The sequence below is a fragment of the Juglans microcarpa x Juglans regia genome, chromosome 4D (assembly GCF_004785595.1).
Source record: "Juglans microcarpa x Juglans regia isolate MS1-56 chromosome 4D, Jm3101_v1.0, whole genome shotgun sequence".
Lineage (NCBI taxonomy): Eukaryota > Viridiplantae > Streptophyta > Magnoliopsida > Fagales > Juglandaceae > Juglans > Juglans microcarpa x Juglans regia.
Window position 1 is genome coordinate 28201652 of NC_054600.1, and position 127518 is coordinate 28329169.

The 127518-nt window shown below is 35.5% G+C and overlaps 9 protein-coding genes and 1 pseudogene across 9 annotated transcripts; 2 read left to right on the top strand and 8 right to left on the bottom strand.

Moving 5' to 3' along the window:
- Positions 1 to 3364: 3364 nt before the first annotated feature.
- On the top strand, positions 3365 to 6499 carry LOC121259010 (ornithine transcarbamylase, chloroplastic). Its single transcript, XM_041160479.1, is given in 6 exon segments — positions 3365 to 3687; positions 4588 to 4922; positions 5085 to 5216; positions 5338 to 5395; positions 5398 to 5612; positions 6081 to 6499. Coding segments are annotated over 6 exon segments (1155 nt in total). The 5' UTR covers positions 3365 to 3455; the 3' UTR covers positions 6264 to 6499.
- On the bottom strand, positions 6283 to 14543 carry LOC121259011 (auxilin-like protein 1). Its single transcript, XM_041160480.1, is given in 10 exon segments — positions 6283 to 6733; positions 7607 to 7783; positions 8442 to 8531; positions 8623 to 8688; positions 8777 to 8874; positions 8978 to 9041; positions 9141 to 9740; positions 9819 to 11543; positions 11546 to 13088; positions 14002 to 14543. Coding segments are annotated over 10 exon segments (4764 nt in total). The 5' UTR covers positions 14367 to 14543; the 3' UTR covers positions 6283 to 6697.
- A 16225-nt stretch (positions 14544 to 30768) lies between these two features.
- LOC121261566 (uncharacterized membrane protein At4g09580) lies at positions 30769 to 33907 on the top strand. Its single transcript, XM_041163992.1, has 5 exons — positions 30769 to 31337; positions 32077 to 32347; positions 32470 to 32640; positions 33494 to 33646; positions 33720 to 33907. Exons 1-4 carry the CDS (start codon positions 31075 to 31077, stop codon positions 33623 to 33625), a joined length of 837 nt encoding a protein of 278 aa, XP_041019926.1. The 5' UTR covers positions 30769 to 31074; the 3' UTR covers positions 33626 to 33646; positions 33720 to 33907.
- Positions 33908 to 34081: 174 nt separating this feature from the next.
- On the bottom strand, positions 34082 to 42754 carry LOC121260700 (50S ribosomal protein L21, chloroplastic-like). Its single transcript, XM_041162682.1, has 5 exons — positions 42308 to 42754; positions 41957 to 42037; positions 35346 to 35447; positions 35139 to 35213; positions 34082 to 34342 (listed from the first exon to the last, which is right to left on the bottom strand). Exons 1-5 carry the CDS (start codon positions 42620 to 42622, stop codon positions 34271 to 34273), a joined length of 645 nt encoding a protein of 214 aa, XP_041018616.1. The 5' UTR covers positions 42623 to 42754; the 3' UTR covers positions 34082 to 34270.
- An 802-nt stretch (positions 42755 to 43556) lies between these two features.
- Positions 43557 to 48241, bottom strand: LOC121261711 (calcium-dependent protein kinase 11-like). Its single transcript, XM_041164205.1, has 7 exons — positions 47485 to 48241; positions 46464 to 46607; positions 46190 to 46342; positions 45949 to 46064; positions 45174 to 45341; positions 44842 to 45066; positions 43557 to 43935 (listed from the first exon to the last, which is right to left on the bottom strand). Exons 1-7 carry the CDS (start codon positions 48038 to 48040, stop codon positions 43801 to 43803), a joined length of 1497 nt encoding a protein of 498 aa, XP_041020139.1. The 5' UTR covers positions 48041 to 48241; the 3' UTR covers positions 43557 to 43800.
- A 4274-nt stretch (positions 48242 to 52515) lies between these two features.
- LOC121261712 (non-structural maintenance of chromosomes element 1 homolog) lies at positions 52516 to 57054 on the bottom strand. The gene is made up of 6 exons (XM_041164206.1): positions 56634 to 57054; positions 56111 to 56307; positions 55432 to 55512; positions 53486 to 53725; positions 53139 to 53216; positions 52516 to 53055 (listed from the first exon to the last, which is right to left on the bottom strand). Exons 1-6 carry the CDS (start codon positions 56746 to 56748, stop codon positions 52810 to 52812), a joined length of 957 nt encoding a protein of 318 aa, XP_041020140.1. The 5' UTR covers positions 56749 to 57054; the 3' UTR covers positions 52516 to 52809.
- A 451-nt stretch (positions 57055 to 57505) lies between these two features.
- On the bottom strand, positions 57506 to 60616 carry LOC121261713 (subtilisin-like protease SBT3.4). The gene is made up of 3 exons (XM_041164207.1): positions 60261 to 60616; positions 60032 to 60129; positions 57506 to 57782 (listed from the first exon to the last, which is right to left on the bottom strand). Exons 1-3 carry the CDS (start codon positions 60599 to 60601, stop codon positions 57709 to 57711), a joined length of 513 nt encoding a protein of 170 aa, XP_041020141.1. The 5' UTR covers positions 60602 to 60616; the 3' UTR covers positions 57506 to 57708.
- Positions 60617 to 61074: 458 nt separating this feature from the next.
- On the bottom strand, positions 61075 to 66801 carry LOC121260271 (annotated as a pseudogene).
- A 3095-nt stretch (positions 66802 to 69896) lies between these two features.
- Positions 69897 to 88627, bottom strand: LOC121259620 (exocyst complex component SEC5A-like). Its single transcript, XM_041161258.1, has 21 exons — positions 87986 to 88627; positions 85699 to 85850; positions 85133 to 85227; positions 79839 to 80033; positions 79526 to 79653; positions 79275 to 79433; positions 78367 to 78471; positions 77646 to 77720; positions 77143 to 77280; positions 76851 to 77042; positions 75378 to 75512; positions 74936 to 75062; positions 74648 to 74858; positions 73983 to 74098; positions 73664 to 73898; positions 72943 to 73036; positions 71987 to 72064; positions 71805 to 71861; positions 71447 to 71596; positions 70869 to 71084; positions 69897 to 70409 (listed from the first exon to the last, which is right to left on the bottom strand). The coding sequence occupies exons 1-21, from the start codon at positions 88388 to 88390 to the stop codon at positions 70188 to 70190; spliced, it is 3285 nt and encodes a 1094-aa protein (XP_041017192.1). The 5' UTR covers positions 88391 to 88627; the 3' UTR covers positions 69897 to 70187.
- A 16277-nt stretch (positions 88628 to 104904) lies between these two features.
- Positions 104905 to 112987, bottom strand: LOC121261693 (ABC transporter G family member 25). Its single transcript, XM_041164176.1, has 3 exons — positions 112722 to 112987; positions 111728 to 112565; positions 104905 to 106090 (listed from the first exon to the last, which is right to left on the bottom strand). The coding sequence occupies exons 1-3, from the start codon at positions 112851 to 112853 to the stop codon at positions 105063 to 105065; spliced, it is 1998 nt and encodes a 665-aa protein (XP_041020110.1). The 5' UTR covers positions 112854 to 112987; the 3' UTR covers positions 104905 to 105062.
- Between the last annotated feature and the right edge of the window lie 14531 nt (positions 112988 to 127518).

Genomic DNA, 127518 nt, shown 5'->3' on the forward strand with positions numbered 1-127518 from the left:
CCTAAATTTTATCCAAAATCAAACCGGATCGGACCAATTAGATCCCTAATTATAAGTAGCATTATTAAAAGTAAAATGCTGAATACAGTCGCATAGGGCGAACGACTGCTTACGTGGAAAAAATAAGATACTCCGTTTTGTATAAAAATTAAAACCACGCTGCACTTCGCTTGAATCATGAGTTCGTCGCCAAGCTGCAGAGGATTGCAATCAAACTTCATACTTCAAAAGAAAAAGAAATTCAAGATGTAAAAAGGAGTGCAAGGACCCAGGGAGAGAGGTTTTGATAAATTGATTTTGATGGTGAACGTCGAAAATTAAAGGTTGGCCTCCAACTTCCATATTGAATGAGTGAGAGAGGTGAGATGTACGGGTCGTCATGTGGGGAAGAAGAGGGGTAGGCAAAGTTGTACAGGTCGTTGATTCCGTGGGGAAGACGAAGGGAAGAAGACTGGAGATTGTATTTCTAATAGAGAGACTGAAGAATTAGTCTGAAAAAGTGACTCGGTTTCGTTAGGGAAGACGAAGGGAGGACAAATGTGAAACGCATCGTTTTGTCATTTCATTTTCCACGGGAAAATTGAAGGTAGCAATAGAATTAGTGAAGACGGAGGCTCTTGCTATCACCCTCTTCCAGACTGACTCTATTGTTTCCGATGTGTCCGCTTGCAGCAGCTCTTTTACAAGCGTGAACTCACTCGGGGCCTCTCGTACGCTTCTCTTTCTTCTTCCTTCTGTTTTTTCTTCTCATTTTTTGTATTTTTGGTTTTCGAATTTAATCCTCAATTTTTGGTTTCTAAGAAAATGTGAGGAAAGTAGGTGGAAAAAACAAAACCGATTTGAAAACCTGAGAATTATTCTACAAATAAAAATTCCACAACAATACTACTGAGCTTAGTACAACTGGCTCAGCGGAGATTTTATATTTTTTTTCTTTCGACGCCAAAACATCATAAAAGTGTAAAATCCATTTCCTGCTTTGCTTTGCTTTATTTATTTTCTTCTGTTTTCTCAGCAACTAAGCAGAAACTCAAGAAAATTCGAGAAGAAAAAACTACGTCACAAGTAATAAGATTCACAGAACTAGAGGAGCGACTGGTAGATAGAAGCAAATACGAGATAATGGGCCAAGGTAGAGGACCTGAGCGAGAGTACAATTCCTCTCAACTTTCTCCATGAATTTGCCTCCGACCTTGCACTGCAAGACATCGTTGAGCAGACTTCCAAGCAACTTGCAGTCGTCGTCGAAGTTCTGGAACGATCAGCTTTTCAATTCAGAACCTATGCAGTGTTGCTTTATTTTTATTTATTTATTTATTTTGACGCTTAATGCCCAAAAGAACGATCATCTCGAATATGGTTGTTCAACAAAAGCCTAGTTCAAATAATATGAAAGAAATGTTAACAATGAAACATGTTATTGTCGCTGCAATCCCATCTAGGGAGAGTTACAAACAAGTAATGGAAACAAAACATTATTCATATGAAATCCATTCCGTTTTCTCACCCAACCCAGAAGAAGAAGAATGATCACACAGTGTCTCCAGAAATGTCTTCTTCAACCAATTGAATGGTTGGACGAGCCAAAGGGTAGAGGTGGCGGTTGCGAAAATAATGGTGCTGTCAACGTGCAGGCGTTAAAGACCATGCCAGCTTGTCCTCCAATCCGAGCCCCTGGCCGAGCCCTTACCCTCACGACGTTTTCGCGAGTCCTTTACCCGGCGGCGTGTCGCCATCTCCAAGGAGAGGGTCGGCGACTCCAAAGAAGTTCTTCCGGAGGCCTTTCCCGCCGCCTTCGCCCGTTAAGCACATAATATCGTTTTGGTTCGCGTAGTGAAATGGGTTTCATGGATTTCCAGGAAAGGCTTCTCCGTTTTCGTATTAAATGAGGCCGAGAAGAATAATGCTCTTGAATAATATATATATGTTTTTTGGTGATGTGGCCTGACTGACTGCACGGTGCCTGCATAGGGCAACTATGTATAGAAGAGTTGTTATTAAAAATTTCCCTTCCGAAGCACGCCCATAAATACTCATTTCAGAATCTTTTTCCTTGACACGTGGCGTTATTTAATTCGTTTATGTGATACTAATATCCTGTGATCCGTCTACAACCGCTCCACTGTTACTATAGTTTACCCGGTATAAAATTAAATAAAAAATATATTTTTTTTAATATACATGGTGTATGGTGATAAATATGAAGCAGAGTCCTATGGCAAGTTGCAATGGTGAGACCAAATAAATGTCATCTAAAATAAGAAAAATGTAAATATTTGAGAGCAGTACTTTATATCAACTTGAAAAATTGGAGTCAAAGGTCTCTGACCTGATTGTCATAATCTTCAACTTCTAAAATAGAGGTCTGGAATTCGAAACACTCATCCTCTAACTCAAAAAAACTTAGAAAATTAGATTGTAATACATGCTTTGCACATAAAACCTTGTATCACAAATAATGCGTGTTTAATTTTATTATGTTCTAAGTGTATGAAGACGGATTAATCATGTGGGTTTTGCCATATTCGTTGGTTCACCCTCGCGGGTTCATGACATTGTCTCAATTATTGCAGCAAGAATATTGCCCTAAGCGTAAGACAAATAATATTTGTATTTTTAGAATATACAAGTCTAGTATATTTTGTTTGAAAATATTATATAAATATAAAATTTATATGAAAAAAAATTAATTTTTTAATAGTGGGTTACATTTTTTTTCAAAATGAGTGCGTGAAACTCATATACGCTAAGACTGTATCTAACATTACTCTACTATGAAATTTATATTTGTATTAGTGTGTAACACAATTAAGATTTTCTTAAATTCAAGTAACAATAAATATTATAATATGCATTTTAAGTGTCTATTTATTTCTTATTCAAGATCTTTAAACTCAAATATTAAAAAAAATTATATTCTTAAATCAGTGTGTAATATCTAATAAAAATTTTATAAAATATAATTTGATTTTAGAATCTAGATTATTCAGTCGACAAGTAACAATTTGAGGCTTAGGTTAATGAAATTAAAAGATCTTTATTTTGTCAGGAATATGATGGTATGATGGAATATAATCCGGTTTTTTAAATGGAAAACTTCGATTCGAAACCCCCGTAGCCTTTAAAAAAAAAAAAAGGGTTTTTATTTCTGGGACGAACGTGTTCGATCGCTGTGATCAAAAGGCATATTTCTTGTATTCTAAAGAAAGTTTTTTAATATCGACCTTTAAGCATTCCGTTTATAATTGATTATTCATTAGGTTATGACTGAAGATGCTCAAGGGATAAGGAAATCAACAAGAAAATTAGGGCTAATTATGTAAATACCGACGTGGATGTAAAGTTATAAACCCTCTATGTTCAGCCGTTTCCATAGTGATATACGGTACCCCACTGACAAAACACCACTTGAGAAAGAGCTCAGCTTCTGTATCAACCGAAGTTACCAAACAGCAATGGCGGCGATTTCTTGTAACTGTTCTCCGATCGCCTCGGACAAGGTTTTACACTCCTCCTCACTCTCCTTTTCCTCCGGTCTCAATCACCTACGACCTCCGAGACTCCCCGGAAACAAGTTTTCTGGTATTTCCGTGTCTTCTCAAGCGTGCTTTCCAGCTCTTCGGCTACGGGTCTCATGCCAGACCTCCTCTGCCACTTCGCCACCTGCATCCGCCGCCAATGTCCCAGGTCAATTATCATCTTCAGATTCCTTGATTATAACATTGAATACGAGGCTTTCTTTTGTGATTATGTCTGATTTCTTCTTTTTTGGAACACACAGGTTTTGGGTTTTGTTAATGTGATTCGAGGCTTGCAACGTATTCAATTTTGTTTAAGATTCCTAATTATTTATAGTCTCTATAGTCTCGACAGAGGATAAATTTGTCAGGGTTTAATAATGGAAACATGGCTTAAAAATTGGTGTTTTTGGACAGTGCAGATTTCTGCGTATCTCTGCGAGTTGATGTCTAGTTTTTTGGTTGGTACTTATGGATGAGGTGCGACTGAGGGTTTCTGATTTGTAATTGATCATTAATGGATCCACTTGTGGAACGATTTGGAATGTTCTATTAATTTATGACATCGAAGGGTTCTAAATCCCTTTCATATTTGATAATGTTTTGTCGGAAATTTTTGTCTTCTCTTTTCATCGGAGATGTTTGTCTTCTCTTTGTCATTTTATGTTTCATCAACACCCCCATCTCCACTTCTGAGGATAGAAAATATGTTTCGCGATGGTTTGAGAATCCAAAGTAACATAGTGTATGCTCTCTACTGCCGGTGTCTGAATTATGTTTTTTTCTTAGTCCTTGCAACTGGACAAAGATGAATCGATTAATTTTGAGACATGTGTGGTCCCTTGTAAAATCAGTTAAGATTTTGAGAATAAGGAATCTACAATTATCAAATATCCCGTGTTTCTGGGTTGATTGCCTTGAGGTTGAATGTAAGATGGTTCTTGTGTGATTTTCATTGTCCAATATCATGTTTTGAAATATGAATTGTTGCAAATTAAGTAACCGTGAGCTATATTATCTTTTATTTGTTTTCTGACTTTTTTATCTTTTCTTTTTCCTCATGTTACAGCAAAATCAAAGCTGAAAGATTTTCTGCACATTAGTGATTTTGACAAAGCTACTATTTTGAAGATCTTAGAACGGGCTGTAGAAGTCAAGGCATTGCTAAAATCAGGAGAGAGAACATATCTCCCGTTCAAGGGGAAGACAATGGCTATGATCTTTGCAAAGCCATCAATGAGAACCCGGGTTTCTTTCGAGTCTGGTTTTTTCTTGCTTGGAGGCCTTGCTATATATTTGGGACCTGATGATATTCAGATGGGTAAGCGAGAAGAAACTCGTGATGTTGCACGTGTTTTGTCTCGCTATAATGACATTATTATGGCACGTGTCTTTGCTCATCAGGTATGCTGGTGAGTTTTTTGTTTTAATGGTCGTTTAATAATTTTATTGGATGTATGAGTTTGAACCTTTCTTTTCCGGGGTGTGTGTGTGTGTGTGTGTGTTTTTCAAAGCAATTGATCTTGCATATTTATATATAAATGCAATTACTTGTTCTATTTGCAGGACATTCTTGATCTTGCTAAACATGCAAGTGTTCCTGTCGTTAATGGCCTCACAGACTACAATCATCCCTGCCAAATAATGGCTGATGTCCTCACTATAATTGAACACATCGGTCAATTGGAAGGAACCAAGGTCAGCCCATGGTTCTGCTAGTTTAATACATCTGGCTGTTATTTGTCTTGCCACATTCTGAATATAATTTCTGGCCGTGTATTTCTTTTCTGATCTGACTTGATGGCAATGACTCATTCAGGTCGTCTATGTAGGAGATGGAAATAACATTGTGCACTCTTGGCTGTTGATGGCATCGGTTATCCCTTCCATTTTGTTTGTGTCTGCCCTAAAGGTTTTGAACCAGATGAGAAAACAGTTGAGAAGGCACGGCAGGCTGGAATCAGCAAGATAGAAATAACAAATGACCCAAAGGAAGCTGTTAGAGGGGCTGATGTTGTTTACTCAGATGTATGGGCCAGCATGGGGCAAAAGGAGGAGGCTGCTCATCGACGTAAAGTGTTCCAAGGCTTTCAGGTAAATGTTGTGGCAAAACTTTTTCTTTTCCCAAGAGGCATGCAAGTTAATGCAAGTGTTACATTTTCTCTGTGAACAAATTTTCTTTCAAGTGTTCATTTCAGTTGAAGATTTCAGATTAAAGTTACTGCAAGTGTTACGAGTACTTTCTTAGTTGTTTATGTGAGGGCACATTGTTTTAACTACTTGATTCAGGATGTGTACATTTTCAGCAGTAAGACACTGTAAATATGTTTGCCATCATACATCATCTTTCACCATCATACCTCTCTTTTCATGTTTGAATCTTGAAAAATATTTGTGGTGATGGCAACAGTGCTATTGTATTTCCATTAGACTACTAGCATGCTGCACGTTCTAGAATAAGTGACATCTATAGTACCACATAAAATGGGCTTGTGGTAAATCCTTTAATCACACTGCTAAAACAATAAGAGGATGAAAATGTTTGCATGCGATTGTATGCAGGTGGATGGAAATCTAATGAAGTTAGCAGGCTCGAAAGCATACTTCATGCATTGTTTGCCAGCAGAAAGAGGAGTAGAGGTGACTGATGAGGTTATTGAAGCTCCAAATTCCATTGTCTTCCCACAGGCTGAAAATCGCATGCATGCACAGAACGCTATAATGCTTCATCTGCTCGGCTACTAGATTGCGGGTTACTAAACTTTTTTTTTTTATTATGTTTTTTTTTTTAATTGGTGTCAGAGCCATCTGAACTCAAAATATTATGCTTCGAAATGCACTTTCAAATGGTGCATATATTGAAGGAATATATATATATCTTGCATGTTCTTGAGTTACAACTTTGAATTTTAGCTTAGCAACTGAATGTCTTTGTTGTTGCCTGGACGACTTCTCTTCTTAAAGTAACTTTTGGATCGTGGCAAGTTTTGAGTTGATTCTTTTAACTTTGCATCTTCAGCTGCATTTTCTCTTACTCTCAACGGCAAATATTTTCCCAAAACTCATATGTGGTTACAACTTTACAATTTGTGCCCAGGATTTGGCCGGACCAACAATAAGTCCCAACTATTTGTTCTAATTGAATCAATTGGCTTGGGCGATAAAAGTACGGTCCCCGCCTACCGTTCTTCCACATTGAATCTGTTCCAAGCCTCCTGGACATAGAAAACCAAAAATAAAATAAATGAATGAATAGAGAGAGAGAGTATAGGTTAGAGCCATCGACATTCGACACTGCCCACCGAGAAGGCTATTTTCTTTTCTTTTCTTTTTGTCTTTTTTTTTCAAGTATTTTTTTTAATCTCCTAGTCCTTGCACATTTAAAAAAAAATTTAACATTATTAAAAAACACTTAATCACTTAGTTAAAAAAAAAAAAAGTGTCACGGCAGAAATGCTCGGGCTCAAAGAAAAAAGTCCTAAAATTTTACTATTAATTAAAAGACTAAGCCCGGTTTGGATACGCCTCCAATTCATCTTATCTAATCATTACAACTTTTTCAAATTTTCACGCAAAATATAATAAACAATTCAATTTTTTTAAATCTCAAAACAGTAATAATATTAAAAAATAATATTCTAACAATATTTTATTCAACTTTCAACTTTTATCTCAACTCACTATCCAAACCTCATCCAAATCACAACACCAATATCGTTTCTGCAAGACTCGTATCCTCGAGTCTTATAATCTGGCCCAACGAGTATAAAATATAAATGAGAACAGGAAAGGCAGATGGATCTCTTTGAACATTTATATCTTCTTACATCAGTTCACAGTGCAGAGTGCTTAAGTTCATAGTCGTGTGAAAAAATGATCTGTTATAAAGATTAAAATGCCGATTGCACTTTTGTTGGTGGAAGTAAGAACTAGAAGCACCAGTTAGAACAATTTTGGGGGTATCAATTTAGTATTGACTTACTGTCGAGCATCCATCACTTTCTTCCCTACCTGAATTTAATGTTTATGCTAACCCTGACCGAGATCTTCTACCTAATAACAATGCACAAGCAGCATCAGAAACGCACCTTTAGAAGATCAAAAACCTTTTCACAAGTGTACTTTTGCTGAATGCTTGCACCCCGCTGCTGCAACTTGTCAGGATGAACAAAAAGAGTAGCTTTACGGTAAGCTTTCTTTACAGCACTAGTGGCAATGATCTCTGTAAGAGGAATAGGCTGCCAACCACTATCAGACCCCAAGATCTGCCAGTACAAACATCCAGTTAAATCGTACTGATTAAAGTGCTCAAGTTAGTGCCAACTGAGGCAGCTTGGAAGTTATTTCTCAGCATCAACATATATGTAAAGAAAATAGCAAGATAGAGAGTCAGTTTTCATTGTTCAATATCAGAAACCAAGCATATTGTTCAATAGAAATATGCACTTAGTTTTATCAATGCATATGATTTGACAAGCAAAAAATCACATAGAAATATGTGATTTTTTGCTTTTGTAAGTAATAAGATTTATTTTTTATTTTTTACATTTCTTTCTTCACGGCTTGCTGGTTATGAAACAATGTCAATCAATTCTGTTCAAGTTCACACAAGGGAGTGTGAACTTTGCCAGCTTATTCATATTCCCCAACAAAAAGAATTGCTAGGGAATCCAGAGACCACACAACAAAAAGATGAAGAATACTTCAACAGCAAAAGGTTTTCTTTTTGTTTTTCTGAAAGTAAGCAGAAAAAGGATATCAAGCATCTATTAGCCTACAAATATATTAATGGCAGGGAGATGCCCAGTCAATACAGCCACAAGATCCCAATGTTACACCATCCTATAAGAAGACAAAGTTATAGAAGTAAAAATCATAGATTTATGATTTCATTATAAAACATGGTATAAGGCTTGCACATACATATTGTAGAGTTGAAAGCAGAGCCCTCAAGTTCCCTTCCTTCCCGCTTGACCACCTTTTGACATCAGCATCAAGAGATTCTGCTAACCTCTGTCACAAAAATAAGGTTCAGATAATAAGCAAGACTTAGGTCTTCCTGTAAATGCAATAATTTCGTTTACATTAATAGAACAGATCATACATTTCTCTCTGCCTGCTCCTTCTGGGCAAGAAGATCCCGCGTATTCTTCTCTGCAAGAGCTTTTGCCTGAATGAAAGCAGATAGAACATTATGCAAGTTTGTTACATGCTAGAGCACCTGCAGATGTAAATCTAAACAAAAAAAGGAAGTATACAGTGCGTTCTGCTACAATTTGATGCCTCTCAGACGTCGCTTTACACCTCTGAACTGATTCTTCATTAGCTCCATCAAATCTCTCAGTAGAGTGGGGAACTTCATTAAGAAAATATAATTTAGTCAGAAGTAGGTCATCAGCAAGTACAGCTGAAGCCTCATATTAAGCAGTAAGGGAGGATATGTCAAATATGACACACACATTGACTTGAAGAGTGGGGGTATCTTGAATTGCTAGTAGAACTAGAGCCTTTATTCTGTGGTTCCTGCAGGAATTTCTATCAACTATTAATTTTCCATGCCATATGCCATTGGACAAACTTCATGGGAAATGAGTGAACTACGAGTTCAACAGAAAAACGTACATTGTGTGAAAAGCTCTGCCTCCTTCCATTATCTCCGGAAGCACCAGAAAATCTCTCACCAACAGACTTTTCAGCCCGGTTTCTTGTCTCAGATGCAGCCTTCTCGGACATTGCTCTTTCTAGAGCACGCTCTCGAGCCTCTGCAGTTGCTCTCTCTACAGCAGCACGTTCAGTTTTAAGTTTGGCTTCCATAGCCGCCTTCTCAGCTGATGACTTTTCATTAGCCACAGAAGTCTTCCCTAACTTTTCTCGCCCCTCCATCATCACCCTTCGACGAGCTTCGGCAGCTGCTCTCTCAGCAATAGCCCTTTCTTTGGCATCAGCAAATGCCCTTTCACGAGCCTCGCGGATGGCTCTTTCAACAGCCATCTTCTCTCTCTCTCTTTCTCTTTCCTGCTCTTTTGTGTCATCAACGTTAAATTGTTCCTTTTCCAATTCCACATACTTTTGCTCGGCACCATTGCTTTCCTTCTCTTCCATTGTCACGTTCGATTGATGAGTCTCGATTTTTTCTATAATCGGGGTTATTTTTATCTCGAGAGATGTTTCCACACTTTTGCCTTCCCCTTCAAAAATGTTAGGAATCTGAACTGCTTTCACCTTGTTCCCATCATCATCACATCTTTCCTCGCAAGCAGAGGTAGAATCATTCCCATCCTCTTCTTGACCTGCTTTCACCTTGTTCCCATCATCATCGCATCTTTCCTCGCAAGCAGAGGTAGAATCATTCCCATCCTCTTCTTGATCTGCTTTCACCTTGTTCCCATCAACCCATTTTTCCTCGTGAGAAGATGTGGAATCCTTCCTGTCTTCTTCCTGATCTGCCGTAACTTCACCTTCCTTGACATTCATATATATTTCCCCAAGTTCAGGAGCCAATTCTTCAATGTTCCTTCCCAGATTGAAGACTGTTTTGTGCTCTTCCACAAGTAGGTAATTTTGCTTTTGCCCAAAGCTCATGTCAGTTTTAACAAAGTCCATTCCTTCTGACTCAAAAACAACAGTCTCTATCATATCTTCCATTTTCTGCTTTGTCTCAGCAAGTCTGAAGGTATTTTGAGGCAAACCAACTGTTTCTTCAAGTATCTCCTTATCTTCCATGTCATTTGCCTCATTAACTGATTCTACCTTTTTCCCATACTCTTTGTATTCAAAGAAAGCTGTATTTATTTCCATTATAATCGTGTTCTCTTCATGTGCAGGTACCTCTAATGTTACTTCCACAACTTTATCATTTTCTTCTTTTCGGCTGGCTTCATGAGTTTTGCTTAGCTTCTCGAATCCATCCTGCTTACATCCATCATCAGCAGTCTCGAGATTGTCTTTGTCACAAAGTGCTTCTTTAGTTGTTTTTACCTCAATTTCATCTTTAACACATTTCGACTCTTTCACATCCTCCTTCTGTTTAACGGAAGCCAAATCTACTTCAAATCTACTTGCATTCTCTTGTGCAAGTATTTCCACATCTGTATCATTTTCTTCTTGTCTGCTGGCTACATGATTTTTTCTTAGCTTCTCGCTTCCATCCTGTTTACATTCATCATCAGCCGTCTCGTGACTGTACTCATCAGGAAGGGCTTCTTCGGTTACTTTTACCTCATTTTCATCTTTAACACATTCCAACTCTTTTACATTCTGCTCCTGTTCAACAGAAGGCACGTTTACTTCAATTGTACTCCCATTCGGTACCTCTAAAGTTACGTCCACATGTTTATCATCCTTTTCTTCCGTGATGGCTTTGTGATTTTGGTTCGCCTTCTCGCTGCCGTCCTGCTTACATCCATCATCAGCTGTCTCAAGACAGTCCTCATAACAAAAGGCTTCTTTGGTTGCTTTAACCTCATTTTTATCTTTAACAAATTCAGACTCTTTTACACTCTCCTTTTGTTTAATGGAGGCCTTATTTACTGCAATTCCACTCCCATTCTCTTCTTGTGCAGTTACCTCTAAAGTTAATTCCGCATCTTTATCGTTTTCTACATGTCGATCGACTTTCTGATTTTTGCTCAAGTTTTCACTTTCGTCCGTCTTGCATGGATCATCAGCTACCTCAAGAAGGTTCTCCTCGTAATTAAGAGCTTCTTGGGCCACTTCCAATCTTTCTTGATCTTCTGCACTCTGATCAATATCTGTTTGTATTTTCTCAGCTTCTATCCATTCAAAAGTCTCCTTTTTTCTGTTCTCTTTCTCTTCAATCTGATAAGCATCCCCTTTAAGCAACCTCTCATTTTCTCCACCCTCTTGAAGCTTCTCATTTTCTTCCAAATCACTATTTGCTTCATGACTCTTCCTATTTTCTTCCTCATCTTGGAAGTCATTAAATCTTGTCTCAGTTACTGCCTGCAAATGAACTTTGTTCAACCTTTTTTCAGTGTCTTCCCTGGTGTAGGCATCTTCCTCTTCCTTCTGAATGTCTTCCTCTTCACAAGCCCTTTTCCTTTCTTTTCATTTCCCGCCCGCTCATGAGGCTCCAACCGCCCCTTTATGCTTTCATTTTCCTCAAACTCTTGGGTCTCAATGTTTTCCTCATAACATATTGCTTCCTTAAGATCTCCTAGTTTCTCTTCACATTTTTCATGTTCCCGCGATGCTTTAACTTTCTTCACAGATCCTTCCCGCTCCTTAATAACTCTTAAGTTTACATAATCTTCATGATCATGAACCTGTTGAACAGATTTTAATTCACCTCCATGCTCTTCAATCTTAACGGCTACTTCAACTACATTTATTTTCCTATCAATCACCTCCTTATGAGCCTCTACAACTTCATTTAATCTCTCACTACATTCTTCTGGCTTCTCAAAGCCTTCTTTCTTCGTATTGTCTGCCTGCTCAAACTCTAGTATTGTTTCTTTGTGTTCACCAGTGCTAACAAGTTCATAAAACTGTTCTGTTTCATCCGACAGTTTTGCTGTTGCCTGCCTATGATATGCTTGAGTTGATCTCGATTCTCTCCCGTAAGTTTCTCCAAAAGCTGCATTAGTGCCAATAAGTGACTCCCTGTTTCCAATGTCAGAATTGTGGCCTGCTCTCATCATATTTTGCTTTCTCATGCCAGCAGAGACTTGCACTGGAGTATCCTCTTTTTCATATATATTTGAATCCTTCTCTTTATATTTATTTGCCTTTTTTGTAGCTTTACCCTCTCGTCTCAGGTCAGCTTTAAGCCCATAATTTCTGCTCAGATTTGCATGATTTTGAAGGCCTGCCTTCTTTCTTGCCATTGATTCTTTTACAATGTTCATCTTTGCTTGAGCCTCCTCTATTGCCTTCTTCAAAGCAGCCACCGAGGCAGCGGCAAATGAATTTGCATCAACTTCCTCATCAAAGTCTGGTAGTGAAGAAACATGTTCTGCACCATCCAAATGAATCTCAGAATCCCAAAACTTTTCAGCCATTGATCTCTCGGAATCACACTTGCTACCTCCAAAATCAGGCAGTGGGATCGAGGATGGTGAGACTTTTGAAGAATGTCCATGGCCACATTCATTTGCACCAAATAACATATCAATTGAATTGGACCTATACTCATTGGATTTATTTTCAAGTGCAACACCACCTTCACACTTCTGTATAGTAGCACCTCCAGCAGGAAGATCTGTCACAACTTTCGTGGAATGCACAGTTTCAGTTAACCCATCACTGAAAGCTTTCTCAATATAAGTGCCATTTACTGCAGAAGACACTGGATTTTTGCCATCATTCATCTGCAAGGTAGTCATTTCATCAATTAAACACGTATAAGCAGGAACAGCATGAAGCTGAGCTATGTGAGTTTCCCCGTTTGTCCCATTTTTGCCTCCTTGATTGACTTTATTGTATGACGTACTGAACTTCTTCACACCATCAAATGACTGATGAGATGCTTCATGTGAATTCATCTGGTTCTTTTCTTGACAATCAGAAAGATCTGCCCCTTGTGAAAATGATCCTCTTTGAGCCGAACTCCTGGATAATAACAAATAGATATGACAACAAGAAAAGGTCAACTTGAAGAAAGCTGTTTCATTCCTCTCAATTTCGATGTGGATGAGAAGGAAAAAAAATACCAGTAAATCAGACAGAAGAATAAGCAGACAGATAAGACGACAAAACAGTTCCCTATAATATATGTGCAAAAATATACAACAAACATCTAACAAAATGAGATCTTACATGCATCCAATCAATTCCAATCTCCTCGAGGGGAGAGATAAAGAGCCATGTCAAACAAAAATCCAGCATCAATATCTTAGAGAAATCAACCAAAATAAAATATAAAAAAACGAGACACTATCAACAGACTGGCACTCCCAGACAGCCAGATACGGCATCCATGAATTTTTCTGAGCTGGATTGACTTACAAGAAGGAGGCTGTCTCAGAATTCCTAGCAGACATATGCCATACAAAGAAAGCAAATTATCCTCTTTCAGATTCTTCAGAAATAACTGGCAACTAATAAAGACCACTAACATGACTCTAATCTCCTGGAGAACCGTAAAAAACGCTAATGAAACTCAAACATCCATTCGAAGCCCCATCATATACTTGACTACTAACTAATTACTTACTGGATATCAGACACTTCTTCATAACTCAAAACCCAAATACATGCTTCATTTTGTTCACAAAATAACTACCGATCAAAAAATTGTTCACAAAACAACAGAGATGAAAATCTACAATAAAAACAGGCCGCAAATAGGCCGCAGTAGTAACATAGGAAAGCATGTTTTAACTTCTGCGTTCCAAATTTGCAAAAATTATCTTCTCAGAACGTCATTTCAGACAATCAGATACTCAGCAACCAAACCGAGCTTGAAGTTTCACACTCTGAGACAAAGATACCCTCTAAGAAAAGGCAGAGATTTAGTTTTTACCGCGTTTTCTGAGAGAAGCCAGTCCTTTTTTTCGGCTCAGAAACAAGTTCCTCATAAGATACGGCACAATCTAATTCTCCAAAGCCACCGAAAACTTTTGAATAATCGAGCTTCGTACCCCGAGCATCAACCTCAACGTCTCTTTCATTCAGCGCCGGAACTTCGAGAAACGGAATCGAAGACCCTCGCGAGGCTTCGGAGCCACCGAAAATCTCTCTATAGTCCAGAACCCGAGAAGAGAAACTCGGAGTCCCGAACTTTGACGACCGAGCAGAAAAAACGCCGTCATACACAGATTTTGAGCTAAAACTGCGTCCGGTGGGGAGTTTCTTTGAGAGAGTAGGAGAGGAGGCTTGATACTCCATTATCAGGGCCCAACTAAACGTGAACGCGCTTTGTTCCTCTTCCTCTTCTCTGTGTTCTTTCTCTGCAGAAAGTCCTTGGCAGAGTCAAACAAGGAGAAGAAGAAAGAAGGCTGAGAGAGAGAGAGTTTTCCGAGAAAGTGAGGGAAAATGCGGTATAACTGTCAGCGCATACAGTACTCACTAAGGGCTCGTTTGGGGAGTTAGGAGATAGATGGTGAGTAACAGTGAGATTGTTTGAGTTGAGTATTTTTTAAATTTTAAAAAATGATAAAAAAAATTGAATAAAATATATAGTAAAGTTAAAATATTTTTATAATATATTTTTATTTAAAAATTTGAAAAATTTAAATTATTTTTTATTTTAATTTAAAAAATTATAATGATTAATTTAAATATATTTGTAGTTAAATTATATTTATGAAAAAAATGGGATAAAATTTGAGATGATAAATATCTATTTCTAAAGAAGCTTGAGTAGTCTTGGGACGCGAAAGATCAGCCAAATATCTATTTCTAAAAACGGGCGACGGGCAGAGCCAGTCGAACATAAATCGAAAATAATTGGCTTCTCCGCTGTCGCGTTGTATGCAAGGATCCTCCCGTGTCCGACCTATCAAGAGTCAACTAATTACCGAGCATTGCGTTAGATACAAATTTTAAATTTATAAATTTTATATCAATATTTTTTTATAAAAAAGTGAATTTTATTAATCAAAAATATTTTTTTTATACTGAAAGGTTTAGTTGGAATTTTTTTTTTTTTTTATAAAAATTAATATGAGAATTGTCTATTTAAAATTTATACAAATTAGTTTTCATTACCGATACCGTTGTGATGTCGTAAAATAATATTTTTATCATTTCATAGAAGAGTAATACGGATATCGTATAAGTCTTAAATAGATAAATTATATATAATTTTTTTTTAAATGGATCCCACTTTTCAATAAAAAATAAATTTTTTATACCCTTTTTAAGTCTAATTTTTTAAAAAATTTATACGAAACATATATATATATATATAGAAAGTCTACTTTATCTCTTCAATTTGATACCTCTATTTGACCGTTAGTCAAAATTTATTTATTTATTTATTTATTTTTTTACTTAATAGTTAAATAAGTGATTTTAAATATATTAGTATATTTTTTTTATTTTTTAAATATATTTAAATATATTAAAAAAATATAAAAAAAAAAATTTTACGCTGACCAATATGCCTAACGGTCAAAATGGGGCGGCATAGTAGCCGCCCCCATATATATATATATAACTTGTACAAATCAAAACACGCATTGCCACGGCCCACGGCTTGAGTTGTGATGTGGCGCACAGAGTACAGAAATTGATGCTTAATTTATTTATTTATTTATTTTTTCGTAGAATCATGTAACACGCTATTTAAGAGGAAGGAAAATGATAGAAATACAATTCTTTTATAATTTTTATATAATTATATTTTAAATAAGACATATTTTTATAAAATAATTTATAAAAATAATATCATTTTATATAAATAATCTTATTTTAAAATATAATTGTATAAATAATTATAAAAAATTATATGTGCATAATTACTATGAAATTCATGATATTAATTTATATATTAATAAATATATATATTTTTTATTTTATATAGTTGCGATAGATTCTATCGGCAAAGCAAAGAATAAGGGCATCTATTGAGACAGATATGAGGTATGAAATTCTTAAAATTCTTAAAACATTTCATAATTTCATTCTCAAATACCACTAAAATATATAATATTTTTTAATTTTAAATCTCCAACTTTTTCATATACACAAAAACTAATATAACTTTTAAAATTTCAAACAAATTATAACTAGAATTAACAGAATTTGGATATAATGCAAGTGTTCCAACGAGCCCTAAGAATCTGAACCGGTCCCTTTTATTCATAATATAAATATATATATATATGTTGAATATATCTTATAATTTTTTTTAAGGAAAATTGTCATAATTCATTTATCAGAGAAACTTACATCTATGATTATATACATTCTAGAATATCCTCATATCAAACATGACATTATAAACTAAAATAATGTATTTAGAGTTACACCAATACACTATTTTTTTGTGATTAGTCTGGTCTTCACTATTGCTGATACCTCTACAAACAAATATCTAAGAGATAACACTCTTTGCCTAAATAGAGATTCAATCTCATCCTTCATAGAAAGAGATGACTCAATCTCTACAGACAAACATTAAAGAGATGAACTTTTTTTTTAATTAAAAATAAAGAAACTAAAAAAGATTATAGTAAGATAGATGTAAAAAATGATAGATTATAGTTTGAACCAATTTTGGTAGATTTCGAAATCTATGACGGCTCAATTTTATGTCGTGTGTGTCTATCAAAAGTTGTCCAAAAATTACAAATTTGTCTTTTTCAACTTTAAAGAAATCAAAATAAAATAAATTTGGATAGACAAAATGGATAAACGAAGTAATGAGTGACCCTACCGGCCAAAATCGAATATGGAGACCTTGGTATTTTACAAGAGAGAGGGCGGTTGCTATTGATTTTTTTTTCGATGGGCGGTTGCTATTGATTTTTTATTTTTTTTCCTGGAAAATAAGTACTATTAATTAAAAATCAAACAGATACATGGGTGGTTGCTATTGATTTGATTGTTCACATTATAAATTTCCTTTTAATTCAAGTGTACAGTGTCTCAAGAATCAGGTTAATGCATAAAAAGTGGATTTATTCCGCTGTATGTATTTTTATATTTTTTGTCTCGTACAGACCAAGAAAGTGAACATTGAAACTCAGTAGTAATGATTTTAGCCACGTTTTAAAAGGATAAAATGAGACGAGATACAAATATATATAAATAATAATAAAATATTTTTTGAATAATAATGAAATGATTTTCGTTATAATATTTGATGAGGTTTTAAAAAATAAAAAATAAAAAATTGAATAAAAATAGTATAAAATTAAAAATATTATCAAAATATTATTTTTAAATATTATTTTTATTAAAGTTGAATAATTTTTTAAGTTTTGTTTAGAATTTTGAGAAAGTTATAATGATTAGATAATTATTAGATAAAAAAGTTTAAAATTTGAAATTGAAGTATTTGTATTTAGATTATATTTAAATATTAAAATAAGATGAAATGAGATATGTATCGTATCCGAAACCAAACTGAACCTTAATTAAAGCTACAACGTTCGAAAATTTCAAATCCCAGGACAGGACGGACCTCCGGATAGGGGGATAGAGAGACCTTAGACATAGTTTAACAAAGCGACGTGGTCGGAGATACCTAAATTGACTATCAACTTGGCTTTTTGATTACCAAAAACAATGATAGGTACACCTTCTTATATGTCATGATCTCCTTGTTATGACATATCATCTGCCTTGTGGTTTTAATCATTACCTCCATTAGGTGAAAAATTTGTGTCGACTTCACAAACATTATTAACTTCACTCGAATTTACAATGTTGTAATTGTTTTTTTATTGGATCATTTAAGGAACGGTGTTAGCAGCCTTCTTAATCATTCTGTATATTAATATTACCGCTGGATTGAAATTATTATTCATTTTCCTCTGTTATCATTATTTTGCCATCTGATTTCCTGAAAACTTATTTCTACATTCGTGAATTGCTTATTTACGTATTGGATGGGGACCCTCATAAAAATAACGGTCTTTTTTATTTTAAGGGCCAGGGCCCAGGATCATCGCTTTCTTAATCTAAAGGGCCATCACAGGTCAACAACGCACACACCTCTAATTCTTTTAGCTTCTTTTCCATAAAATATGAAAAAGGAAAGTCTTTCTTTCTTCTTTCCAGGGGGTTAATAATAAAAGACTACCACATCTATACGAACTTTCAAGCAGTTCAGGAAATAAAAAAGGGACAAAAAGATGGCCATAATAAAGCTGTCTGTCTCGATGGCAAATTATTGGCAATGCTATCCCTGTTAAACTGATTCGTTCCCATTTTTTATTTTTTTAAGAAGACGATATTTTAATTTTATTGATTGTTTTCATTTTTTACAGAGAAAAATGGTGGTTACAACTAGATATGTGGAGGTTACATATTATCTTAAATTCTAAACTCATGTATCAAAATGAATTGCAAGAACATAAATAAAAACTGCTAATCTTAATTCAATAGAAATACCTAACAAATCAAAATACAAAAGTGCGTGCTAACAAAACCTGCAATCAAATCAAGACAAAATAAAGCATAAATTGTATAACAAAATAAAACACAAAAGTTTTATCGATGCCATATAACTTGTAAACTTGTCTGGTCCATTTGAATACTATGTACCTCTTGTGCCCAATTTAGCTAATATGTCTTCAACATGATTCGTCTCCTTAAAATAATGATAAAGACGTACCACCATCGAACGAGTCGTCAATCTAGCCTCTTTTCAATATCTTTGACTATGTTAAGAAACTTGCTCACCTTTCTCCCACCAATTAACCACTAGCTTATAATCTGTTTCAACTTATGTGTGATAAATATTCATTTTAGCACATAAATTAAGACCATCAGGTATGGCTCTTATTTCTGCAATGTTGTTTGAATTAATACCATAGGGTTCTTCCAGATTAAGTAAGCACATATTTATACATTTCAGTTCTATCTTTTATAGTGATCATTTCATGTATTGGTCTATATTGCTCATACATATATTATAATTTATGTATGTGTTTAAATAGAATGATAAAAATAACAAATTCCATATTAGTTAGGTGAAGGTGTGTAGTGTAAGACTTCCATATATAATTTCTCATAACATATTGGTAGTGTTGCAAATCAAGAAAAAAGCGACCTATAAAACATAATTTTCATTACATCATGTAAGTTGAATTGATATATGAGTAAAATTGTGAATATTAATGTTTTGTAGATTCTATTAAGACTTATTTAAATGTAAATAGATTGAAATATATATTTGAATTATAAAATAAGTTGAAATGAATTTAACTTTTCATAAACAGATCTCATCAATAATTGATAGTGATGGATTGAAATGAAATTGACGTCTAAACATAGACTCAGTAGATAGAATATTACATCTCCTTTCCAGGAGCAGGTGCATGTGCCTGCCAAAATAGAATGTCTGTTGAAACTGTAAGACCAGGTTACCAACAAGTCCAACTATTACCTTCTTCTTCTTCTTCGGCCCAAAAATGATCCTCTTTTTTTATTTTTATTTTTTTTTAAATACCAAAAATCATCCTACCATTAACAGTGCAATACTCGAAGTAATGAATGACATCTTATATTATTTAAAAGTGACAGTTTTTTTATTCTTTATAATTATTTTAATAAGTTATAATTTTAATATTAATTAATACTTTTAAAGTATAAATCCAACCTTCCTTAGGTTGATCAGTTATATATATACATATATACATATATTATATGTACATGTATCATGTACACTCAACTAGAAAAGGTATTTTGAAGAAATATTTTGCTTTTCTTTGATCAGTACCAACACAATGTAACTTGATTGGCAATAGAAACTGTATTTAAGAATTAGGTGAACGGGATTAACAATTATATTGCAAACTAAAAATATATATTTTTTTCTATCTTACTTCTAATTGAACCATTAATTAGGAAAAAGACATGGGGAGTTTATTAAGAGAGAGATTTTTCGAGAGTTAAATCAATGAATAATGATATTTTTTTTAAAAAAAAAATTTATAACTGATATGAGCATGAGTGAAGGACAAAATCTATAACGAATAATAGTATTATAGAATTAGAATTTAATCTGACCGCGAAATGTATACGGATTAGAGAAATGCTATTTATCATCTATAAATTATATATTAATATGTGATTTATCATTTTTATCATTGTATTTAAATATATATTTATACATTAATATGTGTGTGTTTAAATAAAAAAGATAAAAATAAAAAATCACATGTTAATATGTGGTGGAGGCCCGGGTGTCAAATCGTGTTAACGGGTCGTGTTTGTATTGTGTCAATGTATGTACATTACACTTAATGGGTCAATACAAACACGACACGTTAAGGATTTCGTGTCAAAATTTCAAATCTAAACACGATACTGTAAGATAACGGATTGACACGACACGACTCGTTAATGAATAAGAAATAAATTGACACGGCCGTTTCGTTCCGTTTCAACCCATTTACATTAATGGATTGGACAAAACACGATACGACACGACACGACCCATTTAACCCGGTTGATTTTATATAAATATTTAAATATAAATAATATATTTACAAAAAAAAAAAAAAAAAACTAACTACAAGTCTAAAATTACAATCTAAACAAATATGATCCACACAATACCTCACCTAAAAATGTAATTAAAAAGTTACTATACCCTGTTTGAAATACATCAATCATAGAAGCATATCATCATGTCTTGCTCATACCAGCTCACCAGCAAGTTCATATAATGATTCATCAAGTGTTGCCTACAGAAGGTTTAACAATCATTGTCAAAAATAAATCTTAAAGAAAAAGAATGAATAAAAGAGGAAAACAAAGGTTGAAAATAAAACTGAAATAAAATTGAACTAGATACTAGTCTCTACCTGTAATAAGCGTAAAGCACAGTATTGGCTAACAGCAGGACCTTCAAGTTTAGCAATTACCTGCGACATTCAAGACAAAATGAATTGATAAAATGACAATGATAGGTGGAAACTTTCAGATATACATTTAGTAGATCCACTCACCAGATTCTTTTTGTAAGTAAGATAATATCAAAAAAGCCAGAAGTCCCATGAAAATACACCGGGCACAAGATACTTTTATAGTTCCTTTGACCAGATTATGCAATGCATTACATTGAGAACTTATATTTTTACATCTTATGCATAGCCTTCTAACCGCAACAGAAGTAAGAGGTTTTAAAATACCTCTTAAAAGGAGGCTCTCATTTCCTTTGCAGCTGCTCACAAAAGCATCTTCCAAAGGTATCTAAAAAAAATATCAATAATAAATCAATTCCATAACAATCATTGTTAGAAGAGCTTCCCCACTCGACACGTCAAAATTTCAAATGAAAGAAAATACTTGGAACGAAAGAAATTTCAAAATTTTCATCAACAGAGACTCATAACTCCTCTCCACAATATATTACTGATATCAGAACAAAAAGCCTGCCTCAGAGCATCCCCATTAAACTCCCTATATGGGATCTATCCCTATAATTTGGGGATAAATTTAGGGTATTAGAAAAAAATCCATCCCAATGGATTTCCCATTTTGCGGTTTACATTTACAGGTTCTACAGTCGTTCCCCATCGCATTCAAAGGCCTTCCGTCCCGCATCTTCTTCTCTCTCGGCTCCAACCCCTCCCTCGAAACACCAACGATCCCAACCCCTCTCCATCGGCAGATTTTGTAAGTTTTGATTTCGGTTTCCCCAAAATTTTGTGAGTTTGATTTCGCAACACCAAATTTCGCCCCCCCTCTCCCTCATTTTCGAAATTTTTTTTTCTGCAAATCATACATTTCTCCTTCTCTGTTTCTCTCTTCCCCTTTTTGCTTCCTCTTGAGGCCATGGTCAAAGTAAGTATGCGATGAAGAGCCTACAATTTAGTGCTCTGCGTCGGTGATCTCTTCGTTGTTTGGCTGCCGAGAATGTTTCAGTGCTTGCAGATTGATTCATTTTTTTTTTTTTTGTCACTCTCGTTTAGTTATTCTCATTTTGGGCTTTGTTTGAGGAAACCGGTTATCATTTTAACCTTGTGTTGCCATTGATTTATCTGTATTTGGTTGGCTGTGTTGAGTGTTTGGCTGTCAAGAAAGTGATGATGTTTCGTAGATTTTTTTTTTAAATTACTCTGTATTGATTTTTTTCTTTCACTTGCTATGATATGTGAATTTCAGACTTATGTGGTTGTGAAATTTGTTTTGTGTTGCGGTGGAAGCTGATATTTCCAATTTTGTTGATGTTTTCTCACTGTTGTTTGGTTGCTGTGAAAATCAAGTTATATTTATTGAATTAAAATTATGTTTTATGTTGTGCTTGTGTGTGATCGTTTTGATTTTGCTCTCATTTTCCTTCATGGGTTGTTTGCTTACTGTGGAAATCTCCAGTTGCAAAAAGAAGAATAAACTTTGCTAGAATTTGTATATTGATGAAAAACCTTCACACTTTACAATGAGGCAGTGCCTCTCAATTTATACACAAGATAAACAAATACTCGTTTTTATCTTTTTACATTATACAGCTGGTAATGTAATTGTTTATAGTGGATGGTTAGTTGCAATGATTTTGGACTGTAGTGGTGAGTGCTGCTGTGTACGTTGCATGTCTGCATGGGGTGCTGCTGCATTTTGCTGCTGTGTACGATGCAGGTCTGAGTGAGGTGCTGGTGCACTCTACTGCACATAGTGCTGCTGCATGTAGTGCTTGCATTCTGCTACAGATGGTGTACTGTGAGATGCATGAGATGCATGCATGGCTTGAACAGCCCCCCTCAAGTTAAGCTGCGATGGACGTAGGCGAAGACTTGAACATAACAATTGGAACCTTGCGGCAGAAAGTGGCTTGGTAAGTAGGTCTGCAAGCTGCTCTTTTCCTGAAATAAAAGCCACAGACAGTGACTTGTTTTGGACCCTTGCTCGTATGAAGTGGAAATCAATTTTCACATGTTTTGTTCTTGCATGAAATACTGGATTGGAGGATAAATACATTGCACCCAAGTTGTCACAGAGTAATGTTGGAGCAGTGGAAAGATGAATACCAAGATCACGACATAAGTGTTGGATCCAAATAATCTCTGCAGTATCGTTTGCTACAGCCTTGAATTCTGCTTCTGTAGATGACCTGGCGATTGTTTGTTGTTTCTTGGAGGACCATGAGATTAAATTAGAGCATGAGAAGACACAGTTTGCGCTGGTTGATTTTCTGGCATCCGAGCACCCTGCCCAATCCGCGTCTGAGAATGCTGTGATGTTCATGGAATCTGATTTAGAGAATAAGAGGCCATATTTAGAGGTGTGTCTGAGATAGTGTAATATCCTCTTCACAGCTTGCCAGTGTGGTACTTTAGGGGCATGCATGTACTAGCATACCCTATTGACAGCGAACGCCAAGTCAGGCCTTGTGAAAGATAAGTATTGAAGGGATCCAACAGTGCTTCTATATAGTGATGGGTCTTCAAACAGATTGCCATCATGCAGGCTTAGTTTCTCCGAGGTAGCCATTGGAGTTTTGATTGGCTTTGATGCACTCATGTTTGTCTTTTGAAGTAATTCTGAGATATACTTACTCTGTGTAAGTAGGAGACCATCAGGAGAGTATGTTGCCTCAATTCCTAAAAAGAAATGTAAGTGGCCAAGGTCTGTGATTGGGAATTCAAGCTTTAAAGCCTTGAGCATGTGAGCAATGAGAGTTGAATTGGATCTTGTTACAAGTAGATCATCTACCTAAACAAGAACATAAATGATATCACTACCATCAATATAAACAAATAGTGAAGTGTCAGCCGATAATATATAGAATCCAAGATCAACCAATTTTTGACTTAAACGTGAATACCATGCCCTTGGAGATTGCTTAAGGCCGTAAATGGCTTTCCATAGCTTACATACGTAGGTTGGGTATTGAGGATGAATGAACCCCGGTGGTTGTGTCATGAACACAGTTTCGGATAGTGGTCCATGTAGAAACGCGTTTTGGACATCATATTGTGTGCTTGGCCATCCTTTATTCATTGTTAGAGCCAAAACTAATCTGATTGTTGTTGCTTTAACAACAGGATTGAATGTCTGATCATAGTCAATACCGGACTGTTGGAGAAACCCTTTCGCCACCAAGCGAGCTTTCCTTCTTTCAAGTTTTCCATTGGATAGTCTTTTAGTGTGAAACACCCACTTGCATGAAACCACATTGAGAGCTTCCGAGGTAGATACTAAAGACCATGTATCATTTGCCAATAAGGCATTGAATTCAGTTGTCATGGCTTGTCTCCATTCAGGATACTTGCTGGCTGTTGAGTAGCATGTTGGTGTTTCAGGAATTAGAGAGGCCGTGGTGATATGAGCTCGTGGAGGTGGCCATCTAATTGTGCCATCAGTGAACTGACGAGGGCGAGCAAAATTAGTTTTAGAGCATGTCACCATTGAACATACTTGCTGCAGATTTTCAGAGTTGAGTGTCGGGAGTGGGGCTTGAGCTGAGGTAGAAGTTGATGGGGAGGAAGGTGGGTTGGGTGGTGGGCCAAGGATAGATGGAGTTGGTTGATCTTGAGCTGAATTGAGATTGATAAATGGAAGAGATGCAAGTTGAGGTTCAGATGGAGTTTTTGGCTGAGATACGTTGGTAAAGGGAAATGCGTTTTCATCATGTTGAACATCTTTTGAAATATACACACGTTTAGTTGGTATATGATAGCAGATGCAACCTTGATGATTTTGACTTTTACCAAGGTAAACACATTGCACAACCCGGTAGTCAAATTTATGCTTGTTAAAAGGACGGATTAAAGGCCAAACTGCTGATCCAAAGACATGCATGAATTGAAGATTATGCTCAGTGTTGTGAAGAAGGAGGTGAGGTGATGCGTTATGAAGGGAGGAGGATGGAAGTATGTTGATTAAATGTATGGCATGTTGGAATGCATAAGGCCAAAAGGTAAGTGGAATGGAGGCGTGACCAAGTAGTGCTAAGCCTGAATCCACAATGTGCCTATGCTTTCGCTCTATGATGCCATTTTGAGTGTGGGCATGTGGACAAGTTATTCTGTGAATGATGCCTGAGTTAGAGAGGATTTCAGAAAAAGGTCTAAACTCCCCTCCCCAATCAATTTGCATTTGTTTAATTTTTGTGTTGAACTGTAACTCAACATAGGATTTGAATTTGAGAAAAATGGACACAGCTTGTGATTTATGTTGCATGGGAAACAACCATGTATACCTTGAGAAATCATCTACAAAAGAGATATAGAACCGAAAGCCTTCATTTGAAACATGAGGTGAATGACCCCATAAATCACTAAAGATTAATTGAAAAGGTGCAACAGATTTTGTGACTCTAGCATGAGCAGGTTTTCGGTGATGTTTTCCCATAGCACATGCATTACAAAAGTTCATAGTTGAAAATTTATCAAATGGAAGACCATGTTTAGCAATAATAGACTTGACAATCTTGAAGGATGGGTGACCAAGCCGTGCATGCCATTGTGACAAGGAAGGACAACTTGAGTATGCTTGAGGAGGTTGTTGAGAGAAGGTATAGAGACCATTAGGAGCTGTTGTCCCTTGGAGCAGAAGGGTCCTTGTATTGCAATCCTTCACATAGAACCGATTCGAGAAGAATTGAAAGAACACATTATTGTCAGAACATAATTGTCTAATTGAGATTAAATTTTTTGTAAAGAGAGGAACACACAACAGTTTGTTTAAAAGAAATTTGGAAGAAGGAGATGGGAAAGGGGCTGAACCGGAATGTGATATTGGAACAGATGAGCCATCACCAACTTGTAGTTGCTCAACACCTGTGTAATCCGCAGAATGCAAGTTCAAATTTGTGAGGTCACTTGTAACATGATTTGTTGCCGCTGTGTCAGGGTACCAGGCAGTGTTTGGGTTATAGTTGGTGTAGTGAGCTGAAGTTGGAGCCACAGAGGTATATGCTTGATTGAAGCGGTAAATGCAAGTGAGGGCAGTATGACCAAGCCTGTTGCACACTTGACAAATTGGTCTAGAGTCAGACAATGGAGGTGGAGAAGTATTTTGAGACATACCTGGAAAACCAGAGTTACCACGACCCCTGTTTGAGCGACCATTTCCACGATTACGGCCACGTGCTGCACGACCTCGACTAAATGAAGGAGATGATCGAGATGAAAGGTTAGCTGACATTTCAGGAGGGGAAAATAAAGCTATTGCAGCATGATGTTGCATTCAGGCCTCATGAGTAAGGAGATGTCCGAGCAAGGTATCAGTTGGAATGGGCTCAATCCGAGTGGCTACTGATGAGACTAAGGCATCGTAATCGGGGCCAAGGCAAGCTAAAAGGTAGGGAACAAATTCATTGGAGGGGAGAGGCCATCCTGCAGCAGCCATAATGTCAGCTAATCCTTTTGCTTTTCGAAAATAAGCTGAAATGGAATCTGAGCCTTTTTTAAGAGATGCTAGTTGAAGTTGAGTTTGCATCAAACGAGCTTGAGAGGAAGATGCATAAGTGGATTCAAGGGATTTCCAAACTTCACAGGCTGAAGCACAACTTACAACTTGAGCTATAACAGATTCAGACAAGGAAGTACTCAAGGCTGACATAACAATCTGGTCTTGTTGGACCCAAGTATCATACTCAAGATTGGGTGAGGAATTAGGAAGCTGGCTTGGTGGAGCTGGATGGGAACCATCCACAAACTTAAAAAGATGTTGGCCTTTTAAGTAAGGAACAAGTTGAACTTTCCATAGGAGATAGTTATCAGGATTAAGTTTGATAGATAATATATGGGAAAAGTTGGGTAGAGATAGAGATGGAGAAGGGGTTGGAGACCGTGGAGGAGGAGGAGGAGGGGGAGGAGGAGGAAAAGAGCTAATGAGTTAGTCATGATGGGCGATGGAAAGGAGATGGACGATGAGTCCTTAGGTATTCTCTGATACCATGCTAGAATTTGTATATTGATGAAAAACCTTCACACTTTACAATGAGGCAGCGCCTCTCAATTTATACACAAGATAAACAAATACTCGTTTTCATCTTTTTACATTATACAGCTGGTAATGTAATTGTTTATAGTGGGTGGTTAGTTGCAATGATTTTGGACTGTAGTGGTGAGTGCTGCTGTGTACGTTGCATGTCTGCATGGGGTGCTGCTGCATTTTGCTGCTCCGTACGATGCAGGTCTGAGTGAGGTGTTGGTGCACTCTGCTGCACATAGTGCTGCTGCATGTAGTGCTTGCATTCTGCTGCAGATTGTGTACTGTGAGATGCATGGGATGCATGCATGGCTTGAACAAACTGAATATGGGACCTATTGTTTTCGAATTATCTCTTTTTTAATGTGTGATTCAACTTGTAGTTTATCTTCTTTCAACATGTACTATGTAATTATTTGTGGTGTTTAATTTCATGGGGGAACTATTTGTGGTGTTTGATTTCATGGGTTTTTGCTATTTGTTAATTTATGCAGAACTATTTGGAGGGTAATGTAGTGCTCGTGATCTTTTTCTGAGTTCAACTTTCTTATTACACTCTGTGCTTCGGTGTTGCGGTTAATCCCATATGCCAGCATTCTAAGTGCTGCGGTTATCTTTTGCATAGAAGATAAACCGAGTCTTCCAGCACTATCTCTTATTTGGACAAAGTACGGCTCGTACGACTCTACCTCATTTAGAATACAGAGAAATAGGGGACGGTTCATCCGAAATAGATTCGAGGGATATACTAGGTTTTCAGCAAAATAATCGCGAAATAGACGCTCGTGCCATTGAATATGATCACACCGAATAAACTTACAGCGTTGGCGATTGGCACGATGCCTCGATGATTGTCCATTGGCCTCGTCATTAAGAACAACATCTAACTCATCTTCAGATGATAAGTATGTGAGCAATTTGCGAAAGAATGTACGAGCCATTTGATGAAGGGAGTGAGATATCAGGGGAGACTGTTGAATTTTAGTTCTTTAAATCAAATGAGACTTGAGTTTGTGAGAATGTGAATGCAAGCAGAATGCGTATTTATAGAGAAAAAAAGTTACTGTTGCATATAGGATAAAAAATATTACCGTTTGAGAGAAGATAAAAAAAAATTACCGTTGGAAAAAAGACAAAAAATATTATCGTTGGAAGCAAGAGTTGAAGATGCCGTTGGAGGTAGGAGTTCAAAATGTTACCGTTAGAAAATGCACATATTAAAAAAAAAATTACTATTTTTATAATACGGATTTCGGTTTGAAAAATAATACTATATTCAGTAGTCAAAATCGTATAAGTATTTTGGAGAATGTGATATTTGAAAAGAAGATAATAAGACAAAAGAGTTAGTAGTTAAAATTGTAAATAGAAGTGAGAACAAAATAATAAAGAAAGAATAGAGAAATATTATTTATTAGAATAGAGATAGAGATGTGAAATGAGATGTAGAAGGTTTTTGAAAATGAGTAAAATTTAGAGAAAAAGTTTAGGGAATGTAATTTTTAGTTAAATTATAGAAAAAATTATGGGGAATCCAATAGAGACGCTCTCATAAACTAAATATCCAGTAAATCAACATAATAACTCTCAATCGAACATAGCAACTAAAAATTGTGGAGAGGAGGTGCCAATTCAGGCGTATTTGCTGGTTATCCACCGTGTATTTTCTATCATTATATTCTTTCACGTAATGTAACACCTCTGACAAAGCAAGATTTTGGGGAAACAAAATGCTACGCTTACAGTTTAATTGATAGATGCTTCAAATCCTAATGATTGATTATCATGCGTACTTTCATCATGTATCACTTCGGTAGAAGCATGTAAAAGACTAAGAAATAGATTGAACCAATCGAGATTAAATAGCAGATAGAGAAATCCAACAGAAAATGAACCAAGAAAAAGTAAACCAAAAAAAAAAAAAAAACATAAGAAACGATTTCTGGGTTGAAGAGGGCGGCATCACCGTGAGAAGAGATTTTGATTTCTGAGAGGATTTGAGAAAAAAAAAAAAAAACGCCCAATAAAGTATCTTCAAGATTTGCTTGGATCAGTAAACTAGTAAACTCCAAAGCTCCCCATCCCTCGTTCAAAATTTAAAATCTCAGAAACTAAAAAAAGAAAAGAAGAGAAGAGAAAAAAAATTCGATCACCTTTGGGCTTTGTGTGGTGGAGCCGTGGGCGACGAGGTACTAGGTTGAAGTCGATGAGGAGCGGCGTGAAGGGGGCAACATGAGATGAGAACTGAGGGGAGAGGGAGTCGCTACGGGGCTATGGGTTGAAGACGAAGAGATGAGGCCTGAGGGGGGCGCGGCGTGACTGTGAGGAAAACAAAAGTTAGAAAAAGAAAAGTTAGAAAACACGGGGGGCGTGGGTCAGGTAGTTTACGGTTTTTTGAATTTTACGTATAAGGTATAAAGATAAATTTAATTTTTTTAATGGATTGATCTGTCAGTGACTTGTTAAGCTGAATCTGTTAAGATTAAATCTTAATCTGTTTTTACCATATCGTGTTTATAATAAATTAATAGATTATGTCATATATTATCACTCTAATAAAAAGAATAATAAGTATAATTTTTTCTAGGAATTAACGTTTACTGATGTGCGTTGCAGACCGTGTGAGTGATTGGGTTGACCTGGAATACTCCTTGTCGGGCCTTTTCTGCTGGGCCTTGAGGCTGTCTGGTTCAAATCGACCGTTCAATCTATAGTATTTCAAACTAGATTGTATATCACTCGAAGACTGGGTAACTGCCATAACAACTAACAAAGATAAAGTAGATATGAATTAAGATCAATGAAAACATGAAGAAAGGCGTATTCCCCCCCATGTCTGCCTGCAAACAAAAAATTTCTTCCATCGTCTATTTGAATGAGAGAGGTTACATTGGCAATTGTTCATATTTTGAACTTAAAAATAAACACATGGAGAAAAACTTTATTGATTGCTGGAAGTTGATGAGAAGGGCTATTTTGTATCAATATCCAGGCAAATAAAATGTGTAATTCTACATACAACCGTGAAGTATGTAAACGTTACGTAATCATTGTAAAAAAGAGTAGGGTCTACTGTAAAAAAAAATGTAAATCCTATATTTTATTTATTTTTTTAAAGCGATTATACGGCGATTGCACAATTATCAATTGCAAATATATTTTCTCTAAAAAAAAAAAAAAAGTATAAAGTATAAACACAAAAGGAAAAAAAACGAATCTAAAATATTATGAAAACAAGAAAAACTATTCCTAAAGTTTCGATATGTTAATATTTTCCTTGATTTCTTTATTTTATGTTGTCTTTTTGTTTTGAAATATTCTTTCCTTTTTTGTTGACTTTATGTTTTGTTTCCTCTTTTTTTAAATGGTCTATTAAAGTGATTTTTGAAAATTTCAAATAAATTTTAACTGGTTAGCTTACCAACCAGCCTAAAGAAATAAAATATTCAGCTAAAGAAGAATTATAGCAAGAATTTTCGCCCTCGTATTTGACATGACTAACCTTTGTCATGATAAGGACATACGAAAAAAAAAAAAAAAAAAAAACAGAAGCAAAGGTGTCTCTATCTAGAAACCAAAATTCAAATCCAATTTTAAGTTAAGCTTTGGAGATATTTGCACGGTGTGTAAAATAAAAATATTTTAACGAAAAATTAAATAAAGAAATTCTAATAATAAAGCCTCTCCGACAGAAATTTGAATAAAAATTAAATTAAATAAAAAACAAAGAAATAAGAAACGAAATTATAATGAAACTTCTCTCCGTCAGTGATCAGCCCGTCGTTCCCATGATATCGTGTAAGTAGAGTTGCAGAGAGACGCAGCGCTAAATTTAGCGATTTTATTTATTTATTTTATTTTTGGTTCTCTTTGTTTGATTTTTAGTGCTGAATTCTGCAAATGGATATTCAAAAAAGGATTCTGATTTGATGCGGTTCGCCGTCCCTTTTTCTCGAGCCCAAACCTCGCTGTCCTCTCCATTGACGCTGGTGGCGGTGGTGCGGTTCGTTTGTTTCGGATCAACGCGCTTAAAGCATTAATGGCGGCTCCTCGCAATCTGATTGGAGAGAACGGGAGGCTGTTGAGGGATGAAGAGAACACGGTGGGTGAGAAGGACGATTCTCCCACCTGCAAGAAGCCCAAATCGGAGAGGTTCCCGTTGTCTCGCTGGGAGTTCACCGCCGCCCTCGGCATCTTCTTTATCTTCTCCAGTGGCCTATTCTGCATCTACTTGACCATGCCCGCCGCCGACTACGGGAAACTCAAGCTGCCTCGAACCATTTCGGATCTCCGTATGCTCAAGTGCGTCCCCTTTTCGATTCGTTCCTCGCATTTTTCAATTGAAGATTTTAGCTTCTTGTTTAGGGACTCATATTATATAGACACATTCCAAGCTGTGTGGTATGAGCGGCCATCACGTTTCCGAGCGAGATGGTTCGATATACTTAACTTTGATTAACAAATTTTGAAGAATTTGTTATCAATTTTCATTGAATCAAATGAGGGAACGTTAACTTAGTTTTCTAATCGGATCCCCGTGTGGGAAGAATGGGTTCTTAAACTTATTTACTTAAATAAGTGGGGTGGGGTTTATGTATACGGTGGTGCACTAGCGGCCACTTTTTTGTATGGGAACCTTTGGGGAATGTGAGAATATCTCCACTAAATGATCATCTCCAGTTGTTTTGTAATTTAGATTGCAGTGTCTTCAATCCGATTACGAGAATATAGCGCATGGATATCTGAAAGGTGGTCGGTCCCTATATGTAGATTTATTTTTATGGTCTTTATTTTGTGCCCATCATATTAGAGCTTGCGAGTTGGCTCAAGAATCATGACTTCTGTGACGCAAACTCCATTTGTTTACTTTCATTATATTTAGTCATATACGCGTTGTGATCCAATAAAGTTTCATGGACTCTATTAGTCTGTAATTGTTCAATTTTCGGTATGACTGGTATGCTATACCATTTGGGTTTCTTTGTTTGCCTTTATGTTTTAACTGCACTGAACATTTTTTTTTTTTTAAATTTTGCTTCAGAGATCATCTGTCATCATATGCTAAAGATTACCCAGCCCGATTCACTCTGGGCTACTGCTCCACGTACATATTCATGCAGACTTTTATGATTCCTGGAACACTTTTCATGTCTTTGCTAGCTGGAGCTCTTTTTGGTGTTATCAGGGGCCTTCTCTTAGTTGTTTTTAATGCTACAACGGGAGCATCATGCTGCTTCTTTTTGTCTAAGTTAATTGGCAAGCCTATAGTTAGTTGGTTCTGGGATGAAAAGTTGAGATTCTTCCAATCAGAGGTATATCTTTTTGTTGTTTTTTTGTTGATATTCAGTTCTTTTTTCGTAACTTAACGTTATTATTAATTCAACTCGTATTCTGTGCCATGCCACTGCATTAACCTTATCTTTCATGGAATCAGATAGCTAAGCGTAGAGATAAGCTGCTGAATTACATGCTCTTTCTGAGGATAACTCCATCATTGCCCAACCTTTTCATCAATTTGGCATCTCCGATTGTCGATATACCATTTCATATTTTCTTTCTGGCTACTTTGATTGGTCTTATTCCAGCATCATATATCACAGTCAGAGTAAGTCCATCTCTGCCCCTCTTAATTCGGAGTTATTATCTGGTTTGGCTCATGTTATGATTACTTTTCATTAGCCAACTTCCCAAAGAGCTTACTATTTATATCTTAGTTCAGATTTATTATCTTAGTTGGCTCATGTTATAAATATATGAGTTGGCTGATGTTGAGTTTTAATAAAATAGTATATAAAAAAAGCTGTCACTTAACTGTTATCAGTTTTGAAAAAAAAAAAAAGGTGATAATTATCATATATTTTGACCATCTTATGATCGCAAGATAATTTTTTCAAGTTGTTACAGCTTAAAAAGGTGAACATGGTCATATTGATGGGTTGTGTTTACGTGGTTTCGAAGTCAGGGTTCTTGAGTTGGAGTTATAGCAGTATTTGCAGGGTTGCTAGCAAACAATCTACTGATTAGGTTCTTAGAATAATTATTCAGGTGCTTGTGATTGTATTCTTCCTGCACTGTTGTTCTGTTGCAAAATTCATCTTTAGCAAATAGAGTTTGAAAAATTGCTTGAAGTTTGATAGCAAAAGAGTACCTTTGCTTTTGGGCCGAGAAGTACTCATGAATGTAAGAGAGACATCGGAAAATAATATCTATTTTGCTGCATCGGACAATATATATATTAGTTTTAATTTTCGTCTATTTACATCTCCTGAAATTTCATAATAGATGTTATTTCATGGATTTTACTCTCACCTTTGAATGGATTTTTTTCTTCTTAGCCTTGAATAGTTTACAGGCTTAGTAGATTCTGTTTATGAGTTAAATATAATTAAGTTCCTTTTTTTTGGTTTATGTCATTTTGCTAATTACCGTACTGTTGTTGCTCATTTTGTTTTACATAGGCCGGCCTTGCTCTTGGGGATCTCAAGTCAGTCAAGGATCTATATGATTTTAAAACTTTGTCAGTTCTTTTTCTTATCGGTTTCATCTCAATTTGTCCGGCCCTTCTGAAGAGGAAGAAAGTCTCCGAATGAAGTTCTGTTAACGAAACTTCCATTGTCGGATTTTGTCCGGCCCTTCTGAAGAGGAAGAAAGTCTCCGAATGAAGTTCTGTTAATGAAACTTCCTTCCATTTTTCGGATTCAAGTTTGAGTCGGAAGCAAATCTGAGAATGTTGGCGGTTCCCCACCCATCTTCCTGTTGAAGGCCAGCTTATATAGGATTTAGTTTGTGTTGTGAATGATATGATGATTAGGCCAATAACTTATTGTCCAAAGTAAATATGTTAAATGACACAGGAAATTGGGTAGGCTCAACAGTTCAATTTTTTCCCACTAGTCATTGTGGAATCATTTGGCTTTGAGTAACAATGGTAGAGTACGCAATTGTCACGTAATCTTTTTAAAAAAAGGTGAAATCTACTATTAATTTTTTTTATATAAGTCTCATATTTTCACAACGATATGATGTTGTAAATGATAGAAAACCGATGCATCAAACATTATTTTCACAACGCATTTTAATTGAATAATTCATTCGGGCACAAAGTAATTTTCAATATTCATTGCTGGAGTTGGAACCCTACAGAGGATATTACATGCCAAACAAGAGAACAAAACCTTCACAAAACATTCAGATGTCAATGATCTTCGGTATTCCCCCAACTTCACCTAGAAACCCTACGAGTCTAGAGTAACAGCTGGATAGTCCTGATAACCTGTGATGCCTGTTATCCTTATCCTTGTATTTGGCTGCATAATTAGGTAACAACGAAATCATCATAAATAGGATAATTAGGAAACAGATAAACGAATTATAATTTGTATTATTGTTATTTTTCTGGAAGTAAATAGCTAAGTTATATATAGACAAGTCATGAGACAGACTATTGCCCTTCGTCTGTGGATTGTAGATAGGATGGAAACATGGAAGTACCAAAATGGATAGGTGAAATTTTTTGCACCACCCAACAAGGAGCAAATTTTTCTAGCAAGCAACAGCACACAAGATGACCACAGAGATCTCTAACTTATGTTAATTTTAACTAACATGGAACAGAAATTGCAGGTTCAAGTATGTCATTAAACACCCAAGAAATAGAAGTAAAAAAGAAGATTAAAATGTCGTCGAGCTTTAGGTGTTGTAAACGTGTAAGCAACATTTCTGAGTGAAGCATTAAGGCTAAGCATTTCAGTTTACCAAGCGAGAGGATTATCACCCTCATTGCTTAGCTAAAGCAGCAGGTCTGAACAGACATGATAACTGCTCCAACAAGACAGCTTTGAGCTTAGAAAGAAAACGGCAAAGGTGAGTATTTTTTTGATAAAGAGCTAGAGAGAAATAAAAGGGTAGTATTTTGGGAGAGAGTAAAGCTTCTAAACCCAGATGTGAAATGCATATATCATGCAGTAACTTTCTTTTGCTCCTTGTTTTAGTACCGGACTCTAAAAATGCAAAAGTTATGCATCCCATACAATTGCTCCATGCACTACGCCCTTTATAGTGGTAAGTTAACCATCAACGATATGAGTGAACTATGTAACATACTTGTCGATGACCAATATTTCTCCGATAGTTTTTCTTCTTCTTATACTTGAAGACAACTACTTTGGGATTTAAACCCTGCATTGAAAATGTAGAGGTCAAAGATAGAGGAAGTCAAGAAATAATAAGAATGCCAACTAGGAAAAAAAATATTCCATTTTATTATTGGGGGATAATAATAAAAGATTTCTCAGGATGGTAGTGAACTACCTGCTCTTCAACTACTGCATGTACAGCAGCATTAGTCACCACTGGTTTTCCAATGTAGGTAGTTGTTCTGGTTCCGATGAGCAACACCTTGTTCAGGATGATCTGCCCCAGAATCAATTTTCAAAAAACTTAGTTGAGGTAGAAAGCAAGAACTATACGAATACCATAGCAACCAGCCAACCACTCGGCCAGAGAGAGCATCTTCTTGGTTTACAGATAAACTTTATGCATATAAAAATGCATACGCATGTAGAAAACTGACATCTGTGCAAGTTTCAGCAGCAAGACTTGCTCATAACCTAGAAACCTGACCACAATCATGGGTTATTAATCTGTCACATGTAGGCACCTCAGTGCTTCAAGTACTTTTTTTTTTTTTATAAGTAAAATAAGTATTATTAACAAGAATGAGCAACAACTGTCAATTACAAAGTAGTATGCCCTATCTACGGAGGCACATTAGAAACTAAAAAATCATGAAGGTTCATGCCATTAAAGTCCACAGCTATGGCCCAAGTACAAAGAGTCCTAAAAAAGAAAACTTTTAGCTCCACCATAGATCTCTCTGTCTTCAAACATCCTCTCATTTCACTCCTACCACATGCACCACATAATACAAATATGAATCATCTTCAAAATCACTTTGATCTGATGCACACCTCGGATAGAGGTCCAACACGCCAATATATCCCCCCTGGATTCCGACATAACCCATGCTAGTTCCATCCTTTTAAACACCTCATTCCAGAGAGTCCTGGCTACCTCACAATGTAAAAGTAAATGATTCACCGACTCACCCCCTCTTGTACACATACAACACCAGTCTGCAATGATTATCCTCCTCTTTCTCAGATTAATTGTAGTAAGAATCTTGCCTAATGACGTTGTCCAGATAAAGAAATAAGCTTTGGGAGGAGCCTTGTGGCGCCAGAGCCTTCTCTAGGGAAACTGTATCTTCGGCACTAGTGCAAGGACCTTATAAAAGGAACGAACAGTGAAACCCCTCTCCCTGCAGGAATCCACCACAGACCATCTTCATGTTGGATATTTGGACGACAAGAATATAGGAGACTATAAAAATCTGCAAAACTCTCCATCTCCCAATCCTGTGCCGCCCAGTTGAAATTAATATTCCAGTGAATACCCCCTCCTGAGATTCCCATAACCTCCGCCACTGTGGCATCTTTGGCACTTGCTATCAGGAAAAGTATAGGAAACAAATCTTGGAGAGCATTGTTACCACACCAAGCATCCTTCCAAAATCTGATCCTAGCACCTGTACCCAACTGAAACCTAGTATGCCGATGAAAGACCTCCCAGCCTTTTCTACTATACCTCCATAGCCCCATTCCATGGGCCCCTCTAACTTCTCTAGTACACCAACCCTCCCCTAAACCACCATATTTATTTTCGATTACAGTTTTCCATAGGGCTTATGGTTCCTTGATATATCGCCATAACCATTTGCCAAGTAATGCCCGATTAAACAACCGTAAATTTCTAATGCCCAAACCGCCACTAGAGATAAGACGGCACACCATCTCCCACTTGACAAGATGAAATTTAAATTCTTCTCCTAATCCACCCCACAAAAAATCTCTTTGTAACTTCTCGAGACGACCTGCCACGCTTGTCGGTATAGGAAATAAGGATAAGAAATAAGTGGGTAGATTAGAAAGTGCACTTTTAATCAAACTAATCCGACCTCCTTTCGACAAGTACATTCTCTTCCACTCTGCTAGTCTCCTTTCCATTTTTTCAATCACTATATCCCAAATCGAGCGTGCCCTCGAAGCTATACCCAACGGTAGTCCTAGTAAGTCATAAGAAGAGACACTATCTTGCAACCCAACATGTCAACCAACTCCCTAATATTCTGAACCTCTCCAATCGGCACCAACTCAGATTTATCATAGTTCACTTTTAAACCAGACACTGCTTCAAAACAAAGCAAACATGCCTTCACCACCCGCAACTGGTCTCGATCAGCTTCCCACATAATAAGCGTATCATCTGCGAACAACAAGTGAGAGATAGTAGTAATACCCCTGCTCGGAGATCCAATTTGGAAACCACTAACAAACCCATTAGCCAACAAAGCCGAGATCATCCTGCTTAGTGCCTCCATAACAATAACAAAAAGTAAAGGAGATAACAGATCCCCTTGTCTAAAACCACGAGAACTATGAAAAAAACCCTTAGGGCTGTCATTGATCAACACAGAGAACCGTACCGTAGATATACACCAGCTAATCCAAGACCTCCACCAAAACCACACCTACCTAGTAGATATAGAAGGAAATCCCAATTAACATGGTCATACGCCTTTTCTATATCCAACTTATACATAATTCATGGGTTGCCAGCCTTCAACCTACTATCCAAGCATTCATTGACAATTAGAACCGCATCATCCTGCTTAGTCACAATCTTTCCCAAAACCTTACTCAAGCGATTAGCAAGCACTTTTGAAATAATCTTGTATGCTCCATTCACTAAGCTAATAGGCCGAAAATCTGTGATCTCAATTGCCCCGGCCGTTTTAGGTATTAAGGCAAGGAAAGTAGAGTTAAGGCTTTTCTCAAATTTTTTAAACGAGAAAAACTCCTGAAACACCTTCAAAAGATCTTCTTTAATCACCTCTCAGCAATCTTGGAACAAGCCCATAGAAAACCATCAGGTCTGAGAGCCTTGTCTTTTACCATTTTCCTTACTACATCAAATACATCTTCCTCCTCGAAAGCCCTCTCCATCCTGGCAACATCCCCCGGTTCAATAATGTTAAAAACCAACCCATCAAGAGTAGGTCTCCACCCCACCTGCTCAGTAAGGATCTTCTCAAAGAAATCAACCACATGATCTTTAATAGCCTCTTATTCTCTGCACTTCACCCCCTCAATTTTCAACTCCTCAATGTTATTGTCTCTTTTATGAGAGTTTGCAATACTATAGAAAAACCTCGTGCTCCGATCCCCTTCCTTTAACCACAATACTCTTGACTTCTGACGCCAAGACATTTCCTCTTGCAAGATTATCCTCTCAGGATTTGCGACCAGCAGAGTTTTTGTGCTTGCTCTTCCTCAGTAATAGGCCTCCCCTCTTGTTGTCTTTCTAACACCTGTATTTCCATCCACTTGGTATTTTTGTTCTCCTCAACATTGTAGAAAGATTGTTTATTCCATTCCTTTAGGTCTCTTTTTAAAGCTTTCAGCTTATTTGCAAAAATAAAGCTGGGTGTACCCTCAAACTGATACGAAATCCACCATTGTTTGACCCTCTCCACAAAACCTTCTGATTTCAACCACATGATTTCGAACTTAAAATACCATCTACCCCTCTAAATGCCTCCACAATCAAGCAAGATAGGCCAATGATCCGAAACTAAACGTACCAACCGCTTTTGCCATACGTCCAGAAAATGGCATTCCCACTCCGGTGAAATTAGGAAACAATCCAAGCGAGTCTAGGTATGATTATTTGACCATGTGGCCGGGCCCTCTGCTAGTGGTAGATCTATCAAGTTCAAGTCAAAGATACACTGAGAACTCCAAGCTTGCTGGCCTCAATCTTTTATTTCCAAAACTTTCACTTTGGAATCTAGCAACATTGAAATCACCCCCAATACACCAATGAAGCTCCCACCAACAGTGAACCCCTGTTAGCTCATCCCACAAAAATCTTCTATTCCCGTCTAAATTGAGCCCATAAACACCTGCAAATGCCCACAAGAAACCCTCTGACACGCATCTAAAAGAGCACGCTACCATATATCTCCCTATGTAGTCCTCTACTTTCTCCACCACCCGCCTATCCCACATCATTACAACTCCTCCTGATGCCCTTGAAGAGGCCAGGTATACCCAATCTACATAATTACTGCTCCATATACTCCTCACAATCTTCCTATTGATTAACTTCAGCTTCGTTTCTTGTAAACATACGATATCTGCTTTCCACTTACGAAGCAGGTGTTGGATCCAAAGACGCTTCTCTACCCTGTTAAGACCACGGACATTCCAAGACACAATCTTTGGCTTCATCTATGAACAGCCGGCCCCTTCCCTTTTACCCTACTCCTACTAGAGCTACCCTCCGAATTTATCGACCACATCAACCTTTTAAGCTCCCAATTCTTCTTCAAGTCCCCTTTCCTTTTTTGTTGATACCCAGCTTCCATAGCAGTTAATAAGGCAATGAACTGCTCTTCATACCCCTCACATTCAATCCGCACAAAACGTTGGATCTCTTTTACCTTATGTATTACCCAATCAGAAGCTTGATCTGGAAAACAAAAGTTCAATGGGATAGGATTTACCATCTTGTTACTCTAAAAGTTCTGAAAATCTTTCCCCACAGAGTGCATGAGGTCATCGGACTCCTCATCCCCTTCCTCCAACTCAAAACCCTCAAAGGGTTTGACAGATAGTTCCGCTGGAGCCAAGCTCAGGCCTCCCACAATTGTCGGTGAAATCCGAGTCTCTCGACGAAGAATCACGCGATTCGAACTCCACCAACACTTTTTGCACACAATGCGCCAGCGATGCCTCGTCGGCGACATCCTCTACCCCCGTCGATGGTGTCTGTGCTACCGCTGCTGCCGGTAGGCTTTCCGGCATGAAGCCAAGGCTGTGTAGCTCATCTGTAAACCCCAGGCTAGGGTTCACGCTGTTGGGTTGGATCTCCACTGGGCTGAGAAAAGGACCCATGCCCACGAGAATGGGCCCTGGGTTGAGACGGCCCAGCTCTAACTCAAAACCCTCAAAGGGTTTGACAGATAGTTCCGCTGGAGGCAAGCTCAGGCCTACCACAATTGTCGGTGAAATCTGAGTCTCTCGACGAAGAATCACGCGATTCGAACTCCACCAACACTTTTTGCGCATAGTGCGCCGGCGATGCCTTGTCGGCGACATCCTTTACCTCCGTCGACGGTGTCTGTGCTACCACCGCTGCCAGTAGGCTTTCCGGCATGAAGGCAAGGCTGTGTAGCTCATCTGTAAACCCCAGGCTAGGGTTCACGCTGTTGGGTTGGATCTCCATTGGGCTGAGAAACGGACCCATGCCCACGAGAATGGGCCCTGGGTTGAGACGGCCCAGCTCCTTTTGAAGAGAATGAGCCCCTCTGAGTCTTGGGCCGAGCAGGCCCACCAACCTTACGCCAAACGGCTAGCCCCTTTCCCCTTTTATTCTGTTGGGCCTCTTTTTGGGCTTTACTAGGCCCATCCCCCAAATTCTGCTTTATTCCACTTGCTTCTTCAACCCACCCCTTATTCCTTTTTAAAACTCCCGTATCTTCACTTTCTTTAAATAGCCCAACAAACTCCACGATCTTAGCCATACCTCTCTGCAGAAACCGCAGCTGGCCTTGCATCTCCATCAACAGTCTTCGTACCTCCCACGCCTCCTGACATGCCGTGGATTTCCTACCATGGGGATGGTTCAACACAACGTACAGGTTCGCAGTTGCTTCTAGATGCCACCTCCCTTGTCCCCTGTCAGAAATTGTCACACCTTCATCCCGTTTCCTCACTGAATTTGGCAACAACGGCGAGAGAACCTCCTTATACGACCAAGACTGATGCCTCACCCACCCCTTCCCATAACTCGACTGACCTCCACTAGTCAAAACACCCGCGTTAGTGACCTCCTTATCTCTTTCTAACAGTACCTCCTGCAATTTCCTCCAACCCTAACCATTCTCTCCTTCTGGAATGCACAGGGCATTCCTCCTCCCCCTGGTTATACTCAGAGACTTCAAGGTATCTCCCTTTACGATTTGCACAACGTTGAGCAATAAGACTGCAGTAACCTTATCTAGTTGCCGAATACACCTCCTTCTTCCTCCCTCTTAAGCTTTCCTCTAACACCTTCCCAAGCCACTGCGTTGAAGATGAACCCAGTTACACTGCATGTTCCGACTTCCAGCTTCTCTCGGTGACTCGCAATAAACCACCACCCACTTTTGACAGAGTAAAATACTTGGATTCAATCATCACCTCTATGGGATAACCCATCTTAATCACCATAATACTTAAGAAGCAGTTAACGCATCAACATTAACGAGGAGAAACCTTCAGGAAGCAACGAGAACAAGAAAATAGGCATGTGTATGGAGACAAATTTAGGAGAGAGACTTCAAAATAAAAATGGGAGGGACTTTTTAAGAGCGAGTATCAGTGCTTCAAGTACTGTTAACTTAAGTGTGTCATTTGTAATTCTTACGAAGATAGGATAATACGATATGCAAGAATTAACATTTTCTATCTAAGGTACGGGATTTAGTAAAATGTTACAAACACTGTTAATTGGGGATGTAAATCGTATGATATTTTTATGTTAGAGCGTCTTCATCATTGAGATGGTGTTGGCAAGGTAATAAATCCATTGGTGGGTTGAAACAGTAACTGATATTATACACTTAGATATGAAAGGGATTTTCGATGTTGAAAGGGAAGCCCAGCCAACAAAATTACCAAATGCTTTAAATGAAACAAGTAAATTGAGAGATAAAGGACAATCTGCACAAAGGGAGACTGTTGAGATACGGCCTTCATATGAGAAAATCTCAAGGAAAAAAAAAATAATAATACTCAAGAACGAGTTGGAATAAGTACCTTGTCGTTGACATTAGCGCCTTTAAGCCTCTGAGTATAGATGAACCGCCCAGGAAAAACAATATATTGGCGTGATCCTATCTAAACAAGGCGGAAATACAACCACAATCAAATAATAGACATAATATTGGTATATGTGTGATAGGAACAACCTTAAAGCATACAAGCTATCAAATTTATCATGAGGAGAGTATAACATAAATCTCACAGATATACGAAACTGCAAACAGTGTCTGGGTAAACACAGAATTACTCCAAAACCACAATTAGCAATCAAGAACATCAAATGGGTCACCTCAAAAACGCTCGAAGAACGCATATAGCTTGTGATTTGGTTTTCCAATTACTCACCATGACCACGGCGAACACTTCCTCACGCTTGGGGACTTGTTCCGGTGAGATTTGGACGATTTGCGCGGCTTCAACCTCAGTTGGACCGGGTTCGGACTCGAGCACGGCAGCATTCGAATCTGACGACTTGCAGAGAAGAGGAAATGCGCGTGAAGAAGAAGAGGAGAGAGAGAGTTTGTGGGGAGAGAAGGAGAGGGAGCTGAGATAGGTATTGTTAGAGAATGAGAATGTCGGCGATGGGTGTTGCTTTCTACAGATTCTGGAGTGGGTTGCGAGAGATGAGAATAAGGAGAGGGTCACAGAGGCAGAGGCCATAGTTGGAATGCTATTTGCTCGCTCTTTCTCCTAACACATCACAACACTGCCTCTCTTGTTCTCACTCTTCACACCATGCCCGCCCGGAATTAGGCCGATGCCCTATCCTATCCGTTTCCTTTCCCAATGACCAATATGCCCTTCGAATTATACTTTTCTGATCCATCAAAGGGAAATTCTTTTGCATTCTTACTGTATTAACTGTAATTACTGTTTCTTTTTTATATACTGTCTTCATCCATCTCCCCCCCAATTTTAACGAGAATTCTAAGAGATTCATAAGCCAAATAAATTAGACCTCATTATTTTTTTTTCTGTTTTTTGAAGCATCCATAAACGCAAGTAAAAACAATGAGCAAAACAAAGAAAAATCTAAACCATAGTAAGATCTTCAAGTCAAGTAAATATAAGATCCACCCGAAGTATTTCTTAAAAATGTTGTATTAAAACACGTAAGAGTGGTACTATTCCCCATGAAAGTTAGGTACCGAATGGGTATGAACAGTGTAAATTTTTTATTCTTCTTTTTTTATTTTTTCTTCAAATATTTTTTAAATCACTTTAAACCTTTAAAAAAAATAAAATTTACAAATTTATTAAAAAATATTTCCTTAACCATTAAATAAAAATATAAAATACAATTCAGTAGAAAAATTCGGTATACAACTTCGGTGGGAGTAGTGTTTCTCAAATCTTTTTATTTTTTTACTTTTACGTTCACCATTTTTTAAAACTATTTAGATTTTTTTTTTTAAAAAAAATTACATATTCATTTAAAAATACTTACTTAATCACTAAGTTTAAAAAAAAAAAAAATTCGGTGGCCAGTGACCACCGATTAGTCATATTAAGTGGAAATCAATCAAAGGAGGTGAGCCTCTTGGATAACGTAATTTCTAGTGCAAGCATGCCGTGAGATCAAGAAGATTCAAAAGAACCAAATCTCTGCACTTTATAACAGAACAGTAATTGAAAAACATGCATCAGCACAAATAAAAGCTGAGAGTCGTTAAGATCTAAAAAATAAAAATAAAAATAAAAAACTATTGCCTTCATCCTCTAATCGGTTAGGCATAATTCAGCACAGACAAAAGCTAAATGTCATTAAGATATAAAAATGGAACTATTGCCTTCATCCTCTAAGCTGTTACTATACAGGATTGCTTTTGGTTAGTATCTCAGCTCGTCTCTTTTACTCCAAAGGCATCAGCTAAATTAAAGGTCAAATTGCTTCTCATTGTTCTGCTCCTCCCAACTCCTCCATCTCCCTTCCTCATCATTGCTGCAAACTCCCCATAATCGATACGCCCATCCTGGAAAGTGGTAGAGGTTAGGATGAAAGTTTCTATGAAAAACGAGTATTGTCTAATCTCTGATTTATTCGTTATAAATTGGGATTTATTAATAACAACATTTAAAAAAACTTCATCTGATAAATGTAACAGTAACTGAGACTTGTGTTCACAACTTGCATGATTCTTACTTTCGTCAAGTGACCACTAGCTACATTATCACTGCTTGCTATCAATATGTCTACTAGTACTAGAATCAAATATATAAATAAAGTTGAAATTGGAAGCTAAAGGATGATCTGAACACACAACTGTTTAAATGTTGCAGCAACAACAAAAACTAGATAATGTAAATGATTCTCTCAACAATATGGTAACATGAGGAATCTAGGCCCGGTTTGAATTCACAACCCATCTCAACTCATCTCACTACTATTCATCAACTTTAACTCACAAATCTCACTACTACTCATTTCTTAATGACTTCATGTCTGTCTAGCCATAGAATATACATAACTTGCCCAAAAAAGATCAACAAAGTATCCAACTTGCATCTTTGCTTATTTAAGAAAACATCTCTAAGAATATGAAGCCATCACTAGAAACCACCATCGTCAAAGAACCAGTATATCAGATGGCGGTTTTACATCTACTAGTAGAGGCACAAAAAGTAATCCTACAAGAATGAGCAACAAATATATTTTCGAATGATGCCAATATAACTTCTACAGGCAAAAGAAACTTTGGAATCAAAGAATAAAAGAGTGGTTAAGAAAATTTACCTTTCGACGTGGCATGAAATAATAAATAATTACCGATTATGATCTGATTTAGGATACATAATGTGATATCCACAAAATGTGTCTAAGAATTTGAATGGGAAAACAGAAAAAAATAACGTGAAAGTATGTAACCAAAGAAACTTACATTGTCTTGATCAATTTCTTTGATCATATCATCTAGATGGACATCACCTAGACCAAAGTCCTTGCAAGCTTGTTGAAGCTCATCAATGGTGATGTATCCACTACCGTCTTTGTCAAAATAGGTGAAGGCTGCAACCAGATTCTCCTCTCTCTCCATCTTATTCACGTGTAATGTAGCAGCAAGAAATTCACCATAGTCTATTGATCCACTGTTGTCGATATCAGCCTGCCAAACCAATTCATCTATGTTGTAACAGATAATAAATTGAATAATATGGAAAAACAGTGAAACTTATTTATTTTCTTGCAAGAGTTTATGAGCAATTTACTTACTGCATCCATCAGAGACTTGATCTCAGATTCCATTAGATTAGAGCCCACTCTTTTCAAACCCTCTTTAAGCTCCTCAAATGTTATAGTTCCACTATTGTCCGTGTCAATCATTTTGAACAATTCTTTCAGACCACCGATTTCTTCCTCTGAAAGTCTTTCTGCAATGACCTGAAATTAAATTTTCCAATCCAAAAGATGAACAAACAGGTTGCATAACTAGAGAAGTGGGCATTAAGAAACAGAATAAAAAATTTAATGAAAACGGGAGGTTCCGACCTTATTCTGACACTGGACACACGACATTTTCATATGTTTGGTATACTTGAGTTATATTTACTCCTGGAACAAGTTTATATTTAATAATTCTATATTTCCTTCCGTTCAAGACAATCCAAATTATAGTGTGGGTGAAAATTATGGCTGAAACAGATTGTTGGATAGATAAATAGGGATGTGGCCTCCAATAGGACAAGTGGCATTAAAAAATCTGTGTAGCTGAACCAATTAGTTGGGACTAAGGCTTAATTGACTAGAGTATATAGTTCAAGATGATTCAAAGTTAGAAAATCTCATATTTGTGTATCATGCTATTTTTTCTGTCAGGCTTTATCTCGAAAAGAGATATCCTTTACCTGTCTAAATATGTGTACTTATCCCAGAACCACAAATCCTAAATCAAGAAGCTTCAATTTTTCTGCTCATTATGATAATTTAAATACAGACATCCATTAAAAAATGAAAACAGAGCAAGTATTGTGGGGGAAAAGAAATATACACGCAAAGCCATCTTTTTAAGTTTATTCATTGCTGAGAACTGCTTCAGCCGTGACAAAACTGCAGAATCTAGAGGTTTGTCTGGTGCAACTCTGTCATCCACAATCCATGGGTGGCCTGGTACAAAAATAAACTCTGTTGTTATCGTTACACAGATAGGAGAGCTATAACAAAGCAAGGACATCGAATACCCCTACTTCTACCAGCAGAACACCAGGCATAATGGGTACAAAGCAACTCACATAGGACTTCATGGGCAGAAATTCTTTTTGTTGGATCCCTCTCGAGCATCTTTCGGATCAAATCTTTTGCACTTTCTGAAATACTAGGCCATGGTGCAGATTCAAAATCTAATTTTCCTTTTAAAATCTGCCTAAAGATTCCTGTTTCAGTTTCTGCAAGTAATTGGAAAAAGTAGGTACAGCTCAGGTATAAATAATGCAAAATGAGTATAACCGTCAACAATCCAGCCACAACTCTAAAGTATAGAAGATCTTAGCTAGTCAAGATGACTACCAGCCCAAAAAGGTGGAACTCCGCTGAGTAAAATGTAAAGGATAACACCAGCACTCCATACATCTACTTCAGGTCCATAATGCTTTTTCAACACCTCAGGTGCCACATAATAGGGACTTCCTACCACATCATGGAAAGCTTCTCCTGGAAGAAAAGAGTACCATTAGAAAATATGACAGCAGTTTACATAGACAAAAGATGATTTACGGACAAAGAAGAACTCATGGAAACTGACAATGATACATAGAAGTACATAAAATTGAAGACTTAGCGCATTAAGAAAACCCATTGCTTTCGCATCAGAATGTTATTAGCCAGACTGTTTGTGCCCGCAACATGTATGCATGTCAATTGGCTACAATCCACTCTACCAAGCAACATATTAAGCTCCCCCCTTCAAATATCCAAAATAAAGGGGAACATTCGAAACAGCTTCCAGAGTAGACTGGCCATCATAATGATGCCCACAGTTTCCATTCTTCCTTTTATTTGGAAGTGAACTCCCTAAATCAATCTGAGCAAAACAATTTTCATGCCGTGCTTACAATATTTCATTTTTGTGCCTTTTAAGTTATATCCACATACTTTACATAAAAAAAGATTTAGTTCGCTACAATCATGCCCTTCGAAGACTAATCAGCCCGGTTTCAAATGGATAAAAGACAATTTCCAAAAACAGGACTAAATTTCGGTTCAAGAACCGGCAACGTTAAAACAAATAAAATAATGACCAATAACCAGCGAAGCTTGAAATTCACCGAGTACGTTAGACAAGCCGCAAATCTAACCAATACAAATCGACTTGTCCGCTTGAAAACCGATCCAACCAAGACCGATTTGTTTAAAAGCCAAAAAATTCATAAACAATGAAGAAAAAACCCAAACTGAAAGTACCCATCGACCAGCGGGCGGCCAACGTACTTTATTATTAGAACTGCAATCACGAGTTTAGCATGCATAGAAATAAAACCCGCCATTTCCAATGACAACAGAGAAAACGGAAGAAAACCCAGAAACCAACCTGGCTTGTAGAAGACAGACAAGCCGAAATCGGTGGCCTTGAGCTTGGCATCGTCGGCAGGACTTTCAAACAAGAAATTCTCGGGCTTGAGATCCCTATGCATAACGCCGAGAGAGTGACAAGCCTCCACCACACCAACGATGGTCTTTATGAGTTTCACTGCCTCTCTCTCACTGTAATGCCCCTTCTGCACAATCCTATCGAACAGCTCGCCCCCAGCGCACAGCTCCATGACCAAGTGCACGAACACCAAGTCCTCATAAGTCCCTTCGATCCGTACCACATGCGGGTGCTCGGAGAGATGGTGCATGATCTGAATCTCCCTCCAAACATCGTCGTAATCTTCCTTGCATAGGAGTTTCCTCTTGGGGATTGACTTGCAGGCGTATTGGGCTTCCGTAGACTTGTGGGTGCAGAGGTAGGTAGTCCCAAATTGGCCTTGGCCAAGCTTCTTCCCAATAAGGTAATGATCTCTCAATCTTGGGGTCTGGTACGGCAACACTGTTGTCGCAGGCCTTGTTGTCGTCGATTGTGATGATGTGCCCTGTTTCTTCATTGCTTGAACCTCTTCTTCTTTTCTCTCCTTTCCTATTTCCTCGCAGATTTGGATCCCCCTCTCTTTCCCTTCGTGAAACTGGTTCCTAGGTTCTCTCTCTCTCTTTTGCAATTCTGAATCAAAGAAAAGAGAGAAAAAATTAAAGGAGGCTCTCCTTGAAACTTTTTTTCTCTATTGGCGTTGGTCGCTATCCCAATGAAAGTACTACTTTTCTTATCTCTGTCATTTATTTTAAAAGACTTTATTTTTATTTTATTTTATTTTTTAAAGTCAAAAACATTGATGATGGAAGTAAGACGTGAATACGGGGGGGGGGGGGGGGGGTGCCTTCATTGGATGGAATAGACATCATGCAGCTGGGGTGAGGACATATCCAGGAAGATGAAGTGGGGACCACATTAATTTCTTTTTCTTTTCTTTTCTTTTTTCATGAAATTCCTGAATATTTTTGCGAAAACTACTCCATAAAATACAAGTTTTTCAACCCCTTTTAACGACTATTGACGTTTTCAAGCCTTGAAAAATAAAGGGTGAAATTTAGGAGTAGTTTAAATTCAAGATGAGTTGAGATAGATTAAGATGATTTATAAATAGTAAAATAAAAATTAAATTATTTATTATATTTTGTGTGAAAATTTGATAAAGTTATTTTAAAATTTGAAAAAGTTGAATTGTTTATTATATTTTGTGTAAAAATTTAAAAAAATTATAATGATAAGATGAAATGAATTGAAGTGAATTTTGAATGCAAACGAAACCTTAAGAGTCGTGATACAAAGTTTCACATTCTGTATATTATATAAAAAAAATTGTATTTTTTTTTATCTTCATATAAATATATTTTTAAGTTATGTATAAGACTATGAGATTTATGTCTATAATTTTTAGCAATTTAAAGGTGTACAACTACAAAGGGTTTCCAAAACAAATCGTTGATAGCACAAAGGACAATTCTCTGTTGTGACGTCGCAATTGAATTGAAAACTCAAGGCAAAGATTAGATGGAAAAGTCCATCCAAAGAAGCTAAAACGGATGTAAAATACCAAAATCTAGTAAGTCGATCCAAGAAGCGTCACAAACCTTGGGTCCTGCCATTCAAGACCTGGTATATTTTTTTGTAAGAAGAGTCATTTACTCATCCAGCTCATCACTACATTCTTCATTGGAACTGCCACATAATATTAAAATGACTTTCCTATTCGAGCATGATCATAATTCTAGCAATTTCATAGTATTAATATTTATGGCGAACGAGATCTCCCAAGGATTAAAAAATAAAAAAAACCGACATTTTTTTTCTCTACAAAGCATATAACTAGAGGAAAGTGAGGCTATACAAGGCTAATTAAGTTCGACAACGTTCTCCGGCGATAAGGTAAGATTGGTTATGCAATGTACAACGAAAACACAGCCTATGACGGATCTATAGGTAAGAAACAGGGGATTTTTAATAAATAAATAAAAACTACAAAAATCAGGAAGAGACCAAAAAGGGAGAAAAATACACTTATTATAAGGCCCGTTATAACTGAAAAATAAATAAAAACATCTCTAATTTTTTATATTAGCTGATGTGTAGTATTTTCACATCATTATTATGCTTGGAATGTCAATAAACGAATTTTCAAATAGCATTTATCGTACAAAAATATTAAAAACATACTCTAATCACAAAGTGATTACATAAAAGTAATATTACAAACTGATGTGGTTTGTCAAATTGTAAAGTTACTTTTATTTTAAAACAAATTTGATGAACCACATGGAGTCATGTCAGTATGTATGATTACTTTTATATAATCTATTTGTGGTTATAACTATATTTAAAAAATTACTAAGGAGAGACATTGTCAACTGAATATATTCACTCATCCGTGTTTCTCGAATGATTACTTTGATTTTTCTTTCCATAAGTTTATAAAAGTGCTGTAATATACGTTTCCTTTCACAGGGTGATATAGCTGTGAATTGAAGTTTGGATGTTATAATCTAAAGTTAAGAGATTCAACGTTATTGTTGCTTTATGGTATAATCTTAGAGGATGAGAATATAGCTTGGAGGTGTCCTGTGCCCAGTTCAAAAGTTAATGGATAAGATCTAATTTTCAATTGATCTTGTCTGATTATTTGTACAACAAGACACATTTAATAAAAAAAATTATATATATAGAAAAAATAAATAAAAGCCTACATATTACAGTTTCATCTCACACAGTAAAATGATGAGATGGTATTACTTATCAACCTTTAAATTTGTCTTAAAAAAATAAAAGATTATTTAAGGATGATAATGCTGTTTCATCCAAAATCCAGCCAGCATTTTCTTTTTTCTGTTTAAAAAAGAGTTGTTCATAGACCAATAAAAATGACCTTGTTGGGGAATTGGACCCGTGACCTTTACAAAAGAAATGCAAGTGGAGGAGATTCCATTCTATTTTCAGAACGTGGCAGATCATTGCCTATCGCGTAGGAGCAGACAGACATCCACGCATATTACAAGAAAAAGGCACTTTCTCAGCGCGCACGATCGTCGCAATAAACGAAAAAAAAATAACTGCAAATATAATTTTAAAGAAGGATGAATTAAAATAATTTATAAATAATAGTAAAATTTATGAATTTATAATCCAAACCGTCATTTGATTCACATTTGCGTTTTACAAAGATGTTGCAAACTACGCTGGCAATATTTTCTATTTGCAGCGTTTCAAAACCGACGCAAAAAAGTTATTAACCGACGCAAAAAGCATCCCACGCGAGTCAATCTTCGCTTCAAAACTGCATTTTCAGCCAACGAGTTCCGTCGCCAAAAACATATTGTCTGACACAATTGCTGCAATATATTACCGAACGTATGTGATAATCGTGACACTATCGTAGATAGGACCATGCGCTCCGCAAGTTAAAACTCTTCAAACAATATTTATTTTTATAAAATTTTGTAAATGAATTTGAATATATTGGTAGTAATGTATCAATAATTATATTTATTAGACGGATATAAGTTGGTATTAATTTAATGGGTGACACTTAACAAATTGAGCTATGCTATTTATAAGTTGTAACTAACCTCTTTTAACGTTATTGACGAGATAAATATATAAGTTTTATGGGTGTTTCCGGGGAGGGCTTAGCTACACAACACACATGGATGCGCGAAAGTTTTGTTCCACCTATATTTCTCAGAAAATATACTTCACTTTTGAGGACAGCAACTTTTACTTATTCATGATTCAGCAGATTGGTTTCAAAAAATTTTAAGTAGAGTTATTTTTGTGTATTTTTTTATATATTTTATTAATGTGATTGATTGTGTTATTTTTTTAATATAAAATAATTATTTTAATTAATAAAAAATATATAAAAATAATTGTATATAGCCAAATTCATTTGCTCCGCACGACATTTACCGTCTCGAAGACTGAACAGAGAGCCAAAAATGTGAACCAAAAACAGGAGAACAGACAGTGCCCACGCGGGCAGATCCACTTCATCTTTTTTGTTTTGTATTTTAATGGGCAAGAATATACTTTGTCTATTCAGCACACCGTCAGCCACGAGAGGATAGAGTAATGGCAGTGTGCACTGTGCACACGTGAAATTATATATACACATTCCTTTAAAAGGAATTAATATTTATTTTGTAAATCAATATCCCGTGGTCCGTTTCGTCTGCGAAGTCATTTCCAGTGGTCTGTTTGGTCGGAAGTATTTACTCATAAAAATTTAAAATATTTTATTATATAAAAATCCCTTATATCAGTATTAACGTGATCTTATAAGAACAAAACAATAAAATAAGAAAAAATTTACTGCCCTCCAATTATCATACATCTTATATTTACATGTCAGAATATCCATTTTGATACATTACTTCTTAATATTTGAAAAAGTTACAATATATATTACCCGTTAATATCTAATTGTCAAAATCATCTAAAATTGTCTATTTTTTTTATTTTTTATCTATCTTAATTGTACGAGAGTTATTTTTTATTATTAGTTATTAATTAGAGGGTGTACATATCAATTTTTCATAATATAAGAAATATGATAATTGTAAGGTGTATTTTTCTTTATTTGATTTAGAGCTTTTGTAAGGATAAAATTGTTTTATTTTTCTTATTCAGAGGACATAATTCTGAGACAAATTAACAGCATGTTCACACCATTTTTCCCAAAAGTTTAAGTTGATAGGAAGAGATAAGTTTTATTATTTATTTTATATCTTAACACTCCTCACGTGTGGGCCAAATTCACTCAATAAGTAGCTCAACACGTGAAATATTTAATCAAATATGATAGAATATAAAATCAATATTCGAACTCAGGACCTCTACTCTGATATCATGTAAAATCATAATTTGTCCCAAAAGTTTAAGCTGATAAGAAGATATAAATTTTATTATTTATTTTATATCTTAACAAAATCTCTCTCTCTCTCCTTTGAGTTCCAAAACTATAAGCATTCGCTGTGATTGGAAACTGAGAAGCATTTGTGGAGACAAGTCAACAACCAAGCATAAGTTAAAAGGGGTCCAGTTGGCATTCCAGGCCGAGGAAAAGGAATGAGATTTTACATTGTTAAATCTAATATCGTATCACAGTTCGTTGCGGAATACTTGGGATATAAAAAAACAGAGACTTGTGAAGCATCCCACCATATATTCCAGTAGCAACTACTCACTCCACGCAGCGTATCTCAGCTGTTTCAAAGCAAAACTATACAGCATATTTCCAGTTGTCCCTTAATGAAGGGGGCATGACACTTACTTTGAACGGGTGGTACTTCGGGTTGTTCTTCTCAGATCAGAAGTAGGTCTAGAAGCTTGAGAGGGACCCGTTCGAACTGCATTTGCATTGCCGGGCTTGCTGCTTTCAATCCTCTTTCTTTTAGATCCTGAAGGTGGCTGGCTCTGGGTGGGTGCATCTGCCTCGTTCTCTTCCTCTATGAGCTCCGGTTTAGGTACTACATAATGCCATTGAGTCCCGCAACTTGGACAAACTCTTTCACCCTAAAACTCAGTAAAGTCAGCAGATTTATGAAGTACGTGAAATTCTGTTGACTGTAAACATGAGAAGCATCAAGAGTATATACCTTTCTTTGAGAAAATAACTTCTGTAGGCAGTACTTATGAACTCGGACTGTACAAGATTCATTCTGGCACAACTCTGCCTGCCGGAAACAAACGCAACAAAGTATGAGCTTAAATTGCAGCAGCAAAGAACTATTCCATCAGTTTGGTTGGAACAAGTGGAGAACTTTTTCCATTACTATTATACCTATCGAATAAACATTATATTTTACTTTGAAACCACTCAAGGACTTAAACAAAGGAAAAAAAAGCATGAGCATGCGTTTGTGTGTGCGCGTGCGCATATAATATATATATATATTAAAAAGCCAGCATCCACTGATGTTGCAAAGCAGCAACCATTTACAACCTTCACTCCAGCTTCGTTGCATACTTGACATGGAGGAATATCGTTATTACGGAAATAGCTGCGCAGATCAAGAAAGGATCTGACACCAAGTCCGATGTTACCATCAGGGGTACGAGTAAGCCACTGATCCTGCACAAGTTCATCCAGAGCTTTTTGCTTCTGAGATATTGAGAAATTCTTAAGTGCAGGAGGGACTTGAGTTGGACCGCCCTGTGATTGTGATCCTGTGCCAGTCAAAACCTGAAGATAGACCACATGAAATATCAAGCACAACATCAGGGCTTGTAAGAATAATAAACTCATTTGTTAACGAGAAAGTGGTGGAACAGTCAAGGGAGCCTACATAAAAGGATAATGAATTGTCATGAATCTTATCACTAAAAGCATACAGTCACTATTTCTGGAAACATCCATTATAGGCAAGCCTGAGTCAATAAACATTGATTCTGCCATAAGATCTGAGAGAATTAGGCCCTACCTAGATACGTGTCCAAAGTTTTGCTGCAAACAATATTTTCTGTAGCAAGTAATAAATAACTGTTCACATACACCATATAATGCTAAGATTCAATGTTTCTATGTACTACAATATTTCCTTTAATGCGAGATATAGAAAATATGTCTGGCTAAAATATGCTGGCCTTCCCTTAGATTTTTGCAAGATGACACGTGTTTTGTCCTTTAATTTGGGAAACAGTACCACTTCACTGTTATCTACTTTTTTATTTTTTATTTTTTATTTTTACAAGTAACCTTCACTTTATCTACTAAGATGTGTTAGAAATGAATTCAATTTCATCGTCTTGACTCATTAACAAAGCATGTTAATGAATCTCATATCTCAACTTTCTTATTTGGTACTAAATAAAAAACTTATTTCTAAGGAGAAAATCCCCTCTTCTACAGCACACCACAACACAAACACCAGCCCTGACACCACAAAACCTAAAAAGCTCTTTCTAAAGACAAATTCTTTCTCACTTTCTCTCTCACCCAAAGTATTTTTCTTTTTGAAGGATGTTGTATTCCATGATTCTGTGGAACAAAATTCCCTAATCCCAGAAAAAAAATCAGAAAATGCAACATAACAAACTCTATGATGGCAGCTCAAGGAGGGCGGAACAAAATAAAGTGGGAGAAAATCAAGCAGTCTGTTGAAGGTAATTAATTTTGGTACACTTATGTACAGAGAGTTTCCACTTATAAAAAAAAATGTACAGAGAGTTTCCAGAGGAAGGAAGGAAATCCATCAAATCAAGGAAGATTGGTCTCTGCAACATACTGAAGAAATAAGTTTGCCTCCATATGTGTTGGAACTGCCGACCGATCTTCAATGAGTCCTATTTTTACTTTTACGGATTTTTTTTCTTATAATTACCATAACTTTGATGGTGATGTTTGAGCAGCCTGATATGGAGGTTTGATAAAATGAAGGTAATCAGAGGAACCCATTTCTTATGGAATACTGATGGAGAGGTTAAAAATACTTGATCCAACAACATATGGCCAGTATTTTCACATTCTTCGATGGTGCTAAGAACTTTCCATAGCAAGAAAACTCATATGTAGCGACTAAAAAAATTTAATAAATTTCACAGATCACTATTCATATTACCGTAGCAAAATATTGTAAATGGCACCTTAACAGTTCTAAAATTTCAAACTTAAGTTATTTTCCCTAGGTAACCTTTGATGGTAAAATCAAGCTCTTTGGCCTTGATTTTGATCTCTATTTCTCTCTCTGAGTTTATAACAAAACTAGTATAACTCCTACAGTGGGATTTTCTAACGCTAATTTGTTTACCCACTTATAGTTGACGTATAATATTTAGTTGGATTTGCATCATTCAACTTGCTAACTCGTATTTGCAGCACATAACATTAGTGCAACAAACAAGGTCATATGTTTCTTGATAAAGAACAATTATTCTTAGCAAAATTCGGACCTGAGTCTCCAACCGTATATTAAGGACATCGATGTCAGATATGCTACCTTCCGCTGCGGCATCTTGCAGAATTGCTTCTATCTGATATTTGACATAAAAAAGAACACAGCATGATTCAATATGGACAAAGCCATTCAAATCTCATACTTTTAGACATCCAACATCTATTGGCATAAAATATTTCAGAGTTTGCATAGAGAAAAGCCTAATGTAGCAAGCATGTGATTAAATTATCTGTCTTTTCCTCATCATTCACCAAATAATAACTAAGGATAATGAAATTTCAAGTGAATGTTCTGGCACTTTCCCTCAATCAATATTTCCCAATTATTCCACTAGTAACGGATCTCTCGAAAAAGTAATAAAGATTCATTTATTTTTAAGTATATTATATTCTTAATGAACACAAGAGAAGAATATAAGAGAAAAAATAAAAAAATGGCAACAATCAAGTTGTAAGTAAACCCAAGTTATGTTTTACCATCTACAACATAATTTTCATATTGAGTTGATCATTTCAAGTTGTAGAGTATCCAATACAAAAATCTTAGCAGAATTCCACCCCACTAAAACAATGACTGAAAATAATGAACGTTGCATCAACTAAGTATATTGTCCACTGACCAAATTAGAAAATAAAAACTTCTTTCAAATTAGTATAAGTTTTAACCAGCCTTACAATTGCCTTGAAGAAAGCAATCTGGGGAACCGAATATTTCGTTCCCAGCTTGGACTGTTCGTCAGAAACATTATTGACCACCCCATAGTAAATCTGTCCATCGTATTGGTTTCGGAAGCCCCGTAACTCACACTGAACATAAGAAAGTGACTTATTTATCTTCAGGAGGTATTCATCAAATAGCCGTTTATGAGCACCTGTATCAAATATGAAAACCTAAATCACATAAACAAAGAGATGCTGCTGTTGGAGATGTAAGAGATAATCTGTTATCACTGATACTAGCTTGATCATGGTAGTCAATTTCTGTCGAACTTCGAGAACCACAGGAAGTCGGGGTTTTTAGGTTGAGCGGGTCAATTGCAAGGACGAAGGGAAAAAAAAGGTTGTAAATGTAAAAATACAAGAAGAAGAGAGAGAACCAACGACATCTGGAAATATAATAACAATATAAAAAATGAATTATTGGAAAAGAACAGAAAAAGGAAAAAAGGAACGAAGGAAGAAAGAAGAAGAGGGAAACCTGAGTTTTTGCCAGTGAGGGCGGTGAAGATGGAATGGAACTCATCGTCCTTGAGAGGGCCACGTGATAACAAAGCTTGAATGAGGGTCTGGTGTCTCCAGCTCAGCTCCGACATCACCGGCGGCAATTCGGGAACCCTAAATTTTTCGAGGGAGGCAGAACGGAACTGAAAAGGAATGGAGAAATCGAGAAACTAAAATGCTGCTGCGTCTTCCAAAGGCGGGAAACACCGGTGATTACTTCTCGTTTTATTTTTCTCCGAATTTTTTTTTTTTTTTTCCCTGATACCGAAAATTGATTTATTGAATATAAATCCCTTTTTTATCATCCGGTAGGGATATATTTGAAAAACTTTATTCTTAAACCGATTTGTACAACACACCTAGTAAATACTGGTGCACATAATTTAATTTAAAAAATAAATTTTAAATTTTATAAATCAAATTTTACAATATAAATATTTTACTCGATATATTGTCAAGCAAAATATAAACATCAATTAAATGGTAAAATTTGATTTATAATATTCAGATTTTAAAATTTATTTTCAAAATCAAATTATATGATATTACTTTGCTAGATGTATTTCACACTGGCTTGAAGATAGGATTTTTCAATCAAATTTTCAGCATGATCAAATTTTAATTTGGTGGTTTTTGAATTGAATATTTTTTTTTTTTTCGAATTGCATATTTAAAAAGAGAAAGGAAATCATATGCCCACGAAATGTATTATCTCTGCCTTCAAAAGCGAAGATCTCGAGTTTAACTTACGGGAGAAAATAGATTGCTGAGGCGAAGAAAAAATCACTTTACCTTCGTTTCCATCGTGAATGATTTCCCAAAAGAAAATTTGCAAGTACCATATAGATCAAGGAAAACCCGAACAACTTGGTGTTACACGTCATATGTACCACGCAGCAAATACCATATACGAGAATACACTTTTATATGTCGCTTAGGATAAACCTTATTTAGGTGAAAGGCTATGCCCCAGAGCACACAGGCACACTGGTTTATATATGAGAAAGCTGTTTGAAAGATATATACTAGTAAGTGCAGGAGCTTCACATCCTTCAGTGCAGCTTCCCAGGTCCTGAATGTAGCTGCAGCGTACGGCTTGGGACAACCTGAAGAACACCGGGTTGTTCTGCCAAAAAAACATATATATTAAAGTAGTATGGAGACTGGAGAGCATTGTATTTCTCAGCATAACAATGTTGATGAAAACCACTACAAGATGCATAACAGACCTTTAATAAACGAGCTAACTCTCAAATAAAAATCAGCATATTATAAATAACACAATCCAGAAGAGATTGCATTTATATAAGAATTATAACTAAAATTAACAGACTATTAAAAATAAGGCCACTTCATAAGTTTAGAGGCTTATCTAGATAACATTGCCAGTTGGTGCCCAGCTCAACACTAGGTTCTATAGTCAATGCATCGTCAAAACTTCAAAAATAAACCCTAGGAGTTGGCTCAAGTGGTAAAGGCCTTGGGCTTGGGGTTATGCTCCCCTAGGTCTAAGGTTCAAATCCCCTTGGGTGCAAACAATCTCTGGGGACCATCGGATTGGGGAATTTTCCCCTTGAATTATCCAAAGTGCACTTACAAGAAACTACTTGTCGAGGGCCTGTGTACTCCTGGGATTAGTTGAGACGTTGTTCCTTGACATTGGTGCCAATAAAAAAAAACTTTCAAAAATAAAAATTATTATTCTGAATGGCATTTGATGGCAGAGTTTTGTCTAGTAAAGAAAGGAGGGTAGTAAAGATATTTACTATAACGGTACATAACCATTGTACTTGAGTAACTAACAAACATGACCAAAAAATAGGCTACAATCTAAAGTATACGCTAATAAACATTGGATATGAATTTTTAACGACCTGGATTTGGTATGAGGGGAGATACATGAGAACCCTCATTGCATAGGAGGGAGAAGTTGTTGGGGTTAATCATGATTCCAAAGGGCTTTAAGTGTAATAATAATTAGTCCCTTTAGAATATAAGGACAAAGTGGTGCGGACCGGAGTTTACTCTGTAGGGGGTGGGTTTGAAGGGTCTTGCCTTGGAGAGGTTCCCCGACATAAAAATAAATAAATAAAGGACAAAGTGGCTTGAACTTTCCTAGGATTGTCACAACTAGAAGTGTGAGATTTGAAACGTGTCCACTACAACAGAATGACCTAACGAGGATATCAAGGATTTAAACGATGGGGAAAGATTTTAATATCTCGGACTTGGTATGAGAGGGTGGAAAATGAGATCCCACATTGGTAGGGAGGAAAACCTTATAGGTTTTTTTTTTTTTGGTGGGTTTATAATTATTCCGATAGGTGCCAATTATAGGGTTTTTTATCTTGGGTTATCACATGTATATCCCTTCATATAGGGCAAATATAAAATTCACCTAGGAAAGACGGGCTCAGGAGGATCACAAACAATCTAACTGGCTGTATGCAAGAAAAATGCGAGGCAATCTTTCAGCAGACGTGTAAATTGATTTTGTATGATGATTGAACAAGACAATTAAGGAAGCAAAAGGAGAATAAAGATCAGGAAACAGAGACTAAATCATTGAAAGAGTTCAATTATTGTAAACCCCACAATGATTCCTATTTTTCTTTCCTGAAATATATAATTAAGATCTCATCATATTCCATTTTAGATGGGCGTGCAAGATATGCAAACTGTCAAGGTGAAAATAGAAAGTACACAACATAATGACATAAGAACCACATACCATCATGTGGATAGTTCATTTCAACGCAATTCCTCACTTTGGGCTAAACTTTCCATTTACAATCAACAGACAAAAGTCTAAAATATGACCTTGCTAGACAATTGTAAATTGCAGAACATTAATCTTTTGCATTCTTACCCTGGGATAAATAATTGAAAGCACAAAATATAAAATCATCAACAAGAAGAACAGGTCATTCTTCACAACCTTGCTCTAGCATGATATTCAAAATTTGATATATAAATCCGATGTCAACTTTCCATTTGGTTGTTGTCTTTGGTTTAAAAAATATAGCAGCGATAATAACACAGAATATTTTGGTGCAAGTAATATACTTTTTTTTATCCAGTCAATTAAGATGCAAATTCCCCCAACCAATATACACCGTACGATAGCACAATTCAACACTTGTGAGTCTACGACTCCATTTTTTCCCCTTAGGTTTCTCAGTAACCAAACAGATGTCCAATGGAAATATAATTAAATATAAAAACAAGAAAAATTGCGCATAAATTAATTATCAAAATACTAGCATGGCAATCAATTACTAATAATTAGGGACAAGAAGAGAGAGAAACAAAGAGCATCAAATATATATATATATATATATATATATATATTCAAAAAAAGGGAAAGGGGCATACTTGAAATTTGGGAAACCTGGTCGGGGGTAAGCTTAGCGGAGAATCCACTAGCGGCGGTCTTGTAACTATACAACAGAGCCTCTTTTGCAGCCTCCTCACTTTCCAATACAAATTCATACAGAATAACAACAACAACCAATCAATACGCGTTCACCCACCCACGCAGCACAGATATATACGTAGTTGAATAAAATTTCTCGTAGTTGAGAGAGAGAGAGAGAGAGAGGACCTGCCGAGGACGGCGGTTAGGGTACGGATGTGGAAAGCCTCGGGATCTTCGCCCTGGGGCCTTTCTGTGTACACGATTTGGACCGACGCTGAAGACGATGAAGGAGAAGAATCACCAGGCTTGGTGGTGGGAGCAGACTCGGCCATTGCGATCGAAATCAGCAGCAACAAGGATAAAAGCAGCGGAAATGTCGAAAACAGAGATGAAAAGCTTCTAATTCGCATACCCATATTTCCTTCCCTGTTTTTCCCTCTCGCTTTTATAACCAAAGCCGCCCAAATACCGATACCAATGCCGTCCAACAAAAAAAATTTAGGACAATCGACTGCCGATTTTCCCATTACTATTCTTATCTTTTGTCCAGGAATTCAACACGTGTCAATGTGTCATGCCTCTCATTTTAACACAATTAAAAATAAAACTTGAATAAAGATAATTAAATAATAAATAGTAAAAAGATCTACGGGATTATATCATTAAAATTGCTTGTATAACTAGAATTTATTTATTTTTTATAACTTGAAGTTTGAAGTATAATTTTGTGTATATTTTAAAATTATCTAATAATTACTCCTTGTGTTCCACTATGGTTACCGAAAAGGGTCCCGAATTTAGGTTTTGAATAGTATTTTTTTTTTTCATTTTTTTTTTTGTATTTTTTTAATCATCATAAACATTTTTAAAAAACATAAAAAATTCACAATATCATTAAAAAATACTTTCTTAATCACTAAATATTTTGGGTCAGCATTTCTCTTACTCCTTCCATCCCCATGTTAATGATAAAGAATGGAGAGCAGGATTTACCTCCTATTCACCCCTCGAGAGTGACCTCTAAAAGGTAATATTCAAAACCAGGTGACCGTTGAGTCAAATTTCTGATTATAAGGTCCATAATGTGTGCGTAGCGTGCAAATTCACTCTTGTCTGTGGACTGCAGAGACATTTTGTAAAGCTCCCTCAGCTTCCCAGCATCTCCAGACCAATTGGAGACTGGATTTGGTTGGGAGAGAGAGAGAGAGAGAGACTTGTTTACACTCGCCAACATTTTCTTCAAAATCATCTGCAACTGTCTCCAAAATTTCGCATGTATCTCGGGACAGTCGATTCTGAAAGAGTCCGCCTCTTTTCCTGATACATCACGTCCTTCAAGCATGCGAGATAGAGCTGATTCCAGCATCTTAAAAACAAACACAACATATTAATCTCTGTTAACAACTGATAAGCATATAAACAAGACCCATGACAACATAATTCATTCTGCAGGGCAAGCAATTGCGTTTCTGATACATCACATTATTCATTTTGCAGGACAACATCAGGTAAATGAAAAGGCCAGGTATACAAAAGCATGCACTCACGCTGACTTTTCATGAGACGCATAAAGTTCGTGTTCAAAATGCTGGGCACTATTCTAGAAGCATTTGGTACCTTTTTTCCTAAACGTCATATTCCCCTCTCCATTAGAAAGTTATTTGCAAAATAGTCATTAAAATAACATTAGAAAGTATTTAATCATCTTAATAAAATGCATGGCCAATCTCAACTATCATAGTTGTGAAAAAGGAAGAGAAGAAAATTTTGAGTGCATTCAGAAAGAGAAGAAACCAAGTCGTCCAAGAACATACTGCATTTGCGTTTGTGGGCCATAAAAGGAAAATGATTTACACACAACATTTTTCACAACACTTTGCATAACTATATTTTAAATGAGGGGTATTTTTGTAAAACATCTTATAAAAATAACATCATTTTACAAAAATACCCTCATTTTATAATATTGTTGTGCAATGTGTTGTGTGTATATCATCACTCCCATAAAAATCCAGAGCTCTTTGCCAGTTTCTCTCAGCCCTTCCTTACTGCTTGACCCGTTGGAGAATGCTGCTTTCACCTTTAGACAAGTTGCTTTTCTTAAACTCTAAACAAAATCCCTTTGGTAGGAAGCCAGCTGAAAATAAGCATATGCAGCTTCCAGTTTGCACAATTCACCGAGCGATTCATGCTCAGATAATGCCTCCCCCCATATGGCATCATTGGCTGAGATCTGATGCTTTCTTGATTCTTTCCTTAGTTTTCTGTCACTGGGACTGGTATAACCTACAAATTTATATTCCAAGGCTCCATTTTCATAAACTTCTGCAGTTGCATCTTCTTTTGCCAAAAGCATGCCAAGCCTCAGATATGTATGGGCAATAAGATTCAATTCTGACTTTGCTGCTCCATAATATCTAAGTGATTCACTATATTCTCGTTTTGCAGTCTCCAATGCTTGGTTGAATGCACCATGTAAGATTGCATGTATTTTGAGATCCTCAATCTTTGATACCACTTCTTCAGCCAATGCACGTCTGTCATGGCCCAAATTCAAATTAATTAATATTATGTTGGTGTGATCAGAGATTTCCCAGAACGCATTTATAGCATCTGCAAAAGCAACTTCAGCTTTGTTCAATTCTCTTCTTTCAAGACTGTTACAACCCAGTTCATTGCAAACCCCCCCCCCCCCCCCCCCCCCCCCCCCCCCCCCCCCCCCCACCCTTCTTCTTGACTACAGATTGGAGTTCTGCTGAACCTGAGGGAAGTCCACCCAATGCCTGTTTAGCTTCTTCATAACAGCTTAGGGCAGCTAAAAGATTATCCTCTGCATCTCTCACTACAGAATCCCCGAGGTAGTTAAATATCCCACCATTTTCACTTTGGGTAGAAAACCCACCACTTTTTCAGTATTGTTTCCCAAAGACTTAAACCAAAATTATCAGTACAAGCAGCCTCTTTGAGGCTTTCATCACCTTTATCGTGCTGTAGATGCCCGCCATCAAAACTCTTACCATTGTCCATTTGGTGACGAAAATGGTCCTCTTCAAGGTCTCCCAAAAATGAGCAGGATGTGCTCTTTTCGCATATGGTTTTTTTTGTGTGTTTTCTGCCTTAACCTACTGAGAGCCTATCTGCATCGCTACTGCTCCCACTGCTCCCACTGCTTGCCCTGTAACTCTGGCAGCTGCAATTTAACAACAAACATGAGATACAATTCTGGTTATTCTGCCCCTCTTTACCATATATCATATGGAACTTAACACAAACATCTCCAACTAGAGTCCACGACTCCACACCCTGGCCCAGAAGATGTAAGTGGAAGAGTACGGGTCAAAAGTAAGAGAAGCATCTGCAGAGCTGGATTTCTCATCTTTCACATCATTATTGTATGATCTTGTTTTTTCATTTCTTTCATTGAATTTCTTCTGCAATGATGAGTAACTGATCATTGAAGAAATGAACCTTGTGTCTTCAAGATGCTGAGGCATTGATCCGTAAATAGAACATGCCAACTCTATAACCTTCAATGCCTGATGCAACTGACCATCCTCCTTGTAAGCTTGACCAAGTGCCAAATATGATTCTCCAAGCAAAAGAACAAGTTTCCACAACTTATGGTCCAACTTTGATGTCGAAAGTCATTCTCGAATGTCACAAACTTCGATACAGTATGCATCACCACATGCACAAACAGAAAAACTAAAGATGAAGGTAGCATATCATCAGTTCCACTGCCTTCATCCACCAGCTCCAATTCAGTGCTCTGCAGTTGGCGCATCCATCTGAGAGACTTGATAGCCTGAGAAACATGATGTACTGTAGCTAACTTGGAGGCAATGGGATCAGCAACAGTTTGAACTATTGTTGGAGAATGCAAAAATTTCATCACCATTGGAACTTGGTGCAGCTGCTCCTGGATCTGTTAATTCCGTGTTACCTACTCCAATCAATTCTCTGCAAGCAGAAAATTTTGCCTCCGAATTCATCTTGACAGAAGCCTCAGATACTAAATTTTGAAAACCTTTTGTCCATCCTCATATGGTTCATCCTCTGCAACTAATGATGAGACATGCCCCACTAATTCAGAATTACCGCTTACAAAGTCTGAGGATTCTTCCTCAGCATCAATAACTGTAACTTCACATTCTACAGGAAGAGTTTCGGATGTTAAACCCAGTTCTTCGTCATAATTTAAAATGAGCCTCACAAATTGGTCATGAGCAAATGCACGTACAGAAGCAAATGCAAATGATGTGACCTGTCAAAACATGGATGAAAAACCCAATTAAAAATGGGTAAACACAAACATGGAAACAAGATTTCAGAAGTTCATGCCCACCTGCCGTGTAATGTTCCATAAATGCAAGCTCGCAGCATCATATTTTTCATTACTGAACAGAAGCAAGTCACTGCCCAAAAGCATACGGAAATTGTGAAACTGCCAAAACAAGACCCCAAGTAACCCATCATTACCAATTCTTATTTTCAGACTCCTGCATTGAGCACCTAGGGTACTCAAAGCTATCCTGTTTGACTTGAGGGTACTCAAAACAACAATTGACTCCTCCATCTTGAGCAACACTATCACACTTCCCCACAAACTGAGTTCTATTTCCTCCAGGAAGAACAGGAGTTTGACCGCTCCTGTGATGAGACATGCTGAGTTGGAGGACAATCACAAGCCTCCATTCTAACTGAGTGCACGGCAAAGTGCAAAAATAAAGAATCTACAGATTTTTACTGATTCTTGTGTCTTCTAATAAACTTCTCACCCTCTTCAACATCAGGCCTACGCTTGACAAAATAGAATAGACATCATGAGCTTGTCTCTTTAACATAAAACCAAACTCAACAGTTGTGGTTGGTCATTAAATATTTTTCAACGATTAAATACAAGGTTTTGACCAACATGGTTAGTTTATCATACAAAAAAAGATCACCGAAAAAAATATCCCATACATGACGGATGACATTTACTTTTTGAAACTAAACACTATTGAAAACTCCATTGGGAGTTGTAATTCTCGGAGATCATCAAATGAATAGACAAACTTCAATCACACACGTGCACCGACAAACAAGTCCCGATAAAATTTAATAGAATTACAAATAAGGAACATATAGAAATACACACCTAGTATTTAGAATAAGAGTCTCTTGTTACGTGCTGCTAGGGTTCCAACTTTAGTGATCTTGCATGTATCCCCTCATTTCCATCAAACAAAGGATTATTACGAACCTTAGTGTTCATAGTTGAGGATCCTTCACCTGATTGCTGATTCGCAGCTATAATTGCTAACTGCTTATAATTGGATGCCAGATTATTAATCTGCTGCAGCACTGCTTCTAACATGCTCTTCTGTTTCTCTTGTTCTTCACGCAGGTGCAGAGTCTCTCCCTTCAACGTCGACACTGCTTCCGACAATTGTGCATGACGCGTGTCCTCCGCCATGTCGTAGGAACGCGGAGACCACTGTTATGAGTGTTGTAATTTATAAAATAGATTATGTAAATAATGTTGGCAATTCGAGGTGCCAAGGCCTCCGAGACTTAGTAATTTCTGGAATGCAATTTCTTGCTTTCGTTCCAAACACTAGCAGGATATAAATAGATACAAAAAGAGACCCCACGTTCAACACGTTAGACACGGCCCAAGGCCTTTCCCCACGTATTACAATCTGATCCCTTTATAACCAACCCACTCAACAACTGACCCACTTACTAGTAACTGGCCTACTAACAAAAGCTGCATTTGGATGTTGAGCTGAGCTGAGTTCTTTATGAATAGTAGTGAGTTGAGATGGTTAAGTGAGTTTTGTGGGACCCACTTAAAATGAGTTTAAGTGTGTTTGGATGTTAATATGAGTTTAGATATATTTATGGAAAGTTGTAAAATAAATGGATCTCACCATTAAATTTCACTATTCATCTGACATGGTTTGAGCAACTGCCGGCACCAAAACTTGCAAAAAAAAAAAAAAAATTCCTGACAAGCTGCACATGCAGCCAGACCAGCCAAGTAGAAAAAGTGATAAGCAATTGAGTTGGGCCCCACGAGAGATGGAAAAATTGTACACAATGGAGATAAAAGTAAACTGACAGATGAAAAAGTAAAACCGAAAATTAATGTTTGTCAGTTGTGGGCCCTACAAATGAGTTCAGTTTTGGACTCTATTCAACCTGTGTAAAAACCTGTGTTTGGATGTTCAACTTAGTCTAAAAATGAAGTGCACTGGACATAGTTGTGCATCCAAATGGGGCCTAAGACTCGGTCAAAACCCAAAATAAACATGCAAAATTCATAACTAACCCAAACGACAACACTTAGACAATAAAACGAAAAAGTTGGAACCCTAGCAGCACGTAACATCTGTCCAACACGATGAACAGAAATTGACAGTCGTGCCTTAGAATATGGCATTTTAAAGATCTGCTTCAGAATGTCAGCAGGAGCAATAACATCAATCCCATCCCCATACTCAACCAAACCCGACACTGCAAGGGCCTCACATTTCCTAGAAAGATTTGATGTAACTACCGCCTTCCCAAGGTAAATCTACCAAGAATGAGCACCAATGCAAATGATTCAGGAAAGAAGCATTATCTGAATGTTGTTCACATTATAGCATGACAACTACAAAAATCAAATAACATTTAACCATGTTAGAGATACTCTCAAACTAGCTTCTAAGTAGGGGTAACAATATGTGACACGACCCATGAACCCAACACGAAATTAGCGGATTTGGATTTAATGTTAACGGGTTCGGGTAAAAACGGGTTGACCCGTTAAGACACGCTTTATAAACGGGTCAATATCGGGTCAACCTGCTTAACATGAAATCAACCCGTTTTGACCCGTTTAGAATTTATTTCAAAATTAAAATTTTATTATTGTTAAGTTGTAATATTGCTATTTCTCAGTATGCTTATGTTTTTATTGTTGAGATTGTAATTTTAGATATATGCTTATATTTGTTATTGTATGGTTTGTAATATTGGTTTTATTATATGTTAAAATCTGAAAAATATTGATATATATTTTTCAGCATATTGTGGTTATTAATAAATATAGATTTTAACTTTTATGTGAAATTATGTTAATCAGGTCAAATGAGTTATGCATTTTAGTTCAACCCATTTACATGAAACAAATGGGTTTAAATGAGTCGTGTCGTGTTAACATATTTCTAATTAATTATTAAACAGGTCAAAATAGGTGACATGACACGACCCGTTATCTAAATGGATTGGGTTAGGGTTTGGAAGTTTGACATGTTTAGCTTAACGGGTTAGGTTCAGGTTGACTTATATAGTCAAATGTTCATGACCTGACACAACACGAACACGAACCGAAACACGATTTGCCACCTCCAATTCTAACCCCCCTCACCCCTCTCCCGCCCACAAACAAAAAATAAAAGGAAAAAAAAAAAACCTAAAAGGCTTTGAGTTAGCCCCTGATTTATTGATGTAATATCCCAAATTGTGTATATGATGGTGATGAATGGAATCTCATAGTACTTGGGAGGGAGGGAGGAGTTCAAACCCTTTATAACGATTTCAAGGGTTTTTAATTATAACATTGACTAATCCTTCTAGAGTATGAATTCAGATGTTATGTGAATGATTTCAAGAGGTTTCAATTATAACATTTTTTAGACGATGAAGTTACCATTAAATAAAATTGTTCTGGATAATGAAGGTGGTGTGTAGGGAAAATAAAAGGAAACAAAAAAATACTCCAAACTGTAGGAAGGAAATTAAGGAGCAAAGAATCAAGAGTAAACTAGGTTTTAGCAATAGGATTGGACTATAGTTTCAGTACAAAAAAGAGTAGAACAGAATCCAAATACTTATATATGTCCAAAACTTTCCAAGGATGTAGCGGTGGAGTGTTTCTGGAGTATATCAATCTATAGTTACTCATCAGTTTATAAGTGCTTCTAGTGAAAGAGTATTATTAGCAGATATCCTAGAACAAACTTGCTCATTAAAGTCTGTTATGTGCCACATCATGGGAGTCTATTTTAAATTAGTTAGGATTATCATAGTAATTTACTTTCATTTGTTTTCCGTTAAGTTCTTTGACCGAGTCTTGGTAATGGCCGGTTATTATTAAGTGCGTCAGTGTTGAGTGGGGTAGTTATAAAGGGATCAGATTGTAAAATGTGGGAAAGGTCTTACTAACAAAGTCATTGAACCCGAAAATTACAACCGAAGCGTGAGCGGATAGGCAATAATTGCAAGAATCCTGAGATTACGTTTCTCTATGTAACGAAGTATCTTCTTATAAAAACAAACGTAACGATGTCTCGAAAAAATTCAGGAACAAAAAGAAACAAATCCATCAAAAGATGATTTACGGATGCGCAATGATAAGAAGATCAAGGCCAAAATAACACAAATCTTGAATCAATGCGTATCGAGAACGATATCATTCAATTTATTTACCCGGTAAGCTACAAGAATGCGCAATAAAATGCAAAAAGAATTGGTGTGCACCTCCATTGGCCTTGGGCTGCACACGGGCAATAGGAAGAACCTTGTCTGGAAGCATCCGATAGTGTGGAGCAGTGAGCCTTTCGTCAGAACAAAAACAGATATAGAATTACGAAAATTTTCAATTGCCAAGAATTTCAACCGTAACAACTAAGGAAAAAGGGGAGAGAGAGAGACAGAGAGTTACGTCTGGCGCGAGGGGACGAGAGAGGAGGAATTGAAAGAATGGAAGGATTTGCCGGTGGGAATGGGGATAGAACCACAGAGGAAACCGACAGGTCTGGGCCTGACGACTTCCAAGTCTTCCGACGCAGGGGCAGTGAAGGTCTCCCCCTGATATCGCCATGGTGGGCCTCTCTTCGAGTAAGCTAATAAGACGAAGGTGATTGGTGCGGTCTCTTCCTCTTTCTGTAGCGAAAATGAACTTGGCTAGAAAACCAGTTGAGCACGGCTACAAGCGGTGATGATCTTCTACTAGACATTTCTAAACGAGGCGGTGGGAGCCATTGGCCCATTGCTCAATTGCTTGTAGTAGAATTTTGAGCAGCACAATTCTTTGACAGCACGATGATAATCCACTGACAAACTGTACTGAAAAATTGTATCAGTGTTTTTTTTAATTATTTGTGTGTTTTATTTAAATATTAAAAAAAAACATATACGTATGCTTTTAAAAAAACAAAGAAAGTAAAATACACTGTCGATACACATTGGTAGAGTTCCTAGCATTATCCTGATAGATAACGACCTTCCCAGATATATTTTGGTCTAAAACGTGCTTATATGACTTAATATAATTTTAAAGATAAATTTTGAATTTTGAATGTTACACATCAAAATTTACCATTTAAATGGTATAGATAATATATTTTGTACACCATTTTAAGAATAAAATAACTCTTCATTAATTAAAATTATCATAAAAAATAATTTATACAGTCCTAAAATGAACGAGCCTTATCTATTTTCTTTGAAAAAAATAGACAAACTTAAAATCTATATAAAAAAATCAATTTTTAATAATGGACCCAATTTGACTTTAGCTCACATTACTCTGTTCTTATCTATCTATTATAATTTTGAAGAGTAAGGTTCGTCTATTTTTTCTATATCTAATTTATATCGGACTCCATAACCAAATTATGAATAGGATTAAAACTAGTTATAAATAATTATATTTGAAAACCTTTATATAAATAATTAGAATGCCTATCTAACATAAAAACAACTAACCAAAGCCAAGTTAAAACATGACCCTGTCCAAATTCAAGGATAAAAAAACTTATCAGAAAAAGAAAAATAACCTCCTCAAAATAAACGATCAAACTAATAAAGGTCCTTTATTAACATGGCCTTGAAAAATGCTATATTTATGGCACAAGCAACATACAAACAATGTAATGCTGTCTCTCAAAAGTAAAAGCCAAAAAATTTGAAAGGAGAGGAGGGGAGGGGTTTGGAAGCAGGAGTAGATCATAGGGGAAATACAAATTGAAAGAATATGGATTTCATTCAATTCGACGGATGAACTACAATACAAAACTTGCACATACATGTGAGAGAGCGAAATATAATAAACAAGAATAGGAGGTTTTGAAACATATTTCATCGGCGTCTATGTCGGGAGAAACTTGGTGAACCGGAGACATGTGTGCCTCTGTAATTTTTGCTGGGAGAATCTAATGGTCCCCTGAAAGAAGCATAAGCAGATTTTGCAGGTTCTGGCACCGAGTCTAATGGAATTGACTCCACAAAGCATGCTGTGTTGATGCGAGTTCTCTCAAGCTCTGCTTCGAGTAACTCAGAACTATACTGCTGTGCAAGAGCCTAAAGCCATAAAAGAAACAGACCCATTAATGAAGATTGAATATCCAACACTCAACTCCTTTTTTTATAAATATAATAACTAAAATCGAGAATAAAAATGCTGCAATGAATAAACATTGCTTCCGCTGTACAAATCAAGACCCCGATGGATAATAACTAAAAACAATTATAATAACTAAAAATAAAACTAAAAATGCAGCAACAAAGAAACATTGCTTCTGCCGTTAAAGCTAATTCAAGACCCCCATTTATAAGCAATAAGAACCCAGGTTGTTTAAATTCCAAAGATCTCATGCTACCGTTATGGCCTTCGTCATTTGTGCATGATAATCAAGCAATCATACTATACTTTTAAATCCATTAGGGCGTGCTTATACCCTGATAGAGTCAATTTGTTCAAAGCATTCTCCTGTGTTAGGCATACTAAAAGAAGAAAATACAGGAGTAGAAGTTTCTTACAATCAGGTCGTCAGGTGACACAGTCATCCCTTGCTGTCTATCATCTGTAAGTGCATCTTCACTCCCACGAGTTGGTCGGCGGTGATGCCCTGGATTTTCCACAGCCTCAGTCATGCTCTCAGTAGCTTTCTCCAGAAGCACCCCTTGCAAAGACTTCAGTGACTCCCTTGCATCAGGTGTAAAATATGGATTCAATACAGTCTCGAAATATTCAAGCTGCAGAAGATACACAGGAAATAATTAACCATTTAACAAATGAGCTCCTCCATGGGAAGGTGAGATCATGGTCTTAAAACCCACAGCATGCATCGCTAACCTACTAACAATTTCTGTGACACGTGAGACATGGTTTCTTACACACTGCAGTGAATTATATATGAGTATTCCTCTTTGTTTTTGTTTGATAAGTAATCAAGTTTAAAAGGGTACTTGCTGAAAGAACATCATTCCTCCAAAGACCCAAGAAATTGAAATAACTATATTTGTTGTTGTGCTCGATTACAGCCATGTGAAATTTCAGAAACCAGCAGTTTGATTTAGGACTTCTCCAGTAAAGAAAGTAGAACCCCATGTATTACCTCAAGCATGAGCTGACAGAAACCATTTGCATCGAGTGACCTAAGATCTTTGGTTTTGTTTTCATGGAAAAGGCTGAGAAAAGTATCAATCAGTCCTTCCACAAGAATACCGAGTGTCTTGTCCAAAAGGCGCTTAGCACCAGCAAAAACCTGCAATAGACTTGTATGTGATCATTCAAGAAGTAAACATTTCATAATTTTATGGTAATATAGCCTTTACAGTAACATGAAACTAAACAGCAAAGTTAAGCAAGTAAAGTATAAATCCAATTTTCAAGATCAAGCCAAAAGACGTGAACAAGGAAAACATATATTAGAAAAAAAAGGACAAATACCCCAGAGTGCATGTATTGAGTACCTCTGCATGAACAGCTACCATAGTATGGAGTAACTCCACAGCTGCATCACGCACACCCTGCAAGACACCAGCATTTAATAATTCTATTTTGGAGACAGCAATGTTTGCCTAAGAAAGTTAGGCAAAAAAGAAAAATATACAAAACTATTTTATTACAATTAGTAAGTTCACTTGTTTCTTACTTTGACTGCAGGTGCTGCTCCCCACTGAATGCCAGAATCCAACAAATAGTTCACAGCAGCTGTTCTGATCAAATTTGCCTGATGGGGGGACACAATGATTATAAATTCAACGAAAGAAAACGTGCAAATATTTTAAAGATAATCCGCATCAACTTGAACATTGTGCACAAAAAGTTCCAGCAAGAAAGGAGTTTCATCCTGTTTTTACCCCCAAAAATTTTCTAACAAAAAAAAATCATATACTCCGTCCAGATCTTTCAGATCTCCAGTAACAACTTGCTCCTACACTGAGTGGCATGTGACCATATCTGGGATAAAAAGGGGAAAAAAAGAACACCCAGGCTAGCTAGATCTTATATGGACAAAAGAAAAAAAGGAAGAACCAATGATTTTAGACCATCTAATTAGCCCTTTGCAGCTAAATAAATTCAGTTATCAATAAACAAACAACAAAATGTAGCCAGTCATAGAATTTAAATTAGAAATGTGAAAATCAAATCATCACACAGATTGTGTGAACGTCTAATTTAAAAAGGTTATATTCTGGAAGATTTGGAACCATGCAAATTAGCTACATGTACTGTACAGCGATGGTGTAGAATAGTTCCCATGGCGGGATTTGACTAGTCAGATAATTAAAAATCTATATTTTTTGCCACCTGATCAGTCTCTAGCAATGCAGAGGAAATATGATCTTCATCAGAAACTCGGTGAATTTTATCTTCTCTACTTCTTTATGCGGTTTCAAAAGACTCTTTGCATGTAGGACCTTTGGACATAGGTGGTAACATATTTTCATTTGTGAACTACATTTTCCAACTCACCAGGTAACAAGTGCAGTGAAATGCCTAGAAGATAATATGATGAGAAACATCTTTGACTGTGTTTATTGTCTTGTGCAGGGGGCAAAAACTTTTTTTATACAAATTGAAATTGACGAAGCATGTTATTTATACCTTCGCAAAAGTATACTGGGAAAGGATCTTCTCCTCAAGACCAGAGAAAGACATCACTAGATCTTGTATGTCATTGTCCTCTTCATCTTTGTCCCTGAAGAGAGAAGGAACACCAGAATAGTTGTAAGAGTCAAAACAACAACCCAAAATAAAAGCTACAGCACAGGCAACCAATGCAACCAATCAATTGATTTGGGATCACAGCTTTTCCTTTTCCAAGAGGCATATGTGGTTCCCTGTCCCACGTGCATTGAGAAATTACTAACATAAATCCCTATAGGTTGGGGCAAACTTGGGCCAATGCTTCCCCCAAGGCATCTGAACCAAGTTGAAAAGACATTTGGCCAAACCCTTGTGGTTTGTTGGTCTCTCATTTTGAAGATTGTTGAAATGCTGCCTTTCACATTGAAAATTAAAAAACTAATACCCTTCAATCCAGAGAACAATATCATGCAACCATTCAGGCGAGATAATTACTTGATCTCACAATATACACACAGTCAATACAAACCAACGGGCATGGGACAATCACGCTGACATACTAACTCACAGAAGATGATTGTCTTCTGCGCAGGGCTAGGCTATCAGCTTATCGGCGTCTGCATAGTGGCACGCATCTAATCGAGTTCACAATTACAAATAAGCAATGCAACGTAAATCCATGTATGATAAGCTAACATTTCTCCACTTTGGAATACTGGACAAATAGTTGAGCACCAACCTAGACAACAGCCAGATATGCTTGTACTTGTTGTACAACTCGTAAGAAAGTTCATCTTTGCAATATCCAATATTACTTAAGACTACCAACAACTGTCGATGTGGATCAACAACACCACCAGGGAGATCAGATGATAGTTTTTCTTCTAATTCATGAGAATATCCATCATGTAAATGTGGAATTTCTTTGCTTGATCTGTTTTGGATGACATCACTTCCATTGCGCTCCAGATAGCCTGATTAATGTTGCAGAAAGTACCATAACGGAACATCTTTTAAAAGTAAACTCACAAACATAAGGTTGAGATCATCCATCTTACCAGCAAAATCAAGGAAGCAGTTCAAAAATGCAAGCCTAACAGATTCTTGTGTTTCTTGAAGTTGAACAAACATATCTTCTGACTTTGCAGCCTCACTCCTTAAAGATTGAATCAACCTGAAGTAAGAAATAATGAGACAGAGACAAGGACTGCAGTCATAGAAATGAACTCACCTTCAAATTACATTGATTTGTTAATTCTTCAGAAATGAAGTGCACCTTTCAATCACCATTATATTAAAATAATTATAACTTGACATACAATCACACATCATCCTCACTATCTCAGTAACTCCCTATGTATCATAATTGGTCTAATTGTGATGTTCCATTTCTTCAAGACATCCAGTCGCAACTAACTACCATCGTAATGTCAAGGCTGGCTACTAATTTTTCCCATTTCTCTTGCAAAATGTATTTTTTTATTAAGATGAAATTGGGAATCCATATCCCGACCTCCACATTGAATAGCAATCCGGCTCTACAAGATCCTCTTTTTCTTTGGGGTGGGGGTGTGGGATTCATTGATAAATTGAACCTGATAACCCACTCTCCTTAACTGAAAAGTTGCTTGAATTCCTCCAAGGTAACTTAGGAAGTTCTGTAGACTAACAGGTTGCCAGGAAGCTAACAAAGATTGAGCAATAAGATGCACAAGAGACTTACAAATTGATCTGATCCATCGCTGAAGCCATAATCGAACGAAATCCTAGAGGCAAGAAAGAGATTGTATAAGGAGATTTATTCCTTTCAAGAATTGATACAGGGACCCATGTTTCATCTTTTGATATCTCTTCAATTGATACACGCATCCATGAACAAAGCCTTAGAATGTAAATCTTCACAATCTCCAAATGAATCGTTTGTAGCGCCATAACTATTGCATAAAGAAGAAAAATATCAGCATAATGTTGAGAAGTCAATGTATTGCTGCTTAAGAGACAGCCTGGATACCAGCAATAGGAGGAGCCGACTCCTTGACTTCAAAAGCTTGGCATGCTTTAGATATTTCCTTTATAGCATCACTCATGTATGATTGCAGAATATTTGACTCTTCAAGATTCCGAAATGTGTTGAGAACCTGCATCAACAGTATGCTTGTTTTGAACCACCGCCAAATATATGGGCTGAACAGAAAGCTAGACATGGAATTATATTAATAGAATTCTGAAACCAATTCTGGCTTCAGCTGAAATATACAAAACTTGGTATTACTCAATAGTACCAGAGAGTAGAACCAGAGAGGAAACAATCTCTTATCAGTAATATCAGACTAGACTATGAAAAACTATTCTCCAATGGGTATTACCCAACCCCACAACAGTCAAAGTAGCTCATTAATCTAACACTTCAATCCAATGCAAAAGGACATAAATGGTTCAGCCAGCATACTCACTTTGACCTCATACACAGATATCGTACTCCGTATCATTCCAGAAACTTCGTCAAGAGAATGACTTGAGTACTTCCCATCTCCAACTTTTTCCTCAGTTTTATTTGCTGAAGTGTTAGTACTCGAATCAGTGGAAACCTGGGATGACAAAGAATAAGACCAGGAATCAAAGTGAACACCAAAATATCCAACACAAAAGAGACGAAGAGATAACAGGATCTCTATTTAAATATAAAAATGGCAGGGAGGAAAAATATTCAAATAAAACCAAAAGCAAGAAAATTTGAGTCATAACAACTACAAACTGCGGTTGTTACTACAAAAGGTCTAAAAACTACCAAGTAATAACCCTACATTGTGTAATATCCTTTCACATATTCAAGCAGCTCAAGCAGGCACAAATTTCAAACGGATGAAGGTGTGAAAGAATATCACATATATGCGAGCATCAATACTCAAGTAAAAAACAGAAGAAAAACAAAAACAACAACTAGTCTATCACGGATGATTACATATAATAACCTTAATAAGTTTTTCGGATTAGCTTTCTATATGCACTTATTTGAGTTATGACCCCTCTCCAGGTTGTTACGCACTCCAGTAACTCAGTTTTTTACTAAATTGTTCGAATGCTTTAAATGATATTCACCATAATTAAGTGCAGAGTTCCACAACAAATTTCCCGCCTGCCTAGCAATCTGGTGACTCCTTCAATTGAGTAATTTGTTCAAATCCTTCTAATGATATTGACGTATGGAGCTTCACAACAAATTTTCCTCCCTCTTGCCCATTTTTCAGTTCGCATAGAAAACTTAACCTTTTGTTAGCTTTATCTCCACTACTTTCCTCCATCTTTTAATATTTGTGCATATTTTGATAGTTGCATCTTGCACTTTGAAAGGATTTTCAAAATAAATTGTTGACTTGTATAGAGCCTAGAGGTTTGCAAGTGTTCCAACTTTTAAGGATTTTTTATCAAGGTATCTGGTAAAATGTCCAATCGCATGAGGTTTCCACATTAGTTTTTCTTATTTTCAGATAGGTTTTTACTTGTTAAAAATGAAGTAGAGTCTTTAAGTCACTTATAAATTTGAATGAGATTAGACCATCAATAGACTTTCAGTGCTTCAAGACTTGAGTAACCATAATAAACCAGAATCACATATTAGAAACTGCATTTTTTGCATACTGAGGCTTCGGAAAACATTTTTGTTTTATCAGTAAACAAAGAATTTTACTGATGGGAATGATAAGAATAGCCCTTGTACATGGGACATATACAAGAGCGACATAATGCCAAACAAATTGAAACCAAAAGGATGCAAAAAAGACAAGAACCAAGAAAAAAATTGGCTATTTCAGATCAATTATGAGATAAAATGTCATGCAATAATTCAAACCTAATTCTGCTGGAAATTACAATTAGATTCCAATTTATACAGCAAGCCTTTAAAAGTAAGAAAATGCTCCAAATACCTTTGCAAATTTCCCACTGAAAACAGAAAGTGCTACTTTCCAGAAGGCGGGTATGTGATGGGTAAGTACAGCAGTTAATCTGCGTAAATACCTTCCTCTAAGGGCATCAACTTCTTCACTGGCAAAGTCTACTGGCTGAGAATCTACCGGAAGATTGGTGTCTCCAAGGGTAAGAGAATAGTCAACATCTGACTGATGGTAGAAAAACAAAGCATAACATCAGTATCAAGCACTAAATAATTTATTTGCTCCAATACTAATATAAGATGATTGTTCTAACAGTTAAACTTACAGACTGATTTAAGGCCTGCTGAATCTCCCTCCACTTTGCATCAGACAGGGCTCTTTCACGAATCTCATTATGCAAAGTTTCCATATTTGCCTCATGATCTAAGGTGCACTTCTCAAGCAAACCTCGAATTCTGTGATTCTGGCAAAGGACAACACAAACTATTCAGCAAGTTGATCTTTCAATCGCAGTATATTAGGGCAATTTTCACCAGAAGTAGATTAAGGCTCATGTTGGCTCTTCAGTTTTTTTTTTTTTTTTTCCCCCTTTCTTTTTACTTTGTTGGAAAATAGCCAAGGGGCAACTTAATGCTAGTCAAGCTGTAAGCTATAGCATAGTAACAAAGGCAAAACTTCAACCATATATATGGTATCACTGATTTCTTCATTGAAGCAAATAACATTAAAAAAATCAATAAAATAACATTGGCATTCACTAAACACACTAAAAAAACATAAGAATGTAAAGAAATTTGAAAACCACGGGACAGCTTGGACTTTGCTTACTTGTATACTTAGATAATGCCAAACAGGATCTGACTCAGGTTCCAACTCCAACAACAGCCTCACAGTATTTTCAAGCTACAAGAAACATTAAAAGTTCTCAGTAGACACAAAATGAAAGGCCACAAGACATGACTTTGCAGATCAAGATCATATAGAGGTGATAGATGAATATGAAGCATATACTCAGAAACTTTTTTTAGTAGCTGCCGATAAAAAAAAAAAATGATAAGTAGGCATATGATCAGTATATTAACTATATATTAGATTCAAAACATGCATGTCACATAGGCCAACAACCAAGAGGACCAATTCATCAAAATCTAATTAAAAGCACGGCAAGCAAAACAATTTTTGAGCATTTATGATTATATAGCATAGTAACAAAGTAGATTCATGTGACCTTCGCCACTTGAGAATTCTTAGCTGACACATTTTACTCAACACTTGCATATGATTTTTTTAAACATCACCTAGATGCCTAGCATATAACTTAAAATTACCCAGATGCCATAATGGTCTGGCAAAACTGTGTAGTATCCATGCACTGGTCTTATGGAACTAGTATTATACGTATTAATAATCCAAAAATTTTAACTCTAAAATATAATCACTACAAATTATGTCCAAGCACGGGTAGAAGACCTCGGTTATTTCTAATTTTATTACTTCCAATTCAGCATGACTGACAGTCAAAAAATGCTAGCGTACAAAACAAGCTTACATTTGTGAGGTCTATTAGTGGATCTTCCATGGACTTGTAAAGCATGCTTTTGAACTCGTGCATCACTTTCTCAACCTCTTCAAGAACCCGTTTTAGAACTCCCACCTGAAAGTAACTCATAAAATAAAGAATATTTACTTCAGCAGAAAAAGAACTTTGTCAAGCCCATGATAGACTGCGGGATACAAATATTTGATAAAGTTTGTTTCGTCTGAAATAATTTCTAGGATGGAATCAGTTGCTTCCACAGTAAATCTCGAGAAACTGATATTACACATGGGAGATAAAATTACAACAAAACTTATCAAATTGGATCTGAGATGAGGAGGCTCGTATGGAAGTTAAAGAGTATTGGAAGAAAAACGGGGAGATTTTTCTCATTTGAGAACATAGATGTTAGTGCTTACAAGTTTATGGATATATTAAGAGATAGGAAAAACACAAAAAAGAAAGGTTGATTTGATTGATGATAAAATAAATATTGACTCTCAACAATGATTCAATTGATGATGAAGAGAATCTCTCAAAAATGGAAAGAGGGCCAAGGAACTCCCTAAAACCCTAAAAATCATACTATAATTAACTCTTCTTATTGGTTAAATAGTTTTAAAAATGAGAAGCCAATCTTCATTTTAGAACATATTATGCAATAAAATATCCGCCTTGAAGTTGTATAGAATTTTAAAAATGACAAGTCATGCTGTATAAAGCCAGTCAAGCATCTTGTCCTGTAATGAAAATGCATATTGAAAAAATATACGTACATTGATAAAGACTTGTATGCTCAAGATCTCTGAATTTAAAAACGTATGAAAATTGGATTTTGACATTATTTAGTGCTTAAATATGAGTTCGGAAATTTCTCAGCAAAAAGAAAAATCGCTAGATAAAAATAAAAATTTCTATACATGAGATGGCAGAGCAATTGACTTTGTCTTCTTGTATTCTCTAACCGCCAAATCATATTCACCCTTACTAATGCTCCCACGAATCGTACTTGGCAAGTTAAATAATGTCCGAAACCTCTGTAGCATTCCTTGGACAGACCTGATCTTCTCAGCTTGAGCCTGCAGTAGAGCCATTCAAGCAAACATTTGTGATCGGTGTTGCATCAGCAGGGCCAGACTTCCACTCAAATAAAAATCCAAATGTTACAAACCTGTCTCTCAAAGAGAGGCTGAAAAGCACGATTAGCTTGCAAGCTTACTCCTTTGATGCAATTAAACAAATGAGATGTCCCTGAACCTTCAGGATCTTCTTCGATCCTTTTCAACTTTGACTCAATATCTGGTACAATAATTTGAATTTTCCGCATCAAAACCAATTAGCACTTCCACTTACACCCAATATATAGGATTTAAGCTTTACAGACAGATAATGCAGGCGTAAATGTGCATAAGCACAAAACGGGAGCCTGATAACTTTGCTGTCAACTTAAAAATTAACATCAAAAGACTGACATGATGGCATACCATCAATTGTGGTTTTGCAAGACACAAAGCAGTCAAAATTGTCTTTAACCAACTGTTTTCTCTTTTCAGTCCTTCCTTGGAGATCATTCTTCAAAGCAAGAGCACCAGCCTCCAAATCTGCTGCACTTGTATCTTGGTGTATTCGGGATAGAAACAGCTTTGCATCAAATTTATCAGAGAAGTACATCAACTTCTCTGCAATAAAGGGAAAATTCATCAACCTACCTTTGTGACACAACATGGAGCAACTGGTATAAATAATCCAAGTCAATACAAAACTAACGAGGGAAAGTAAAGTCACTGTTTTCCCCTCAACATTAGTGAGCATTACAATCTATTTATTTTTTTATAAGTAAGAAATTTTATTAATTACGTAATTAGGCATAGCCTACGTACACAGGAAGTATACAAGAGGTGAACCTAATTACACATGGGAAGTATACAAGAGGTGAACCTAATTACAAGCTAAGTGCTGTGAAAATCAGCATAAAAGTCATTAAGTCTAGTCCCATTCAATACAATGGCTGAAGCCCAAAGTAACAATGTATGATAGAAAAAGTCCCTAAACCCTTCCAACGACTGTTCCCTGTTGTCAAAGCAGCAACCATTCCTTTCGTTCCAAGTACACCACATTATAGAGGCACCATATTCCAAACAGCCGCTATTTGCCGATTACCCTGAATTCCTCTCCAGCATAACAATAAATCAGCCACCTTCCTAGGCATGACCCAAGCAATGCCAAGCCTAGAGAATATATCGTCCCATAAAGCCTTGACCACTTCACAGTGTAAAAGAAGATGATCTGTTGTTTCTCCATTGCTTTTACACATACAGCACCAATCCATTATTAGGAATCCTCGCTTTCTTAGCTTATCAATAGTCAATATTTTCCAATGAGAAGCCAGCCAGCTAAAAAAAAGCAACCTCAAGTGGAACATAACTCCTCCAAATACTCTTCCAAGGGAAAGCAATAGAAGAATGCGGCGACAAAACCTTGTAGAAGGATCTGACCGAGAAGTTGTTGTTCCCGGTATGCTTCCCACGCAACCTGTCCTCTCCTTCAGCTTTTAGGTTCAGCGCGTAACGTGTCCTGTAAAGTTCTGTAATGTCACTCACCTCCCAATCCTCGACAGCTCTAGTAAACCTCACCAACCATTGGAAGGAGCCAACGGAAGTGACCATGTTATCAGCCACTGAAGCATCCTTGTCCAACGTGATCCTATAGAGTGAAGGGAAAGCATTTTTCAAGGCTATATCACCACACCATATGTCGGACCAGAATCTGGTTTGAGTTCCCCTTCCCACCTCAATTCTGAAATTGTTGGAGAGATCTACCCATCCGTTCCTGATACATTTCCAAACTCCCACCCCATATGCTCCTCTTACTTCATTACAATCTATTTATTATACCAGAATAGTAATTGCATCAATGTTTAAATTTTTTTTTAACAGATTATATTAATAAGAATAGGCATAGCCCAAGTACAATGTTTAATTTTCACTAGAGGGTAATATCACATAAAACACATCAACAACTCTTTTACTCTTTTAGGGACCCTATCAACACCAAACAACTTCAAGAAAACTCCATATATCTATTGTCACTTCACAATGAAGGAGGTGGGCAATGGACTCCCCATTCTTCTTAAGAACACAACAGTAATCCACCACATTGATGTTCCAATAACGTCTTCCACAAAAAAGATGATATTCTTAAAGGGGCTTTTACTCTCCCAATACAGTAAGAAAACAGAAAACTCATAGGTAAGGCTAAAAACCGATAATATAACTTCACTTCAAACTTGTGTCTTTTGGATGGAGTCTAGCATTTGCAATCTGTGCCTCCTTGCTGCACTTTGAGACAGTACAACATCTTAAAGAAAGAGGAAACCAAATCCACCTCCAAGTTATGCATAGGTCCATTAAAAAGTATATCCCACTAAATACTTCCATTTTTTTGGAGTTGTGAGTAACCCGCTAAACAATGCATCCTTTTTTTTATAAGTAAAAATATTATATATATAAATCAATAGGAGTAACCAAATATACTGGACGTATACAAGAAAACACCTAGCCCATACAAGAGAGCCCCTAATGACCCAAAAATCCCATGAAGCCTACCCAAAATACACCAAGCCCGAATTGGACACACCTCCCCAAACCCAACCCCTTGTTTCCATAAAACTAATCCTCTACCCGAACATCCCACAACGAGATCGTCTTCACAATGCCCTCCCTTTATTCCTCCCTCGACTTAAGCTACCTCCCTTAGCATCGTAGTTGATTGAACATAGAAGACGCTTTAACTCCCTGCTTTTTTTAAATGTGATTTGGTTTCGAGCACGCGATTGGCCTCAATCGTAGTGAGTAGAGCTTTAAATTGATCTTCATATTCTCCCTGTTCTCCATATGAAAGCCCCAGGATTTGCTGAAGTCCGTTAACTTTATTCATAACCCAATTTGATGGTGAACCCGCTATATCGTTTAATGAAGGGATAGAAACCAAGGGAACGACATTATCTCCAGCCACCATACCCAACTGCACTCCTAATTCCAAACCTTCCCCCACATGAGGCACCAACGATAAACCGCTAGTGTCCATTGTTTCTGCCACCATTACAGGTTCCTCCCCTCCACCAACATTGCTTGACTTTGCACCACCCCCCAACGATCCTTGTCGTGTCGCTTTGTCTGGCCCTACTGTTCCCTCTGTAACACAGGATGGGAAGCACTACCTTTTGTAACCCCGTTTGCATCTTTCAAAAGAGGTTTGATCAATGTTTTAAATACCATACCGGATGCCGTACCGGTCAAGGCACTGGAACGAAATATTTCGGTACCGGTACCGTTTCGGGATAACGTTTCGGGATAGTCGATATATAAATAAATTATATATATAAATATAAAATATATATAAAAATTATATTCCAAAATAATAGTCTATATATAAATAAATTATATATAAATACATATATATAAATTATAAATAGTCTAGTCTGAATTGAGGGTTAGAAAATACGCTTGTAGTTTGAAAAAACGAAAAAAAAAAAAAAAAAACAAAACAAAACACAGGCCGAAATATCGGCCGGTACAGGCCGAAATTGAGACCGGTATTTTGTCCGGTACGAAACGCGTATAGTACCTGTACCGGCCGGACAGCCGGTACAAAATTTAAAACACTGGGTTTGACTGTTTCTTCCAAAATATTCAAGACCCTGGAGGGTGCCCCGTCTTCAACTAAGAATGAACTCTGGCAGAAGTACCAACCCCATTTGCATATGGTAATTGAGGTCCTACAACTCCTTCAGGAGGCATAGTGACACTGGCATGGACAAAGATGCCAGCGTCCAATGACCCAATCTGTGACGGCGTTGAAACGCCCTTTGCCGGCACACTTGTGGCCTTCAAACCCAAAGGATCTACCCCCCGCCCTCCCTCATCCATGCTCAGCCCACCGCTAAAACCCACGACTAAGTCCAGCCCCTTATCCACTTTAATCATCAGATCTCTCACATACTCCATTACTTCCCTCAATTGAGCTTTGACATCCCACAAGACCCCCTCCACCTCTCCCAATGTCACCTGACAGCCTTTGTCTCCTACAAGTGCCTTCTGCCGCTGAGCTGTTCTCGACCGGACTACCCGCCAATTACCTCAACACCACAGCGTACGAAGCACCTTTGACTGAGGACAGCCTTCCCACTATTTTTCCAAACTTCACAGTAACACTTCAAATGGACTGCAGAAAGCCTTTCCATCCAATGCCATTAGCGCCCTCCGGAATCACAAACAATCCTTTCCTCCTTCCATTCTAGAATTCTAAGAGTTGTATAAAGTTTCCCCTTGCGTTAGCATGATGTTGAATGATAAAAACTCCATTACCCATCCTAAACTCTGAAGAAACCTTCATGACAGATAAGTTCTAAACAATCCTCAATCCCCTTAGCCACCCACGAAGTTGTCATCCCCCCTAGACACATGAACTTAGCTATCATTTTGCTACATTCAGAAATACAAAAATTATTTCTTCCCTCTTTCGTAAAAACAAAAGTTTTTTATTCCACTTTCAACCACCTCTCGCCTTCCAACTGAGATGAGTCCACATTGCGCGTCGTCATCATCAAATCCCTCTGTGTCCACTGCTCCCTACTGCTCCAACTTCATCTTCTTAAAGTAAAAGAACAGAGCTTCATCTAGGTCGGTTTTTGCGAAAAAACCCGATCGCCGGAGAGGGGGTTAACGCCGGACGGCCCTCGGCGGAGTTTCCAGGGGCCCGTCGACCTTATATGTGCCGGCAGTGAGGGGTCACGCGCCCTTCTAGAGTGGGGAGGGTGGCGGCGTTTATGTAAGGAGACAAAGACAGATCTGGTTTCGATGCCAGAGGCAAACAACAGAGAGACGGGGACAAAGACGGACGCCGGAGACAGAGGCAGAGATAGGGACAGACGACGACAACAGACGGCACGGAAGGACTACACAGACGATGAAAACCGAGACAATAGTTGCGAAATCCAGTCGCCGGAGGGAGGACAGACACCGGCCAGCGCTCAACAGCAGCGCTGGGGCCCATCGACCAAGTCTGTTGCGATGGTGAGATGCCACGCCAGCTAGGGTGGGGGAGGGTGGCGGCGGGTCTAGGTGTTTAGGGTTCTCTCTCGCTTTTACTATTGCGGCTCTCTCTTGCTTTTACTATAACAATGCAACCTAACAATGTGCAATACTAGATAAAACCAAATAAGATTTATTAAAAGGTTGTTCCCTACGGATCACACCTGCCAAAAGTTGATCTTAGATCCATCACCCAAGACAAAACTAACAAATTTTGAAACTTTATATCTATTATCTCCCTATAGCAACTTATCAAAAAAAAGTTATCTCCCTATAGCAGTAAGCAGTGGGGTTTCAAATGGTCTAATAACCAGGACAATCCCTCCTGGTCAAAGATAGATCAATTTCTTATTTTACCATAGTGGGACGTGTTATTTCCCAAAATCTCACAAAGAAGACTCCCAAGACTTTGTTCCAAACATTTTCATATCTTGTTGGAACACAGCCACTTTCAAGGGGTCAAAGATAGTTCTAAGTTTTGGAATCCGTTGCTGCGCTCAAAAGGAAGAGGAGGAGGTGCTAACATACATGCAAGTTGGGAGCATAAGTTCAGTAACAGACAACGATAACGTAATAGGAAAAACAAACCAAAAGAAACATGTGCAGTAATTTCCCATGACCAAATATATATTATGAAGCACCAGATTATGCATTAAATATTCTGAATAAAAAAGAAAACACAATACCGCGAAGGCTACTATCCAAATAATCTCTGTCCAACTTGGATGGAGAACTTTCTGCCGTCTCAGTGATCAACCTTAATGATTTGTTGTCTATTATTCTGTAAGAACAGCACAAAATCAGGTACGTGAAAGTAATAATAAGAGATAATCAATTATATAACTATGACTTTGATCTGATATAGGAAAATATTGGACCACTGATTCAGTAACAATATTGTCTATTGTATAATTGCTACAGTATATGTTGTCTTGCCTTGAAATGAAAAATCAACAATAACCAATTTCAACAATTAAGAAGATAAAGTCAAATTCCTTTAGACATCAATGCATATCAGCTAGCTGAACATAGATACAGCAGCCAACTAGTAAAGCCTCGATATATTAAAAAGAGGACTGTCATTTTTGCAACATTTTTTTTATAAGTATTTTTGCAAAATATATACGGGAGAGCAATTAAAACAGAGACAACATGGCAAACAATGCCTAGTAAAAAATGTCAAGATAGATTAATGGCCAGAAGAAATGATGACTCCGTAATCCCAGACAGGTATTGTATTGAATATTTTTACCCTAACCCAAGTGGATCAATACATTCCGTGCCACGAGGTAATGATTGTAAACTGGTTAGCCCCTTTCTACCAATTTCCGATGGTTTTCTCTCAAACTTTTGAGCCACAGGTGCTGTTCTTGTCTCCCGCATTTCACGAACCCTACGAGCAAGCTGTCAAAGAAGTGCAATCATATATTATCCAATTAATTTTTATAAGAGAAGATAGCATCCTGATGCACACTATATTATACTTTGGAAGGCACCCAATCTGAGGATACCTAAATATTATGAACTTCAAATCTTCAATTCAGGATCCATATGTTCCGCTTTAAGTGCACATCAAGTTTAGTTTTTTTAGTTTTTTTTTTTTTTTTTTTTTTTTGGGGGGGGGGGGGGGGGGGGGGGGGGGGGGAGGTGTAGACACAGAAACAAAAATACCAAGAAATATTTTAAAACAGTAAGGCTAAAATCATCCGTGTTTTTGGTAAAAATAATTACCCATAAATTTGCCTCTTTTATTTGGTCCTCTTCCCTAGACAAGTGATGCAGGCACCTAGAAACTCTGGGAGGAACAACCTTTTTTCATAAGTATGTGATCTCAATACTTTGGTGATTTAATAAAGTCTTATTTTACTTATCAAAACAAAAGTATGTGATCTCAATAAAAAGCGCACGGGGACACAGCCATAGTACGCAGGATGTATTCAAGAGAACCTCTATTCAAATAAAAAGAAAAACAACCATTCAAAATCTCTGAAAACGCTAGAAAAAAAAGTATGGTATCATGAGCTACTATCGATGATTTAAGGGTGTTTGAGGACGATCTTTGTCAGTTTTACCACTGAAGCACAGTATCAGAAGGACCGAACTTTAAAACTGAAATTATTGGAAATTATGACCTTTACTTGCCGTGAACCTAGCTGAAATCCTATGAAGTATTTGTCCATAGATTGTCTTATTTTATTTATTTTATTGGTGATAAGAAGCTGTTGGTTCAATTCTGGTTCTCAAATTTTATTATGCCAAGGCTTATTTGGTAATTTTAATATTTGTCAAAATATACTGTACCAGTGACCTATTAGACTTATTTTATATTTTGGAGGACCATACCACCTGCTTTAGGAATTCTTTAATTACTTTTCATTGTTATTAGCAACTATAGTCTCCTTACAATAAGGATTAAAAATTTATTATATGAAGTTTCTTTTCTTATTGGTAAAATAATAATAAAGGAAGGCTTTTTTATGTAATCAGAGATTGAGTTTTCAAAATTCCAGTCCAAACATTGAGGGTGTGATTGCTTATGGAACCCAACTGCAACTGCCTAGGCTATTCTTACTCATTCTCCTTTAATTAACAATTATAATACCACACAGCATCAAATTCCTTCAATATTCAATTCCTTTTATAACCTGACCATGCGTAAATCCTTAATCATCAAACCATATCCAAGTAGCTTTTAAGAAGTTATCAAGAAACCTAACCTAGTGCTGAATTTATTAAAGATCTTGCATAAGATTGGTATCAGAGCTTTTGTCCTATGTTGCCAGGTTTGACAATGTTTAAAGAATGTCTCTAATGCACCTTAAAGGTCTAATGTTGGTAATATGATCTAACCATAAAGTATCAACAACTTAGTCTATTTTTAAGCTCCACTACTAAAATAGTACATGATTGTAATAAATAGATGAATAATGCTAAAATCGCACGACGTGTTTAATGGTTTTGCACCATGTCATAAGGATGACCACATAAAGACAATACATTCAACATGTTCAAAACACCAAAATGATAAACAAGTACCATAGACAAGGAAAGGAAGAAGGGGGGGGGGGGGGGAGGAATGGGATGGAAAGGAAAGAAACTCAGTAGAAGGATGTATTCTCGTTTGGCATGGGATAACTGCCATGATGATTCAGAGATCCACGGAGGCCCATACCTACTGAGCACTAAAATGATTTTCCCAGTCAATTTTTAACCTCATAAACTGATCTGAACCACATTCAGTCCATTGAAGTTCTTTAAGTCCAAGTAATTTTGTAATGGCGAATATTGCGTGAACTAAATCAAAAAATTGATCCTTCTAGTGTTCATTTGTTCCAATTGAATAGGAATGCCCTCACACACATTTATTCAATCACATTACAATATTCTTAAGGTTCAATACTAAACAAAAATAAGATGATCAGCAAATCGCAAGAACTCTTCGGAAGAGACAAGCGCATCAGTTAGTAGTAAACAATTGAATATTCAATATTAGGATCAAAATCCTAAACGCGAGAGGAATCAGGGGATTATCGACCAACCTCGGCCTCTTCGACGTGTTTCCAAGAAGAAGGCTCGTCGCCGTCCCAGGCGACATCGTCGTCCCTGGCAGAGCTAGGGCGAGCCCTGGATGGCCGATGGTGAGGATGATCTCTAGTGGTGGAGTCGTCGTCGCCGCTGGATATGCTGAGCATCTCGACCTCGGAGTCATCATCCTCGTCCACCACTCTCCGCGCCGCCGCGGCAGCCCTAGAATTGGAGTTATTAGGGGCGGCTGGCTTCTTGGGCGGAGGAGGAGGAGGCTGCACGTAATTGACGACAGGCTTCCTTTGTTTGTTGTTGGAGGAGGCAGGAGGCCTCTGGTAATTGAGATCTCGCTCCGCTTGCTCCTTGAGAGCCATTTGGAGGAGCTCGTCCTCGTCCAGGTCCTCGCTGCCGCTCGACATTTACCTTTTTCGCTAATCAGGTCGCGTTCTTGAGGGTTTTGTCTCGTGGAGTACAGATCTAACGAGGACTTGTCCGTGCTACTGACGATGATAGATATTACATGGGCATGGAAAAGGCTCCATCACACCACCTCAGGAAACATATACACAAATACGCGGAACGGGAGAGAAAGGTCATGGAAGAGAGAGGTCGTAGAGTAGCGCTACGCGCGTCGTATTCTCTCTCACCGCGGTTTCTATTTAGGGCCGTTTGGCAATGAGATTATTTAATTAACAAAAATGCTAGAGTCATTAATAATATTGTTAATTTAAAAAAAATAAGAATATAAAAAAAATAAAAAACGCTTTTTATTCTTATCGGGACGATTCTCGTGGTAGCACTGCTCTTTAATTAATATGTTTTCATCTCAGTTTCATTCAATTATTATTTTATAAGTACGAGTAAATAAGACTAGGGTACAAAAGTGGAACAAAGATAAAATGAATTACGTATAAATAAATTTACGAATTAATGTAATTTATGTAATTCATCAAATCTACTTTACAATAAGATTAATTTTATAATTTAATATTACATAAAATCATGTCAACTTCATTTTTCAACGTCTTTGTCACTTATTGTAATATATGGAATCACTAATTTTGTTCTATTTTATTTTCCAATCACAAATTTATTCAGTATTGTAAATAATGATATAGGAGTGTGATACATTTATCATTATTGAATGATATAAAAGATCATCTAATAATAATAAATGTGTCACATCATACATAATATGATGAACGTAAAATAGTATTATAGTGTATAAAATTTTTATCATATAAAGACTCAAATCTCTACAATTTCTTATAAAAGAAGGTGGTAAATGTTGTCAAGTTAAAAGTCATTGAATTAAATAATAATAATTTTATATGGGACTTTGGGTCACTAGTTTCTGAATCCATAATTTTTATAAATGTTGTCAAGCTAACGACATGGTGAGAGAACATTTTTTCCATTCGGTAAACAATAATTTTATTGATAAAGTTGATAGACATGTCGAAGAAACAGAGCGCAGGTACAAGAAAGACAGTGGTGTTAAGTGGATGTTGGTAAAAAGAAAAACAATCGTGTGAGAAATATTAGGGATATTAGAAATATGTTAGAACCACAAAAGAATTCACATCCTCACAAAGATATAACACACTAAGTTATTAATATCTAGAGTTTTGACATGTTGAAGTTCACTAATATATATATATATATATATATATATATATATATATATATCTATTACTATTATTCAAACAGTCATTAAACGAAAATTCTCGTCTTTCGTTAGCTTTCCGTTAATCAACGTTAAATCACTACTACAGTTTTGGGAATAATAATTTTCTTATCCTTTAGTCAGTTTTTATTTTTTCACATCTTTATTCGTTGAGTATTAGGATATTTTGGATTTATTATTTTTGTCCTTTATGTTTTGTCGGTTGTCAGTCCACCATTTTTATGTTTTTTCTTTGCATACTTTTTCTATTTTGCAGGTTGGGTTTATTATTTTTATCCTTATTTTTATCCTTTATATTTTGCCGATTGTGTTAGGACACCATTTTTATGCTTTTTTCTATCTGCTTTTTTTCTTCTATAGGTTGTATGATTCAGAAGCTTTTAATTAATTTTGTTGACTGTGATGTTATCGGGGGTTATTGGTGTTTCTGATGCACTAGCTGCAGCTGATGCTTTTGTGTCAATACATGATTTTTCTCTTTATGCTGGTATTTGTATGCTTTTTCTTTTCTGCAAGTTGCATCAGTGCATAGGTGTAGGTAATTGTGCCTATTTACATATTTAAATTTTACAAACAAAAATGCAAAAAAAAAAAAAAAAAGGTGCTCACTACAGAAGAAGAAATAAAAATCACAGAAAACAAATTAAAAAAACACGTAAAACATGAAAAAAATGTAAAAAAAATAAAATCTAAATAATCTAAATCTAAAAAAAGAAAAAAAAAACACAACAATCATTTAAAAAATTTATTAATCAGTGGGTATAAAAAAACTTCTTCATTACTAAAAAAAAAAAATTTGCACGTTGCCCAGAAGCTAATTTTGCGCGGTTGTCCGGGCAACGCTCCAATATTAGTTTGTGGTCCTGGCTCAAAGATGGCCTACTGAAAAAATAATATTCTAGTCATGGTCTATTACACTTTCCTACAAAATAAAATAAAATACATGTCAGGGAGATTTTTAAGAAAAATACATCTAAGCGGATAAAAAAAACTGTCCCTTGTTAAACACAAAAAAACATATGCATGTATGATTTGACGAGTTTTTTTCCATATCTGGTTTGAGAGTTTTTCTTTTCTCATGTCTAGCTTGGTTGGTTTTGCAGTGGTTGGATGGGTGATAGGTCGACTACGAGGAGAGGAGACATTGCACTTTAAAAGACAATGTGTTTAGAGAGGCCAAACCAAACCACCTGACATCTATACAGCCTTGCTTCCAGCTAAACAAATTATGGTCTTTGCTCCTCATATTTCGAAATTGAGGATCAAGCAAATTATCAACGTGAAGAATTGATTAAAGTGTTCGGTATTCATCTTTGACAGAGTTCTTCTCTTCTCTTCAATTTTTTTCTTTTACTGGTATTTGATGTTTACTAGTTTTTTATGTTTATTGTTGGTTTTTACTGGTGATTTGTTTTTAATTGATTTCCCAATTCTGTAAGATGTTCTTGGTTGAGGATCAGTTGGACGTTTATGGCTTTTATCTTTGTAAGTGTATAGTGTTATTTATTTTGTCACATCATTTGTTTATTTATTGTTATTCTATTTTATATTGTTTATGAGGAGGGATGTGCCTCATGAAACAGGGGTTCGGGGGGAGGATCCCCCTGAAACGAGTTAATAAAAAAATATATCTAATTTACAGGAAAAGCTGCTATAAATATGTGCCTCAACAATCAGGAAGTGAAGTGACTTCTGGGAGAAGGCACGAACGATCTCACATGAGGAGCACCCTTTTAATGCACGGTATTCTTTAACCTTAACCTAACGGAACGTGCAATAAGGAGTTCCTTGCCTTGAGTTCGAGTTATCTTATCAACCCAAGTAACTGACTAAACTGAAAGTTGTTCCAGTTGTTGCAGTATGTCAGGTCTCTAATTATAAATAGCGAACCAAAGCAGTCTTTTTCTTCATTGCTCACCCATTTTATTAACAAAAACAAGAATGTGAACTTAATACCGCCTCCTACAGATGCTTTGCCGATGCCCCTCAATCCCCTACCTCCACCTTCACCTGAGCGAGCTCAAAGGCAAGGGAAGGAAGAGAGATTTACATAACATAAGATTTTATAAAGACCGTTTAACCTCTCTATTATTGATAGGCTCGATAGGCTAAGTAAGTACTTTCATTGGCGAGTACTTCTCTTGTTAGGCTAGCTAGTAAGTAAGGTAGACGTTTCTTAAGCAAGATGGTACCTATTTCTAATGTAAACGGAATGGCATCCTTCCTCTTTTGACCGAGTATATAGGCATCTTTCTCCCGACCCTTCAATTCACACTTGAAGATATTCTGCTCCGAAGAGGAAGGTTTAGATCTTTCAATCTTATGTCGTGAGGGATGTGACCTATGTTAGGTCCATAAGATACCACAACTTTTGGTGTTCTATGATTCACCTCCGAATAATGAGTAGGTAGTTCGATCCTTTCATTAATGAAAATGGTGCATATGTTATTCTATTTATTCATTAATAGTGCATGTGTATTGTGTGGTTTGATGGTGACCTAAAAATCTTAACTTTCTACGTAGGGTTGGATATATAATGGTTACACGAACCTTTCATAAAATGGTGCATGTGCAAGTGTTGGCCCATGCAAACAATTTTATATATAGAATGCCCGCAGACATAAACACCCAAAATATATAAAACTTGTTCCAAAAATTAGAAGAATAAAAGGCAAGATATAGCAAACAAAAAAAAAAGGTGAAATAAAGAAGATCAAACCTCAATAGATGTTTATGTCTTTGAATATATTGTCTCTAGATTTATTATTTTTTTGCTTGTTTGATCTTTACTTTGTTTTTTCTTTTGTGAATCTCTAGATAAATTAATGGATGTTGCTCGTTTCTATTGATTTTTTTCCTTCATAAATCTCAGCACAGCTTCATATATTTGAAGAGATGGTGTGCATATCTCATACAATCCACCAGAGATAAAGAACCTAAACATCCATATTTGTAGCCCAAAGATTTGGACTTTATGAGGAAAATATCTCATAGAATCAAATTCTTCAAACAAAATCCAGCAAAGATTAAATTAAGAAATTATTAGACCCTGAAACACTCACACTTGAGCCAACACAAACTACACACCCCATATATATACACAAAAAAGTACAACTTGAACTGAGAAAGAACCACACAACAACAAAAATAACTTCAAAACCTCTTCCATGCTATTACTATTAGTACTACCACACCGTTACCAACCACTTTTTCATTTTGTTTATGTTCTCTTAGCCAGGACGCAAAGGCAAATCCTTTTGCAACCCATTAAATTCTTCATTTACACTACACCAACTCTTTATCTCTATGTAGAACATTTGCGTTTGTAGAAATTTTTATTATTTTTTTTTGGTAAATTTTAGGATCTGGTAAATTTATGGATTTGTATAAGTTTTTCTTTTTTCTTTTTGTTTTGGTAAATTTTTGTTGATTTTTTTCCCCTTTATAGATCTCGACACATCTTCATATATTTGAGATTTGAGATTTCAAACAGAATCCAAAAATCGTAAATTTCGGATTCAAAAACTCTAATAAAACAATTACATAATATCATCTACCATATTTGAGATTTTGAAATAATTTAAAAAATACAAAAACAACTTACTATGGGAAATTGAAGACAGAGAGGGTGAGGTGAGGCCGAGAGTTTGTGCGTGGTATCACTGGTAGATCGCGACTAGGTTGTGTGTGACGGAGCGCGGGGCTGAAGGACGAGAGAGTGAGGCTGAGGAAGAGAGACGATGGACGAGAGAGTGAGGCGGCATAGCGAGGAAGAGGCGAGAGAGTTTAGGAAGGTAGTAAAATGGGAAAAGGGTGTGCGGTGAAGGGGGGAAGAAGAAAAATATAGGGTTTTACCTATTTGTGGCAAAACGGCAGCGTTTAGGGAAAGGGGTTGGGTTCCCTTTTGGCACACAGGCTGGGCCCTTCACGCACACACCCTCGGCCCAACAATAATAAAACCCATCAAACATTACACACAACCTCTCAGTACAGAAAGCTCAATCCGAAAAATTAAAATAATATATAAGAAGAAAACACTTTAATATAAACTACACAACAACTTTTGCAATAGTAAAATAAAATAATGAAAACAATCATAATAATAATAAAGAAAAAATTGAAGATCCAATAATAATATAAAATATTATTAGAAAATTGAAGTTTATATCATATATTATTGTAACACAAAAGACCCAATTTGAAAAACGAAAATAATATATAAGAAAACACATTACCACAAAATACACAACAACTTTTGCAATGGTAAAATAAAATAATGAAGAAAATAATAATAATAATAATAATAATAATAATAATTAAAATTAAATAGCCAATAATAATATAACATATTATTAGAAAATTGAAATTTATCTAATATATTATCGTGACACAGAAGGCTGAATCCGAAAAATCAAAATAATATATAAGAAAACACGTTTACACATAAGGCCCAATCCAAAAAACCAAACTAATATATAAGAAAACTTAACACAAAATACACAATAACTTATGCAATACTAAAATAAAATAATGAAGACCATAATAATAATAATAATAATAAATTAAAATTAAAATTAAAGAGCCAATAATAATATAAAATATTATTAGAAAATTGAAGTTTATGTAATATATTGTTGTGATATAGAAGGCCCAATCCGAAAAATTAAAATAATATATAAGAAAACACTTTAACATAAAATACACAATAACTTTTACAATAGTAAGTAAAATAAAATCATGAAGAGGATCATAATGATAATAAAAAAATTGAAATTAAAGAACCAATAATAATATAAAATATTATTAAAAATTGAAGTTTATATTATATAATATTGTGACACAGAAGGCACAATCCAAAAAATGAAAATAATATATAAGAAAATACCTTAACATAAAATACACAACAACTTTTACAATAGTAAAATAAAATAATAAAGACGATAATAATAATAATAATAAGCAGTTTATATAATATATTATTGTGACACAGAAGGCTCAATCCGAAAAATCAAAATAATATATAAGAAAACACATTAATATAAAATACACAACAATTTGTGCAATAATGAAATAAAATAATGAAGATCATCATAATAATAAAAAAAATTAAAATTAAAGAACCAATAAAAATATAAAATATTATTAGAAAATTGAAGTTTAAATAATATATTATTATGACAAAACAATAAAAAGGTAAAAAAAATTATCATGTCCTCATTGGGTTCGGGATTAATGAGAAAGTTTTGAATAAAATACTATAAACAAGTTTTAAAAGCGATTTAAATTTTTTTTGTATCATTGCAAAATGTTTACAAAAAACATATTTGAACAATTTTTTTGTACTTATATGTGTGTGTATGTATACAATACAATCAAAACTTACAATAGCTTTTGTGTCTAGACATGAATTATCCTCCTTATCAAGAGATCTAAATTTATAAAAAAAACTCTTCAATGTTTTTTTCAAGACCTCTAAGTCAATTTTTATATTTTATAGATATATATTTCTTTTTTTGCTGGTCCCTAGTTGTAATTTTTAGTGGGTATTTACTAACAACAAATTAATTTTGAGAAGTATTTTATTTTATGAATTTTGATATGTGATATCGGTCTATACTTTTTATAGGTTCTCTTTTTGTGATATTTTTTCATTTCATGTGTTATTTTGTTATGTTCTTTTCCTTATTGATTTAATATGTATTTTTAACATATTAATCAATGAAATTGTTTATAGAATTTAAAATGCACCATGGATCTGTGCATTTTGCATTAAACAATTGTTAATTATTCATTTAGTTTTGGTTGTGTGGAACAATATCTAACATTTGGAATAATTGTTTGCTTCATTAACATAATGAGAAGTGGTAAGATTGTATTAATGAGTTATGTCGTATTTGTTTTTAAATAGTAATATTAATTTCGTAAAAGTTAAGCTTGGAATTATTTTTTAAGCTCATGGAAAATAACCAGCAAATAAAATATCGTATAAAGATTTACCATAGGAGAAAAATAAGAACTCCGTAGAAAACAGAGAGATATATGCTAAAAAGAAGCATTTAGAAGCAATTTCATTCAATTAAAAGATCCAACTTTGTTTGTAGGTGATCAAATGACTACAACAATTGATGAACCTTCAAATAATGATGTCCAACATATAAACATTATTCAAGACTTCATTGTTCTACAAAAAATATCAAAGAGACAACGAATTTTCCATGTTGATGTTGACATCGATGACTTGGCTTTGTCTCATGAAGTATGTGTTCCTCCTGATGTTAATGTCTGTGTGGTTGATTCAGAGGCGACTTCGTCATTAAACAAAGTGAGGAATCATTCTGATTATCCGAGTGATTATATGGATTTCCTGACATGTAAATCTGGAAACACATACATGCATGAAACAATCGTCTCTAATCAGGTTTTGATTCAACAGATTTTCCTGAAATTATTTTCATATATTTCTTATTCAAGCAGTCTTATATTCTTTTTCATTAAAATTTAGGAACATCATATTCAAACATACCTCATGTGTAGTTCAAGAAGAGTCAAGTTTTGAAATAAGTATACTGCTACCTTGTAAGGGTAAGAAACAAGTATAATTATATTATTCATTCTTTTAATTCTATTGTCAACTTTTGTCACTCTTCCAGTAGTGTCATTAGTCAGATCATTCAAAGAAATCGATGAGTTTATGTTTATTGTCTTGTATTCATTTTTTAACTCAATAGGTGGGGCATCACCACTCTGCTGGACTTAGACAATTATTACAAATTGTGTCATCTGAAGTATATTCTTTGACATATGTGCCTTATTGCAGACATTGTAAAGCAAATCAATTTTATCATGAAACAAATAGATTTTATTGTGTTGATGAAACAATTTCTTTGACCACAAATGATGTCCTTGATCAGTTTTATGATCTTTTTACCTTCGGCACAGATGAAGTCGCGCATTTTAAGACCTATATTTGAACTTATAATAACAAGTTCGCGTTTATATCTTTTAGAGTTAAATTCGATAGAGATCTTTGTAGACAAAATAAAGATATTTATACCTTCCGAATTTAGAGACAAATTTATCACTATATCAATTATTTAGTCCATTTAAATGGTCGTCTTTCTTATTTTCAATTGTATTTTTATAATACTGAGCATGAATTGAAAAACCGCATTTCTGATTCAGACAGAATGAATCCATCAATTATAGCTCGACTCATCGATATTCTTCGCATCAATTCATATTCTGTATTTTTTCGATCTCTTGGTGATTTGCTAAATTTGAAAAATCAAGTAATCCATATAAGATCAGATGCTGGCCTAGGCCAGCGTGTATTCAATGCCCCGACATCTTCACAAGTTGCAGCAATATGGGTTGAAAATGAAGATGCAAATCAGTTGGGACGAGGAGACATTTGTGTCTTTAGTCATTCTGGTAGAAGTCATATAGTTTAGTATTATTTTGGTTATTATAATCCACTTCAGTATCTGCTATTATTTCTTTTTGGGAATATCGGTTGGCATCAAGACATTCAAAGGGTCAATAGAGGAAGCACATTAATATGTGATGAAATAACCGATCAATAGATCATCAAAGATCAATGTCAGCAAAAGAATTACTTACAAGAGAACAACGAGATGAAAGTGTAATCTTAATCTTTTCATTTTGTACTTAGTTTGTAGACATCTAATTTTGTAATATTTCATCATCCTTTAACTTTTGTATCATTAAACAGAAAAATGAAATATTCAATTGTTTCGTGCCATGAATATAATTGCTATAAATTGTAAATCAGATAAAATGTCAGATCAATTTTGTTGTTGTCTGGTCGTCTATTGCAACAATTTATTGTTGATATGTATGTTAAGATCAAAACATGAAGATTAGATTATTTTCATAGCAAACAATAACACATTCGATATGAGTTATATCAAGGTATTGTTGATACCATTACGCTTGGGAAAACTAATACTTCTAATATTGGAAAATGAATTATTCTGCCTTTGTCGTTTATTGGGAGTCCAAGAGACATGTGGAAAAAAAATATGGAAGTAATGATTTTAGTTCAGTATTATAGTAAACCAGACCTTTTTTTAACAATGATATACGATCCAAATTGGCAAGAAATTTCAAATGAATTACGCATGCATGATGAGAGTCGAAATCGGCTTGATTTGGTTGCTTAGGTCTTTTGTGCAAAATCAGAAGAATTAAATGATCGATTATTTAAGCGACAAATATTTGAAAAAGTCTCATCATATGTTTATGTTATTGAGCACACAAAAAAAAGGGCTTTCACATGCTCATTTTTTAATTATATTACAGAAAGATTGTAAATTTTATGCACCTGAATCTTTTAATGAGATTGTATCAGCAGAAATATCTGATAAAAATATGAATTTGCACTTGCATAACATTGTTTTAAAGCATACGAGGCATGGACCATGTAGAGTGTTTAATCCAACAAATATTTGCATGAAAAAAATGATTATTGCAAAAGTCATTATCCAAAAAATTCTGCATCGAGTACGACTGTTGGAAAGATTGCTTCTCAATATATAGGCGTTCTGATAATGGAATAACTGTCAATGTGAGAGATTATAATTTGGATAAACGTTGGGTCGTTTCATATAATCCATATTTACTTGCAACATCTGACTGTCACATTAATCTCGAGATTTGTTCTGCAGTAAAAACAGTCAAATATCTTTATAAATACATTTACAAATGACATGATCGTGTTGCTTTCAATTTAGTTTCTGAACAAAACAATCAACAAATTAATGAAATCTAACAATTCCAATTGGTCCGATGGATTGCTCCACCTGAAACTATGTGGAGAATATATGGCTTCGTTGTTAATGAAATGTACCCAGCAGTGTATAGCTTACATTTACATCTTGAGAATCAACACCAAGTAACTTTTCGAGCAAATGAAGACTTAATCAATATTCTCAACTCTAATATGTCTGCCAAATCGATATTAACATAATTCTTTACATTAAACCGAGTAGATGAGAATGCCAGGACATTGTTGTACAAAAAATTTCCAGAATTCCATGTTTGGAGCCAACAATACAAAGAGTGGACTTGAAAAGAAAACTGTTATAAGTCAAATTGTTACAGCAAATCCATTTGATGGTGAGATGTATTATTTACGGATATTGCTAAATCATGTAAGAGCACATTTGTCATTTGAAAATTAAAGGACAGTTGATGGTGTTGTGGCTTCAACATTTCGTGAGACAGTAACTATACATGATTTGCTACAGAGAGACAATGACTTAGAAGATTGTTTGCATGAAGCATCTCTATATCAAATGCCATCCAGTATGAGACTGCTATTGCAACTATATTAGTTTATTGTATTACAACCGATTTGAGAGAGTTTTGGGAACGTTTTGAGTAATATATGTCAATTGATTTTAGGTCAACTGAAGATACTATATTCAATGTAAGAATGCAAGTTTTGCACTCAATCTCTTTTGCACTTGAATCAATGGGAAAGACATTAAGTCGTTCCATCTTCTTGATAATAACATTTATTTCAATAAAAGTCAATTCGAATCTAATAAGATCGATGCTGAATTGACTGTTGAAATTTCAGAAGAAGATATTGCTGCATCAAAAGCGCTTAATAGCGAATAACGATATGTCTATAATTCAGGAAAATTTTTTTCAAACAAAGCTGCTACATTTTTTGTTGATGGCCCTAGTGCGACAGGGAAGATAATCCTGTACAAGACATTTCTCGCCACAATAAAATCAAGAAAATTAGTGGCACTTGCAACTGTTTCATCTGGTGTTGCTGCATCTATCATTCATTGAGGTAGAACAACACACTCGCGCTTTAAGATTCCACTGGATAGTGATGAACATAGCATGTGTTGTGTTAGTAAATAAAGTGTCATTGCAAAGCTACTACATGTAGCAATGTTAATTATATGAGATGATGCCTCTATGTCAAGAAAACAATATCGAAACATTAGATAAAATGCTACAAGACATTAATGATTCATAATTAACAATCGGTGAAAAAGTTGTCATTTTTTGTGAAAATTTTTGCCAGATTTTACCTGTGGTTTGTAAAGGAACAAGATAAGAACATGTTCATGCCAGTTTGATTTCTTCCTATTTGTGGCCTACATTGATCAAGTTTCATTTGATTAAAAATATGCGAGTAAGATTGGATCCAGTTTTTTCAGAATATGTGTTAGAATTAGGCAACAAAATGCCACCAATCATAGTTGATGAAACTATAAAAATTCCTGATAGTATGCTTGTTCCCTATGAAAATGACTACACTTCTTTGGATAATTTAATAGATATTATTTTCCATGATATTCGTGAATATTCAATAAACATTTTAACTATGATGAATCGGGTCATATTAACACTAAAGAACAGTTATGTTGATGAAATAAATGCATTATTAATTCATAGGCTTCCTGGTGAGCTTAGGAAATAATATAGCTTTGATAAAATAATAGATACATTTGAACAATCAGTCATGGAGGATTTTTTAAATATTCTAACCCCAAATTGACTTCCTTCTTATGAACTATTACTGAAGATAAACTGTTCCATCATGCTACTTAGAAACATTAATCATTCAGAATGACTAGTCAATGGAACACACCTAATTTGTCAGGCTTTTGATTGAAATTTCATTGATACAGAGATCGTAGTTGGGCATCGAAGCGAAAAAAAAGTATTTATTCCAAGAATCGCATTCTTACCAAATATTGATAAAAATAGTGGTTTCTTATTCAAACGAATCTAATTTCCTATTATATTAAGCTTTACAATGAATATAAATAAGTCACAAGGGCAAATATTAGATTTTCTTTGGATATATTTACCTCAATCTATTTTCTCACATAGTCAATTATATGTGGTTTTATCAAGAACTAAGACTCATCTATAGTAAGGATTTTAATACGACCAGTGTCGACTGAATGATCAGAAAAAAAACAGCATAACAATATACGGAATTATTAAGATTAACATGTTCAGATTAATGTTATATGATTAATAATTTAGTTGTATAATTTGAGTTTAACTACTTAAAATGAAATTACATATTTAATAAAATTGTCTTTTCTACATGTTTAGTATTTTGTTCTTGAGATATTTATTGTATTTTTTAATTATCTTTGCAATTTCCTTTTTAAATTTAGTATTGAATTTATTATACTTACACGTTTAATATCTCTCTATATGAACTACTTTAAAGATGCGTACGATTTATTCATCGATAGAAGATATCAATTCAAATACAAGGAATTGAAAAATAAAAATGATCGTGACAGACAAGTCACCTAATCGAACTGGCCAACGCTCACCATTGAAGTACCAAAGCCTAACATTGATTGATCCAGAGGTATAGTATTTATTTCTATCTATTGTCTTTTATTTTTTTGGGTATACTAAAAATGTGTAAAGGATTTTGTTATTCTTGCATCCTATTTATTAAATTTTGTTTTTTTAGTTTTTACTACTGATTTGTTGGGTCTTTTGATATTTGATTTTTTAAATCTTTTCATATTATGTAAATATTGATGATGTTCCGTTCATTTAGTTCTCTTATTGTAATACATTTAAAAAATATTATTTTTTTAAAACCCAAAAATAATTTAAAATCAAACAAAATTATTATACTTAATTATTCATTACAATTTTTTTTGTAAATTATTCGTTTCAATTTCTTATACTGTATAGGAAAATCGAGTGCAAGCGGTAATATTTGATAAATATATTGATTCACGAGATAATATTTTACGTATTTTTCAGTCATATTATATCAGTAATGCATATGTGGGGCCACTGGATCTAAAGTATAGAATTGAAATACATGAATATCAATGGATCATAAATTCTAAAACGATAATTGATGAAATTTTGAAAGATGAAGAACAATTGGAGCCACGAAAGTACCAACTCATTCCGTTCAACGAATTAGATGTTTATAAAGACTTTGCAAAAATATGTAATTTAGTGTTTATTTTAGAATATTTAATTATCAATGAATTGAAAATTTAAATCTTATTTGTCAGATGTTTTGACCGCTGCAATCCATATCAAGCCATGTAGAGAGATAAATTCAGCGCATGGACCAACAACTATTTAGGAAATATATGTCATTGATAAAAGGTAAAAATATTTTTTTGGTAGTTCACTCTTTTAGAATTATGTTTAATTCTTACATATTCTGTTAATTTTTTTTTCAATTTTGTAACTTAAACCCCTACATGTTTAACTATGTGGGTTCAATTTGTGCAAGATTAATACAAAAAAATATTGAAAATAATTTGGACAGAACCACTTATACTTGAAACAAGGATAATAGTTGGTTCTTATAATGATATTTTTTATATTGTTTGTGCTTGCATTAATCATGATTTCTATTTCTAATAAAGGATTATCTCTTTCATTGCGTCCGAAAAGTAAATTTATGATCAATCATGTTCTTCCCGAGGCAACTTCATTGCAAGAGTGGTAATCGTCACAAATAAGTCATTATTTGTTTCATGCTAGTAGTTCACTCTTTTAGAATTATGTTTAATTCTTACATATTCTGTTAATTTTTTTTTTTCAATTTTGTAACTTAAATCCCCACATGTTTAACTATGTGGGTTCAATTTGTGCAAGATTAATACAAAAAAATATTGAAAATAATTTGGACAAAGCCACTTATACTTGAAACAAGGATAATAGTTGGCTCTTATAATGATATTTTTTATATTGTTTGTGCTTACATTAATCATGATTTCTATTTCTAATAAAGGATTATCTCTTTCATCGCGTCCGAAAAGTAAATTTATGATCAATCACGTTCTTCCCGAGGGAATTTCATTGCAAGAGTGGTAATCGTCACAAATAAGTCATTATTTGTTTCATGCCGCTTGAATACTGAAATATCCATATTTTTATTTCTTATGTTGCATTTGTTTTTATCAATTTTAAGGGCAGTGGTTAATGATTTATTACTTGAGAGTATTATTGCAAAATGCTTGACATACCCGTCTACATCTTTGTCTTCTGTTGGTATTCAAGAAATAATCAAGAATTGTGATCTTGTTAAGTTGATCGAAAGTTTACAACCTATGACGATAAAATCCTATTTTTCGTAACAAATTTAAATATTTATACAGACAATTCATCTACAAAATTGTTTCTAATGTATTGTAAAAAATAAAATTTCGGATAAAGGCGAAGATAGTTGTGATTGACTTGCGCCAAATATTTTTTTACATATCATGTACTGGCTGTAATAAAGGAATTGTGTATGATTACAATAATAGCTTCCTTTGTTACTATTGCAAACACCAAAGCATTTTCCAACCATGGTATGCATCTTTCAAATTTTTTTGTTTTATTTGATAATTTATATGACAGATTTAATGTATAGTTTTTATTGATTCTAACTTAAAATGATATTTCTATCAAATTTATAGTTGTCGTGCATATGTTGAACTCGGCGATAGTGCAGGAAGACTATCTGCTGTCATGTTTGGTGAAGTTGTAGAGCAAACATTTGGTTGTTCGGCAATTGAACTTATGAATCATACTGGCGATGCATGTTTTCTTGTTTTCCATTGCCTTTGTTGTTATGAGTAAAAAAGTATATCTTATAATTTTTGATATGTTTATTACATTATCTATAAGCACATTGAGGTTTATATTAAAAAAAAACTACTAAATGTAAATTATAACAAAAATCATTTAAATTGATTTTGATATACTAGTATGTTATGCTAATTTTATTTTTATTTATAACATGCATAGTAATTTAAGTAAGAACATTGCATTTAAAGATTTGTGTTAATTTACAAGACATCAATTTTCAGCATATTTGTTCTTTAAATTTTTATTAATCATGGAAGATTATTAAAAATTTCTTTTGCAGGAACATCTGTCATATATAGAAAATCTTGCAGCACAAGTTTCGTAGAAATAATGGATGATTGAACTTTTAGTAGACCCGACCCCAATCGACTCAACCAACAGCAGCACAAGAATTTCAATATCGTCTATATTGATACAGTACAAGATGACACAAAATGATGGATCATAGTAAAAATATCAAATGACTCATATTTTGAACTCATATTTTTGTTGGGTTTGTTGCATAAACTATTGATGTTATAAATATGTGTTAGATTATATTATATTTTGAACTGATGTTTTTGTTGGGCTTGTATTAAACTTATCAAAGACAAATTTGCTAAAACTATCGATGTTATAAATATGTGTTGGATTATGTTATATTCTGAACTAATATTTTTATCATCTAATCTATGCAAACATGTAATTATTATACTCTACTTAACTATTATTACCCCTAAATATTTGTTAGATTTCACATTTTTTTTCATATGCCTTAAATTACTAATTAAAATCAATTTTTTATGAAATATATACTATTTTTTTAAATAATTATTTTGCCGAACTAGGCAAATGTGCTTTGCACGTTTTTCCGACCTAGTATATATATATATATATATATATATAAACAGTACTAGAGTTACCGATAAAAAGTATCAAATTTGGTACGGATTGGGTAAAAATTTGTTCTTTTTTTATTAAATCATTTGTGTTAGTTTTTTTTTTTAAATATTAAAAAATAAATATGAACAGATGTTTGAAGAAAGAAAAAATCACCGGTCGATATACTTGTATCATTTTCCATATATATAACGGGATGGAAAATTCTACTCAACAACCCTATATCATGCACATGCTGGTCAGGTAAAAAAATAAAAAGAATTTTTTTATTCAATAATTATGTGATGTATGACTGCTGAATAGAACTTGTAACCGGATTTGCTCTTTCAACTCTCTGTTTTAGCATTTTTCCTTATTATTGGGCTATCGTCGTCTGCTTTAATTGTAATTATCACACAACACTCGGGTCAGTTAAGAGTATTACATTGATAGGGCGTTTTGTTGGCCCAATAGTGTGCACGGGCCTATCAGTGCAGCTAGCGTGCACAGATGGGTTTACATTTGATGTTATAATAGAATGAAAAGGTTCGTACTTCCTACCGATATCGCAGACTTATTACATGCTCTCACATATTTTAGCATGAATAAATATACTTTCAAACAAAAATTGTTACTTAAATATACCCATTTATTTTTATATCAAGGAATGCAAACCGATCTTTACTACAATACAATTATACAATTGGAGTGGATTGAATCAGTGGCCCATATAATGCCTCAGCAAAAACAAAGATGAAACAATGGCACCTAAAGATATTAATTAAGCAGAGGTAACAACATGAGCTCTCGATGCGCTTGTGTATCGATGCTCTTCATGTCCTTTCAGTCATTCGAAAAACTACAATTATGATCACTCCAGCAGAAGCAGCAGATCATCAAGAGTAGTACTACTGCAGAAATCAAGCTGCTTTGATACGCCTCAACGCAATGTAGGCCAGTAATCTATATCCCACAAACATCAACAGCAAGACGCCAACACTCAAAACAGGGCTAATCTGCCCTCCAATATCTTCTTCAATAAACTTGCAGCTAGATCTTTCGCGTCCCTGATGGGAATTACAACCCATCAAAGACGAGATTTTCCTCCCTTCTCCATACTGGACGTTGATCAGGAGCCTGTAAGAGTAAAAGGTGGTAGAGATATATTTGATCCAAGCCATGCAAGACGGCACCTTATGCACGTAATATCCACCAGTTAATACAAAAGCTAGCATTGTGATCGTTACCACCGTAGAAGCCTGCTTGGCATCCATGATAACCGCGCCCAGAAAAAGGCCAAGACCCTGAGAAACGAGGACGTAGCCGAGCAGAATCAACAGAGTCAATAGAAAAGCTTCCAGGGTGGGTCTAAGTCCGGCCATCCAATATGTCAGGGTAAGGAAAATTGTGGGAAGAATCAGTTCCATCGGCAAGTCTCCCACAATCCGAGCCATGAAGTAGGATGAAAGAGTGTACATTCCCGACGCCCGTTCCTTCATGAAAATGGCACGATCTTGAGGGAAGGCGAACACGGCGTTAAACGACGGGAAGACTCCCCAGAAGATGGAGATGAAAAAGAGGAGGCCTAGACGATCCTGAACTTCTCGAAAACCCGAGTGCCACCACATTAAACCAGCTAATATTGCAGCAATGATTACCTGGACGACTCTCAACGTGTTAAAGGATTCGTGTTTTCTTTCCTTGAGGCTCCTATGGAGCAGAATGCTGAATTGGTTGAACCATGTGGAAAGGGATGTTCTATTGCAGCGTCTATGCTCTTTTGGAGAGTTGCTTCCAACATAACGCGCCTCCGTTGTTGTATTGGTGGAGGTTTCCATACATGCAGCTTTTACCTTAGGAGCCAACAAGTTGTTGTACGAAGAAACGAGGGTGTGCTTGATGTTGATTGGTTTGTCTCTTTCGCTTACACTGTCAAGCTGGCAGATACCTGCGCAATTAATGGAGAATAGTCCTTATAATTCATATCCAAGAAGAGCATAATTCAATCACTCTTTTCTGATTTTGAACTACTAGAGCCTATATTTATTAGAGTTGGTAATAATAATATTCCATCAAGTTTTTATGTATGTGGGATTTTGGCCAATAGAATTATTATTTCTCTAAACTTAAGAAGCAAACAAGCAGACATTCAAACAAGCTAGGTTTACTAGGGTAAACAACTTGTTAAAGTATGAGTCTTTGCAAATGAGTTAAAAATTAAGCATTTAACAAACAGATACTAGACTAACAACTCATACAGCATCAAAAGAGCATTTAAAAACATAGTTAAAATAATAGGTTGCTGTGTCTTGTGAGGTGTAAAGATGAGCCAAAAAGTAGCATGCATGTTCATATGTCTATCCATATATGTGTGTGTTCTTTTTCTCTTCTCGTGATCAATAAGGTCGGTCCAATTAACTGGACTTTTTGAAAGATAACCTGACTATTCAAATAAAATCGGACAAGATTTTGCTGATCGGAGTGATTAATTTGCTGCTAAAAGCACCAAATACTAAAGAAAGTGCCTCCTATATATGCCAATCATAAGATCCGTTAAATATAATATTTTACAATAAAACTAATTTTATAATATGACATATCACATCAAATCACATCAATTTATAGATTTTTTTATATATAATTCTTTTGTGTCTAAAGTATTTCTCATATTTAAAACAGGTAAGACCACTACATGATTTCAACGAAAGAACGTAATTGGTCCCTGTAAATGCATGGTGGGGAGACTGATTGGACCATTAATAAATAATATAGCATAGATTAATTAGTACATTAGTCTTTAGAATACATATAAAATATTAAACGGGGGCAAAAAGCAGACGCACTATAAATAAAGATTGTATTATTTGATTAGGTTAATGTAATGGTGCAAGATTTAATGACTTGTACAAGCAGATAATTAGCAGCACTCCAAAGTTAGAAATAACAGCGGACCAGTGGTAGTGGTAAGGTGGGATTCCACTCAAAGTTGGTGGTGCTGCCCAAAAGAGGCAGGGCGATCAGCCACTTCCATGTTTACTGTACATATAATAATTTTTAAAACACGTAGATAATTCAAACTTTTTGTTTTTGAGAACAATGCTCATTGAATTTTTCAATGCAACCCAACACGTGTTGCTCTTCGGTTTATACTACTGATATTAGTTTAAAGAGAATGAAGCCTAGTCTTGAAAAGTGTGGTGGATGGAATATAGGACACGCTAGGACACCTTTATAGTTCACTAGAGAGCGATAATACGAAGAAGTGAAGAACAGTACTTCAAAACAAAACAAAACAAACAAATGCTTAGTCAACAGAATATCAATCAAATGAATACATTTACCAATTTACACAAGTACAAGATTTTAAGATAATTAACGATTAAAGGGAGAGTTGTTAATGATGGTCTATGAAAATGACGCCGTTAATGCTGATTTTATAATGCTGTCCCGTAACATATATGCACAGAGAACACAACCTCCCTGGATTAAAAATCTTTATTTATTCCCATCATTAATACCTAATCACCTTCGTCATATCAAGGAAAAAAAAATCTTGACTCTAGTCTTGATATTATCACTATTTTCTCCACTTTATAATTTGTGAGGAGTATAGAGTTGGTAACTTATCTTTTTATGCATATATAGGAGTTATCACTGAGATTAGTGACATAAGAGGTCAACAAAAGAAAGTGGTCAGCGCTGAAAAGAACAATTTAAGCAATTGATCGTATCTATAAATCTAAGAGTGCAATCCTCATCATACACTCGTCATCCTCCTATATGTTTTTTTCAGCTAATAACTCTCAAGAATAATATATAATAAATTAAAGACAACTGTGAAACAGAATTATGAAAATGATTCTATCTTTGTCATTTCCCTAACCCTGAAAACTATAATTAATTTTAACTAAGAATATTTAAATCTAAAAGATATATATTCTTTCTCAGAGGACAAAATAACCCTTGAATTTAATTTCGCAAAACATCGTACGTGTAAATTAGAGGAAGATGACAGACAACCTTATTATATCATGGACCCATGGCTAAGAACACGAATTATATTGGAGGGACACTGATGCGATGCTCCACCTCGAGAGTTCCCTTAAAACGTTAATCATTTTGTCCAAGAATTGTTTGAAGGGAAAGCTAAATACAGAGCCCCCCCTCAACATCTGTGCAACAATTATACAAGGCACCAAGTCGAAGAGCACTAGTGCAGTCAGTATGCATTATTTTAACTCTAGACACTGCTGAGTGACGTGTCCACCAACGCATTAAATAATGACTACTTTGATTATGCGAAACCATTTGGGTCCAACGTTTTCTCACGCTCTCACACTCGATCGACACCTAGGTTTTCCAGCAATTTTATACGACCAAACTTGGTTCGTCAGGGGTGGTCCATTACCTAACAAATACCGTGGCCCACATGGCACACATCCAAGCCTATTGCATCATGATCTGCTAATGGCTTCGATCTGTAACATAATAAGAAAAAAGTCAATGGAACAGCTTGTAGTTAATTTCTTATAAACTCTTGACATGTTTCCCCTTCAAATTGTTTGGGTGCGTGAAACTTTTGATAATCTGTTCTTTTTTTTTTTTTTTTTCCATGAAAAATTCAATAATTTATCAAGAGTGATTAAAATACAAATTCAACATGGTAAAACTGTTTTCTTACTAATGCCTTAAAATCTACGCCCACGCCACTCTAACTACTCTCATGCTAAATTAGATATTTAGTACAGATGATATTTACTTATCGCTTATCGGAAAATAAAATAAAAAATACAAAGTAATTTAAAAGGAAAAAATTACTGTATTGAGAGTTGAGGTGGCACCCATACCAGACACGCCATGGTCATCGATTACGACAATGCGAGGATCTCGGTTTCAAAAGGTTGAAAACAACTCATCCTAGAAAAAGGGTTGAAATTGACGTCGCAGCCACAGTATCCGACTTAAATAGGTCAACTTAGGTTGTGACCGGATAAAGAAATGATTTCAGATATTCTGTAAATAATAATAATAATAAAATAATAATAATAAATTATTAAATAATAATAAATAGTAATAAAAAATAATAATATAATAATAAATAATAATATAATATTCTGAAAATACTCCACTACTCAAACTAGCCCTTAAGCCTCGTTTGATAGTAAAAATATTTAATTTCATTATTATAATTTTTTCAAATTAACATATAAAATATAATAAACAATTCAATTATATTCAAAAAATATTTTATTCAACTTTCAACTTTTATTTCAACTCACTATTCAAATGACATCTAAATCTCAAACTAATTATTAATAAGACCTACTACATTTTCAATTTATCATAAAATAGTTAAACTAATCTTAACCTACTTCATAAATTTCAACCTATAAAGTTAAAGTCATAACAACCTAAAAAAGTTAAACCCATCTCAATAGGACCCATAAAATATTACTATTCACAATTCAACTCAACATATAAAAGTAGCCTAACTAAATCAACATTCATTATTTTCCGTAACATAAATACACGAGCAAGTGCAGCTGTGAGGGGCGAGAGGTTAATTAGTAGCTTAGTAATCTTTACACATTATTCGGGTATGTATACCAGCTTGCACCAGGAATATATAAATTAAGAACATAGATGAAGTTCATTGAACGGTTGAAAGAAACGTTGTTTCTAATATATATATATATATACACACACACACACACACACACATACCTTGCACCATGAATGTATAAAGAACACAGATGAAGTCCATTGAACGGTCGAAATAAACGTCTTTTCTAATATATATATTCTGTGATATATGGGGGGTCCAACGTTTATGATCAAATAATGTCCATATCTAGTTAACCTAGGTACGAATTTAGGGTATTATTGGGTCCCATATTCCATCCATAAATATAATATCCTCCTAACGAAAAAAAATGATTTGAAGTCACTAAAAACGATTCACAAGCTGAGAAAAAAATAAAAGATCCAGTCCAATAATTAACACCCGTCTCCTTAATTCTTAAATGAAGTAAAATCCCAAAATGGATCACAAAAGATTGAAAAGTTTTTGGAGATTATTAAAAATAGAAATGTTTCAATTAATAATATCATCACGGCCACCACGAAAACTTTAAAAGCTGGAATGTCCAAACCAGGAAACAAAGGAAAAACAGAGAATAAGCACAAGCGAAATTGGAATCTTCGATGTTCACCCTGTCCAACTTAGGGAGGCACCAAGACACTGGCAATAGGTAGTCCTGTGGACGAGAATAACGCACAAGCGCTACAGATTACGAAAGTTGGAAAGAGGAGAAAGGATTAATGGGAGCATAAGGAGTCGCATCGAGTTGGCTAAAAGTGGAATTAAAGGAAGTAGTAAAGGGAGAGAGAGACCATCAAACTCAAGGAATGAAGGACGCGTGGAGTGCAACAGAAAAATTATATACTTTCCCAACAAATTACAAAGAACTCTCTCAAAGTGGAAATTAAATCATAGCCAGTACGGGTGGTCTAGTCGATTCTATCCAGCCGCTAGGGTTCTCAAAAACAAGTCTTTAGTCTTTACGTTTCCATTGAGAGAATCAAAGTGTTACTTTATCGAACCCTCCACCTCCAACAGCAACACCACCAGCAGGGCCATCACTATTCCCCGATAAGGGCCATCACAAAATCTACCAGGAACTAGAATTATCCATCGTCGATCCTAGGCTTTCACAACTATAATGTATTGGCAGAAGATATCAATGCACGACGCAAATCCAGATCGATCACCGTGGCCATGACATGGTAAATAATTCTCTACGGAGTATGGACCATTTGACCAAGCTGGTCACGAGTCTTAATGAGAAACACGTACAACAGGTAGCGCCATATATGGTATGGAGAAGTGGCGTCGTCGGTCACAAAGAGAGTGTGCCACACCCGACATGGTCCTGCTAATGGATCACCTTGGCCACGAATCACTTGACTCTTTGCCATGATGATCGCATTATAGCTAGGCACTTAAATTCATTTCTTTTCACTAGATTGAGACTTAATTAGAGGACATTGACGTTAGAAACTGATCAAAACAGGAACCAAATTAAGAAAGGGAAAAAAAAAATCTGGAAAGAACGAGAGTAAATATTTTTCAAGGAAAAAGAAGCAATATAAGAAGAAATGAATGAAGACACGTATACGCAAACTCAAAAAGCGATCAAGTAAAAACTACAACTATATGTATAAATATTTAATAAACTATCATTCTTCTTCATCTAAATTGAAAGAAAACAAAAAAGACACAACAAAATTTATTATTTTTGCAAAATCTTATGAGAGGTTTAGATAGTGAGTTAAAATGAGATAAAATTTGAAAGTGAAATAAAATAGTGTTAAAATATTATTTTTAGTTTGACATTTGAAAAAGTTAATTATTTAATGTATTTTGTATGAAAATTTGAAAAAATTATAATAATTGAATGAATTAAAATGATGAGTTTTTGTATACAAAGCTCCCCGTAGTTACCCTACTCTACTCGGCCAGGCACCACAAAGAGCAAGAAATTACGTAAAAATAGAGATAAAAAGCTGGGAAAAGCTTACGTACCGTTAGCGAGATCAAGCAGGAAGTCCGCAGGATTCATGGAGAAAGACGGTGAGAACCCAACCGACTCAAAGTAGGGCACCGCCTCACCCCCTTTCCCAAAGTACAAGCACCTTCCCTCTGACAGAACTAAGACCGAGTTGAACATCTGATAAACACGGCTTGACGGCTGGTGAATGGACGTCACTATGGTCTTCCCTTTCTGAGCCAGCGACCCCAACGTCGACACCAATCGGTGCGCCCCGGTGGAGTCCAACCCCGACGTGGGCTCGTCCAGTATCAGTAAACTAGGGTTAATCAGCATCTCATTAGCTATGCTCACCCTCTTTCTCTCCCCACCGGATATCCCACGTATGAAGCTGTTCCCTATGATCGTGTTTTCGCATTTTACCAAACCCAGCTCGGCGATCACTGACTCGGCAATTGATATTCTCTCTTTTTTGGATAGAGTTTTTGGCAGGCGGAGGAGAGAGCAAAAGATTAGGGTTTCTCGGACTGTGAGATGGGGGTAGAGAACATCGTCCTGAGTCACAAACCCGGTTCGCCGCAGCACGGTTTTGTTGAGTTTACGGCCATTGGCGAGGATTGCTCCTGTGAAGCCGCTCCCGTAGAGTCTCCCTGCAAGTGCATTGAGGAGCGTCGATTTTCCGCTTCCTGATGGGCCTAGGATGGCCAGGACTTCACCGGGGGACACCATGCCGGTGATTCCGTTCAGGATTGTTCGTTCTTCAATTGAAGCAGTTGATATTTGATCGGACTTTGTGGGACCTTCTCGAAAGATGCACTTAACACCGCGCTTCTGCTTGTTCTCTATATTCCGTCGGTAACACACGTCTATGAACTGCATGTAGAAATTAAAAGAAATTCATAAAAAGGTCAATCATATGGCGATCAGAGTCGAGACTCTGAAATAGCCGAGTCATACAGTTCGACCCGGTCAGTTTAATATACAGGAAGTACTGGAAAAAACGAAAATCCCCTCCTCTCCGTATCGTACCTTGAGAGTAATAGGATAGGAAGAAGACAATAAAGATGGCAAGTCACGCGTCTCTCGAGGGCCACCTTTCGAAAAAACAGGGCAGTCCGATGACTCTCCATTTGGAGTTTCTCCGACACCAAGCCCCGGCATTATTTTCTTTTGCTTTCTTCTCGAAAGGAAAAATTAGAGGCCAGGCAAGAGAAAAAGGTGAGAGAAAGAGAGAGAGAGTAGTGATGGGAAGTGAGGTAACTGGTTGAGAAAGACTGAGTTATGAAGAGATCGAGAGCGGAGTGCTCGAACACAAACCCTATTTATTTAGGTCTAAGGTCCCAGTGCATGCCACGTCAAAGTGAAACGCCAACAGCAAAGGCGCAACGTGGCAGCTCTGTTTGCCAGTTGGCAGCTCGTAGAGACAGGTTCATGTAAAGAACCTCTAATGTCTTTTTTCCCGATTGTCTCTATCTTAAGTAAGAGCGAGAAAAGGTTTCAGAATGAGAGAGAGGAGCCATTACTCTCATTTAAAAGGCTCTTTTGAAAGGCAGAAAGTAAGAGAGAGACTGAGAGAGAGAGATCTGTAATCAAGATGAGGAAGATGACTTTGGGGGTGAGATCGTGGGGAGAGTGTGGAGCAATTACTACAGGGCATGCCTAACATTCAACATAGGTTTGTACATGAGCTGAGGACACGTGATAAAAATTAAAAATTGAATAAAATAATTATTTAAAAATTTAAAAAAATTAAATTATTTATTTTATTTTTTGTAAAAATTTATAAAAATTTTAAAAATGAGATGAGATAAGTTGACGTCCTCAACCCAACCTAATCTCAGTAGTATCTTAAATACAGTAGTTAGATTCGCCAAAATCTCATGCCACACGAACATAAAGATATTATCCAGGACCTGCTATCACTGTATATGTGAGATTTCTGTCTGAGCAGTACAAAATAAGAATTTGGAACTCCTGATCAATCTCTATATTTCATTTCTACGGTGCTATACAAAGTTGGAAAGGGCAAAACAAAGGAATAAAACAAAATAAAGATCAACAACAGGATACTATCTGCATTCTGCGCAAGTCATTTCTGCTGGAGGATAGAACTAATTATCAGCGTGTTCCCAATGTACTACAACACGTATTCTGTGTAGCCTAATTTTCTCGCATCAATCCATGTTCAATCGACATGGGAAAAAAGGGAACCGGAAAATTTACCCTTTCCGGCTAGACCTTCCGGAAATGACACGTCACGCTTTTCATTTCCAATATTCTACGTCCTTCCCCGAGTCCCGCTAGCACGACAGGCACTTCTTCAGGCTGTGACGTAAAGCTGTGCGACTCGATTATTACAGCTGCGAAAAAACTCCATTGGTCCAGCAAATCGATCTTCTACTGTTTTCGCTTACCTCATTGGGCTGTCATCGAAATGGATAGTACCAAATCTAGAGTTTCCTTCTTTCAGTGGGTGTGGACCCGACCCTCTGAGACGGTCAAAATAGGCCGAGACGCGTGTCGATTAATCAAACCGGTGGCACGTGCTGCCCACTCATTTTCCCCAATTTAGACCTCCACCGAATATCTTCCCACTTCGCTTTGCTTTTGCTTTCTCGGAATTATTCTAAGCAGCTTTCGGCACTCGCACTTTGTGTGCGCGTACGACGCGTGTGTTCAGGGAAGAATTAGGCTAGCCATTACCTGTAGTACTAGTACTAGTTCTAGTGGTGGAGCGGAGAAACGGAGGCGTGGAGGCGAAATTGTGTCTGCCTGTCATTGGACCACATCATCCACGATTCCACTTACACTTTTTGAAAGTGGGCCATTTACGAAACAGCCCATTTTTTAACTTTCTTTCTTGCTTGTTTTAAGTCGTTGTATGTATATCCTGAATGTAAAACGGTTTATTACCAACAACATATTAATTAAAGGTATGCATGAATCGTGATCTGACGAAACTGGTCACTGACAATCATGCATCTGTTCATCATTTTGTGAGTTTATTGAAAATGGGTGAGAGACGTCATGAGTGACGCATCTATGCTTTCACTAACATCTTGTAATATAGTGTCTAGCTATATCTAGCTCGGAGGGAAAAAAGAAAAGAAAAAAAAGAACTAAAGCATGAAGAGAAAAGAAAAGGAAGAAGAATTAGGACATGACAGGGGTGACAGCTTGAGATCATGATGCAGTAGTACTGCAAGTGAAAAGAAAAAAGGTTCCCTCCTCCATGGCTATCTTCTACCACCGATCTCTGATCTCTCTCTGCCATCCATGCATGGACCTAATTTGGAAGTCTATATCTTCATGATATATATATATATATATAGATATAGATATCAGTACAGTACTGTTCAGAGAGATGTTATCTTAACTCGTGATGAAGTATGTGATCAGAGAACCATACCATCTGAAAACGATCGCGAGCACGTTGTGGATTTTTTTTCTTCCCCATTTAAAGTTACGGGTACAGTTTCATCATGACTCGCAACTTCTTGAATCTTGCTGGCAGATCACAATTATATGGACAATGAAGAAATTTGAGACACAAAGTAGTAAACTAAAGCTGATCATGAACGTTATATAAATGAAAAGATCTTTTCATTGAAGTAATAATTAGTACACAACGAAGTACTTATCAGAATATTGTCTTTTGTTTTTTGGTTTTATTTTTTAATATCAATCACTCAATAGTCGAGGAGGGAACTCCGCTCGTCTTCATGAGATTGATATTACCAGATTACTATTATTTTTGTAGATATTAGCATATAACTTCGATGAAATCTCTGTTTGACTTTATGGATTTATATGGGGAAACATCGATCTTTCAAATTCAATTTATTGTGCAGATTCAAACCTGACATTAACAATATCATCATAGAGATTGTTGCGCAGGTATTTGATGTGCATGCAGCGCGCACTGCCCAGGAAGATGAAGTGCCATAATTATTATGGTCGTTGAGCAAAATCTCCTTTATGATCTATCTCCTAATTCTCTCGTTGTACTTCTGAGTTTCTAAATTCTCTTCCTTTCAGCTCTCTCTATACTTGTATACTACCACCCTCATCGGCAGAACCGCGTACCGCGTTGTAAATACATGAATATAATAAAATACATTCCATATATTTGATGGATGACTATTAGAATTTTGACTTATTTATTTATTTCTATTTTCAATATTCATGTATTCTCTTAATTCATGTATTGTCATTCCTTAAGTTCATGTATCTATTTAACGTAATGTATCCCTCATGTCTATAAAAGGGAGTCTTGAGGAGGATTTGTTGTAGACAATGTTGAGAGAATAATATTGAGTTCCTGAATAACTAGTTTCATATATTATAATCGTTCAATTCTCTTATTATTTTTCTTTAGTTTCACAACATATCGATGATTCATTGATTATTGGTCTATTTTGGATCGTCTTTTTTTTTTTTTTTAAGAATCAAATAGTTTTAAGTAATATCATAAATACTTTTCGAAATGGTTTTTTCTTTTAATTTATGATAAATAATATTACAAACACATGTATGTAAAATGGCTTTTTTGGTGTCTCAATAAAAAAATCTGAAAAACTCTTTCGACTTTCAATTTAAATTTTTATGGGTGTCGTTTAGATTCAAAGATAAGTTGAGATGGATTATGAATAGTAATGAAATTAATTGTGAATAATAGTAAGATTTGTGAGTTAAAATTAATGAATAATAATAAATAATAATAAAATGAATTAAGATGAATTAAAATAAATTGAAATAAGTTAAGGATATAAATTTCTCTTTAATCAAATAAGATCAGGTCAACGCCCACACACTTTTGACCATACCCAATGCATAAATAGACAAGACTCGTACGTTGCTCTTAAGGACAGAAGCCCAATCCATTTAACAGCTTCGGTTTATTTATTTTTATTGGACTCGTTCATATAAGGTTTAACGCTTCGTTCCACTTTTCCCCTAGTCGAAGATTTATTTGTCGGCCTAAACAAGGTCTGGCTGGCTGCACCATTGTCCTCTGCTACTCTCAAAACGACAGAACAAGACGTGGAAATTGAAAAGTTAAAACTGAAGTGGATGGCAACTATGCCAACTAAGAGCATTCTCATTTGCCTTCTTATAATCTTTATTTTTTTCTACTCCTTTATTTGTACATCTTTAACTACTCATTTTTTTTATTTTTTGGGAAATGATCAAAGAAAACTTTTTTAACTTTTTTTTTTCACATTTTCGTAATTATTTCATTATTTGTTGTATCCATATTTTCGATTTTTCAACTGTAATAGTTTTTTTAAACTACCCATCTCTCTATTTTTAAAATCAATACTTTTGTAATAATAATATTTAAAAAAATCATATTTTCACAAATGGTCAAATTTCTTTTTTAAAAAAATAGATCATCTCAATGATGATATTTTTTTTCAAATTTCAATTATAACATATATAAATATAAAAGAAAATCTAGATGATTAGAAGAATTTATTTTATTTATTAGAATAATATATATATATAAAATAATTTAGGAAAGAATAGTAGCTCCCTAAATATAGGGAGCCACTGTTTACATACTAAAACTTTTCTTTAAAATAGGAAATTTAATGGAGTTGTATTTTTATTAAAAAGTTAAATTTATGGAAAATGATTCTCTCAGGCGCTTTTGCGCATGGAATCGCACCAATGGTTGAGGTGAACTCATATTTAATTGGAAGAAAAATTTGATTGTAAGTGATTTTGTGTATTAATACGCGTATTAATTTAATATAATTGATCAAAAAGTAGATTTTATTGAAAATAGTATTAATTTAAATTTAAAATATAAAGATAACAATATTAATACACATATTGATACGTAAACTTGTTTGTACATAACAAAACTCTTAATTAAAACGGTGCGTCTGATCGTGAGGTGGGGGAGATGAAATTTGAAGTGCTTGACCGAAACGGGGCATTTTTATATTTTGGTGAAAACTGAAACAACACTTATTTCTTCGTCGTGCTTCATCCAAAGTCTTTAAGAACTAAAAAAAAAGGGTTTACAGCTCTGTTACGACAATGAAAATGGGTATTGAGCGTCGTTTGATGGAAAATATCCCTGAAATTGTAAGGCCCTGCCTCTTCATCAAAGTGGCCCGGATCAGTGCGTGAAAATGGCCCAGCCATTTTCGTGTTTAGTGAGAATCCCGAACGACGTCGTTTTTGAGGTGAGTGTTTTCTTCTTCAACTTCCGTTTCTTTCCGCATTTTTCTGTTTCAGTTTCAGTTTCTCCCGCATCTCTCTCGCGCACGTCTCTCTTTTCTTTTCGGTTTCATCTTTATTTCTTGTTGTTGGCATTAGTTTGAGTTTCCGAATCCCATGCCCTAGACCTCCTCACGTGGATTTCTGTTGCTGCGTTGCTTCTGGTTTCCCGAGTGTTGCCGTCTGCTACACTCTGTTTTTCCTCCATTTTTACATTTTGGTTTCCGTCTGCAACTCACGGGCATCAATTCGCATCCCCTCCATTTTCGACTGGTAAGGGTTTCTTTCTCATCCAAGTATCGGTTTCTCCTTCTGTAACCGTGCGATTTCTGCTTCTTAGTTTTGGGTTTGGTTTATCTTCTTTTTGATGCAGTATCTGTTTTGGCTGTGAGTTTGAGTAGTTTTTGTGAGTTTTTCTGGTTGTTGCGTGGTGAGTATTTCAGGTTGGTGTTTTGTCCTAGGTTTGGATTATTTGACGTTTCATTGTAGTGGAATTGTTGGACTGGTGGTTGAGAAAATATTTGGAAGTGTTAGTTTATACTTTATGTTATGGAGTTGGGAATGGAAAGAAGAGTGCTTTGTGTAGTGTAAACTGGTTATGTTGGCAAAATCTGCGTACTTCGCTCGAGCAGACTATCGAGCGCGATTCGAGCGAACAGCCAAATGAGCATTGGCTTGAGCGGAGTGTCGAGCGAGACTCGAGCGAACCTCTCTGACTTGCATTCGCTCGAGCGGAGTGTCGAGCGAGACTCGAGCGAACCTCTCTGTCTTGCATTAGCTCGAGCGGAGTGTCGAGCGAGACTCGAGCGAACCTCTCTGACTTGCCTTCGCTCGAGCGGTCTGTCGAGCGAACTTGGCTCGAGCCAACTGTCAAGCCAACTTTCAGCAAACATTTTTTTTAGTTCCAAATCAGTCTCCACTTATAACCAACATACTGAGTTTAGTATAGAATATTTTGGGTCGAATGGTGGGCTGTCCGGATTGTTATTTGGCTAGTTAAGTTTGATTAAACTCGTTGAATTATGGTCTAGAGTTTGAGTCTTGAGTTGTTTAAGACCAATTGTGTATTGTTGGACTTTAATATTTAGTTTATATTATCTTATGAATAGGTGGCGAGACGGATAGAGACCGTATCCAAGTCATAGATAATACACTGCAGGAGTCAGGTAAGTGGGGTTCCTATGCTAGGTTTTATACAAGTTAATAAGACTGAGACTGATTTTATGAAAAACTTGCATATTTTGTGTTATGTTGGGAACTTGTGAAAATAAAGATCAACCTCGGTCACTCATCTGCATTATTCATGAAATCTGTGTGAAAAAGGAAAAAAAATATGTTTTGGCAATGCATTGTGTAGACATGAGCTAAATTCTGTCATGTGGTTTCTGAAATTTGGAAAAGAGCGATATTGAGGATATGAAAAGTTGTGCATTTTTTTTAGGAAGGTTCTAGCTTTTGTGTTCAGCGTGTGTAACCGTCTGATTCTGTTTTGGTACTCTGTATTATTTTGTTATAACATCTGAAAACCTTTGGCATGGTGTACTGGTTTTCGTATCTGATTCTGTCTCTGCTTTGCTCTGCTCTGCTCTGTTATGCTCTGCTCTATTTGGGTTGGTACCAACTTCTCTGTCTCTGAGTGCACCCACTTTGGAAACAAAGTGGTTTTATTGTGGTCTTTCCTGTGTGCACACTCGGGGCTCCGAGAAGAATAAAGGAAAGATTTCACCTCTGTCTCTGCCTGGTTTGGCCACCGGGGTTAGCACAACCCTACCACGAGGGTGAAACATGGTCTCTGCTCTGTTTGATGCTCTGTTTTGATTTGATGATGATACTCAGTTTATGTTATGCCAAAGTACCATGGGTTTTACTTGTTTTAAAACCATCGCTCTGTTATTTTGAAAATATGTTCTGTTCTGCATGATAACTCTGGAAAAATATTTTGTTCTGCATACTCTCCTTGATAAATGCTCATGTTTGCACGCTAGCATATAATTTCTGCTTACTGAGTTATTGATAACTCACCCCCTATCATTATAATATTTTTCAGATGATGTGGTGAGTCCAAATGAGGACCTGGATTAGAATGCTGTTTGTGTCTAAGCTGAGGAGATGTTGGTAGAAGAAGGACTTCTGGTGTTCTTAGTTTTAATATCTTTGAGTTTTATTTATGTCTTGAGTTTAGTAAGATTTATGAAAGATTTAGTTGGTTTGTTATGACTATCGGGAGGTTATGGACCCCTTTGATTTATTATTATTGCATTAAAGATTGTGTGGAGTTTGTAATGAGATTATTGAGAAGATTTGAGATTGTTTTCATTTATGAAGTTTTTTTTGGAGTTTATTCTTTGGATGTGTTGGGAGATATGTTTATGAGTGACAAGTCGAAATTCTCCAAGTCATCCGGATTTGGGGCGTTATAGAAATAGTTGTAGTGTAACCCATAGCTGATGAAGAAACTGGCCTTGAGCTGAATGAGGAAAATATTGAGAAGGTACTCTAAGAAATAAGGTCGTATCTAGTTGGAGCAGCTGGTGGGTCGCTTGAACTTGTGGCAATCGAGGGGTCGATACCGACTCGATAGTCAAAATTCGTACAACAGGACTAGGACCAAGGGTGATGATTGTTTGAGTGGTTGTTACACGAAAACTGCGAGAGAAAATTACATCCATAGCAGCAGTTCAACTTATGTAAAATCCTAAAACAAAAGAAATACACCCCCTTCCTTTTGTCTCTCTAATTGTATTAATTGTATGCTTGCGATTTTCTGTCGCAATAATTTGCAAAGGAAGTGTGCCAATGTAACTTCGTAAAAAAACCTTTGTGGTAGTTCTATGGAATATGTAGAGTTTGATGTGGACCATGCTATTAGGGCTGTAAATGAACCAGTCTACTCGATAGCCCACTCAGTACTCATTCGGTTAAACTCGAATTGAATTCGACTCATGAAAAAAAAAGCTCGTTCGTTAAAGCAGATACCCGCTCGAATTATAAATGACACATACCCGACAAAACTCGACTCGACTCGACTAAGGCTCGTTAAGGCTCGCTCGTTTATGCTCGAGTCGACTCGTTAACCCAACTCGACTCGTTAGCCCGACTCGATTAAAACTCATTCATGTATTGATAAATATATACACACATATATATAGTAACTAATAATATAAACATATCACTTTTATAATTAAATATATAATATGTAATCTAATTACTTATGTTTATATAGTGAATATATACTTTATAGATATATTTTATAATTTGTATAATAATTAGTAGATAAAATTTAATAATTTTATATACTAGTATATAAGAACTATATATGAAATAGATATATGATATCATATTACGTGTATGTATTAATAATATATGTAGGCATATACTATATTGCTATTTTGGATAAATATAAACTAATTAGATATTAATTATTTATAAATTTTTTAAAATTTTATAATTCAATAGAGGTTCTACTTGTTAGTTGTATAAATTCAATATTAGATTTTTATTTATTTATTTATTTATTTATTAATTATTAAATCTTATTAAAAAAAATACATAGTTCGAGCTCGAGCTCGACTTGAGCGTTTAGCTTATCGAGCCGAGCTCGAGCGAAGAATAAAAAAAAATGTCGAGCTCGAGTATATTGAGTCGAGCCAAGCTCGGCAAGCCAAAGACCGGCTCGGCTCGGCTCGTTTACAGCCTTACATGCTACACTCACTGCGCTGGGAGCTACCATTAGTTATAGGATTTTATTTTTATTTTATTTTTTTCATACATGTATTTTTTAACACTTATAAATATTTTTTAAAAAAAGAAAAAAATCATAATATTATTAAAAAAATATTTTCTTTATCACTAAGTGAAAAAAAAAATTAAAATGGTAGAGTGGAGCAGTAGAATTAGGGTTGTAATCGAGCCGAGCCGAGCCAGTCTTTAGTTTGCCGAGCTCAGCTCGACTCAAAATACTCGAGTTCGAGATTTTTTTTTATTCTTTGCTCAAGCTCGACTCGATAAGCTGAACTCTCAACTCGAGCTCGAACTTTTTATTTTTTTATTTTTTGAATAAGATTTAATAAATAAATAAATAATCTAATATTAAATTTATACAACTAACAAGTAGAACCTCTATTGAATTATAAAATTTTAAAAAATTTATAAATAATTAATATCTAACTAGTTGATATTTATTATAAATAGCAATATATTATATGCCTACATATATTATTAATACATACACTTAATATGATAACATATATCTATTTCATATATGGTTCCCACATTCTAGTATATAAACTTATTAAATTTTATCGACTAATTATTATACAAATTATAAAATATACTTATGAAGTGTATTCACTATATAGATATAAATAATTAGATTACATATTATATATTTAATTATAAAAGTGATATATTATATTATTAGTTACTATATATATGTGTGTGTACTTATTTATAAATATATGAATGAGTTTTAATCAAGTCGAGCTAATGAGTCGACTCGAGCATAAACGAGCGAGCCTTAACGAGCCTTAACCGAGTCGAGTCGAGTCAAGTTTTGTTGAGTATGTGTCATTTACAATTCGAGCAGATATCTACTTTTACGAACAAATTTTTTTTTTACGAGTCGATTTCGATTCAAGTTTAACCGAACGAACTATTGAACATACTGTTAATTTACCGCCCTAAATAAAATTGAGTGAGAATGATAGTATTATTCAAAGTTGGGTGCGGCTACTATGCCACCCCATGTTGGTACGCCCAGCGTAAAATTTTATTTTATTTTTTCTTTATATATATTTTTTAATATATTTAAATATTTTTAAAAAATAAAAAAATATTAATATACTTAAAATTACTTCTTTAATTACTAAATAAAAAAAAATTATCAAGTAGTTAAATGAAGCGATCATAATAAATAGACAAAATAGTGTTTCTCTTCAAAGTATGCTTGCAAAAGTCTGAGAAAAATAAAAAATAAATAAAAAGGAAGAAGATGACCTTTCCTTGATTTCAGTTCCGCCGCCCAATTCAAGCCAAGGCCAGGAGTTTTGTCTGCTTGACATCACATCGCAAGCCACACGATTGTTTATCTGGAGATTTACCGGGTGCTAACGAAGCTAATAAGTCAAGAATTGCCCGCTAGGCATATAGGCCGGTCATAATCATATTAGTGTAGTGAAACTTTTTTCTCCTCTATCATTTCTCTATCATGTTTTTCATTTTCTTTAATAAAAATAAAATTTTATTATGTACGAATAAGTTTGTATATCAATTTATATAAAATTTATTTTTTAATTAATTATATTGAATGAATGCACGTATTAATACGTAAAATTATTTACAATTAAATTTTTTAATAAAAATAACACTTGAAAAAATATTAAAATAAAAGAATTTTAAATTTATTTTTTTAAATTTAGAGATTTGGAGGGTTTAGAGAACCATCCTAAAAGCATGGGACGCCGGAGATGGTCCTGTTTTATCAAATCACGCATGCACAGTAATTAAATCACGAGCACAACTCGATTTAAAAGAGAGAAGAGAGAGAAAGAAGTCACGAGCACAAAAGAATATCGTAAAGCAAAAGAAAACCTTCCAAATCAATCTTCCACTTCCAATACTGGTTTCTACATCTTGCACGTGATTCTCCTCACCGTTCATTCGTTATTTACAAGAAAAAAGAAGGGGTCCAAACTCCCATGCGAGTAAAAAACAAGGGCTTCATTCACGTGCACGTGTGTGGACTCCCCAGTCCGCTCTACACACTAATGACGTGGTAGCAAATTAGCAATCATCCAGATCCAAGGGTTCTCAACGGAACATAATACGAGTAATTTTCAATTTCTAATGACTGGCTTCTACTAGCACGAGGTGGTTATAAATAGCTATTACTATTAGCCTTATACGTATCCACCTATTAAATAATAAATACCCAGTAACTATGATTTGAAGCCAAGAAATTAAAAGAATAATTATTAGGGCGTCTGAAATATGTTGAAAGTGAGTTCACAATCAAATACGTTAGCTTGAGAAAAGAAAACATGTGTATTTATTCTATGATAAAAAGCGTCTTTCACTTCTCAACAGTGATGAACAAATCATCCATTTTTCCTTCTTTGTTTGTTTTGTCATGCCCTTTTTTTAACTTTTTGGTAAGTGTCTATCGTATATTTCATTCGTATATTATAAGGATACAATAGTCTTTTTTGTTTGAGTTTTGGAAAAAGAAATCGGCTGATGAATTTATTTGTGTCAGTCCATTGAGTGTTGGGAAATGGATGGTCTGACTTTGTGTTAGTCCGTCTGGATAAACGTTATCCCTTAGAAATATTCATCCGTTTGTTTTGTGTCCTCCCGATTTTACCCTTCTGTTATTTAAGTGAGTGCAGTGTGTTTTCGTGTATTTTAGGGATATACATGTCTTTTGAGTTTTTCCTTTTTTTCCCGATTTGAGTCAGTGCAAGTTTTTCTTATTTTTCACAGTTCTTTTCTACAGTTTTTGGGTCTACTATCTCACCGAAGCTCAATTTATGGGTTTTATTTTTTTGATTTGCATGTCATTGTTTTTTTTTTATTTAATTGATTTGATTTGGTGGTTTATTTTTTGCTCGGACTTTGTACTGTGGTTTAATTTTTGTGCATGTTTTTATAGTTTAATTGATCTGATTTGGGTTTTTTTTTTTTTCCAAGGATTTTGGATAGTGGTTTGGTTTTTGTTCATATTTTTATGTCATTGTTACTTATCTACAATTTTTTGAAATAAACAGGTGGTTCTTTTTTATTTTTTTATTTTTTTATTTTTAATTTTTTTTACGTTTGAAATGTTTAGGTTTATGCTTTTGATTTTTTTTCTAAGTTTGTCATTTCTATTTTTTTTTTGGTTGGGTTGATGAGTTAAAATTGTGGCCATGTTTGTCTCTGGATTATTTTTTGTGCGTGTTTGTTTTTTGAAAAAATTGTATACACAGTGATATCAAATTATACACAGAGAGATCAAAATTTTGTATAGACTTTTTTCAAAAAAACTTTGTATAAAAGTGATGAAACTATGGGATTAAGAAATTTATTTATGTCCATTTATTTATAGTATGTTTCTGTCATTGTTTTTTGGTTTGCATGTCATTGTTTTATTTTTAATTTTTGATTTAATTGATCTAATTTGGTGGTTTGTGTTTTACAAGGACTTTGGACTGTGGTTTGATTTTTGTGTATGTTTTACAGTTTAAATTTTTTTTTTTTTTTTTTGTGCGCTAACAGTGTCTTTCTATGTGTTCTTTCCCATTTATTCCAATGTTTTTTAGAGTTTTGGATGAGGTTCATGATGACTTGCATTTTGTATATGTATTCGGTTAAAAAAATTTATGGGTTTTATTATTTTTGGTTTGTATGTCATTGTTTTATTCACTTATTTATTTTTTTGATTTAATTGATCTGATTTGGTGGTTTATTTTTTGCAGGGACTTTGGACTATTGTTTGATTTTTGTACATATGTTTACAATATTGATCTGATTTGGTGGTTTGCTTGTTTTTTACAGAAATTTTGGACTGTGGTTTGATTTTTGTGCATGTTTTTACGGTTTAATTTTTTTTTTTTTTTTGTGCTAACAATGTCTTTGTATGTGGTCTCTCTCATTTTTTCCAGTTTTCTTGTTTAGAGTTTTGGGTGAAGTTCATGATGATTTGCATTTTGTATATGTCTTCGTTAAAAAAATTTATGGGTTCCATTTTTATTTATTTTTTTGGTTTGAATGATGTCATTGTTTTATTCTCTCTTTTATTTTTTGATTTAATTGATCTGATTCGGTGGTTTACCTTTTTGCAGGGACTTTGGATTGTGGTTTGATTTTTGTGCATATTTTTATAATTTCATTGACCAGATTTGGTGGTTTATTTTTTGCAAAGACTTTGGTTTGTGATTTGGTTTTTGTGCATATTTTTATGTGATTTTTACTTCTCTCTTATTTTTAAGAAAAAAGATGTGGTTTTGACTTTTTTATTTTTAAATTTGAAATGTTTAGGTTTGCTTTTGATTTGTTTTTTTTTTCTAAGTTTGTCTTTTCTACTTGTTTATTTTTTCGTTTAGGATGATGAGGTTCCGTTTGGATTAAAAAAGTGTTTCATTCCATCTTATCTCATTATCACAATTTTTTCAAATTTTCACACAAAATATAATAAACAATTTAACTTTTTCAAATCTCAAAATAATAATAATATTAAAAAATAATATTCTAATAATATTTTTTTCAACTTTGATTTTTTATCTAAAACCATCTCATCTCATCTCATCTCTAAATCCAAACTAGCTTAAAATGGTGGTGATGTTTGTCTTTGGGTTATCTTTTGTGCGTTTTTTTTTTTGAACAAATTTTATACATAGTGAGATCAAATTATACCAAAAATTGAAGGGTTCTTGTAATCACAATTCTGTATGGTATATTTTCCAAAGTTTTTATTTTATTTTATTTATAAAAATGATGAAATTATGGAATTAAGAAATTTATTTATATTCGTTCATTTATATATGGTTTTTAAACAAAATCTATACAATTCGATTTTCTTTAATCTATGTGTTTCTCTTCTTTTTTGTGTGTGCTAACAGTTTGTTTCTCTCTCAGAAGAGAAACCAGCCAACCAACATCTTGAACTAATACTTTTGTTAGACTTGTATTGTGAACTCACAATGAAGTGTCGTATTCCAAACTAATGTTTTTGTTTTCTATTCTAAGCAAACATGTAATTATTATACTCCACTCCACTTAATTTTTTAATTTAGATTATTTATAAAATGTATAATTGGAGAAGAATTTTGTGTCCCAAGTTCTTGATATGGTTAATTTGATGAGATTGAATCATTTTTTTTGGGTATATATAGGGAGCCACGAGGCTTTGGATTTGGGAAGTACCTTTATGCTGAAGTTGTTGTAGAAGCAAAATAACAACTAAACCATACAATTATTGGTGGTGTGAAATCAGAATTGTGTTTGCTGAGGAGAACATAAAAATGCCTCAAGAAATGCATTTAACTTCCTGTGTAAGGTATAACAAAATTCAAAATTTCATTTATTTTCAATTTTCCAATAAGACCTTTTTGGTGTTGGAAATATTATTTGAAATTGGGATAAACTATTTATCTTATTAGGCGCTTGCTGACTTTGTTTTTAGCCTTCACTTATGCAATCAATTTATTTTGTGAAGTTAGAAAAGTATTATTTGTAGTTCTTTTGTGATTGTTTGTTGCTTTAAATTCTTGTTAAATTATCTAAGTTTATAGTTACTCCTTGTAGCTTACTTAAGGTCACCTACACCAGCTAGTCATGACTCAAAGTTTGGGTTTTATCTCTTAAAAGAATTTTCAGTAAAAAATGGGGATTGTTTGTTGTTGTTTTTGTCATTCTTAATACTTCTATGCTGTATGTTACTTCTTAAAAGAAAAAAAAAAAAACTTCAGTGCTATATGCACTTAAAGGAACTCAATGCTACATGCTTGGAGTACTATTATGGTTCTTTTAATTTTTTTGGTGCCATGGGGTATGCACAACTGTTTTGTTATAAGCCTTGCATATTCTGTTTGTTCATTTCATTTCTTGTAGTCAGGCA

Coding starts and splice junctions, on each gene's coding strand:
- LOC121261566 (XM_041163992.1), top strand. CDS start 31,075: ATGGCGGCTCCTCGCAATCTGATTGGAGAGAACGGGAGGCTGTTGAGG. Junction 31,338..32,076: donor TCGGATCTCCGTATGCTCAA/GTGCGTCCCCTT, acceptor ATTTTGCTTCAG/AGATCATCTGTCATCATATG. Junction 32,348..32,469: donor TGAGATTCTTCCAATCAGAG/GTATATCTTTTT, acceptor TCATGGAATCAG/ATAGCTAAGCGTAGAGATAA.
- LOC121260700 (XM_041162682.1), bottom strand. CDS start 42,622: ATGGCCTCTGCCTCTGTGACCCTCTCCTTATTCTCATCTCTCGCAACC. Junction 35,448..41,956: donor GCGCTAATGTCAACGACAAG/GTACTTATTCCA, acceptor ATTCTGGGGCAG/ATCATCCTGAACAAGGTGTT. Junction 35,214..35,345: donor ATGCAGTAGTTGAAGAGCAG/GTAGTTCACTAC, acceptor TTTTCAATGCAG/GGTTTAAATCCCAAAGTAGT.
- LOC121261711 (XM_041164205.1), bottom strand. CDS start 48,040: ATGAAGAAACAGGGCACATCATCACAATCGACGACAACAAGGCCTGCG. Junction 46,608..47,484: donor GTCTGTCTTCTACAAGCCAG/GTTGGTTTCTGG, acceptor CTTTTCTTCCAG/GAGAAGCTTTCCATGATGTG. Junction 46,343..46,463: donor AGTTCCACCTTTTTGGGCTG/GTAGTCATCTTG, acceptor AATTACTTGCAG/AAACTGAAACAGGAATCTTT.
- LOC121261712 (XM_041164206.1), bottom strand. CDS start 56,748: ATGTCGGAGCTGAGCTGGAGACACCAGACCCTCATTCAAGCTTTGTTA. Junction 53,726..55,431: donor ATATACGGTTGGAGACTCAG/GTCCGAATTTTG, acceptor GTCTATCTTCAG/GTTTTGACTGGCACAGGATC. Junction 53,217..53,485: donor GCAACGAAGCTGGAGTGAAG/GTTGTAAATGGT, acceptor TGTTTCCGGCAG/GCAGAGTTGTGCCAGAATGA.
- LOC121261713 (XM_041164207.1), bottom strand. CDS start 60,601: ATGGGAAAATCGGCAGTCGATTGTCCTAAATTTTTTTTGTTGGACGGC. Junction 60,130..60,260: donor CTAACCGCCGTCCTCGGCAG/GTCCTCTCTCTC, acceptor TGTATTGGAAAG/TGAGGAGGCTGCAAAAGAGG. Junction 57,783..60,031: donor CCAGGTTTCCCAAATTTCAA/GTATGCCCCTTT, acceptor TTTTTTTGGCAG/AACAACCCGGTGTTCTTCAG.
- LOC121259620 (XM_041161258.1), bottom strand. CDS start 88,390: ATGTCGAGCGGCAGCGAGGACCTGGACGAGGACGAGCTCCTCCAAATG. Junction 77,043..77,142: donor AGCAGGCCTTAAATCAGTCT/GTAAGTTTAACT, acceptor TTCTACCATCAG/TCAGATGTTGACTATTCTCT. Junction 71,085..71,446: donor TCTGTCAGCTCATGCTTGAG/GTAATACATGGG, acceptor TATCTTCTGCAG/CTTGAATATTTCGAGACTGT.
- LOC121261693 (XM_041164176.1), bottom strand. CDS start 112,853: ATGCCGGGGCTTGGTGTCGGAGAAACTCCAAATGGAGAGTCATCGGAC. Junction 112,566..112,721: donor CCTATCCTATTACTCTCAAG/GTACGATACGGA, acceptor TTCTACATGCAG/TTCATAGACGTGTGTTACCG. Junction 106,091..111,727: donor CCTGCTTGATCTCGCTAACG/GTACGTAAGCTT, acceptor TTAATTGCGCAG/GTATCTGCCAGCTTGACAGT.